Source organism: Jaculus jaculus, unplaced genomic scaffold (genome assembly GCF_020740685.1).
Source record: "Jaculus jaculus isolate mJacJac1 unplaced genomic scaffold, mJacJac1.mat.Y.cur mat_scaffold_37_1_1805170_arrow_ctg1, whole genome shotgun sequence".
NCBI lineage: Eukaryota > Metazoa > Chordata > Mammalia > Rodentia > Dipodidae > Jaculus > Jaculus jaculus.
The window spans coordinates 314,298-458,476 of NW_025423493.1; the positions used below are offsets into that span (position 1 = coordinate 314,298).

The 144,179-nt window shown below is 40.3% G+C and overlaps 1 protein-coding gene across 1 annotated transcript; it reads left to right on the top strand.

Annotated features, from left to right (window-relative positions):
- The first annotated feature begins 1,716 nt into the window (after nucleotides 1–1,716).
- LOC123457336 (zinc finger protein 25-like) lies at nucleotides 1,717–103,949 on the top strand. Its single transcript, XM_045141316.1, has 8 exons — nucleotides 1,717–1,869; nucleotides 68,368–68,494; nucleotides 70,783–70,875; nucleotides 73,177–73,362; nucleotides 73,588–74,343; nucleotides 75,181–75,284; nucleotides 102,318–102,377; nucleotides 103,815–103,949. The coding sequence occupies exons 1-8, from the start codon at nucleotides 1,717–1,719 to the stop codon at nucleotides 103,947–103,949; spliced, it is 1,614 nt and encodes a 537-aa protein (XP_044997251.1).
- The last annotated feature ends 40,230 nt before the right edge of the window (nucleotides 103,950–144,179 follow it).

A 144,179-nucleotide genomic window follows, 5' to 3' on the forward strand; every position in this document is an offset into this window, starting at 1 on the left:
ACACACACACACACACACACACACACACACATATGTGGCTGGAGAGATGGCTTAGCAGTTAAGGCACTTGCCTACAAGGCCAAAGGACCCAGGTTCAACTCCCCAGGACCCAAGTAAGCCAGATGCACAAGATGACACATGCGTCTGGAGTTCATTTACAGTGGCTGAAAGTCCTGCCATACCCAATCTCTCTCCCTCTCTCAAGGAAATAAATAAAAATAAAAATAAATATTTACCTATCCTCTTTGAGGGAGAAAGAGAGAAGGAAGGGGAGGGAGGTAGAGAATGGGCACATCAGGGTCTCTAGCTACTACTCTGGTTTATGTGGGTACTGGGGAATTGAACCTAGGTCCTAAGGCTTTTCAGGCAAATGCCTTAACCAGTAAGCCATCTCTCCTGCCCTACAAGGCCCTATTCTAACTAGAGTTTCAATGTTCCACCTGCCCTGTAAGCTTTATTTGATGTGCTCACGTATTTTCAAGTTCAAAGAAAAATTATTTTGGCTTAGCTAGGATGTGGTTTGCACATACCTGTAATCCCAGCCTTTAGGAGACAAAGGCAGAAGGATTTTGAGCTGCATGTCAGCCTGGGATATATAGTAAAACCAGGCCTATTTAGAAAAAAAAAATGTCTGGAGAGATGGCTCGGTAGTTAAGATGCTCGCCAGCAATGCCTAATGACAGGGTTTGGTTCCCCAGTTCCCATGAAAAGCCAGATGCACAAAGTGGGGATGAATCTAGAATTGCAGCAGCTGGAGGCCCTAATGTGCTCATTCTCATTCCCATATATTCTCTCTCTCTCTCTCTCCCTCCCTCTCTCTCTCTCCCTCCCCCTCCCTCTCCCCGCTTTCTTCCCCCCCCCCAATATATTGCGAGATGATGGAGCAAAGTGTTGACATGTTATGACAAATGGCTCGGCGACATTACAGCTGCTGTTGAGCAGGTGGGAAGGTAACCCTGCGATTGTTTTGCAGGCACTGGTGGGTTAGGAAGGAGAGAGGGATGGGCGAGAAGGGGTAGAAGGTAACCCCCCAGGTTATTCTGCAGAAGGGGAAATTGAGGCACGGGTGGATTGGGAGGGAAGGAGGGAGGGATGTAGGGGATATGTGGCTTAGGTTGGCCTGGAGGTTGTTATGCAGATGGGGAAACTGAGGCACAGGTGGGATAGGAGGGAGCGGTGGAGGTGCATAGGGGGCATGTAACCCTGCCAATTGTTTTGCAGACAGGGAAACTGAGTCACGGGAGGGTTGGGAGGGGGAAGAAGGGCGCAGCCAGGGCTGGGATGGTCAGTGCCCATGGACCAAGTTGCCGCAAAGGGACTGCGAGCCCACGTGCCCTGTCCCACCACAAGCGGGTGCGCAGGGCCGAGGCTGCCACGCGCACCCGTCAGTCAGCGTGGACGTGGGATCGCAGGTGCCGGCCGCCGCCCGGATTCTGGGCCGAGGGTCCTCGTTGTCATACCCCTCCCCTGAGTCAGATTTCGCTGGAAGCTGCTCACCCAGAAGTACCCCGTCCACGTCGTAGAAGAGGTGGGTGACGGCCGTGGACTGGGCGCTGGCGCTGGAACCTCCACAGCGAGGAAGGGGCGGTTGGGGCGCGAAGAGCTGCGCGCGCCTCCCTGTTCTCCCGAGCCGGCCTGCGCACGCGCGAGGACCTTCCCTGCCTCCGTGTCCGCGCGTTGCACAGGGCGTCGCGGCGCTCTCGCGCTGCATTGCGCATGCGCTCCTGCAGCAGGCGCGTTCCACCACGTTCACCACCCGCGGTGCTCCTCCAGCCGCGCGTCAAAGCCATAGACGCAACCGGGCCAGGAGCAGCTCTGCGCAGGTGCCCAGCAAGGGGCGAGCCGATGCGCACCTCTTGTTCCTTTCAGGCTGTGTCCCAGATTCACCGTCCCCCACCTTTGTTTTTGCATGCATAGAAGCAAGCTGGTCTGCTTAGCCAGGGTTCTTCTGTGTTCGAACGTGTATTCTGGAGAACAGATGCAGGGCTTAAGTTGTGAAAGGAAGGCGCTTGCCTGCCCAGTTTAAGGACCTGGGTTTGATTCCCCAGGACCCACGTAAAGCCAGCTGCACATGGTGGCATCTGGAGTTGGTTTGCAGTGGCTGGAGGCCCTGGCACACTGCATTATTATTCTCTCTCTCTGCTTGTTTCTCTCTTAAATATACATATTTTTAAAGAAGGGAAAGGGTATGGTGGTTCACACCTTTAATCCCTGAACATGGAAGGTAGTGGTAGCAGATCACCGTCGGTTCAAGGTTAGCCAGCCTGAGACGATATAGTGGATTCCAGGTCAGCCTGGATTAGAGTGAGGTGCTACCTGAAAAAACCAAAACCAAAAAAAAAAAAAAAAAAAAAAAAGGCAGGGCAGGATGGGGTGAGGGAGGGTTGGAAGGATTGCTCAGGCTTTAAGGAACTTCCCTGTGAAGCCTTCTCCAGGACCCACATTAAGCCAGATACACATGGTGGCATGTGTGTCAGGAGTTGTGTGCAGTAGCTGGATGCCCCGGTAGGCCCATTCATTCATTCTCTCTCTCCCTCTTTTGTTCTCAAATAAATAAATAAATAAATAAATACTTTTTTAAAAAAGAAGTGAGGGACTGAGGAGTTGGGACTGCATGTAGACATGGAGCTGCTCAGACTGGAGGCATTGGGTTGTGGGAGGTGCGTCAGGAGGTTCCTTGGTGGCTTCTTCCAAACTATAAGTTCCAGTCTTGGGGCCCTGGATTGGTTTCCCTTTTGAAGTTTGTTTCACCTGTCCCCATTCTTCCCTGCACTCCTGCACAAGAGCACACTGATCAGGACAGAGTTGCACCTGCTCCCAGAGCATTCCTTGCAGTGTGCATTGACCCAAACTCAAGCTCTAGCAGGATTCTGATAGGAAAGCTATCCAACGAGGATGCTTAAATAATGGCAATTAAAAGAAATGCCCTGCTCTTTCTGCTTCCTAGTCCATATTTTAGGAATGGGACCTTAAAAGGTATGGTGATTTGAATAGATGGACCCCAATATATTCAGTTCTTTATTGTTCTTAGTTTGCATCTGTAGCCACCTTGCTGGAGGCAATGTCACTGGGTGATCTTAAGGTGTGGTGGTGGGTTTCAGATTTCAATCTAAAGATATGTAAAGTGTACCTAGCTAGAGTTCCTGAAGTGTGCTGTGTGGCTTTTGATCTTTAGGCTTGTACTTCTCTCTCTCTGCTTGGTCCTGGGAAGGCAGGCCAACTTCTTCTGTCATTTATGGAACTCTCTCTGGATCTGTAAGCTTCAATGAATATCCCTTCCTCCTAACTATGCCTGGTCTGAAAGTGCTCACCAGGCAAAAATGAGTACCTTAGTTCAAGTTACCAGAACCCACATAAGGTTAGATGCTATATTCTAAGCATCTGTAATAACAGACAGCAACGTCCCCAGGAAGCACATGGGCCAGATAGCCTGCTAAACAACTGCAAACAGAAACACTGCATTGAGGTGACACTGAGAACTGAAATCCAAGGTTGTCTTCTGACCTACACAAACACACCATGACACATGTGAACCTGCATTTACACATACACACACATGCACACATGTAGGCAATGTTTTGATTGGTCTAGCATTTTTGTTTTGTTTAGTTTTTTGAGGTAGTGTCTCTCTCTATGCCAGACTGACAATGTAGTCTCAGGCTGGCCTTGATGACACAGTGAGCCTCCTCCCTTTGATACCCAAATTCTGGGATTAAAGGTGTGTGCCAACATGCCAGCTGCACTAATGTGTTTTAAATCTGTTTTATTATTGGGCTTCCATGGTGGGCAGTATTGTGACCTCAGATCTGGTTTCCTTTCCTGGTATCTTTGTTGGGGGAGAGCCGAGGAAATATCATTGTCTTCAAACATTTCATTTAATTTATTTATTTAGTCATGACATTATTATTATTATTATTTGTTTGTTTTCTGGCAGTTTTAGGGGTTGAATCCAGAGTCTTCTGCTGACATCCACCCTGATAGCCTGTTACTAATGATGATCAGTACAACACATTTTGAGGGCTGGAGATTCAGCCCAGTGGTAAAGTGCCTGCCTCACATGTCTAAGGCCATTGGCATGACCCCCACCGCGTGCACGTGTGCACGCACGCGCACACACACACACACAGACACACACACACACACAGACACACACAGAGTATATGATATAATTAGGGCTGGAGAGATGGCTTAGCAGTTAAGACCAGGCTTGGTTTGATTCCCATATAAGCCAGATGCACAAGGTGGTACATGTATCTAGAGTTTGTTTACAGTTCCTGGGGGCCCTGACATGCCTATTCTTTCTTTCTCTCCCTTTCCTCATCTCTCATGAAGACATATGTGTGTGTGTATGTATATATATATATATATATATACACACATACATACACATAAATATGTGTTATTATATTTTATATTAAATATCATGATACCTTATTATATGTAATCATACCCACTATAAATTACTCTCTATGTATAAATAGTAATATCTTATGTATGCATTACTATATATAGAAATCTCCATGTTAGTATGTAAGCAGATACACAGTGTCCTAAAACAACACTTACGGAAGGAAGATAAACACATCAGGTGCAGGTTTAAACCTAACCATGCTTTACACTCCCCCCTCCACTATCTTCCTAGCACTCTCCAAGACTGAAGATGACTGTGGAAATCTAAAAAGGGGGCTTGAGATCTGAACTGTCCAAAGTGGTGATAGTCATCTTTGCATTGTTATAGGGGCTTCCCTCCTTTCTTCCTCCATTCATTCCTCCCTCCCTCCCTTTCTTTCTTCCTTCCTCAAAAAACCAAAACACACAAAAAATAAAGAATATAAGTCAAATCAAATTCCCAAATCAACTTAAAATACCTAGGCTGATATTACTAAGATGTTCAACTTGCTTCTTTTTGGCTTTTTTATTTGTGTATACGTGTATGATATATGCATGTGTGTATAGGCAAGCAGGCATGTGCATGTGCACGTGGAGGTCAGAGCACAAGCTGAAGATTCTGGTCCTCTTGTTCCACCTGTGTTTATACAGGGGCTCTCGTGCTTGCTTCCTCCAACCCCAGACTAGCAGGACCATGTGCTTTAGGTTCCTGCTGACTCTGCCTCTTATTGCCCTAAGTTCAGTGAGATCACAGAAGCATCTGCCACTTGCACCTTTCTTAAAATGGATTTTTTTTTATTTTTTATTTTAGAGCGACAGACACAGAGAGAAAGACAGATAGAGGGAGAGAGAGAGAATGGGCACGCCAGGGCTTCCAGCCTCTGCAAACAAACTCCAGACGCATGCGCCCCCTTGTGCATCTGGCTAACGTGGGACCTGGGGAACCGAGCCTCGAACCGGGGTCCTTAGGCTTCACAGGCAAGCGCTTAACTGCTAAGCCATCTCTCCAGCCCAACTTGCACCTTTCTTTATGTGGGTGCTGGGGACCCACACTGGTCAGCAAACTTATGGCGTTATCTCCCTGGTTCCTTCCTTCTTGCTTCTTTCATGTTCCTCCTCCAACTTAAATGTAGCATAAGGAGAAAGAGTTTTAGGGACTGGAGTATAATCCAGCAATCAAGGCACTTGCCTGCAAAAGCCTAAAGACCCAGATTCCATTCCCTGTGACCCATATAAGCCAGATGCACAAGTTGGCACATGCATCTGGAATTTGTTTGCAGTGGCTAGATATCCTGGTGTGCCCTTTTTCCCTCTCTATGTCTCTCAAGTAAATGACAAATATTTTTTGAAAATATTGAGGCCCAAATCTAGAAAGAAAAAAAAAAAGGCATCTGGGAAGGGATTCTCCAGGTCTTTTTTTCCTCTATCCTACACCACAATCTTGCTTTTAATAGCCAAAGACAGCCCAAAGACAGAAAAGTGGTTGAGATATTATGAGCAGTGTGAGGTTTCAGTCCCAACAGTAAGTACTTGAGATAAATTTTCATTTTATTAATTTATTTTTAAGAGAATAAGAGAGAAGTGGGCATGGTGGTGCATGACTTTAATCCCCATACTCGGAAGGAAGAAGTAGGAGAATGGCTGTTAATTTGAGGCCACCCCGAGAATACAGAGTGAATTCCAGGTGAGCCTGCACTATAGTGAGACCCTACCTCAAAAAGATAGAGGGGGTAGATATTTATAGAGAAAAAATGGGCACACCAGGGCCTCTAGCCACTGCAATCAAACTCTGGATGCATGCACCACATTCTGCATCTGGGTTACATAGGTCTGGGGAAATTGAACCAGGGTCCTTTGGCTTTTCAGGCAAGTGCCTTAACCTTTAGGCTATCTTTCCTTCTGAGGTAACTTTTCAACCTCTCAAGAGAAAGGGTAAGTCTGGATTAAAACTCTGAGAATTTCAATCCAAAATCAATTGTCCTTGTTGGTGTGGACTTGTGTCACTACAGACACTATGTCAGACATGTGCAAAGGAGCAGTACCGCTCACCTCAAGCCCTGGAGTAAAAAGAAAGGAAGAGGTCTGTAGAGATGACTTAGTGGTTAATGTGCTTGCTTGCAAAGTCTGAAGACCCAGGTTCAATTCCCCAGTACCCATGTAAACCAGATGCACAAGGTGATACATGTGTCTGAGTTTCATTGCAGTGGCTAGAGCCCCAGGTGAACCCATTCTCTCTCTTTAAGTATCTCTCTCTCTCTTTTGCATAAATAAATAAATAATTTTTTAAAGAGAGAGAGGAATGACAACATTTCACAATCATCTCTAAAGACAGACTCTCCAGAACTCACTAAGACCTTCCCTGTTAAAGATTCCACCATTGGGAAGCATTACTCTGGGGAAAGCCCTTTAAGACATTGGCCTTTGGGAATATTTGTGATCTATGCTATAGACCATGTCTTCATAGTTAAGGATTTTAGGGAGGTGTCAAACAGATGGGTGAAAAATGCAACCCATGTCAGGTGGGCCAGAACACCTTGCTGTCCATGTGGACTGTGTGTGTGTGAGAGAGAGAGAGGAAGGGAGAGAGAGAATCAGTGCAGTAGGGCCTGTAGCCACTGTAAATGAACTCCAGATACGTATGTATATGAGGATTGGTCCCAGGCCATCAGGTTCTCTGGGTAAGGGTGAGGGGAAGGTCTGTGAGCTGCAAAGGTTCTGCTTTATGATAGCTGCATCCTAGGTTCCAGGAACCCCTGCACCTGCTCTCTAGGTATGTGTGGGGTGGGACACAGGTTCTGTGAACTGCAAAGTCCCTGCTTCAGCACAGCTGCACCCCAGTGTCCATGCAAAAGACACAGCTCTCACCTCAAAGGGGATTAGGGATTGTTTAGTCTAGGGCCAAATATGAGTGACAGTGGTCCAGGAACACAGATTTAGGTTACCCATATTCCATGTTCAAATGTGTTAACAGTTTCATGAAGTTTTTATAGTTTCATAAATCAAGTCATAAGTCAAGGTGCTTTTCAAATACATTGAACACCAGCTAGGAGGATTTTTAGCAAAGCATGGAAATCTCCACCATGGGCTTCAGATACTATCTGAATACATTTTTATTCCTTGGGTTGGTGGAAGCTGGTGGTCTGTCAGTACACACAGCTGCATCTCAGGTCTCAGGAGCTGCTGCATCTACTCTCTGAGTGTTTGGGTTGCACAAGCTGTATTAGCTGCAAAGTCCCTGCTTCAGTACAGGTCCACCTCACTCATCTTCTGCCAGCCCCCCCCCTTCCTGACCAGTGGATGGCTCCGGCCTCCCCCGCCTCACAGGCAAGTGGAACTTTCCATGACGTCACAGTACTGCGGCTCAACCAGAACACGCCTAGGGAAACAGTCAACTTTAAAAGGGCGGGAGCGCGGAGTTCTTTCTCCTGAACCTCTCCAGCAGCTCGGCGGGGCGGAGGAGGCAGCGGTGGCGTGTCTGAGGCCAAGGAAAGCACTCAGCAAACTGTAAAGTGAAAGGCAGAGGCGTGAGCAGTGCGGAGGAAGCAGCGGAGTTCCTTTTCCGAGACTGTCCTTTGGGATGGCAGAGGAGGCGGCCGTGGCGGGTCTGTGCGGGAGCGAGAGAGTGAGCGCTCCGCAGCAGGTAGGGGGATCGCGCTGGGCTGAGGGGCCACAGGGCTGTCCCGGATTCCCTGTGAGGAACCCGGGGATTGGCTGGCCTAGGCTCTCACCCAGTTCCAGAGCTCCACCCTGGAACATGAATCCATCCACACAGACCACACACACACACACACACACACACACACACACACACACACACACACACTCATGCCTTCCTCCCGCCCGCCCCCCTGCAAGAAAATCTGGGTGTGGTGCACTCCTGTAAACCCAGTGGTAGGGTGAGGTAGGAGTGTTAAGGGTTGAGGGCAAGTCTAGATCATATAGAGACTCTGTCTCAAAACACAAGACCAAAAAGAAAAAGAGTGGGAGATAAAGGGAAGAAGGAAAGGAAAGAGGAAAGTGAGAGAGGGAGAAAAAATGGATAAAGGAAATTGGGGAAAAAAAGGAGCAAAGGAAGGATGGAAAACAGGGAGAAAGGGTGAAGAATAGAGGGAAGGAATGAAGGTGGGAAGGAAAAAGAGGGGAAAGGGAGAAGAAGGAAGGAAAGAAAAAGAGTGGCAAGAGGAGAATAGAAGGAAGGAAGGAAAAGGGAGAAAAATGGAAAGAAAAAAGAAAAGAAGAAAAGAAGGAAGGCGGGAGTGAAGGAAGGAAGCAAAGAAGGTGGGCAAGAGGAATGGAAGGAATGACGCAGACTGGGAGAGAAAGAAGGAACGGATAAACAAAGGGAAATGGAAGGTGAGAAAGGGAGCATGAAAGAAGGAAGAGTAAGGGAAGCAGGTCAGGGCTGCGGAACCGAGGCCTGAGTGCTATCAATCCCTGTAGGTTGACCATAGTGTTGTCAGGCACACACAGTGGGCATGTGGGATCTTCTGGCCAGGAGTCACCTTTTCCCATGAGGCCGCCTCAGGCCCCAGGAGCCCTGCATCTGCTCTATGGGTAGGTGGAAGGAAAGATCCCTGTGAGCTGCAAAATCCCTGCTTCAGTACAGCTGCATCCCACTCACCTCTGCAGGCCACCTTCCAGTTAGGAGTTGTGGATGCCTATTCCCCCTCATGCCTGTGGCAGGTGGAACAGCCCTGATGTCACAATGTTGCAGATCTTCCAGGACATTGCGCAAATTTTAACGTTAAGGTGGGGAGGGGCAAATGGTGTTGAGGCAGCAGCAGAATTCATTTTCCTGGGCCTCAATTTGGGGAGATGATGGTGGAGGAGGCGAGGATGGTGATCTGCTTGTAAGTCAGACCTCTCAGCATCAGGTAGGAGGGTCAGACCAGGTAGAGGGACCAGGTGAGCTTCCCAGTGGCACTGTAAGAACCCCTGATGGTTGGCTAGGCCACAGTCCAAAGCCAGCTCCTGTGTGCCACCCACGAGTGTATTCACCTGTCCATGCCAATTTTGTAATCACCGTGTGATGTGCTTACAGACACTGTCTTCATTTTCCTGTGTATATGGCCAGAAAGTAAAAATCAATAGTGTTAAGATACTAAATGCTAGAAGGAAAAGCAAGAAGGAGAATAAGTGAATCCTTGGCTTTACTAGCCTCTGGACTTAACTCAAATATTGAAGTTTTGGGTGTGAGAAACGAATATCCAACCCTACTGAGTGTGATTGAGAATTTTGGTAATGTCCTAAGTTTAATAAGCTCACTCTAGTGTGGAATACATCACTCCAAGCCTTTCTGGTTTTTAAAGTTTTTGTTGAATAATCTGCTGTGATCCGGATGGGCTTGCCTTTGTAGATAACTTGGTTTTTCTCTCTAACTGCTTTCAATATTTTTTCTTTGGTTTGTGTATTTGATACTTTGATAATGGTAATATGACAAGGAGACGTTCTTTCCAGGTTTTGTCTGGTTGGTGTTGTAAAGGATTCCTGGATCTGCATTGGCCCCTCTTTCCCAATTTGGGGGAAGGTTTCTTCTATGGTTTTGTTGAAGACACCTACTATGCCTTTGGGGTGAAATTCTTCTCCTTCTACTATACCCTGAATTCTTATGTTTCATCTTTTCATAGTGTCCCGAATATTTTGAAATTCCCATTCATACTCTCCTATTAGTTTGTCTTTCTCTTTGTTGGATTGTATTAGATCTGCCACCTGGTCTTCTAGCATAGAAATTCTGTCCCCTCCTTCATCCATTCTACTGGTGAGATTTTCTACAGAGTTTTTTAATTCATTACCTTTTTTTCTTGATTATTTCTATTTCCTTATTTATCTCTTGCTTGATCTCTTTATTTCATTAAATTTGTGTCCTATGTCTTTTTTGATTCCTTTAATTTCCTCTTTAATTCCTTTGATTTCTTTTTTGAGTTCTATGAGCATGTTTATAATCATTCTTTTGAAATCTTTCTCAGGAATTTTCTCTAACTCATTCTCACTGGAGGTCAGTTCTGATGCATTAATACTTTTTGGTAGATGTATATTGTCTTGATTTTTGGTGTTTCTTATCTTATATATATTTCATCTTGGATTACTTTAATGCTTGAATTTTCTAGTTAGCTACAGTACTATTAGATGTATCAATCAACCTCATGTTATATCTCTTCAGGGTAGGAGCTTAAGGTGCTAGGTGTGGCTCTCCAGACTCTGAGAGTACCTACAAAAGTGACCCTAGGTGTTGGGTTTGCCTGCTATGAGAGTATTCAAGTAGGCTACGTGGAACAAAACACAGGCAGATTGTAAAATTTAGCTAAACAATGTACACTTTCAATGAAAAATAGCACGAGTATTTATGCAAGAGTAGGTATTATGACAACCAGATACTCTGTCAACAAGGAGGTTAAGATTTCTGGTCTGCACAGGGTTCCAAATTAGCTGGTGACCAAGTGAGACCCTTCCCAAATGTACAACAGAAGAGGAAACAAAGCCAGTATAAATCAAGAAGCAACAAATAACAAGCCCAAAATATAGAATTGCACATCTGTCCATCCATCAGATTTAAATATAATTTATCCTGATATGGAAGGTGCAATTAGCACTTCCAGTTCAGGCCTGTATACCAGGCTTATTTGGTGGGCACTGACCTGGTGTAATTCCTGTTACCTTTTGGGATGATTTTGGTCTCAGTTATGTTGCACTCCTGCTTGGGTCCCTCTTTGGTGCAGTGTGGGCTCAGGTAGGCTGGCTGGGTCATTGGATCCCTGCTCTGGTCACCCATGCTGGGTGCTGTGATGTCCTGCTGGTCTCTGGTGCTTGCTGGTGCTTGTGCTGGCGGTGGGGGAGGGGAGGCTGTTGATGGTGGCTCTAGGTCTCTTGCTGGTCTATGTGATCCTCTACCTCGTGACCTGCTCCTCCTTTGTTCACTGTTTTTTTCCCTTCACATTTCTTGAGTTTGCGAATAGCTCCGGTATGAGTGGAAAATCCCCTCACCTGGCTTTTCCTTCTACTCCAGCTGAGCCTGGCAGCTGTGTCCAGGCAGACCTGGTGCTGCTGCTGCAGCTGCTGCTGCTGCTGGAGCTGCTTCTGTCTGTCTATGTGGGCTCAGAATGCTGTGGATCTCTCCTACTTCTCTGCTACTGGCGGTAATTTCTTACCTCACTTTTTAGTAGAATAGTGTTTTTGCTGTTTTTATATGGGGGAGGGGGCTTTTTCTCCCCTAGGCTACTTTGGTGTGGTTCCTATGCCTCCATCTTAACCGGAAGTTCTGATTTCTTGATTATATGCATTTTGAGAAAAGTTGGATGGGATTCACAGAATTGTTTAATTTACATTTCCCTATTAATAAATATGTAGCACATGTTTTATTTAGATATTCATTGGCTTTTATTTTTATTTTCCTAAAAGAATGTTTAATTTTTTGCAAGAAGAGAGAAAAACAGGGGTGGGGAGAAATATGCATGTGAGGTCCTCTACCTACTACAAACAAATTCCAGATGCATATGACACTTTTGAGAGAGAACATGTGGCACTTGGCTTTCTGGGCCTGGGTTACCTCACTTAGTATAATCCTTTCCAGGTCCCTCCATTTTTCTGCAAATTTCATAACTTCATTTTTCTTTACCGCTGAGTAGAACTCCATTGTATAAATGTGCCACATCTTCATTATCCACTCATCAATTGAGGGACATCTAGGCTGGTTCCATTTCCCAGCTATTATAAATTGAGCAGCAATAAACATGGTTGAGCATGTACTTCTAAGGAAATGAGATGAGTCCTTTGGATATATACCTAGGAGTGCTATAGCTGGGTCATATGGTAGATCAATCTTTAGCTGTTTTAGGAACCTCCATACTTATTTCCACAATGGCTGGACCAGATTGCCCACAAGCAGTGTAGAAGGATTTCTGTTTTTCTGCATCCCCACTAACATTTATGATCATTTGTTTTCATGATGGTGGCCAATCTGACAGGAGTGAGATGGAATCTCAATGTAGTTTTAATCTGCATTTCCCTGATGACTAGTGATGTAGAACATTTTTTTAGATGCTTATATGCCATTTTTATTCCTTTGAGAACGCTGTATTTAGCTCCATAGCCCATTTTTTGATTGGCTTGTTTGGTTCCTTATTATTTAACTTTTTGAGTTCTTTGTATAGCCTAGATATTAATCCTCTATCAGATATATAGCTGGCGAAGATTTTTTCCCATTCTGTAGGTTGCCTCTTTGCTTTTTTCACTGTGTCCTTTGCAGTACAAAATCTTTGTAATGTCATGAGGTCCCAGTGATTAATCTGTGGTTTTATTGCCTGAGCAATTGGGGTTGTATTCAGAAAGTCTTTGCTAAGACCAATATGTTGAAGGGTTCCCCTAGTTTTTCCTCTACCAGTTTCAGAGTTTCAGGTCTGATGTTAAGGTCTTTAATCCATTTGGACTTAATTCTTGTGCATGGCGAGAGAGAAGAATCTATTTTCATCCTTCTGCAGATATATATCCAGTTTTCCCAACACCATTTGCTGAAGAGTCTGTCTTTTCTCCCTTCAGTATTTTTGGCATTTTTATCAAATATCAGGTGGCTATAGCTACTTGGGCTTACATCTGGGTCCTCTATTCTGTTCCACTGATCTACATGTCTGTTTTTGTGCCAGTACCATGCTGTTTTTGTTACTATGGCTCTGTAGTATATGTTAAAAACAGGTATGGTGATACCATCAGCCTTATTTTTGTTGCTCAGTATTATTTTAGATATTCGAGGTTTTTTGTGATTCCAAATGAATTTTTGGATTGTTTTTTCTATTTCCTTGAAGAATGCCTTTGGAATTTTTTTTTTTTAATTTTTATTAACATTTTCCATGATTATAAAATATATCCCATGGTAATTCCCTCCCTCCCCACCCCCACACTTTCCCAGTTGAAATTCCATTCTCCATCATATTACCTCCCCAGCCTTTGGAATTTTGATAGGGATTGCATTAAATGTGTAGATTGCTTTAGGTAAGATTGCCATTTTCACAATACTGATTCTTCCAATCCAGGAACAAGGGATGTTTCTCCACTTTCTAGTGTCTTCTGCAATTTCTCGCATGAGTGTTTTAAAGTTCTCATAGTAGAGAATCTCTACTTCCTTGGTTAGGTTTATTCCATGGTACTTTATTTTTTTGATGCAATTGTGAATGGGAGTGATTCTCTGTGTGTTTGTTGTTAGCATATATGAAGGCTACTGACTTCTGTGTATTTATTTTGTATCCTGCTACATGGCTGTAGGTTTTGATCAGCTCTAATAGTTTGCTAGTAGAGTCGTTAGGGTCCTTTTTGTATAGAATCATCTCATCTGCAAATAATGATAACTTGATAGAGAGTTTGATAGGTGTAGGCCCTCTTGTACCCCATGATTGATGGTAGCTTGATATTGGAGAGTCGGCTTATGTTTGGGTATGGTTCTGACTTGTTTCCCAGATCCAGCTATGGGTGTCTTACCACTGAAGGGATCAGTTAGCCAAATCAAGAGCAGTTGGTTCCCCACCATGGCTCTGTGCCAGTATTACACTTGTGTGGGTATCACATAAGGTTATTTGTTGCTAATTAGGTTAGACAATGTGTTGCTTGGACAGATATTGGTAATTTCCCCCAGTCGCCCATGTAGCACCTTCTGGCTCTAGACACATTGACTGTCCGGGGACTGACTCTCTCCTGGCTTCCAGCCATGCCATTCCATTTTACGTTGCATACGGAGCTCTTTAGCTGCATATGGAGTCTTCAGCAATAAGGTCTTACCACTGGCCTTTGGTGGGTCATGAAGTACTCTGACAGAAGTCTGTCATTGTTTTGGGAAACCTTGTAGGTTTCTTTGATCAAAAGCTCATTGTGGATGGTATCCCCAAGCTGGAAGTGGGGGTTACAGGTCAGTGCCCACTAAGAAACAGGCAAAACATAACTAATATACAAGAGTTAGAGAGGAGGGGGGGGGGAGAGGGAGAGGGAGGGAGGGAAGATGTAGAAGATTTAGGTTAGTCTTGATCCTTCCCTCTCCAGTGTCTTGTGGTTCAGGTGTTTCCTGTAAGGGTCTAGTGAAGGTTCAGCCATGTGGTCTGTCTTTTAGGAAGCAGAATTTTATGATACCATTGCGGTTTGGGTCCAGATTACTGTTTTCCACGCTTAGATGCCCTCCCCGCCCTCCACATCCATCCTATTGTCTAGTCCATGAGGTGCTTGCTGGGTATGTAAGGTATCTTGGGTAGATTCAGGTTAGGTGTTGTAGATGAGTGAGACTATGTGTCGATTTTTTTTTCTGTGATTGGGTAAGTTCACTGAGAATGATCTGTTCCAGGTTCAACCATTTTTCCTCAAATTTCTTTGTGTCGTTTTTTTTCTTACTGCTGTATAGAATTCCATTGTGTAGATATACCACATCTTTGTTATCCATTCTTCTAATGATGGACATCTGGGTTGATTCCTGCTTTTAGCTATTACGAATAAGCAAAGCCAATAGAATACCCACAGAATGGGAGAAAGTATTTGCAGGTTATGCAACTGATAGAGGCCTAATCTCTAGAATCTACAAAGAACTCAAAAGTCTAAACAATAAGAAGACAAATACACCACTCACAAAATGGGGCACATAGTTGGACAGGCAATTTATAGAGGAAGATAAACAAATGGCAAACACACACTTAAGAAAATGTTCATCAACCCTAATCATCAGAGAAACGCAAATTAAAACAACTATGAGATTCCACCTTACCCCAATAAGGATAGCCAACATCAAAAAATCAAATGAAAATAAATGCTGGCGAGAATGTGGAGAAGCAGGAACACTCATTCACTGTTGGTGGGAATGCAGGATGGTACAACCACTTTGGAAAGCAATATGGAGACTCCTGAAAAAGCTGACTATTGAAATACCAACAGAACCAGTTATACCCTTACTGGGCATCTACCCTAAAACCTTCAAACCACAGGCCAGAGAGATTTGCTCAACCGTGTTTGTAGTGGCTCAATTCATAAGAACCCATAATTTTTTGATGTAATTTTATATTTTTACTTGATGATGTGCTTAGCAACCGAGTGTTATTGACTATAACTATGATTTCTTTTTTTCTCTCAATTCACTGGATGTAGTATAGTAGGATCAGGAACATAGGTCCAGTAGACTTCACTGAAAGCAAGACATAGATGACACCATATCATCAGGATCAGCAGTGTCTTGTTTGATCTTGTGGCCTGCATACCAGACCAAATGTTCTGGCAACCATCTGGCTCCATTTTCTTTTAATGAAAAAATACAAACAGATCCTTGTCCCCATGTTAATATAGAGTCGGGTCCACTGCATTTGTTAGTCAATGGATGTTTCCACATTACTTTAGCATAATTAGTCTTGGTTTGTGTATGTCAAAAACGGTCAGCAGCAGAAAACCCTTTTTCATCCAAAAGTAAAATATTTAAAATAAATAAAATATGAGTTAACCATCTTGCTACTGACCCCTGTGTCATTTCCTCCTTTTTGATTTTTGTAACCAGGTTTTTAGTGTTCCATTTGCTACCTTGCCCTTGGGGTTATAAGGAATTCCAGTAACATGTTCAATATTAAAAGAAGAACAAAAGTGCTTAAATCTACACTTGTATATCCTGAACCATTATCTGTTTTTAGTTGTTTAGGGACTCCAAAAATATTAAAAGAATGAAGACAATGAGCAATAACATGTTTAGTACCTTCTCCGGTTTGAGCAGAAGCACAAATGAAACCAGAATAAGTGTCAATTGAAACATGCACAAATTTCATTTTTCCAAACTCAAGAACATGAGTTATATCCATTTGCCATAAATTGCCAGGAGTCAAACCCTGAGGATTGACACCATAATGTGGCACAGGTAAAAATGTGAGACATTGTTGACAATTTTTAACTATTTGTCATGCTTGCTCATGTGTAATTTTATATTTAAGATGTAGATTATTAGCATTAAGATGATGAAGCTTATGAGCATTAATAGCTTCTTCCACATAAAAAGTTCTAGTAGCCTTATCAGTAATAGCATTTCCCAGAGCTAAGGGTCTGGGGAGGCCAGAATGAACACAAAGGCATCCTACACAGAAAGGTGCTGAGCACTGGAGAATCAAAAGTTGAACCTGTGCAAACAAAGTGTAAACAGTAGAAGGACTTATTCTACTACAGGTTTCTAAATAAGGAACTGAGTGGACAATATATTGGCTATCAGTGTAAATATTAACAGATATAGTAGCAGTATGTTGCAATAAAGCTTTAAAGGCTGCCAGTTCTACAAATTGTGCAGATTTATAAGGAGTATTAAAAGTATATGTTTGTCCATTTAACGAATAAGCAACTAGGCCGGATGAAGATCAATCTGTAAAGGCCAACATAGCATCCTTGATAGGAGAAAATTGTGTATTTCAAGGAAAAATGACCTGATGTTGCATGAAGAACTGAATCAATTGATGTTTAGGATAATGATTATCAATGCTTCCTACAAAACCTGTCATGGCTAATGCCCACACATCTGAAAAAGCAAAAAGCCAAGAAACCTGTTTTGAATTATAAGGCTGACAGATAGCCTGTGGTTCTATTCCAAAATATTTAATAGATTCAGCCCTTCCTTCCATCACTACTTTAGCAACATTGTCATAATAAAGAGTGACAGTTCTTGGAGGAGAAGATTCAAGATGTACCCATAGTATAGGAGCTCCTTGCGACAACAATCCTGTTGGAGTATATGGGGTAGGAAATACAAGTAACTACAACTCTTTACAATAGTCAATGTAAGTGATAAATTGTTCTTCTATAGCCTTTTGTACTGTAAATAATGCTTTAGAAGCTTCAGGTGTAAGAGAACAAAAAGAAGGATTAGAATCCCCCTGCAGTATACTAAATAAAGGTTTTACTTCATGAGTAGTAAGTTTTAAATAAGGCCTAATCCAATTAATATCTCCTAACAATTTCTGAAAATTATTTAAAGTAGTAAGGTTCTGTGTTTTAAGAGTAACTTTCTGTGGTGTAATTTGTTTTGGATATAAATAAAACCCAAGATAAGAAAAAGGGGAATCTTGTACCTCTTCAGGTGCAATTTTTAATCCCCACATAGTGAGCTGTTGTTCCATGTAAGAAAAACAAGTCAAAACATCTGTCTTTTCCTTTCCAGATAATAAGATGTCATCCATATGATGAATAATATATATTTGAGGAAACTTGCTTCTTGTAGAAGCTGAAGCTTTAGCCACAAATTTCTGACATAAAGTTGGACTATTAGCCATACCTTGAGGGAGAACTTTCCATTGATATCTTTTCATAGGCTCCTTAAAATTACTAGAAGGAACACTAAAAGCAAAATGACAACAATCTTGTGGATGTAAAGGTATAGTAAAAAAGCAATCTTTTAAGTCAATAATCACTTTAGAGGGCTGGAGAGATGGCTTAGCAGTTAAGCGCTTGCCTGTGAAGCCTAAGGACCCCGGTTCGAGGCTCGGTTCCCCAGGTCCCACGTTAGCCAGATGCACAAGGGGGCGCATGCATCTGGAGTTCGTTTTCAGAGGCTGGAAGCCCTGGCGCGCCCATTCTCTCTCTCTCCCTCTATCTGTCTTTCTCTCTGTGTCTGTCACTCTCAAATAAATAAATAAATAAATAAAAATTAAAAAAAAATAATCACTTTAGAAAAGTCAGCTGGATTAGCTATAGGAAGGACTAGGCAGACCAGGTTGCAATGCTCCCATTAAATGCATAGTAACATTCACAGCTTTTAGATCTTGTAGTAACTGCCATTTTCCTGATTTCTTTTTTTAAATTTTTTATTATTTATTTATTTATTTGACAGCGACAGACACAGAGAGAAAGACAGATAGAGGGAGAGAGAAAGAATGGGCGCACCAGGGCTTCTAGCCTCTGCAAACGAACTCCAGACGCGAGCGCCCCCTTGTGCATGTGTCTAACGTGGGACCTGGGGAACCGAGCCTCGAACCAGGGTCCTTAGGCTTCACAGGCAAGCATTTAACTGCTAAGCCATCTCTCCAGCCCCCTGATTTCTTTTTAATGACAAAATTTGGAGTATTCCAGGGTGAAGATGATTCCTCTGCATGTCCTTCCACTAATTGTTCTTGAACTAGCATTTGTGCAGGTATCAGTTTTTCGTGTGTCATAGACCCCTGATACACCCATACAGGAACATCAGATTTCCAAAAAATAAGCTCTGCATGGGGTGACACGGCCTGACCAGTGGCCACTAGAGAAATACCCCAGCCCTTGATGATTTGCATTAGAAGCTACTTGAATAGGTAATGGGTCACTGTCAACGTCTAGTGTGTTGGGGTCCCTGGGTAAGGGTCTCGATGAAATCAGGACACAGGGGATGCAGAGAAGCTGAATCAAATGCAACTGAAACTGCATACTTTATTTCTAGCACTGTTTGCTTTTGTACAGAAAGTAATCATGAAAGAAAGTCACGTAATACACAACAGTTTTTTAAAACAGTTTTTCTAGTGCACACAATAATTGAGAGATAGTATAACTTTTTTCTTAATAATATTGAACAAAGCAGTGATGGTTTATGTCCCCAGTTAAACTTCAAAGTAACTCAGGCATGTAAAACACCTTTATTTAAGCAGAAACCCCATTCTCAAGAGCTTTATCTAAGCAGAAACCACATTCTCAAGAGGCCTGAGCATAGGCAAAACATTCAGTCTTCTGGCCAAGAAGTATGCTTCCTGTTGACTTCAGCTTGCTGAAGTCCCATGATCTCAGTTCACCCTGCTCCAAGGACTCTCTGAGAATCGATTCTCATGCTTAGCCCATCATCTGAACCTCCTCAACTCCTCCTTTTATATTTTTAAATTTTAAAATGAAGGTCCAAATTTTTCATACACCATCAGCATGAGGGTGAATAATACACCCATAGAAACAGAAGAACAATAAAAAAGTAAAACAAACAATAATTCCCATTCCTCCTGCTGTATGTGCTAGACTTTGTATAAAAGATTAAGGATCCATACCGTTAAGTTTATCAGCTAATATCTGTGCAATTTCGTCAGCTTCAGTATTAGGAAACATAATAGAGAATGTGCTTTTAATATTTTTCTGTAATTGCTCTATAAACTCCTTTGCAGAATCATTTCCAGATAAGTAGGATTGAATTTGTTCCCATTCATATTCTGCACTATTATACATACAATCAGTTATACAAAATGTTGTAGAATTTCAATCACATCGTAAATTTACTTGTCTTTCCAACACAAGAACCTTCTTCCCTAACCAACCCACTGTTTCCTTTAAAATATCCATCTCTGTCTGTAACCGTGCATCAATTTGAGTTTGCTGAAGCCACAGTTCATGTGAATCTTTGTGCCACGTTTCAACAAAATGCTTTGTTTGTACAGATGTATGCAAGGCTACACCAGCAATAGCAGGAAAGGTAGCCACAGCAATTAATGTGAGAGCTGTTGCTATAATAATTCCAAGCATACGTTTATTATGTTTTAATAATTTTGTTAAAAATTCCACGACAATACGATCCAAAGGATCCTGTGACCAGGATCGTCCCAAGTACACAGGTAGCCAAACATGAGTTTTTTGTTGAAGAATCATAATAGATTGATAATATATATCATAATTAATAGATGAATTAAGACAAGAAAATAGTTTACAATTATAACAAATAGTCCCTGTAGTAAAACTGAAAGATCCCACTAAAAATACATAAGGCATTGGAATGCAAGCAGTAATATTAGTCATAGCAAATAATGTAAAGTTATATTGTGATGCAGATTGTGAAGTACCGGAAAATGATCCATTAAAAAGTGTCACAGGAAATAGAGCTGCAGCGACTTTCCAAGTATGTGTTTGAATAGCCATCATAGAGTGCAATGCAGCGATGCGATTGTAACTGATTCCACCATCTCCCCAAGCCATCAGACGAGATCCTCTTAAGGTGTCATTACTGACTGTATTCATCCTGGTAATATTAAGCACATCACATCTGGTAATATTCCAATCAGAACAAGTATTAATAAATTGACCATAAGGGCCCCAATTTATCCATTTGCCTTGTATTATTTTACCAAACTTCCCTAAACAGTTTTCCCCAAGAATAGGCCAATATTTTATTTTATTTTATTTTTTATTTATTTTTTCAAGTTTTTTTTTTAATTTAATTTATTAGTTTTCTTTTCAGTAAATACAGGCAGTTTGGTACCACTATTTAGGCTCATCTGTGATCTACCCCTTCCCATTGGATCCTCCTTGTTAATGAAAATGGGTCGTGTATTGTGGAGTTAGCCCCCAGTTATTGGTATGATAAATGTCTCTGCAAATCATGACCCAACATGTGACTCTGACATTCTTTCCGCCCCCTCTTCCACAAAATTTCCCTGAGCCATGTTGGGTTCATTTTTGGTCTGCTTCAGTGCTGAGGTGTTGGGGGCCTCTGAGGCTCTGGCTCTCTGCTTTGGTAGGAGTTGATCTTTCTCTGCGTTGATCTCCTTCCCCTTTGTGCTGGTATCCGGTTCACAGGAAAACATCACCCTTGCTTATTTCGCCTTATGTCCTTAGTTTCAGTTGGGCCCCTTTTGAGGTATGTTGGGGCAGCTCTCTTCTTAGGATCTGCATCTATCTGGAAAAGAGAAGCAGATTCTCCAACGGAGAGTAAGTTAGCACCCGGAAAATTGAGATAAGACTTACTTTTTTGATAGACAGTATAGTAGATTTAGGCCCTCTTATACCCTGTGATTTATGGTAGCTTGATATTGAAGAGTGGGTTTGTGTTTGGGTATGGTTCTGACTTGTTTCCCAGCTCCAGCTATGGGTCTAGTACCACTGAGTGGATCAGTTAGCCAAATCAAGAGTAGTTGGTTCCTCACCATGGCTGTGTGCCACTATTGTACTTGTGTGGGCATCACTTCAGGTTATTTGTTGCTAATTAGGTTAAACAATGTGTTGCTTGGACAGATCTTGGTCATTTCCCCCAGTCGCCTATGTAGCGCCTTCTGGCACTAGACATGCTGACTGTTTTCCCAAAGAATAGGCCAATATTTTATTTTATTTTATTTTTTATTTTTTTATTTTTATTTTATTTTTTTTGGTTTTTCGAGGCAGGGTCTCACTCTGGGTCAGGCTGACCTGGAATTCACTATGTAGTCTCAGGGTGGCCTCGAACTCACAGCGATCCTCCTACCTCTGCCTCCCGAGTGCTGGGATTAAAGGCGTGCGCCAATATTTTAAATCATTATAGGGAAAGTCACTACAGTGTGGAAGAGATAATTCTAATGAATAAATAATATTCTCCCAAGTCTGATTTATGGACAAAGCAGATAACCTTTGCAGACAGGTATGTGAGCCTGTAATATTATTCCAAGGAGCAATCCAGTGTTGATATACCATACTTAAATAAGGCTTCTGGCCCAAACAGATAGGAAGCTGCTCACCCAGATGTGTAAAATTATACTCAGTGCCATCATGCACATTTAAAGAAGTCAAATTATTCCTAGGAGGTGTGGTATAAACTAAAAGATCCATATCCCTCCAAGTAACAGGCTCAAGCATAGGCAGGTTAGGAATGTAAGCCCAATAACTCATTACTCCCTGTGTAAGATTGAATTGTCAGAAGGGAACATATAGCGATAAACAAATTATCTGCATTGCAAGGCTCGCCTGTACATTGCATCAGACTCTGCCTTTGGGCCAACAGGGATTTTATTTGACTCCAAGTCAGCAAAGGAGCACGCTGATGATGACGACAATGTTTCAGCATCAGATGAGCCATAGCAAATATCTTTCCTCCATCATTCTGAATAGTGGGAGTGGATCCCTCTTCCAAGGAGCCAAAATTGGGGGCCATCCTGCAAAATAATCAAACCATACCCGCTCCCTTGCACCAACAATTGTGCAGGAACCCATTCTGCATCTTGTGTAATTTTAACCCATACAGGCAAAGGGTCCTTTGGAAGTGATGCAGAAGGCTGGAAATGCCTATCTGCTCATGTCAAAATTTCACCCTGTGGCAAATTAAGAAAATTAACAATAAACAAGACTTGAGACATAAAAGCTCTTGCATTATTTTGTAAATTCCATATAAGGTCCATTCCACTGTCTATCTTCTTCCTCCTTTTTAATTTGTATTTTTAAAGTTGCATGAACTTGTTCAGCTAAAGCTTGACCTTGTGGATTATATTCAATGCCTGCAATATGTTTAATTTGATATAATGTACAGAATTGTGCAAACTTTGAAGATACATATGCAGGGTCATTATCAGTCTTAAGGGTACCAGGACAACCCATCACTGGCTTGCCCACGGGAAAAGCCAGTGCCTAGCTCCAGAAATCACAACAGCAGCCCAACGACCCAGGCAACAACTTTACTGAGACCAAAATCATCCAAGGTAACTGGGTTTGCACCAGGGAAGGGTCTCACTTGGTCACAAGCTGACTTGGATCCCTCACCAGACCAGACATCTTAACCTCTATGTTGATAGAGGATGTGGTTGTTATAATAACTACTTTGGCATACATACTTGGGGCTGTTTTTGACTGAATGGGTACAGTGTTTAGTTAACTTTTAGAATATACCTGTATTTTATTCCACTCAGCCTACTTGAATACCCCCATAGCAGGGAAACTCAACCCCTAGGAGCACCTTTGTAGATACTCTCAGAGTCTTAAGAGTCACATCTAACACCTCAAGCTCGTACCCTGAAAATATATAACATCAAACCAATTGATACAGCTAAGAATACCCACATAGCTAGAAAATCCAAGCATTAACTTAATCCAAAATGCAAAAACATATACATTATAACCCAAGAAACACTAAAAAGCAAGACGATATAAATCCACCTAAAAGTATTAATGCATCAGAAATGACCTCCAGTGAGAACGAGTTAGAGGAAATGCCTGAGAAAGATTTCAAAAGAATGATTTTAAATATGTTCAAAGAAGTCAGAGAACAAATCAAAGGAGTCAAAGAGGAACTTAAAGAGGAAATCAAAGGAATCAAAGAAGATGCAGGACACCAATTTCATGAAATATAGAAGGCAATACAAGACATAAATAAGGAAATAGAAATAATCAAGGAAAACCAGTCAGAATTACAAGCAATGAAAAACACAGTTAATGAAATTAAAAAAAAAAAAAAAACTCTGGAGAAAATCTCACCAGTAGAATGGATGAAGGAGAGGACAGAATATTTAAGCTGGAAGACCAGGTGGCAGATCTAATACAGTCCAACAAAGAGAAAGACAAACTTATAGAAAAGTATGAGTGGGAATTTCAAGATATTCGGGACACTATGAAAAGATCAAATATTAGAATTCAGGGCAGAGTAGAAGGAGAAGAATTCCACTCTAAAGGCATAGTAGGTGTCTGCAACAAAATCATAGAAGAAAATTTCCTCCAAATTGGGAAAGAGGTGCCAATACAGATACAGGAAGCCTTTAGAACTTCAGCCAGACAAAACCTGGAAAGAACCTCTCCTCGCCATATTATAATCAAACTTCCAAACACACACACCAAAGAAAGAATATTGAAAGCAGTTAGAGAGAAAAATCAAGTTACCTACAAAAGTAAGCCCATCAGGATTAGAGCAGATTATTCAACACAAACTTTTACAGCCAGAAAGGCTTGGAGTAATATATTCCAAGTTCTGAAAGATAACAACTGTCAACCAAGGTTACTTTATCCTGCAAAGTTATCCATTCAAATAGATGAGAAATAAGGGCATTGCATGACAAAAGGAGGTTAAAGGAGTATTTGAAGACAAAACTAGGTCTACAGAAAATACTTGATAGAATCCTCCTTGCTGAAGAAAAGGAAAAGCACACATATAAGGAACCTAGAAAAAACAAGCAATACTCAAATACTTGTTAAAAGAGCAAAGGTAGAACCAGAACCACACACACACACACAAAAAAGGCAAATATAAATACACACCTTCCAATAATATCTCTTAATATCAGGGACCTCAATGCACCAACAAAAAGACATAGGTTTGCAGACTGGGTTAAAATGCAGGATCCTACAATTTGTTGTATCCAAGAAACTCACCTTTCTACAAAGTATAGACATTATCTTAGGGTGAAAGGTTGGAAGATGGTGTTTCAAGCAAATGGGCCTAGAAAACAAGCAGGGGTTGCTATCCTAATATCTGACAAGGTAGACTTCAGTCCAACGTTAGTGAAGAAAGATAAGGAAAGGTCACTTTATATTGATTAAGGGCGCACTCCAACAGGAGGACATTACAATCCTAAACATATTTGCACCTAACATGGGGGCTCCCAAATTCATCAAACAAACACTATTAGAACTAAGGTCACAGATAACACCAAACACAGTGGTGGTGGGTGACTTTAACACCCCACTCTCACCAATTGACAGATCATCCCGGGAAAAAATAAACAGAGAGGCATCTGGACTAAATGAGGTCATAGAAGGAATGGACTTAACAGATATATACAGGACATTTCATCCAAAGGCTGCAGAATATACATTCTTTTGAGCAGCACATGGAACATTCTCTAAAATAGACTATATATTAGGACACAAAGCAAATCTTAACAAATTCAGGAAAATTGAAATAATTCCTTGCATTCTATCTGACCACAATAGAATTAAACTACAAATCAGTAGCAAGTAAGGCTATAGCGCATACACAAAATCATGGAAACTAAACAATACACTACTAAATGATGAATGGGTCAATGAAGAAACCAAGAAGGAAATCAAAAAATTCATAGAGTCAAATGATAATGAGAACACAACATATCAAAATCGCTGGGACACAATGAAGGCAGTTCTAAGAGGTAAATTTATAGCCTTAAGTGCCTATATTAAGAAATTAGAAAGGTCACAGGTAAACAACCTAATGCTTCACCCATTTTCTGATTCTCTTCCTCTACCCAAATAGTCCTTTCTGTTTTCATGTCACAAATATTCATTTGTCGTCTTTCCCCCCATTCTACATTAATGATCTACACACACACACACAAAAAAAAAATAAAAATAAAAATAAAATAAACTAGAGTCCATTTATGGGAGGAAACACAAAGTGATTTTCATTTTCCTGTGCAGTGTGGTGGGGTGTATGTATATGGTGTATGCATGTGGATGTGCCCTTGTGGTGTCGTATTTGTTTGACTGTGGTAGAGTGCACTTGCGTGCAGATGCCAGAAAATGTTGGGTGTCCTTCTCCATGTGCTTGTGCTAATTTGAGCCAATCTCTTACCCCATTTTCCCTGTCTCTGGTGAGTCTTGAATCTGTGTCCCTGCTGGTCAAGGGTTATAGTTGTGTGTGTTCCAGCCCTACCTGTTTATATGGATCACACGAGTGGTCTTGACTCAGGTCTTCTCCAACCCCCATGGCTACATGGAAAGTGCTCTTAGGCACTGACCCATCCCTCTCTCCCTTAGTTTGGAATACAGGGCCTCATGTAGCCCAGGGTAGCCTTAATCTTTCTATGTCATCAATGATGCTGCTGGACTCCTGATCCTCCACTTTCCAAGGGACTTCACACTCAAAAAGTATGGCATTTTTGACTTTAAAACTGTTGAAGGACATGTAGGTTTCTGCTGTTTTGTTTTAAGCAATGTTCATTATTGTAGCCAACTGTTTTTGTTTGCTGCCTAATTGATAGTTACTTCCCTTTTTTGGGTGAGGTTTGAGGTAGGGTCTCATTCTACTCCAGGAAGACCTGAAATTCACTATGTAGACTCAGGCTGACCTTGAGCTGACAGTGATCCTCCTACCTCTGCCCTGAAATTGTTGGGATTAAAAGCGTGTGCTACCAAGCCCTGCCATAAGTGACTTACTTCTAGTTTTCTTGTGAAGACTGCATCACTGCTCTGAGAGAGAGCATGCTTTAGAGCTGCACACTGCTCTGCTTGTTTCCTTGGCCTGGGCACCTTAAATCCACCTGTTTTAGCTATCAGCCACCTGGGAATTTGCATGCTATGGAATATAGATTTTTCATAAGAGACAGTATCTCCCTTTAATGACTCAGTGTTTATTAATAATAAGGCAGGCATTACATATGTAAGAAATATCATAATACTTAATGATCAGCATTCCTTCATTTAGAAGTATAAATGCATACAATTCTTACAGTTACAACAAATTTCTTTATAGAGAGGAAAACATCTCACACTTCATTGGTTAAACAAATGATTTTGCACTGGAGAGATGGATTAGCAGTTACTTGTCTGCAAAGTCAAAGAACCCAGGTTTGATTCTCCAGGAGCTACATAAGCCAGATGCTGAAGGTGGCACATGCCCCTGGAATTTGTTTGCAGTGGCTGAATGCCCTGGTATGCCCAAGTCTGTCTGTTTCTCTCTCTCTCAAATAAATAAGTAAGTAATAAATTAAGCTGCTTAAAAAATGATCCCAATGAGTATTTTTGGCATTTTTATCGAATATCAGGTGGCTATAGCTACTTGGGCTTACATCTGGGTCCTCTATTCTGTTCCACTGATCTACATGTCTGTTTTTGTGCCAGTACAATGCTGTTTTTGTTACTATGGCTCTGTAGTATAGGTTAAAATCAGGTATGGTGATACCACCAGCCTCATTTTTGTTGTTCAGTATTATTTTACATATTCGAGGTTTTTTGTGATTCCAAATGAATTTTTGGATTGTTTTTTCTATTTCCATGAAGAATGCCTTTGGAATTTGGTAGGGATTGCATTAAATGTGTAGATTGCTTTAGGTAAGATTGCCATTTTCACAATATTGATTCTTCCAATCCAGGAACAAGGGATGTTTCTCCACTTTCTAGTGTCTTCTGCAATTTCTCACTTGAGAGTTTTAAAGTTCTCATTGTAGAGATTCTTTACTTCCATGGTTAGGTTTATTCCAAGGTACTTTTTTTTTTTGATGCAATTGTGAATGGGAGTGATTCTCTGATTTCATCCTCTGTGTGTTTGTTGTTAGCATATATGAAGGCTACAGACTTCTGTGTACTTATTTTGTATCCTGCTACATGGCTGTAGGTTTTGATCAGCTCTAATAGTTTGCTAGTAGAGTCTTTAGGGTCCTTTATGTATAGAATCATGTCATCTGCAAATAATGTTAACTTGAGCTCTTCCTTTCCAATTTGTATCCCTTTTATGTGTGTCTCTTGCCTTATTGCTATGGCTAAGACTTCCAAAACTATATTAAATAAAAGTGGGGCCAGTGGACACACCTTGGAAAACAGTGTGGAGGTTCCAAAAACAGCTAGAGATTGATCTACCATATGACCCAGCTATAGCACTCCTAGGCATATATCCAAAGGACTCATCTCATTTCCTTAGAAGAACGTGCTCAACCATGTTTATTGCTGCTCAATTTATAATAGCTGGGAAATGGAACCAGCCTAGATGTCCCTCAACCGATGAGTGGATAATGAAGATGTGGCACATTTATACAATGGAGTTCTACTCAGCGGTAAAGAAAAATGAAGTTATGAAATTTGCAGAAAAATGGATGGACCTGGAAAGTATTATACTAAGTGAGGTAACCCAGGCCCAGAAAGCTAAGCACCACATGTTCTCTCTCATATGTGGATCCTAGCTACAGATGATTGGGCTTCTGCGTGAGAATGAAAATACTTAGTAGCAGAGGCCAGTAAGTTAAAAAGGAGACATAAAGGGAAGAGAAAGGAAGGGAGGAGGGTACTTAATAGGTTGATATTGTATATATGTAAGTACAATGATTGTGATGGGGAGGTAATATGATGGAGAATGGAATTTCAAAGCGGAAAGCGTGGGGGGTGGGGAGGGAGGGAATTACCATGGGATTTTTTTAATAATCATGGAAAATGTTAATAAAAACATATAAAAAAAATGATCCCAAACCAGGTGTGGTGGCTCATGCCTTTAATCCCAGCACTGGAGAGGCAGACATAGGAGGATCACTGTGAGTTTGAGGCTTCCCTGGTTCTTCATAGTGAATTCCAGGTGCATACACTAATGCAAAATCTACCTCAAAAAAAAAAAAAAAGAAAGAAAGAAAGAAAAAAAATCTTGAGAATGATAAAATGACTTAGAATTTTTTTTTTTTTTTTTGAGGTAAGGTCTCACACTAGTTCATGCTAACCTGGAATTCACTCTGTAGTCTCAGGGTGGCCTCGAACTCATGGTGATCCTACTATCTCTGTCTCCTGAGTACTGGGATTAAAGGCATATGCCACCTCACCCAGCTTAGAATTTTTAAAACATATTTCCATCTACTCTGCTCTAGTAGCACTATTCTTCACAGGGGCAAGCAATAACAGTACACGTTTAGAACATTCATGAGTACAGAAGGCTTTGGTTAAGTTTTAGAAAAACAGATAAAAAGGAACTATTTATAAATATGATAAGAGCTTATTGACTAATTAAACCACACACAATATTGGACTATAGGAATAAGTGTATTAATCACTTTTAAGTGTTTTTTAAATTTTTTTTTCAAGGTAGGGTCTCACTCTAGCTCAGGGTGACCTGGAATTCACTATGGAGTCTCAGGATGGCCTCGAACTCAAGGCAATCCTCCTACCTCTGCCTCCCAAGTACTGGGATTAAAGGCGTGAGCCACCACACCTGGCTAGTGTTTTTTTTTTTTTATAATTTTATTTATTTATTTATTTGAGAGTGACAGACACAGAGAGAAAGACAGATAGAGGGAGAGAGAGAATGGGCACTCCAGGGCTACCAGCCTCTGCAAACGAACTCCAGATGCATGCGCCCCCTTGTGCATCTGGCTAACGTGGGACCTGGGGAACCGAGCCTCGAACCGGGGTCCTTAGGCTTCACAGGCAAGCGCTTAACCGCTAAGCCATCTCTCCAGCCCATAGTGTTTTTTTTTTTTATCTTCCCCTCCCAAAACAGAGTTTTGTTGTGTAGCTTAGTCTAGCCTTGAACTCAGATATGTCTAATTCAACCTCCCAAATGTTGAATGTTGTGATTTAGGATGGGTGCCACTATACCTGGTAGTCATTTTTATTGTTTTATTTGATTATTGTTTGTGTTGAGAAAAGGTCTCATGCATCCCAGGCTGGCTTTCAATTGTGTAGCTGAAGAAGATCTTAAATTCTGTATCCTCAATGTTAAGTTTACAGATGTGTGTCACCATTTCCTGTGTAGGGTTTTGTCTTTTTTTGGTTCATTTTTATTTATTTATTTGAGAGCAACAGAGAGAGAGAGAGAGAGAGAGAGAGAGAGAGAGAGAGAGAGAGAGAGAATGGGTGCGCCAGGGCCTCCAGCCACTGCAAACAGACCCCAGACACATATGCCCCCCTGTGCATCTGGCTAACGTGGGTACTGGGGAATCAAGCCTTGAACTGGGGTCCTTAGGCTTCACAGGCAAGCGCTTAACTGCTAAGCCATCTCTCCAGCCTGAGTTTTCTTTAATTTATGGTCTTATGTAAGACACTGTAAGAGTCTAATGAATTTGTGTGTGTGTGTGTGTGTGTGTGTGTGTGTGTGTGTGTGTGTGTGCTGCTTGCATAGTGTGCATGTGTGGATAGGCCAGAGGAGAACGTCCGGTAGCCTCCTCTATCACACTTCCAGCTTGTTTTATTGAAATGATATGTTTCATTGAGCTTAGAGCTTCCCTTTTTAGGTGAGTCTGGGTGACCAGAAAGTCCTAGAAATTCTCCCTCTGCTCCTCTGAAGTTACAGACACTTGTGGCCACATCTGACTTTTGTGGGCACTTGGAATCAAACCCAGGTCCTCATGTTTATGTAGCAAATGCTCTTAGTTTCTCAGCCAGGTCCTTAGCCTTGAAATCCTTTAAAAATATATTTTTTAAATATTGAACTGAGGAGGGGGGAGGAAGGGAGAGAGAAATGAATTCCAAATGTATGCACCGCTTTGTACATCTGGCTTTATGTGAGTACTGGGGAATCACACCCAAGCCAACATGCTTTATGAATAAACATTTAACTGGTGAGACATCTTCCTGGTTACAGCCTTAAATTAATGAATGGCATAAAATTGCCCATGTAATGTTAATCAATCTTATTCTACTTTTTACAGTGGTACACTTAAAAAACATTTTAAGTATCATTTTAGTCTGTAACTTCGTTTAATTGAGATTTTACATTGTGACAGTCATATAACTGAAATGACTACTGTGATTTAAAACTTAAAATTGTAGAATTTGTAAGAAACAAGTAAAATATGCAGCATTAAAGGTCACTTAATTATGATATACATGACACAAAATTTTACATTTAAAAATTTTAATTATATCATTCACTGAGATTAACTGTATTAACATTGTAACTATTGCTATTATACATCTACAGAACATTTTTTTTCATTCTGAACTGAACATCTGTGCTTATTAAATAGCTCCTTGTGTGCACCCTCCCTTCCTATTCTTAGCAACCACTGTTCTATTGTCCATTTCTACTTTTTTGTTTGTCTGTCTTTTTTGCGGTAGGGTTTCACTCTAGCTCAGGCTTACCTGGAATTCACAATGTAGTCTCAGGGTGGCCTCAAACTCATGCCAGAGCTCCAACTTCTGCATCCCAAATGCTGAGATTAAAGGCGTGTGCCACCATTCTGTTGATTTATGAAGGACATTTATGATCGTGTCAAATTTGATGCCTGCTATTTTTTCACTTTTGACATTTAATATATAATATAGCAGCTTTAAAATAGAACAGTAATTTTATCCCCTTTTCCCTGCTCTGATTATCTGGGGACACTCCTCAGTGGGATTGTGGTATTTACTATGGATCATGAAGGCATCATTCAGTGCCTTAGGGGTGAGATGGGAGGGGCCATGCATCAAGATATTTCTTTTTTTTTGTCCCAATTTATTTATTTTAAAATTTTAATTCTTTTGTTAATTAGTGTTGTATTCAGCAAATACAGTCAGTTTGGTACCATTATTAGGCTCATCTGTGACCTACTTCCTCCCCTTGGACCCTCCTTATTGAGGTATATGGGTAATGCATTGTGGAGTTAGCCCACAGTTATGGGTAAGATAAATGTCTCTACATGTCATGACCCAACATGTGGCTCTGACATTCCTTTTCTTTTTTTTTTTTTTTTAAAGATTTTTATTTATTTATTTGAGAGTGACAGAGAGAGAAAGAAGCAGATATAGAGTGAGAGAGAGAATGGGCTTGCCAGGGCTTCCAGCCACTGCACATGAACTCCAGACACGTTCGTCCCCTTGTGCATCTGGCTAACGTGGGCCCTGGGGAATTGAGCCTCGAACTGGGGTCCTTAGGTTTCACAGGCAAGCACTTAACTGCTACACTATTTCTCCAGCCCCCCAAAAAATGTGTAGCCCAGGCTGGCCTCGAACTCCTGATCCTCCTGCCTCTGCCTTTTCAGCAACATCCTACCAGCGTGCGCCACCACAACCAGCTCTGACATTCTTTATGCCCCCTCTTCTGCAAAATTTCCCAGAGCCAGGTTGGGTTCATTTTTGGTCTGCTTCAGTGATGAGGTGTTGGAGGCCTCTGGATCTCTGGCTCTCTGATTTGGTAGGAGTTGATTTTTCTCTGTGTTGATCTTCTTCACCCTTGTGCTAGTACATGGTACACCAGGAAAACAGCACCCTTGCTTGTTTCGCCAATTTTTCTTAGTTTCAGCCATAGCCCTTTTGAGGTATGATGGGTTGGCTCTCTTTAGGATTTATATCTATCTGAAAAAGAGAAACAGATTCTCCAACAGAGAGTAAGTTAGCACAAGGACAAATGGGATAACCATTATTTTGTTTTATAGAGAATTTAATAGGTGTAGGCCCTCTGCTAGCCCATGATTGATGGTAGCTTGATAATGGAGAGCAGGCTTATGTTTGGGTGTGGTTCTGACTTGTTTCCCAGCTCCAGCTACGGGTCCCATACCACTGAGGGGATCAGTTAGCCGAATCAAGAGCACTTGGTTACTCACCATGGCTGTGTACCACTATTGCACTTGTGTGAGCATCACATCAGGTTATTTGCTGCTAAGTAGGTTAGACCATGAGTTGCTTGGACAGATATTGGTCATTTTCCCCCAGTCGCCCATGTAGCACCTTTTGGTACTAGAACCACTGACTGGGTCTGATTCTCTTCCAGCTTCCAGCCATGCCATTCCATTTTATGTGTCAACAACATAAGGTGTCTTCAGCAGTAGGGACTTACCACTAACCTTTGGTGGGTCATCAAGTACTCGGACAGAAGTCTATGTTTCTTTTAGGAAACCTTGTAGGTCTTTCTGAACAAGAGATCATTGTGGATGATAGCCCCATGCTGGTACTGGGAGTTACAGGTCAGTGTCCACTAAAAGAAGGAAGAAAAATATAACTAATATACAAGAGTGAGAGAGAGGGGGGGAAGAGAGGGAGAGGGAGGGAGGGAAGTGTAGAAGATTAAGGTTAGTCTTCATCATACTCTGTCCAGTGTCTTGTGGTTCAGGTGTTCCCTCAAAGGGCCTGGTTCAGCCAGTTGGTCTGCATTTCAGGAAGTAGAATTTTATTATACCATTGCCTTTTGGGCCTAGATTTGTTTTCCACACCTCCATTGACCTCCACTTCCATTCTATTGTGTAGTCCATGAGATGCTTGCTGGGTATGTAAGGCATCTTGGGTAGATTCAGGTTAGGTGCTGTAGATGAGTGAGACTATGTGGCCATTATTTTTTCTGTGATTGGGTAAGTTCACTGAGAATGATCTTTTCCAAGTTCAACCATTTTTCCTCAAATTTCATTGTGTCATTTTTTTCTTACTGCTGTATAGATTTCCATTGTGTAGATATACCATATCTTAGTTATCCATTTTTCTAGTGATGTATATCTGGGTTGATTCCAGCTCTTAGCTATTACAAATTGAACTGCTACAAACACAGCTGAGCAAATCTCTCTGGCCTGTGGTTTGAAGGTTTTGGGGTAGATGCCCAGTAAGAGGATAACTGGGACTGTTGGTACTTCGATAGTCAGCTTTTTCAGGAGTCTCCATATTGCTTTCCAAAGTGGTTGCACAATCTTATCTTCTCACCAACAGTGGATGAGTGTTCCTAATTCTCCACATCCTCACCAGCATTTATTGTTATTTGATTTTTTGATGTTTGCTATCCTTATTGGGGTAAGGTGTAATCTCATAGTTGTTTTAATTTGCATTTCCCTGATGATTAGGGATGATGAAAATTTTCTTAGTGTGGGTTTGCCATTTGTATTTGTTCCTCTGTGAACTGCCTGTTCAGCTCTTTGCCCCATTTTGTGAGTGGGGTGTTTGAGTTTTTACTGTTTAGATTTTTGAGTTCTTTGTAGATTCTAGAGATTAGTCCTCTGTCAATTTTATAACTTGCAAATATTTTCTCCCATTCTGTGGTTAATTGATTGGCTTTCCTTATTGTATGCTTGTCTGTAAAGAAACTCTTCAGCTTCATGTGATTCCATTGGATGAGTGACTGTTTAAGATAGTGAGCTACTGGGTTTTGTTCAGGAAGTCTTTTTCCATTTATATGTCATGGAAAGTACTTCCTATATTTTCTTCCAGTAGTAAAGTTTCTGGTCTTACATTGAGGTCTTTGATCCATTTGGACTTAAGTGTAGTGCATGGCGAAATGTGTGGATCAAGTTTCAGTTTCCTGCATATGGTTATCCAGTTTGTCCATCAACATTTGTTGAAGATGCTGCCTTTTTTCAACCTATGTTGTTAGGGCCTTTGTCGAATATCAAGTAGCTATAGTTGCTTGACCCAGATGCTGGGTCTTGAAGTCCATCCCATTGTTCTATACTCCTGTTTTTATGCCAGTACATGCTGTTTTTATTACTGTGGCTTTGTAATATAGCTTTAGATCAGGTATGGTGATGACTCCAGAGGTATATCTTTTGCTGAGGATATGTTTGGATATATGAGGCATTCTGCCTTTCCATATGAAATTTGTGATCATTTTTTCTATCTCTGTGAAGAACACTGTAGGGATTTTAATTGGAATTGCATTAAATCTATATATTGCTTTTGGTAGGATTTCCATCTTCACAATGTTAATTCTGCCTATCCAGGAGCATGGGAAGTCTTTCCATTTTCTCAAGCCCTCCTCAATTTCTTTTTTGAGTGTTTTTGTTTTCATTGTATAGATCTTTCACTTCCTTGGTTAACATTATTCCAAGATATTTTAATTTTTTTGTTGTTGTTGTTGCTATTGAAAATGGGACCATGTCTCTTATTTCTTTCTCTGTATCTTTGTAATTTGCATGTAGAAAGGCTACTGATTTTTGTGCATTGATTTTGTGTCCTGCTACTTTGCTATAGGAGTTAATCACCTTCAGGAGTTTTGGGTTGGAGTCTCTTAGGTCTTTTACATATACAATCATGTCATCAGCAAATAGAGATAACTTAACTTCTTCCTTTCCAAATTGTATCCCTTTTATTTCCTTCTCCTCTCTTATTGCTTGAGCTAGGACTTCCAGAACTATATTGAAGAGCAGAGGTGAGACTGGACAACCCTGTCTTGTTCATGATCTTAGTGGGAATTCCTCCAGTCTCTCTCCATTAAGTATTATTTGGGCCTTAGGAGCTTTGTATATTGCCTTTATTATGTTAAGAGATGAACCAACGATGCCAATTCTCTCCAATGTTTTGATCATGAAGTGGTGTATCTTGTCAAAGGCCTTTGCTGCATCTATCAAAATGATCATGTGGTGTTTATGTGGTGTATTACATTGACAGGTTTTCATATGTTGATCCAACCCTGTGTTCCTGGGATGAATCCCACTTGGTCAAGGTGGACTATGCTTTTGATGGGTTGTTGGATTTGGTTTGCAAGGATTTTGTTCAGGATCTTTTAATCTAAGTTCATCATGGAAATAGGCCAGTAGTTTTCTTTTCCTGTGGCATCTCTGCCTGGTTTTGCAATTAGGGTGATACTATCTTTATAAAAGGAGTTGGGTAGCTTTGCCTGTACTCCAGTTGTGTGGCACAGTTTGAGGAAGATTGGTTTGAGTTCTTTCATGAAGGTTTGATAGAATTCAGCTGAGAAGCCATCTGGTCCTGCACTCTTCTTTTTGGGGAGGTTTTTTTTTTTTTTAATTACTTTTTCAATCTCCATGAATGGGATGGGTTCATTGAGGTGATTAATCTGCTCTGAGTTTAGCTTTGATGGATGGTATGCATCAAGGAATTTATCCATTTCCTCCACATTATCTAGTTTTGTGGAGTAGAGGTTTTTGAAATAAGTCCTGATGATTCTCATAATTTCACTTATGTCTGTTGTGATCTCTCCTTTTTCATTTTGAATTCTGTTAATCTGAAGCTTCTCTCTCTCTTTTTTTTTTCGCTTGATCAAATTGGCCAGGGGTTTGTCAATCTTGTTTATTTTTTCAGAGAACCAGCTCTTCGTTTTGACAATTGTCTTGATTTTTTCCTTGGTTTCCAATTCATTAACTTCTACTCTGATTAAAAGTATGTAAATTTAAATTATGTAGTTATTCATTTTTTAATTACTTTCCTTCTGGAGCTCTTTGGGTTGGATTTTTCTTGTTTTTCCAGTGCATTTAAAAGGTGGATGGGGGCTGGAGAGATGGCTTAGCGGTTAAGTGCTTGCCTGTGAAGCCTAAGGACCCCGGTTCGAGGCTCGGTTCCCCAGGTCCCACATTAGCCAGATGCATGAGGGGGCGCAAGCATCTGGAGTTTGTTTGCAGAGGCTGGTAGCCCTGGCGCACCCATTCTCTCTCTCTCCCTCTATCTGTCTTTCTGTGTGGCTGTTGCTCTCAAGTAAATAAAATAAAAATTTTAAAAAAAAAAAGGTGGATGGTTAGGTTATTTATTTGGGATTTCTCTGTCTTTGTTATGAAGGCATTGAGTGCTATGAATTTTCCCCTGAGGACTACCTTCATTGTGTCCCATAAGTTTTTGTCCAATGTGTTCTTATTGCCATTCAATTCTAGAAATTTTGCAATTTCATCCGCTATCTATTTATTGTTTAAAAGTGTGCTGTTCAGTTTCTAGGTGCCATTGGGATTCTTGGTGGGTCTTTTGTAGTTGATTTGTGGCAATATAGCATTGTGATCTGATATCATGCAGGGAATTATATCAATCTTCCTAATATGTGGTCTATTTTAGAGAATGTTGCATGGGCTGCTGAGAAGAATGTGTCGTCTGTGGATTCGGGATGAAAAGTTCTGTAAATGTTCATTAGATCTAAGTGATCTATGGTTTTGTTGTGCTCTCTTACTTCCCTCTTGAGTTTCTGTTTGGATGATCTATTACTGATAATGGTATATTGAAGTACCCAGCTATGATGGTGTTGGTGGTTATTTCTGTTTTATTGTCAAGTAGGTTTTGTTTTATGAACTGTGGTGCCCCTGATTTGGTGCATACAGATTTATGATTGTAATATCCTCTTGATGGATCATTTCCTTGATATGTATGAAGTGGCCTTCTTTGTCTTTTTTGATTATTTTTGGTTTGAAGTCTTTTTTATCTGATATTAATGTAGCCAGCTTGGTTGTTTCTTATTCCCATTTGTTTGGAATATTGTTTTCCACTGTTTCACCCTGAGGAGATGTCTGTCTTTAGTGGTGAGGTGCATTTCTTTCAGACAACAGATTGAGGGGTCTAATTTTTTGATCCATCCTTTTAGCTTGTGTTTCTTGATGGGTGAATTAAGGCTATTAATATTTAGGGCAATGATGCATCAAGATATTTCTAACCACTCTGGAGTTTACAATCTTTCCTCATCCTCATCTGTAATGTTCTTTGAAGTATGGCAGTCCTGTTAGCAGGCCACTTTAAGATTGAATTTTCTGTTGCTACTGGATTTATGCTTTGATCTGATCACCTTGTCTGTCACCATTACCCTGAAGGTAGTTGTCAGGATAGCAGTAAGAGCAATATTATTGTTTCTTCCTCTACAATTTCTCCTGGGCCCCAGCAGATGTGGTATAGATGTAATGTCTCGTGGGGCAGTCAGCTATATTCTTGTTTCATCAATATATCTTGTTTTTCCTCTCTTTTCTCTGTCGTCTATAAAATTAAGCATCTTCTCCAACCCAAGAGTGAGAACAGCTTGAAATAAAGGGGGTTTGCAGTTATTTGAGTTTCTTATTGTGTGTGTGTGTGTGTGTGTGTGTGTGTGTGTGTGTGTGTGTGTGTGTTTTCAAGCTCACTCTTCTCCAGACAGCAGTGGTGTCTTTCTTGTGAGATTTGAATTTTCTGACCATGGGATTCTGACTTGGTTTCCAGTGCTATATATGAGTTTTGTCCCACTGAGTGGGACGCATGTCCAGTCAAAGAACTGCTGGTTACTAACAAAGGCTGCATGACACTATTGCACAATTGTATACATCTGCAGAGTCTCCTGTTTAGATATGGTTTTGGTGACCATTGTCCTCCAGTAGCTCCTATAGGGCTTTCCAACACTATGAAGACTTGCCAGGAGGGAGGAAGTTTATGTTTCCATTCTAGCAGGGCATTTCAATGTTCTGTGACCACTGCCCGTAGTATCTTCAGCAGTTGAGTCATACATTTTAGCTCTGGCAGGTTATCAAGTGCTTTAACAATGGTCTACATTGTTTGGTGGACTTCATGGGTCTCCCTAGAAAACAGCTCTCTGTGGGGGACAATCATATTCTTGGCCTCAAATTCACTGGCTGAGTCCATGGTTTTCAGGTTACGAATTTTCCACCTTCTGTCCAGAGTGGCTCCCCTCCATCTTTATTGATGGTTATAGCTTATACAATGTTAACCTCTTTCTATGGAACTGATTCATGATGGTTTAACTTTGGTTAAACCTCCCTGCCCTTTCTTCCCCCTACCCCTCCAAGTCCTCCCACTTCTAATAATCTGCCCTCCCCAACCTGCCAAGTAATGCCTCCTCTCCTCTCTCCCAATTTCTTCTCTCTCCTGGTCTCATTCTAATTTTATGTCCACATTCCTGGTGCTAGCTACCATTTGAACATACCTCCAACTGATCCCAGTTAGGAACCACAGATGAAGGAGTACATTTAGTGTCTGTCTTTCTGTGTGTGTGTGTGTGTGTGTGACCTTGCTTACAGTGTTATTTTTACAACTCCGTCCATTTTCTTATACATTTCACTCTCATTTTTTTATCCCATAGTAGAATTTGATTGTGCACAGCTTTTTAAATTTAATTTTTATTTATTTATTAGAGAAAAAGAGAGAGTACAAGTATGTGCACCAGGGCCTCCAGGTGCTGCAAACAAAATCCAGATGCACCATCTTGTGCATCTGGCTGTACGCATGTCCTGGGGGAAGCCTGGGTCCTTTGGCTTTGCAAGCAAGCACCTTAAACACTGAACTCTCTCTCCAGCCCAGTTTTTGTTTTTATTTGCAAGGTGAGTGAGGGTATAGAAAGGGCTCACCAGTACTTCTAGCTGCTGCAAAGAAAGTCTAGATGAGCCAGGTGTGGTGGTGCACACCTTTAATCCCAGCACTTGGGAGGTAGAGGTAGGCTGACCTGGATTTCTGGCCTTCACTATGTAGTTTCAGGCTGGCCTCAAACTCATAAAGATCCTTCTACCTCTGCCTTCTCCCAAGTACTGGGATTAAAGGCATGTGCCACAATGCTCGGCCTAACAACATGTATCTTGATTTTATACATATGTCTGTTGTGTATTCATAGATAGGTATCTTGACTATATATATATATGAATGACTCATTTCGTTTTGCAGCAAGCCCAAATGACTGCCCACCTATTTGTATGAGCAAGAGAGAGAGAGAGAGAGAGAGAGAGAGAAGAGGATTTTTGTACCAGAGCCTCCAGCCACTGTAATTGAGCTCCATATGCATGCACCATCTTTTCAAATGTGTGACCACCTGGTGCAATTGCATTACCTTGTGCATCTGGCTTATGTGGGACCTGGAAAGTCAAACATGGGTCCTCAGACTTCGTAAGTAAGTTCCTTAAGTGCTAAGCCCTCTCTCCAGCACAAATAACTCACTTTTTAATTAAGAACTACAATTTTATGGTATAAGAGTATGCACCAAAAATTTCAAATGTAGCCAATCATGGTTGCACATGCCTTTAATACCTGCACTCCCCCTATCCAAAAAAAAAAAAAAAATTGAAATGTAGACTTGGGAAATTCTCAGTGGGTAAAGACCTTGTCATACAAGCATGTGATCCTTAGTTTGAATCCTTGGTACCCATGTGAAAATCTGGGTGTCAGGGTGTATGTGCTTCATTCTTTGTAATTCTCCTGGTAACCCTTTCTACACAGCGTAGCTCAATGGGACTGCCTGTAGTAATTTTCTAGAACCAAGACAGCAAAGGAAACAAATTCTTTGTTCAATGATGCATCATGTTCACTTTTGTTTATTGTACAATATCCTGGTTATGTTTATGAAAGGTTGACAAGACAAGGCTGATTCCAGGAATGTCTGCTAGACTTGTGTTTTGGGGTTTTTCTTTTCATTTTAATGTTAAATCTACTCTTTGAACAAATTTACTTTTTTCTCTTTTAATTTACAAAGCGAGAGAGAGAGAAAAAGAATGGGTGTTCCAGGGCCTCTAGTCACTGCAAAAAAACTCCAGACATGTGTGTCCCCTTGTGCATCTGGCTTATGTGGGTCCTAGAGAATCAAATCTGGAGCCTTAGTCTTCACAAGCAAATACCTTAACCTCTGAGCTGTATCCACAGCACCTATGAACCAATTTTAACAGATAAGTAATATTTCTAGATATGTGCAGTACACTGAGATAATCTGATACCAATATGTGATGTGTAATGGCTAAGCCTGAGTAAATAACACCCTCCTGCATTCTGACATTTACCACTGCTCTGTGTTGGGAGTCTTCATGCTTTTGTAGTGATTTTGAATGTGTAGCTCATTTTTAGTAGAACATAGACTCCCTTCAGTATAAGAGTCATATTATCAGTCTCATGCTTATATTGTTACACAGACTGGATTTGGGAACATAACATTGTATGAAGGGGCACAAGGTGGCACATATTTCTGGAGTTCCTTTGCAGAATCTGGAGTCCCAGGCACACCCATTCTCTCTGTCTGTATCTCTTCTCCCACACTCTCTCTGCTTGCAAATAAAGAAAATTATTTTTTAAAGTGTATAGAAATTCAGGACACTATCCATATTTAATTTTATTTGGACAGTGTCTTGGCATATTAATGATATAATTTGAAAATTATATTTATACTTCAATTTTCCAAACCTATTTTATTCTCTTTGACTTTCCTTCTATGTTTTTTTCTGTCTTCCTTCCCTTCACCTTTCTCATTCCTTCCTTACCCCTTACCTTTCTTTCTCTTCTGATTTGCTTTCTCTCTTCTTCCCTCCCTTTCCCTGTCTTCCTTTCTTTCTTCCTCTCTCCTTTCCTTCTTTGCTTTCTTCCTTTCTCTTTCCCTCCTTCCCTCTCTTGCTTTTCCTTCCTTGCTTCTTCTCTCCCTCTTTCATTCCTTCCCCTCTCCCCTTTGTCTCACTTCTACCTTTTTTCTTTTCTTCCTCTCTTTCTCCCTCTCTCCCTTCCTTTCTGTCTTCATCTTTGCCTCCCGCCCTCCATTCCTCCCTCCCCTTCCTTCCTTTGTAACTAAGTTCTTGTTGTTGTTTCTTTGTTGTTGCACTCAGACTAAATCAAGTACATGATCTTTATGACTGGGAAACTAGGGAAAAAGCAGGAAATTTTCATCCTGTTACCAGGCTTTCTATATCTTTTTTGAAGTTATTTTAAAAAATATTTTAATTTTTATATCTAGAAAGAGGCACGTGCGCACGCACACACACACACACACACACACACACTGAGAGAGAGAGAGAGAGAGAGAGAGAGAGAGCGAGCACAAGCGAGTGCGTGAGCAAGCAGAGAGAATTGGCACACTAGGGCCTCAGCTACTGAAAACTCTGGACACTTGCACCACCTAGTGGACATGTGCAAACTCGCAATTTCCTCACCTTTGTGCATCTGGCTTACATGGGATCCGGAGAGTTGAACATGGGTCCTTAGGCTGTGCACACATGTACCTTAATTGCTAAGCCATCTCTCTAATCTTAGTTTTTTTTATTTTTTAGCTTTTTAAAAACTGATTCAATGTACAGACATTGTCTATGAATTCTATAGTAATGGGGCTGAGGGCTGAGTGTGATATTTCCACACCTCTGTAACTTTGGGTGGGGGTACAATAGCACCACATCCCTCTGTGGCATTATCTAGGTGTTTTTTCTCTCTCATTAATAAATAAATGAATAAAATATTTAAAAATAGCATTAAAGGTATGTGCTACCAGGCCAGGCCATAGTTTGTCTTTGACTATCTACCCTAAGGTATACTGTGGAGAGGGTGGAGGAGAGGGGCAGTAATTATTTTATGGACAGATAGTTGAAAATAGACAATAATTATATTTAAGTTTTTAGTTATCATTTTAGTCATTCATTTATATGAATATAGGCACATGGATGTTAGTGTGGTCTTGAATCCAATAGTACACAGCTGTCTCATTGGATTAATTTTTCTATTAAAATTGTTGTTTTTATTGGAGAGGAAGTGAGAGAGACAGAGAGGGGGCAGGGAGGAAAGGAGGGAGGAAAGGAGGAAAAGAGGGAAGGAGGAAAAGAGGAAGGGAGGGAAGGAGGGAGGGAGAGGGAGATAAATGGCACACCAGTGTCTCCAGCCACTGCAAAAGAACTCCAAATGCATGTGCATCTGACTTACATGGGTACTGGAGAATTGAACCTGGATCCTTGGGATTTGCAGACAGGCTCCTTAACTGCCAAGCCATCTCTGCATCCCAAGGAATTCTGTATATTATTTAGGAAAGGAGTGGGAGAACACGAGAGGATACTGGGAAGTTTGGTGGAAGCTATTTGTCCATGTTGAAACTGTAAAAGGTGTTTTTGTTCTTAGGGACTTTCTGGTTGTTTCAAATGCAGGTGATGGTCAGTCATCTATCCACATCTTTCTGTGTATCTGAATGAGATCTAACCCCCTCACAGCTGCATTTCTTATCTGTAATATCTGCATTATTTTTAATTTTCTTTGTTTTTTCAAGATACTGTTTCACTGTAGCCCAAGTTGACCTGAAATTTACTATGGAGTATCAGGGTGGCCTCAAACTCACAGCCATGAATCTCATAACTCTACCTCCTGAGTACTGGGATTAAAGTTTGTACCACCATGTCCAGCTAATATCTACATTGTATCTCTATAGCTACAGCATTGAAAAAATGTAGGCCTCACTCATATGGACAGTTATCTCATTCATACTACTCTGAAGGTTACCATCATATGATAGCATAATGCTTTTGAGAGTTATTTCTAATCTCCATAGACTTTCTATGTATAATAAAGTCTTTCAGGTTATACTCAATGTCATAGGCCCTTCCTTCTTTCCTCTAATCCCTCCCTCCCTTACCTTACCTTTCTTTGATTTTGCTCTAACCTATTCCCATCTCTTCCCTTTTTCTTTGTTTTTTGAAACTTTTATTTTATTTTATGAGAGAAAAGATAGAGAATGGGTGCACCAGATTCTTCAGCTGCCACTGAAAATGAACTGCAGACATTTGTGCCACATTTAGTTTAAAAAAAAGTTGCAGGTTTCTAGAAGTCTCTATAGATCCATATCAACTATGAGAGTTTGATTCTATAGTGTAGATCATGGGAAGATATGCTCTTTTATTCCTTTATTGTCTCTGTGTTGTACAGTTATGTTAAATGAAATGCTGGGGCAGGCAAATATTTCGAATTCTCCATTTAAACACACACATATATATGTGTGTGTTTGTGTGTGTGTGTGTGTGTGTGTGTGTGTGTGTGTGTGTGTGTGTATTTGGTTTCTCTAGGTAGAGTGTCACTCTAGCCCAGGCTGACCTGAAATCATCATGTAGTTTCAAGCTGCCCTCAAACTCACAATGATCCACCTGCCTGTGCCTCCTGAGTTCTGGGATAAAAGGCATTTGTCACCATGCTTGGCTTGTGTGTATGACCGAGAGTCAAATCTATAGAGAGAAAGGGTACACCAGGCCTTCCAACCACTGCAAACAAACTCCAGACACATTTGCCACCTTGTGCATCTGGCTTACATGGGCCCTGGGGAATTGAATCCAGGTCCTTACCCTTATTTCACATTTTTACAAAATGTTATATTATTTTTAAAATTATTTTATTTATTCATTTATTTGAAAGTGACAGACAGAGAAAGAGGCAGATAGAGAGAGAATGTGCACGCCAGGGCCTCCAGCCACTGCAAAGGAACTCCAGATGCATGTGCCCCCTTGTGCATCTGGCTAACGTGGGTCCTGGGGAATCAAGCCTCCAACCAGGGTCCTTAGGCTTCACAGGCAAGCACTTAACCGCTAAGCCATCTCTCCAGCCCCAAAGTGTTACATTCTTGAAGTGGTGTTATTAGAGCTCACTGTCAGGCTCAAGAAAAATTTCCGCACCTCCCTCCTTCATTCCTTCATGTCTTTCTCCCTTTCTTCCAGCCTTTCAATCATCCTGTATTTCAAAAATATTTTTATTACTTTTTATTAGAGAGAGTGAGAGAGAAAGAGGCAAACTAACTCCAGACACATTTACCACCTTGTGCATCTGGTTAATATGGGTACTAGGGAATTGAACCTGGTCCGTAAGCTTTGCATGCAACACCTTAACCCTTGAGTCATTTCACCAACCCTGAATATAACTGTTTTGTTTGTTTTTTGAGGTAGAATCTAACTCTAGCCCATGCTGACCTGGAGTTTACTATGTAGTCTCAGGCTTGAACTCATGGCAATCCTCCTACTTTGGCCTCCTGAGTGCTGGGACTAACGGCATGAGCCACCATGCCCAGGCACTATCTATCTTTTAATTCCTTCTCCCTTGCTTCTTCTTCCTTCCTTCCACTGTCCCTCTTTCTCTCCATTTGTTCTTCCCTCCTTGTCTTTCCCCCTTCATCTCTTTCTTTTTTCCTTTATCTCTTCCTTCCTTTCCTTCCTTGTTGTTCTTCCTTACTCTTCCAGCCTCTTGTTGATATCTGTAATTCAGGGGTGCAATAATGAAGCTATGGGGCCTGGAGAAATTGCTTAGCAGTTAAGGTGATTGCCTGCAAAGCCAAAGGACCTAAGTTCCATTCCCCAGTATCCACATACAGCCAGATGCATATGGTGATGCATACATTTGAAGTTCATTTGCAGTGGCTGGAGGCCCTGGCACACCAATTCTGTGTCAAAAAAATTATATATATATATGTGTGTGTGTGTGTATATATATGTATATATATACACACACACACACACACACACACACACATATATAATATGGAATAAGGGTGGAGAGATGGCTTATCAGCTAAGGTGCTTGCCTAAGAAGCCTAAGCACACAGGTTTGAGTCCCCAGATTCTACATAAGTCACATTCACGTGGCAGCATGTGGGTCTGGAGTTCATTTACAGTAGCTGGAGGCCCTGACACCTCCATTCTCTATCTCTCTCCCTCTTTCTCTCTTCATATTAAATCAATAAATGAATAAAATATATTTTAAAAATTATGAATCAATGGAGAAAGTTCGGACTTTTTGGGATGTTGCATCCCCCTTGTAGATGGATTTGCATTTTCAGGAGGATGTCCTTCTATGTGCCATTTGCAGGAGGGAAACATTGATCCTGAACATGCTGGACATCAGATCACGATGACATTGACCATCCTGAGAAGAAATGAGGCAAGGAAGGGAAGAAGACATCTCTATTCTCCTATTCCACTGCCCTTTCAATTACCATGTCTAATTTTGGCTGTTCCTGCTTTTTGAGAAAGGGTCATCCACTCTGGCCCAGGCTGACCTTTAACTTGCAATGTTCCCACTTCCCTCCATCCAAGTGCTCATCTTGGACTCAATACTATTGCTCCCCTGCCCTGGATACCTATCTATCCATTCCTTCCTCCATTTCCACTTCCTCTCTCTAACTTTCTGTCTTCCTGGACATCTCTCCCTCAACTATGCTCTCTGTTTATGATGTCCCACTTAATATTAATTTAATGATTATTATTATTATTTTGGGTTTTAATGGTAGGGTCTCACTCTAGCTCATGCTGACATGAAATTCACTATGTATTTCATGGCAGCCTTGAACTCATTGTGATCCTCCTGCCTTTGCTTCCCCAGTGGTGTGATAACAGGAGTGCACCACCACTCCTGATATGATGTCCTATTTTATAAACATCCTGACTATGACCTTCACACTCTCATATCCTTTACTTAAAAAATGAATTCTTATTCATGGTGTGATGGGTTATACTGAGGTGAGCCAGAGCTCCCATTCAGAATCAGCATCTAGCATCCATTCCCCACTCTGGTCCCTTGCCCTGATTCACAGGCAGAATTGAGTCATCACTCAGGTCCCCACAGTACTTTGTGTCCCATCCAAAGTGAGGGCAGACCAAGATATACACTTGACACTGGTTTCAATATTGCTTTCTCCTTAGCCTTAATCCAAAATGCATTTTATCCTATTTACTTATTTTTTTTTCTAGATAGGGTCTCACTGTAGTCCAGGGTTACCTGGAATTCATTCAGTCTCAAACTGGCCTTGAACTTATGGCCACAAGCTTCCTACCTCTGCCTCATAAATGCTGGGATTAAAGATGTGTGCCACCATACACTATCAGAATGCATTGTTTAAGTTTTTATTTATTTATTTTAGAGAGAGAGAGAGAGAGAGAGAGAGAGAGAGAATGAATATGGGTGTACCAGGGCCTCCAGTCACTGCAAATGAACTCCAGATACATGTTCCCACTTGGTGCATCTGGCTTTATAGGGGACCTAGGGAATCAAACTTGGGTCTTTAGGTTTTGCAGGCCAGTGATCAAAATGTATAGTAGTGAGATCAGAAATCCTCACTTTACTTCACAATGTTCCAAGATGAAATCGCAGTTCTCCATAAGTTTACATAACCTTAGTGTAACATTACAATGTCCCCACCTTGATATCACATTGCCCCATCCTGACATCATCATGCCCCACTGTAATAACAGTGCTCCACTGTGATATCACATTACTCCACTGTCACATTACTGTGCTCAATTGTGATCTCACTATGGCTTATGGTGACATCACAAAGCTGATTACACAATGCCCCATTGTGATGTCACAGTGCCCCACTGTGACATCACAATGACTCACTGTGATATAACAATGCTCAACTCTGACATCACAATTCCTAAATATGACATCACAAAGCCCCACTCTGATATCATAATGATCCATCATGATATCACAATGACTTGCTGTCTCATGCTAATTCCAAGCTAGGACATCACAATTCTCTTATATGTCATAATAAAACCAACTTGTTCATTAAAATGCCCCAATGAAATATCACATTGCCTGACTGTGCAATCACATTGTCCCACTGTGATATAGCAATGCTCCTTTGTGACAACAAAATATCCCATTGCGACATCATGTAACCCCACTCTGATTACATAATGACCCACTGTGATACCACAAAGTCCCATTATGATGTCAGTGTGCATAATTGTGATATAACAATGCTCTCTGGGACATCACAATATCCTAATGTGACATCACAAAGCCTCACTGAGTTCACAATGCCCATGGTGACATCAAAGTGCTCCACTATTCATTACAAAGCACCTGTGACAGTTCCTCACTGTGATCTCACAGTGTTCTACTGTGATACCACAATGCTCCACTCGCATATCATAATGTCCTACTGTGACATAACAAAGATGAACTGTAATATCATAATATCCCACTGTGATAGCAAAATGCCCTTTTGTGACATGAAAAAGCCCCACTGAGATTTCACAATGCTCCACTGTGACATTACTATGATTCACTGTCTCATGATAATGCCCAGGTATGACATCCCAATGCTCCCATATGAAATAATAAAACTAATTTGTTCATCAAATTCCTCACTGTCACATCACAGTACGGCACTTTCAAATCAATGAAGTGCCCATCAGTGAAGTAAACTTAAATTCTTCCTGTATGGCTCAGGGAAATTTTTAGAAGAAGGGGCAGTAAGATTGCTAGAGCCACAAGTTGGGGCATTCTGCACACACACGCACACACACACACACATTGCCTCTTCCCCCCCTAATGCATGACCCACAATCCCCATGGGATTGATTTGCATCCCCAACAAGGAAGACCTCTTCAATAAAGGGACAGGGAGGAGGGAAAGGATGGCACCAACATGAGTTGTTTATGTAGAAAAAAATGTCCATATCTAATAAGAAAGATTTAAAACATATTTTAAAAATAAATAAATAAAATTGCAAAAAAAGGATCTTGGACTATGGGAATGTTTAAATATTAGATTGATTAAAAACTACAGGGAATTTTACAGGTGGATGAATGCATTGCATTTTACATCATGTGTTGTTATCAGTTTTGGAGGTCCAGGGGTAGAATATGATGGTTTGATTCAGTTTCTCCTGATAAACTTCAGTATTCTGAATGCTAGGTTCCCAGCTGATGGCAATGTGGGAATTAACACCACCTGGGGGCAGTGTATTGTTGGGGTGGCTTATGTTGTAGCCAGCTTCCTCTAACCTGTGTTTGGTACATTCTCCTGTTGTAGTTTTCCACCTGATGTCGGCCAGGAAGTGATATCCACCCTCTACTCATGCTATTGCTTTCCCCTGTGATCACAGAACTTTGCCTCAAGATTGTAAGATAAAATGAACTTTTTTTTTTCCCCACAAAAATACTCAGCATTCATTTCCACCAACATCTGACATGATCCTAGGTCTCTTTTGTTAGGCCATTAACAAAAAGCCTCATAACTCTGTCCTTTGAGATGTCTGTGTGTCTCAACTCAGGAATGCCTTTCTCGGGGTCTTCTGTGAGATGGTGCTCTTTCTTTGAACCCAGTCTTGAGAAGCACAGGGTCTCCATCTTCCAATTACTGCAGATGCTGGGCTCCTCAATGCTGATTCCGCCAGCACACAGACACTACTGGCATGATTTAAAAAATACCATGATTCTTTTTACAGATTTGAATGGATCCCAACTTTTCTCCCACCAACAATTTCTGAATAAAATCTCTGTGGTGGTTTGATTCAGGTGTCCCCCATAAACTTAGGTGTTGCGAATGCTAGCTCCCCAGCTGATGGATATTTGGGAATTAATGCCTCCTGGAGGGAGTGTATTGTTGGGGGCGGGCTTATGGGCTTTATAGCCAGTTTCCCCTTGCCAGTGTTTGGCACACCCTCCTGTTGCTGTAGTCCACCTTATGTTGGCCAGGGGGTGATGTCCACCCTCTGCTCATGCCATCGTTTTCCCCTGCTATCGTGGAGCTTCCCCTCGAGCCTGTAAGCCAAATAAACCTCTTTTTCCCAGAAGCTGCTCTTGGTTGGGTGATTTCTAACAGCAATGCGACCCAGACTGCAACAATCTTCATACATTTAAACTTCATAGTTTCTGAACACATGCATACAACTGCTATCTGTCCCCTGAACTCAAATATATTATCTGTTACTAACTGTTTAAAGAAAAATAGTGTATTTACCTTGGGTGCCCACATACCAGTGCTACACCTATGCACACACAATCAACATGTATCTGAATCAAAAATGTACAGCCAACTAGTTAGGAAGACTCAAGAAAGTAGTATTAATTAAGTGCTTATAATAATGTCCATCACATAGTATGTGCCATGTGTAAATCCTCAATTTAAAAACAGTGAAAATAACAAAAAAAATATGCTTCCTACCCTTGGATATGTCCCCCATTTCTCTATATCTTATGAGAGATTCATTTTCTTCTTCAGCCTCATTTGATATTGGAAGTTAATCTCATAATCCTATGAACTTTCTCACCTGAGTAACCTGTGCTTGCCATATAAACCCTTCAATTTGATCCTAACATTCTTGAACAAGGAATGGAGAAACAGATTTGCTCCTCATTTTTATTGGAAACCATACAGATGCCATTGTTTGCCAATGACAGGCCAGGTTAAAAAAACCCAAAATCTGCCAAACTGTTTTCTGAGTTATCAGATATACTCGTGTACATTTAAGTAGCAATAAATTAGTGATTCATTTTCCAATCTGTTTACCAACATTTGTCCTTAAGGATTTAATTTTCTAGTGCCAAGGAAAATAACATCCAACATGATTTCATGTGCTCATATGCTGCTCCCTTATTCTCTTTGGTAAGTCCAATAAGCATTTTGTTTTTGTTTTTGTTTTTGTTTTTTAAGGTAGGGTCTCACTCTGGTCCAGGCTGACCTGGAATTAACTATGTAGTCTCAGGGTGGCCTCAAACTGTCTGCGATCCTCCTACCTCTGCCTCCCCAGTGCTGGGATTAAAGGTATGCACCACCACGCCTGGCTCAAATAAGCATTTCTAACTGAATTTTCTTTTACTGTATTTTCAGAAGTATTTTTTTAAGATATTATTCTTTTTTCAATAATGTATTTTTCAAACATATTTACAATCCTATAGTTTGCCATTTCTTCTTCATGGGAGATCAGAGGGGCTGGGAACATAGTCCTGTATGTGAGTGTTTCCCTTGCAAGCACAAGGCTGTAGATTATATTCAAGACCAGGTTGGGCTACAGAGTGAGTTCCAGGTCAGCCTGGGCTAGAATGAAATGCTACCATGAAAAAAACAATACAGAAAAGAAAGGAAAAGAAGAAAAGGCAGATGCTCAACAATGTTAATAATCATGAGAATTCAAATCAATACCTCAGTCACATGCTGTTGAACCTCATGTCTTAGCAGAATTTTAGACTACTCAACAGAACCTGTACTAGGACAATTTCAACAGAAACTAACAAAATAATTTTACATAATTTAGTTAGGAATATTACCATGTAAGAACCTATGTAAATATTCTACATAATACATATTTAAAACTTTAAATCTACTAAATTTACAAGTGAGCTGTGGCCAGTTCTGCTAGTACAGGACTCTCCTCCAAGCTACTCATGATGCAGTGGTGGTTTGAATGTAAATGTCTCCTATAGCCCCAGGCAGTTTTGATTAAGCTTCCTGCTTAGTTTCCAGCTAGTGTAGTCTTAGGAAGCAGAGCCTTGCTATAAGATGTATATTGCTGTAGGCAGACCATGGGGTAGAGGAGTCCAACCTTATAGAATGTGCCAAATCAGCTTCTAGCATTAAATTGTGATATTAAATTATTAACTAGAAGTAAAAGAGAATGGCATTAAGATTAAATTTAATAGTCTATGCATCTTATAAATTCATCTGAAGAACTCCCTGTTACCTTACATGATATTGACAAAAGGTGGGGATCCTCTGAAAATACTCAGCATCTCTAGCTACTTTTGAGGCTAAGGCCAGAGGCTTGATTTATTCAATACTTCAATGACATCATAGGCTACCTGTGGAGTTACTGTCCCAAGAGAAATAAAATAGCAAGATAGGTATGAAGAGTCCCCCAGCTTGGGTGGACTATTTACAGACTATAGCAAAAGCTAACATCCTGCCATAAGAGCTGGACAGACCATGTTGCAAATTGTCATGCTTTCTTATGAGCACATTAACTACATTTAACAATGGATTTTATTATGCCATTTTTAAACATACACACAACACATTTTTACAGCATCCACTTCATTATCCTCTATGGTTCCTAACCCATGCTCAATGCCACCCCCCCTTTCTTTCTAATATTCCTTCCTTTTTGCCTTCATACCTTTTTGTGGTATAATGAGTTTACTAGAGCTGCTTACAAGATCCTTGGTGAGGGATTATTTACAGGATTAAATTATACTAGGGCTTCCCACCAGTGGCTGTATCACTGAAGAAAATTTATCTCCTCCCAATATTTAGTGTTTACCCTCTTTTATTTTATTTATTTATTTATTTATTTTTGGTTTTTTGATGTAGGGTCTCATTCTGGTCCAGGCTGACCTGGAATTAACTCTGTCATCTCAGGGTGGCCTTGAACTCATGGCAATCCTCCTAACTCTGCCTTCCGAGTGCTGGGATTAAAGGTGTGCGCCACCATGCCCGACACCCTCTCTTGCTAGAAATAAAAAACAAACACTTGATTAGAAGAAGCTTATTGAAAGAAGGTGCTGTAAGAAACTCAATTTTCCACAATTTAGTGACTTAAAAAATCATTCATGATGGGGTGGCTTAGCAGTTAAGGCACTTGCCTCCAAAGAAAAGGACCCAAGTTTGAACCCTCAGGACCCATATAAGCCAGATGTTCAAGGTGGCACATGCTTCTGGAGGTCAACTGCAACAGCTGAAGGCCCTGGTGCACCCAGTCTTTCTCTCTCCTCCTCTTTCTTTCTACAGGTGATATCTAGAAGATGATAAACCATATCCTCAAATGAGGTTAATAAATTCAAAGAAGTCAATGTATCTTTTACATTTAAATACTGCACAATTAGGCACTATTAATTTCCTAGAGATTAAGGACATTAACTTGGAAGTATCCATGCTATTTTCACCACAAAGTTATACAATCCAAATAAAATACTGATATTTTATACAAGGTGGTTTAAAGTACATGCTTTCTAAAATTTTAATAGCACCACCATTTTATTTCACTTAAATGTGGCAAACTAATACTGTCACACAATATAGGGTAAAGAAGCCAAATTCCCACAAATTATGTGTGTGTCAAATCTTTTCACATTGATGTTTTTGTTTGTTTGTTTGTTTGTTTTTGGTTTTCCAAGGTAGGGTCTCGCTGTAGCCCAGGCTGACCTGGAATTCACTTTGTAGTCTCAGGACGTCCTTGAACTCATGACAATCCTCCTACTTCTGCCTCACAAATGTAGGGATTAAAGCATGAGCCACCATGCTGGGCTTCTTCACATTGATTTTTCATCTTTCTGATAAAGTATAAACACCTTGTTCAACCCTTCAGAACTATTGGGTTCATACAGCAACATGATACCAGGATTCAGTAATAAGAGTCAGTTTACAACAACAGAAACACTGTTAATAATTTGGGAGAAAGACATTGTGGTTAGAGAGCAAAATAGGTGAAGCCTGGCAGTTATTTTTCCCCACAGATGACACCTTCAGGCCCTCTCCAATAGGTAACAGTTACTGGGCCCATGGGTGTCCTCAGAACAACTCATCTTTCCCTTCTGAAGAGGGGTCCAAACACTCCCAACATCACAGTGTGACATGTACTGAAATGAGGTTTACCTCTGCAGCATTTTTCACCAGAATGTAAATGATTGTTTGAACTAAGCAAAAGCTATAATTCTTTCTCTCTGGAATTCTAACTCTATATAAAGTCTTAGTGTAAGGGCTCAGGTCAGAGGGGTGCACACTGCAGATTTCTATTCAAACAGTCTCCCAAACCTTCTAACAACAATAGTATTAACACCTCATGCAACCATCTCCTGCACAGAACTGTGTCCCCTGAAATTCATTTTATTTTATTTTATTTATTGGACTAGGTGCCATGGCTCACAGAGCCTTGCCCTGGTGACTCCAGAGACTTCCCTCGAGACCTTCCCTTCAGGGTGTCTCCACCCCATGCCAGGACACCCCCTACCCCCAGAGTCCATCTCAGCCCAACCCACCTTCATAGTGGAAGACTGGACTGGCTCCTGACCACCACCACCTCTGCTGCCACCTTCCCAGGGCCAGCCAGTGACAATGGAGTGCGCTTGCCCATGTTCCCTAGCCCTAGTGTGACATTGCTGCCCACCAAACTACATTGCCATCGAGTCCTTGCATGGGAGCAGGCCTACTGCTTGCTGCTTTTTTTGTGTGTGTTCATGCTGCAGTATTTTTCTCTACTTGGATATGTGACAGGGTTCCAGCTTCTTCCCCCATCTGTAGAACTTCCCCTGGATCTGTAAACTGAAATAAATCCCTTTCCTTTCACACAAGCTACTTAGGGTCAAGTGATTTGTCCCAACAATGAGACACTAATGGCTACAACTTTGATGAATAATTTCTCTTAGAATTTTAGCCTGTGAGCTTTGGAACTGACTTATTGTTGGATGTCCAGGCAGATTGATGTCTATCTCTCTGTAAGTCTGTGACCCTGACTAAACTGCACAGTGTGAACTACCTGGCTCCTAATCTATATACACAGGATTATGTTCCAGAGAATGCATAATAAACTAGTTGGAAAATGGAACTTAGACTGGAAATAGCAACATATTAAGAGCAGTGGATCTGGATGTGGTGGCACACACCTTTATTCCCAGAATTCTAGGAGCAAGGGTAGGAGCATAGCTGTGAGGGTGTGGCCAACCAGGGACTAAAGAGTGAGGTCCACTACTGAGGTCCTACCTAAAAAGAGGGGGGGGGTATTTGAGTGCATAATGTCCCATAGAGATTATTCTATATAACCCAAACCTGCCAACTGAACCATAAAACCACTTAAATTACAGACACAGTAACCACATCATATACCTCAAAACCCCTAAGAAGTCTAAGACTACTTCCTACTGCCTTTGAGTAATCTACTCAAAGTACCCTGCTGTCTATTTGACAATGTATTCAAACCTTTACTAGCTCTTTGATCATTACAAAGTTTCTTCCTCCTTATCTACTTGTGTAGGCCTTTCTTCAATTATTTAGCAGTCTAAAAATCTGGGACCACATTCAAAGAGAGAAACCGCCAGTTACAAAGCAGATCTGTGGGAGGAACATCACAGTAATGAGGGAAATATGTCCAAAATATATTTTATACATATATTAACTTGTCAAAAATGAAAAGAATAAAAAGGCAAAATAACCGGGTAATCATACTGGAAAAATTTTCAGTGTGCTTATCACAGTTTAGAAGTGGCTTGCCTTCCTTTAATGTCACAATACAAGACAGGTTGAAGTGCAGCACTTCTCACATATTTGGTGGTACCTTGTAATCCCCTGAGAAAATGTTGGCCATTTTGGCACACACCTATCCTGTAACTCAAATATTCAGGAAGCTGAAGCAGGGAGATTGCTGTGGGTTGCAAGGTAGCCTTGTCTATGCAGGGAGAACATGTCTCCATAAAGAAGATTTTTATTTTAGGTAATCAAAGGAACATATTCAATTATTTTTTGGTCCCTATTAACAACTTACTTCTTTCTGTGTTTTTCTTTTTTAAATTTTTTTTAAAATTTATTTATTTGAAGTGACAGACACAGAGAGAAAGACAGATAGAGGGAGAGAGAGAGAATGGGTGTGCCAGGGCTTCCAGCCTCTGCAAATGAACTCCAGACACGTGCGCCCCCTTGTGCATCTGGCTAACGTGGGACCTGGGGAACCGAGCCTCGAACCGGGGCCCTTAGGCTTCACAGGCAAGCGCTTAACCACTAAGCCATCTCTCCAGCCCCTGTGTTTTGTTTATATTCTGCAATATAGTTTTGAGTAACTATTCAGTGACAGGAATACTAGTATTTATATTTTACTGGACACAGAAATAATAAAACACTGTTTCTGGTAAACATGAAAGCAACAATATGATGAGAGCATAATTCTCCTACATCTCTTTGCACACCTTTGGCACAATGAGATTTAAAAAGTGTGGGAAAGCTTATAGCATTTCCACTGAGCCTGAGGTTCTGAACTGTACAGCAAGCACTTTATAAACTGAGCTCCCAAGTTTCCCATTAACAACTCTCAGCTCCTTAACAATTACAGCTTCTTTCAAACTTGTTTTTGTCTTTAGCATTAATTTTGCCCAATTGTAGATTTTCCTGTTCCACTTTTTTTCTTTCTCTCTCACTGTAGTAGGCATTAAAGCAGTAGTAGCAGCCATACCACCACTTGAATGTTTCTTCTCTTGAAATTTTCTCTACAAAGTAGGTACGCATTATTTTTGAATTTGGCCTTATTTAAGTTCTCAGTACAGGATCAGAATGAAGTTAGACTCCTCACCAGAATATACCAGAAATGACAGTTTAGGTCTAGATAGAGTCCTTGTTTCACTCTGAATTCTTATGAGCTGAGTGTCTGATGTCTCTGGTTCTGTTATCATTCTGGCCTCCCAAATTCCCACAAGAATTGCCATTAATCTATTTTTTTTTTTTTTGCAAAAATCTTGGTATTTTTCATTTTTTAATATTTAAATAAAGTCTTGCTTTGTATTCCCAGCAAACTTTTGTATCAGAGGATGATAATCTTGGAGTACAGAATCTCCTGCCTCTGCCTCACAAATGTTGGTCTTAACAGGCATGCACCTCTGTTCCTGGTTTACATGGCTCAGAGGATCTAATCCAGGGATCTGCATATGCTAGGAGAGCTCTCAGGCACCTGAGGCACATGCCCAGCCTAATACTGGGTACTGTCTAGCCCACTATTCCAAATTCTTCTACATTCCTCTTGGAAGCCTACTGGAAAAGCCTATAAATCACTTTATAAAGCACTGCTTTGACTCCTTCACATGAATGTGCTATATTAGTTACATTCTTTACTGCTCTGATAAACTACCTGATATAATACGTTTAATGAATAATTTATTTGGTTCAAAGTCTGAGCATATATTACATCATGATATGAAAGGCAGGAACTAAATTTTTGAGGATGTTTGTCTCATTGCATCTGCAGCCAGGATACAGAGCAATGAATGCTGCTGTTCAGTTCCCTGTCTACATTTACTGAGTTCAGTGGCTTGCCCATGGACAGTATGGCCAACATTCAGGATGGGCCTCCTTATCTCTATTAACTCAGGTTAAAAATTCCACCACATACATGACCAGAAGTTTGTCTCTAAGGTGATTTGAGATCTAACGTTGAGAATTAAGCTTAACTGTCAGAGATGGGAACATCAGAAATATGTAAAATTAAACCTATCTGTATCTTCAGTCATGGATTTTGGTATATCCAATTTACAAATCACTCTACAGCTGTGATAACCACATAGTCATACATGTCCAAGTGGCTGGCTGGGGGAATACTCCCTCTCGTCCAGGGCAGTTCAACACTAGTAACAAGCCCTGTGCATGATCCTGCTGGGCAGGAATCAGCAGCATGCTCTTAAGCTCAACCTGAAGCATGAGGTGGTGAGCAGGAAGCCATCACAATGCCCCCCCGCCCCCCGATAACTTAAGTTCAACATATCCATTTTCAATCTCGAACTTTGGGTGTATCTGCCTTCCTGGAGATCAGCCAAACCTTCAATGCTCATTAATTCTTGTCAATTATGAGCATCGTGTTTAAATCTTAATTTCAGTCTGTTATTTATTTATTTGTTTTTTTTTTAATTTTCATTAACATTTTCCATGATTATAAAATATATCCCATGGTAATTTCCTCCCTCCCCACCCCCACACTTTCCCATTTGAAATTCCATTCTCCATCATATTACCTCCCCATTACAATCATTGTAATTACATATATACAATATCAACCTATTAAGTATCCTCCTCCCTTCCTTTCTCTACCCTTTATGTCTCCTTTTTACCTTACTGGCCTCTGCTACTAAGTATTTTCATTCTCACGCAGAAGCCCAGTCATCTGTAGCTAGGATCCACATATGAGAGAGAACATGTGGCGCTTGGCTTTCTGGGCCTGGGTTACCTGACTTAGTATAATACTTTCCAGATCCATCCATTTTTCTGCAAATTTCATAACTTCATTTTTCTTTACTGCTGAGTAGAACTCCATTGTATAAATGTGCCACATCTTCATCATCCACTCTTCTGTTGAGGGACATCTAGGCTGGTTCCATTTCCCAGCTATTATAAATTGAGCAGCAATAAACATGGTTGAGCATGTACTTCTAAGGAAATGAGATGAGTCCTTAGGATATATGCCTAGGAGTGCTATAGCTGGGTCATATGGTAGATCAATCTTTAGCTGTTTTAGGAACCTCCACACTGTTTTCCACAATGGCTGGACCAGATTGCATTCCCACCAGCAGTGTAGAAGGGTTCCCTTTTTTCCACATCCCCGCCAACATTTATGATCATTTGTTTTCATGGTTTTTTTTAAAATACTTTGTTCATATTTTATTCAGAAAGATGTTACTTAGTATAATTACTATTGTGTCTTAATTTTTCATAATAATAATCAGCTTTCAGTTTGCGTAAATTAAAACTTAACAACATTTTGTTAAGTGATATAGTCAAATGAAGTATATTCCTTCGTTATCCTGGTAATTTCTGACTGTTCAAAGACAATATATCAAAAATTATCTGTTCTAGGATAGTGCGTGAAAGCATTCCTAGAATCACAAGCACAAATAGGACTTTCTCTCTCTCTCTCTCTCTCTCTCTCTTTTTTTTTTTTTTTTTTTTTTTTTTGGTTTTACAAGGTATGGTCTCACTGTAGCCCAGGCTGACCTGGAATTCACTATGGAGTCTCAGGGTGGCCTTGAACACACGGTGATCCTCCTACCTCTGCCTCCCAAGTGCTAGGATTAAAGAAATGCCCCACCATGCCTGGCCACAAATAGAACTTTTAATGCAGTATAGGAACAAATACCCATCACGTGACTGACATTCAGACTTGTTTGATGGAACTTAATTTCTTTCAAGAATGTTGTGGACTAGAGTGATGGCTTACCAGTTAAGGTGCTTGCCTGCAAATCCAAAAGATCCGAGTTTAATTCCCCAGGACCCACTTATGCCAGATACAGAGGGTAGTACATATATCTGAAATTTGTTTCTAGTGGCTGAAGGCCCTGGCATGCCCATTCTCTCTTTCCCTCTCTCTCTTTTTCTTTCTCTTTATCAGGGCAGGCTATGGGGTATATATTTTTGGTTGGCTTTACCATTTCAAATAACCTGTATTTGGGGGTTGAATATTGTTGACTTTGGCGCTTTTATATACATAGGGCCTTTGTCTTTTGCTTCTGTCATTATTGGGAGTAGGGTCTGATCCAGATCCAGGTTGCCTGAAACCCAATTCAGAACAGAAATCTCTACCTCCCAGCTGACGAGATTAAGGGATATTGGCTTTATATGACTATCTGTTTGTTTTAATCGCCACAACTGCATAGTTTGTGATGGTTTTTATTGATTGTGTATGTTACTTGGTGGAACTTTAGAATTTGCAGTAAATTATTCCACCCAGTCCACTAGAATACTTGTTTAGCAAGGAAACTCAGTACCTGTGATTACTTCTGTGGCTTGACAGGGGGACAACAGCTACACCTGGCAACTTGAAGTCATATCCTGAGGGTATATAGAGGTGAACTGCCACATCTGAGAACACTGGAAATAAATAGAAAACCCAAGCATCAAATCAATTCAGGATGCAAAAGTCACGGGGATGTGGAAAAAAAGGAACCCTTCTGCACTGCTGGTGGGAATGCAATCTGGTCCAGCCATTGTGGAAAACAGTGTGGAGGTTCCTAAAACAGCTAGAGATTGATCTACCATATGACCCAGCTATAGCACTCCTAGGCATATATCCTAAGGACTCATCTCATTTCCTTAGAAGTACATGCTCAACCATGTTTATTGCTGCTCAATTTATAATAGCTGGGAAATGGAACCAGCCTAGATGTCCCTCAACAGAAGAGTGGATGATGAAGATGTGGCACATTTATACAATGGAGTTCTACTCAGCAGTAAAGAAAAATGAAGTTATGAAATTTGCAGAAAAATGGATGGACCTGGAAAGTATTATACTAAGTCAGGTAACCCAGGCCCAGAAAGCCAAGCGCCACATGTTCTCTCTCATAGCTACAGATGACTGGGCTTCTGTGTGAGAATGAAAATACTTAGTAGCAGAGGCCAGTAAGTTGAAAAGGAGACATAAAGGGTGGAGAAAGGAAGGGAGGAGGATACTTAATAGGTTGATATTGTATATATGTAATTACAATGATTGTAATGGGGAGGAAATATGATGGAGAATGGAATTTCAAATGGGAAAGTGTGGGGGTGGGGAGGGAGGAAATTACCATGGGATATATTTTATAATCATGGAAAATGTTAATGAAAATTAAAAAAAAAAAAAAAAAGGTTATAACAGAAAGAGAAGAATTTCAATCCAGAGGCTTAGTACATGTTTTCAACAAAATCATAGAAGAAAAATTTCCCCAAATTGGGAAAGAAATGCCAAGAAGCTTTTAGAACAACAAACATACAAAATATGGAAAGAACCTCTCCTCACTATGTTATAACTAAACTACGAAACAAACAAACCAAAGAAAATATATTGAAAGTAGTTAGAGAGAAGTTAGTCACCTACAAAGGCAAGCCTATTAGAAAAACTGTAGATTACTCAACACAAACTCTGAAAGGCAGAAGGGCTTGGAATGATGTATTCCAAGTTCTGAAAGATAACAACTGTCAACCAAGATCACTTTATCCTTCAAAGCTACCTATCCAAATTGACAAAAAAATAGGACATTCTACAACAAAAACAGGCTAAAGGAACTTAGAAAATACTTGGAGGAATACTTTTATGTATTTTTTAAGTTTTTTGTCCATTTTTTAAAAAATTTATTTGAAGGCTGGAGAGATGGCTTAGTGGTTAAGCGTTTGCCTTTGAAACCTAAGGACCCCGGTTTGAGGCTCGGTTCCCCAGGTCCCACGTTAGCCAGATGCACAAGGGGGCGCACGCGTCTGGAGTTCGTTTGCAGTGGCTGGAAGCCCTGGTGCACCCATTCTCTCTCTCTCCCTCTATCTTTCTTTCTCTTGGTGTCTGTCACTCTCAAATAAATAAATAAATAATGAACAAAAAAAAATTTAAAAAAAATTTATTTGAGACTGACAGACACAAATAAATATTGAACAAAAAAATTAAAAAAAATTATTTGAGAGTGACAGACACAAATAAATAAATAATGAACAAAACAAAATTTATTTGAGAGTGACAGACACAAATAGATAATGAACAAAAAAATTAAAAAAAATTTATTTGAGAGTGACAGACTCAAATAATTAAATAATGAACAAAAAATTAAAAAAAAATTATTTGAGAGTGACAGACACAGAGAGAAAGACAGATAGAGGGAGAGAGAGAGAATGGGTGCACCAGGGCTTCCAGCCTCTGCAAACGAACTCCAGACGCGTGCGCCCCCTTGTGCATCTGGCTAACGTGGGACCTGGGGAACCGAGCCTCGAACCGGGGTCCTTAGGCTTCACAACTACTAAGCCATCTCTCCAGCCCTGTGTTTTAATTTTTATTTTTATCTTTCCACGATTTTTATTAACATTTTCCATGATTACAAAAAATGTCCCATGTTAATATCCTCCCTCCCCTACCCTGCACTTTCCCCTTTGAAATTCCATTCTCCAACAAATTAGCTCCCCATCTCAATCATTCTACTTACATATATACAATACCAACCTATTAAGTACCATCCTCCCTTCCTTTCTCTTCCCTTTATATCTCTTTTTTAACTTGCTGGCTTCTGGTACTATTTTCCTTCTGATGCAGAAGCCCAATCATCTGTAGCTAGGATCCACATATGAGGGAGAATATGTGGTGCTTGGCTTTCTGGGTTACTTCACTTATATAATCCTTTCCTGATCCATCTATATTTCTGCAAATTTAATAACTTCATTTTTCTTTACCGCTGAGTACAACTCCATTGTATAAATGTGCCATATCTTCATTATCCACTCATCAGTTGAGGGACATCTAATCTGGTTCCATTTCCCAGCTATTATAAATTGAGCATCAATAAACATGGTTGAGCACGTACTTCTAAGGAAATGAGATGACTCTTTAGGATATATGCAAAAAGTGCTATAGCTGGGTCATATGGTAGATCAATCTTTAGCTGTTTTAGGAACCTCCACACTGATTTCCACAATGGCTGGACCAGATTGCATTCCTACCAGCAGTGTAGAAGTGTTCCTCTTTTTCCACATCCCTGCCAACATTTATGATCATTTGTTTTCATGATGCTAGCCATTCTGACAGGAGTGAGATGGAATCTCAATGTAGTTTTAATCTGCATTTCCCTGATGACTAGTGAGGTAGAACATTTTTTTAGATGCTTATATGTCATTCGCATATCTTCCTTTGAGAACTCTCTATTTAGCTCCATAGCCCATTTTTTGATTGTATTCTGTTTGTCAATATTTTATTGAGAATTTTTGCATCTATGTTCATGAGGGAGATTGGTCTATAATTTTCTTTTTTTATTCTGTCTTTGTCTAGTTTTGGTATCAGCGTGATGCTGGCCTCATAGAAGGAGTTTGGTAGAATTCCTTCTTTTTCTATTTCCTGGAAAAGCTTAAGAAGCAGTGGTGTTAGTTCTTCCTTAAAAGTCTGGTAAAATTCAGCAGTGATTCCATCTGGGCCTGGGCTTTTTTTAGTTGGGAGATTATTGATAACTGTTCGGATCTCCATGTTTGTTATAGGTCTATTTAAGTGATTAATCTCATTTTGATTTAATTTAGGTAGGTCATATAAATCAAGGAAATCATCCATTTCTTTCAGATTTACATACTTTGTGGAGTATATGCTTTTATAGTATGTCCCTATGATTTTTTTGAATTTCTCTGGAATCTGTTGTGATGTTACCTTGCTCATCTCTGATTTTATTAATTTGTGTCTCTTCTCTCTTTCTTTTAGTCAGATTTGCTGAGGGTTTATCAATCTTGCTTATCCTTTTAAAGAACCAACTCTTTGTTTCATTGATTCTTTGGATTTTTTTTTTTTTTTTTTGGTTTCTCTTTCATTAATTTCTGCCCTAATCTTTATTATTTCTTCCCTTTTACTGATTGTTGGTTTGCCTTGTTCTTCTTTATCCAAGGCTTTATGTTGAAGCCATAGGTCATTTACTTGCAACATTGCAAATTTCTTAATATAGGGACTTAAAGCTATAAATTTACCTCTTAGAACTGTCTTCATTGTGTCTCAGAACTTTTGATATGTTGTGTTCTCATTATTGTTTGAGCCTTTACATTTTTTGATTTCCTTCTTGATTTCTTCATTGACCCATTCATCATTTAGTAGTGTATTGTTTAGTTTCCATGATTTTGTATATGCTTTATAGCCTTTCTTGCTACTGATTTGTAGTTTAATTCCATTGTGGTCAGATAGAATGCAAGGAATTATTTCAGTTTTCTTGAATTTGTTAAGATTTGCTTTGTGTCCTAATAAATGGTCTATTTTTAGAGAACGTTCCATGTGCTGCTGAAAAGAATGCATATTCTGTAGCCTTTGGATGAAATGTCCTGTATATATCTGTTAGGTCCATTCTTTATATGACCTCATTTAGTCCAGATGCCTGTTTATTTTTTCCTGGGATGACCTGTCAGTTGATGAGAGTGGAGTGTTAAAGTCACCCACCACCATTGTGTTTGGTGTTATCTGTGACCTTAGTTCTAATAGTGTTTGTTTGGTGAATTTGGGCGCCTCCATGTTAGGTGCATATATGTTTGGGATTGTAATGCCCTCCTGTTGGAGTGTGCCCTTAATCAATATAAAGTGACCTTCCTTATCTTTCTTGACTAATGGTGGACTGAAGTCTACCTTATCAGCTATTAGGATAGCAACACCTGCTTGCTATCTAGGGCCATTTGCTTGAAACATCATTTTCTAACCTTTCACCCTATGATAATGTCTATCCTTTGTAGAAAGGTGAGTTTCTTGGACACAAGAAATTGTAGGATCCTGCTTTTTAACCCAGTCTGCAAACCTATGTCTTTTCATTGGGGCATTGAGGCTGTTGATATTAAGAGATATTATTGAAAAGTGTGTATTTATGTTTGCCATTTTTTTTGTGTGTGTGTAGTTCCAGTTCTACTTGTGCTCTCTTGTGTTAACTAGTATTTGAGTATTACTTTTTTTTTCTTTGTTCCTTATATGTGTTCTTTTCCTTTTCTTCAGCATGGAGGATCCTATCAAATATTTTCTGTAGACCTGGTTTTGTCTTCAAATACTCCTTTAACCTGCTTTTGTCATCGAATGTCTTCATTTCTCCCTCTATTTGAATGGATAACTTTGCAGGATAAAGTAACCTTGGTTGACAGTTGTTACCTTTCAGAACTTGGAATATATCACTCCAAGCCCTTCTTGATTTAAAGCTTGTGTTGAATAATCTGGTGTAATCCTGATGAGGTTGCCCTTGTAGGTAACTTGATTTTTCTCTCTAACTGCTTTCAATATTTTTTCTTTGGTTTGTGTGTTTGTAAGTTTGATTATAATATGGTGAGGAGAGGTTCTTTCCTGGTTTTGTCTGGCTGGGGTTCTAAAGGCTTCCTTTATCTGCATTGGCACCTCTTTGCCAAATTGGGGGAAATTTTCTTCTGATTGTGTTGAATACTCCTACTATGCCTTTGGAGTGGAATTCTTCTCCTTCTACTATGCCCTGAATTCTTATATTTGATCTTTTCATAGTCTCCCGAATATCTTGAAATTCCCACTCATACTTTTCTATAAGTTTGTCTTTCTCCTTGTTGGACTGTATTAGATGTGCTACCTGGTCTTCTAGCTTAGATATTCTGTCCTCTCCCTCATCCATCTACTGGTGAGGTTTTCTACAGAGTGTTTTATTTCATTAACTGTGTTCTTCATTGCTAGTAATTCTGACTGTTTTTTCTTTATTATTTCTATTTCCTTATTTATGTCTTGTATTGCCTTCTTTATTTCATTAAATTGGTGTCCTGCGTCTTCTTTGATTTCCTCTTTGATTTCTTCTTTGATCCTTTTGATTTGTTCTTTGACCGCTTTAAACATATTTACAATCATTCTTTTGAACTCTTAGGCATTTGCTCTAACTCATTCTCACTGGAGGACATTTCTGATGCATTAATACTTTTAGGTGTATTTATACCGTCTTGCTTTTTAGTGTTTCTTGTGTTATAATGTATATACTTTTGCATCTTGGATTAAGTTAAAGCTTGGATTTTCTAGCTAACTGGGTATTCTTAGATGTATCAATTCATCTGATGTTATATATTTTCAGGGTAGGAGCTTAAGGTGTTAGGTGTGGCTCTTAAGACTCTCACAGTATCTACAAAGGTGTTCTAGGGGTTGAGTTTCCCTGGTATGGGAGTATTCAATCAGGCTGAGTGGAATAAATACAGGTAGATTCTAAAATTTAACTAAACACTGTACACATTCAATCAAAAACAGCCCCAATTATGTATACAGGAGTACTTATTATAACAACCAGATCCTCTGTCAACAAAGAGGTTAAGATTTCAGGTCTGTTGTGGGATCCAAGTCAGCTTGTGACCAAGTGAGACCCTTTCCTGGTGTAATCCCAGTTACCTTGGATGATTTTGGTCTCATTCAAGTTGCTGCCTGGGTCGTCGTGCTGCTGTTCTGATTTCTGGAGCTGGGCACTGACTTTTCCTGCAGGGCAAACCAAGCCTGGCAAGTGTGGCCCTGCAGATCAGCACCCCTGCTGCTGGAACTGCTGCTGCTAAAGCTGCCGCTGCTGGGTCTGTAGCCGCTGCTGCTGGGCCCACTGCTGCTACTGTCTCTGCTGCTGCTGTAGCTGCCATTGCTGGAGTCACTGCTGCTGCTGAAGCTGCTGCTCCTGGGTCCACTGCCTCTGCTTCCACTGCTGGGTGTGCCGCTGCAGCTGCTGCTGCTGGATCTACTACTGCTGGGGCTGCTGTTACTGGTTCCAGAGCCACTGATGTTGCTGCCGAACTCTGCTCCTGCTTGAGTTCCACGGCCCAAGTTGGCGTGGCCAGGTCCCGCTGCTCTGTTCGCTGGGCCTGGACTCAGGTGGTGGGGGAGGGGACGAGCCACAGCTGCTCTGGTTCTTTAGCTGCTCCAAGTGTTCTTCTACCTCGTGGTCTGTTCCTCCGTTGCTCACTGCCTCTCTCTTCATGTTTCCTGATTTGCGGAGAGCGCTGGTGTGAGTGGAAAATCCCCGCACCTGGCTTTTCCTGTGGCTGGAGCCGAGCTTGGTGGCTTTCTGTTGTGCTGCCGCCCCCATGGTTGCCGGAGCTGCTGGGGCCACTTTTGCCGGCCTATGCGGGCTCCGGATGCTCTGGATCTCTTCTACTTCTCCGCTAGCGCTTCAATTTCCTATACACCTCACTTTTTAGTAAAAGTGTGTATTTGCTGTTTTTTTTGGTCTTTTTCCTCCCTAGGGTCCTTTGGCGTGGTACCTATGCTGCCATCTTAACTGGAAGTCTCTATGTCTTTTATTTTATTGTATTTATTTATTGACAACTGCCATAGTTGTAGACAATGAACTATGGTAATTCCCTCCATCTCACTTTCCCCTTTGCAGTTCCAGCTTCCATCATATCCCCTCCCCCTCTCAATTAGTCTCTTTTGTATGTTGTGTCAGGCATTATGAGGTCATGGATATTTAGGCTATTTTGTCCTGCTGTTCAAATTCATCTTTATTCCCAACAAATTTACAAATTTCATAGTCCATCCAGTACTATGAAACATCCACCACAGGAATGAAATGATCATTGGATTTGCTGCATTTTTTGACATGGTACCTAAGTAACATGGAGCTCTAAATGTAGGCCATTGGGGCGATGACCTAGATAAACAATCAGTTGCATTAGAAACCACAGGATTTTATTGGTAAACCAGGACTAAAATAAAAGTAGCAAGGCCTTTGGATAGAGTGTTCACCAGACTGTAAGCAGCTCAGCTATAGACAGAACTGGAATGCCATGAACTTCATCACTGGCTACACATGTCAGAGTTGGAGTTACTAATTGTTCAGGGCTTCTAGGTTGAAAATTTAGATTGCCTATTGAAAATATTTTGCAAGAGTTTATTGAGATTGTTGTTTGAAGGATGGTTCAAAAGATTGCCTACTATGTATGACCTGGAGTTATCTGAGATCCCATTGATTAAAGCATACACTATTGTATAATAGCAGATGAATTTCATTATCTAACCACTTTATACAGCTATATAGCAGTTTCATATTTAAATGCTGAGTAATAATGGGGAAAGTACTACTTTTGAAAACTTCTTTATTTGTAACTGCCCAAATATATCCAGTGCACCATGATAAAAATCTCCCACCACCCTCTATTTTCTTCCTCCAAAATCCTACCTGCATTGATTCCCTTCTTCTTTCCAATTGGTCTCTCTTCTATTTTAGTCATTTATTTCCCACTTATTTTGCAGGTTTCATGCAGATAGCATCAGCCACTATGAGGTTATTAATGTCAAGAACAATTTTTGTCTGGAATTTTGACACTTACAATTCTTTATTTTTTTGGATTTTAGATGTAGAGTCTCACTGTAGTCCCAGCTACCCTGAAATTCACTATGTATTCACAGCATGCCCTCAAACTGATGGTGATCCTCCTACATTTACCTCCCTAGTTTGGGGACTAAAGGTGTGTACCACCATGCCTAGCTCTCACAATTCTTCACCCACCTCTTCCACAATGGTTCCTCAGCCTTGGAGTATTTGCTAGTGCTGTCTCATTCACTACTGAACATTCTACTATCAATTATCAGCAATTTGTTGTTTCTTGAATCTACCCAGGGGTAACTGCTATATGAAGAAGGAGGCATAAACATATTTAGAGGATAGGTTGGTAGGAATAATATATCAAGTTAACAATACAAGAGAAGTAGTTCTTCTCTAGAATTATGGCCTGCTGTGATGATATGATTCAAGCGTTTCCTATAAACTTAGGTGTTCTGAATGCTTGTGTCCCAACCTGCTGGCAATTTGACAACTGAAGCCTCCTGGAGGCACTGTATTGTTATAGCCACCTTTCCCTTTGCAGTGTTTGTTCTGCATCTAATGTTGTCCAGGAGGTGAAGTCCACCCTCTGCTGGTTACATTATATTTGCCTGCCACTTTGGAGCTTCACCTCAAGTCTGTAAGCCAAAATAATCCCCCTTTTCCCCACAAGCTGCTCTTGGCTGTTTCTTTGCCAGCAGTGTGAAAGCAACAGCAATACCACCCTCCCCCCAAGCTAGGGACATTTGATTAAATATTCAGTACCAGGTAGAAATTCCCTCTTATGGAGAAGGCTTCAAGTCTAATGAGAGACCATTTGATCTCCCTCATAAAGGACATAGCACTATTGTACCAATTGATGCATTTGACCTGGTTGACCATTAGTAAAACTTGCATGGTCACCACAGGGTAACGCTATTGATTACTTTTCTCTCCCAACAGTTTACTTAGCTCTTCCTAGTACATTGATAGCCAGCTAAATGGGAGAAGGCTTCCATCTCTGCTGCAGCTTGATTTCCCAGAGTACTGCATCTCATACATGTGGAGTCTTTAGCAATAGAGTCTTACCAACTGGTTCTGGAGGATAACTAAGGGTCTTGGTAATGCTTGAAGTATTCTCTGACATCAGTGGGTTTTATGGCTAATAGTCAGTGGAAGACAACCTACCCTGTCCCTGAATATTTCTAATAACAACTCATTGGTTCTGTATACAACAATATCTTTCTCTAAAGTATTTCTGCTATCTCTATTTTAACATATAAATTACTAGCTAGGAGAGAAATAGGCTTTATATACCATTTATCTGTTAGTAAATCATTAAGTTTCAAGAGAAGAGAAAGTGTCCTATTGTATTAGCACTATTTGTAACATACTTGTGAGCGAAGATGTTTCAGATTGTGTGTGTTCATTGGATTGCAGTTGCATGGCATAGTGGCATGCACAATTCAATGTATGGATTCCCAACATAAACTACAGTAATGTTGACTGATGCTACATGGTACATTGGTGGCAAAACAAAACACCTTTAACCTATTGTTTATAATATATTTGATTTTGAATTAATATTTGGTTGTTTGCACAGAATCCTTTCAGTTTTGCCATATTTATCATGACCCCAACATTGATGATCAGACTCCATCCAAATGGAGTCAAAATCCTCAACTTTATTAAGAGCTTCTATTCCACTATTAGTGTTAAGAATTGAACCCATAGCCTTGTATCTTCTGGGCAGACAGTACACCACAATGTTATGATACAAGCCCTAATATATGCCTTTCCATTCCATCGTATGTTCATTAAAATTAATTATAATCTTACACCAGGAATGGTGCCACAAGCCTTTAATCCTAGCACTTGGGAGGCTGAAGAAGGAGGATTGCTGTGAGTTCCAGGCAAACCTGAGATTACATAGTGAATTCCAAACAGCCACCACCAACAAAACAAAAAGAAAAACAAAACCTGATTTAATTGAAACACTATAGCAATGTGCAGGAATGATATTAGTTTTGAGTCTTTTCTTTCATGATACAGCATACAAACTTTGTGCTTATTGAATAAGTCCCTACCAAGAGACACATAGAAGCATGAAGTCCAGTTTACTAGACCCTCTTTTGTAGTCTTGGGTTGAAGAGAAATATCTCATTATAGCAACTGGTGTCATTTGAAGACGTCGCTGTGGACTTCACCTGGCAAGAGTGGCAGCACCTGGGTATTCTTCAGCAAAACCTCTACAGACATGTGATGCTGGAGAACTACAGCAGCCTGATGTTCTTGGGTGAGCTAAACTCCCATGAGTTTCTGAGTAGCAATTCCTTTCTTTTTGGTTGATGAATATAGTCATAATTACTAATATTTAGTATTGTTTTGATATTTTACTCTTAAACTGACATACTTAATGGAACATATTATATAGAACAAAGTGGTTTTAGAGTACACACATGTAATGACAAGAGTCTGTCAGATCAGGCATTAGTTGTATGGGGAACACTCAAAAATTCTACTAGCTATTTTGAAATCCTAATATAATTGTTGCCAGAAGCATGCTAATTTACTTCTGTGCTATACAACATAAAAAGTTATTTCTTCCCATTGCACCCAGTTAATTCTAACTATAATCATTCTATCTCTTCTACTCCTTTTCCACATTGTAATTACTTGTTATACTTTCTACCTCTATTATGTAAACTTGGAATTGTATGTATAATAAGAACATGCAGGATTTTTGTTTCTGAGTTTGTCATATTTCATTTATACCCCATCAATTTTTGGGGCGAGTACAGAAAACAAATCTATTCACTTTAATTACAGAGGGATGTGATAACCTAACGGAAAAATTATAAATTCCCCTCTCTGAGTGAGCTTATTTGGTTACATAGAAAGCAAATTCTTCTATGATACACATTTTTATTGCCAAAAATATGAAAACCCTCATGTGTTCATATTGCTTCTTTACACATTACCAATTAGAATATCAAGTGAGAAATGTATAGCATTTAATTCTGGTTGTTGAGTGTTGATTGCCAATTCCCATTAACATAGACTTATGTAAGTGTTTCAGCATTCTTGATTTCTTTGAAATGACTGTGATGAAAATCTCTCAGAGGTAAGGAGAGCTGCTCTGATTTGAGATGATGACAGTCAATTCATAACCAGAGGAAATAGCTTTATTACTTTATATAATACCCTACAATTATATGCATACCACCATTGTTAATGTTTTCTTTTTATTTGGAGACTGGATCTCACTCTACCCTAGGGTATCCTGGAGTTCACTCTGTTGCCATGTATGTCCTCAAAATCTTAGTAATTTTCCTACCTCAGGTACCCAGTTGTTTGTGGTGAAGTGGTGTGCCACCACACCTGGATCAATTTCTCCTTAGAGTCTTTTTTTTTCTATGTCTATACATTTGACCTCCAGACAAGGACATTTTTCTACTGTCTCTTGTGACTTGTATGGACTTTGTTTACTGCACTGTTCATATATCTTAGGCTAAGGTTTTACCTTTTTTTTTTTTCTTTATGCTTTGAATTGAACTTAGCAGTTCATACATCTTGGAAAAGTGTTCTACCAGTAAGCTGTTTCTCATCACTGAGATTTGAAGAGTGATGGATAAGTACATTGAGGCCCTCTGTTATATATAACATTACTTGATACATTATAGTCCTGTGTTGATTTATGGAAATATTTATTTTTCTTTAAATTTATTTGTGTGTGTGTGTGTGTGTGTGTGTGTGTGTGTGTGTGTGTGTGTAAGGGTATTCATGTGCTTTGCTCAGTGGCCCTCTTCAAATTATTTGAATTTCATTGGTGTCTAGAACATGGTTATAATATACATTCAATTACTTAAGGGCAATTCTTATAAATCCTGAGGCCATTCTTTCCTAATAATCTTTGTGATTTCTTAATTTCCTAAGGTATCTTTAAATAGTAATGCAATTTTTGGCTCAGCTTTAACAATTTCGTTCTGAATCCTGTTTTCTGTTTTATTTACTTTTTAATCTTTACTGATTAATTTAAGAGAGATAGAGAGAGAGAGGATAAAGCATATAGACAGAATCAGTGTGCCAGGGCTTTCAGCCACTGCAAACAAACTGCACATGCATGCACTACCTTGGTTATCTGGCTTGAGTGGGTTCTTTCTAGTTTCATTATGTTCCCCTACCATTATGCTCTATATACTTAATGTTTTGTTTTTGAATTATTGTTTAAGATTTTTGTCCCTAAAAGTGTGAGGCAGAGTTAGAAAGACGTCCACAACTATGAGGCCAGTCTTGGGGTAGTGTCTGTTCTTGGCCAGCATGGGCTAGAGTGAGTCCATATCTTGTAAAAAATAAATTAATAAATAAATAAAAATTAAAAAAATCATTGTGTTATATATGCTGTTCAGTCACATGAAGGAAATATCTTCAATGTCATTTCAGGCAAATATTCCAGTTAATGAACACCAGGTAAATTTGCAGTTCACCTAATAGAGGTCATTTGTAGAAATGCTGCTTTTGTCTTACAGAAGTCCACCTAATGTAACATATTGACACAATTTTCACATTATTTCCCTATGACAGGGAACTGTATGACCAAACCAGATTTGATCTTCAAGTTGGAGCATGGATTTGCACCATGGACTGTATTAGAATGCTCAATTCAGAGGCTTCCAGGCAAGTAAATGCATAATTGTAATGTAGGTCAGTGAGATGAGAACTCATCATGAATTGTCATGATAAATTTTATTACTGTGAATCACACACCTTTTATGACATGGAGAAATTTCTACTCTTTTCCTGATATTGAAGAATGCTTTCTTTATGCATTCCAAAATTTAATTCCCTGTTTAGGTGGTCTAGGAAAATGTGTGTTAGATATTGTACTATTTTGTTAACTGACCATTTTCTGTATGTTTCAGTATGATAATGTCATTAGTAACTTTCACTGCTGTGATAAAAATCCTTAGAAGAAACACCTTAAGGAAAAAAAAAATTATTCAAGTATACAATTCTATAATGGTGGTTCTGCTCACAATGTTGACACGAAGAAAGTATTTAACATAATTATATTTACTACCACCTGGGAAATTTAGAAGTTACTGAAAAAAGACAGCACCAGAGATTCCAGGAGAAGAAATGAGAAAGAGTGGTATCTGTAGGGTTATTAGAAATATGTGTCTCTTGCAGGTGTTAATTCTAGAGATTCACACCAGTATGACTGTCACTTACTCCGTAACAGCAGACTCATATTAGAGAAATGTACAATTAACCATTTGAAATTTTTGAAACCTCAAAATGGGTAATCCAGGGAATCTTTACACATTCAATATTTATGTGTGGGAGATGACTAAAAGAAGAAATACTCAATCTGACAGGACCAAATGGAGAATTGCTGATCAAGTTTTACACTACAGAATGAAAGGAGGGAAGTTTTGGTGTTCTCACCCTTCATGGTGAAGAGTCAACCATATTATTTATTGATGTTCAAGGTATAGGGAATGCTATACCTATATTGATTATGTTATGTGGCCTTTAGCCATTCATTATAATGTCACAGGTTTAGTTGTAAAATGACTCTGAAAATTATAAAATAGGGTCAATTATATGGGTGGATCCTTCCACTTACCACAAGTACTTGATTTTTGCTTGGGTACTTAAATCCCTGAATTGAACTAATAGTCCTTGCTTCTGGCTTTTTACTGTCTGATACATATGGGAGAGGCCTTTTATTTTTGCCTGTATATGGAATAAATTTAGGACTCTGCCTGTTATATCAATCTCAAGGTTTTCTAGTTGCTTTTTATATGAAAATACAATTTTATTTGCCTGTGCACCTGCCATTGACTTTACTTAAGGGTCCATCCATCAATGCATATATACTGCCAACATCAACAGTGAGCACAGAATGACTATATCAGTCTACAGATGAACCCCCATTATTTCTGCCCACAACCACTTGCAGAGAGAATATAGCTGTTGTCCAATTTGTTCTTTTCTCCTTATTTTTAAACTGTTTATCTGCATTAATAGCTTTCTTTTCATTTTACTCATGTTGTGAAACTTTTCATATTCATTTAATTACTCTTATTTTGTTTTCATATCCTAATGTGGTTTGTTTTTCTTCTTTTTCATGCAAACTTTTTTTTTCTATATCATCATGCTTCTCCTTTTCTCCTTCATTCAGAACAATAATGATTGAAAACTGTGCTCATCTAGTATTATAATTAGATAATAGTATTTTAAAAAATATAAAACAATCAGGTCCACAGTCATTATGAAATGCAGTAGTGGCTGGGGAGCTCAATCAGAGCGTTAATATGCTTTTGGTGTAATCATGTTCAGATCCCCATAATCAACCAGGATATTGAGAATCCCTGAAATCTCCTAGTGCATCATTATTGCATACACAGTATTTTACAACAGGAGGCACAGTTAAACAAAGTTAAAGGCAAAGACGTACACCCAAGCTTGACTTATTATCAGAAAGCATGCATTTGGTAACACACATTTCCAAACGCACAAACAGATTCACATATAAACATATATAGTAGCTATATATAGTATAGTAGCTATATATAGTAGTAGTTTATATATAAACATATATAAAGTAGCTGCCAGTGGAAAGTAAAAATTTTCTTCATATCCAATCAGTTATTTCACTGAAAATTAATTTGTTAAATAAGCCTTATCTGAGAGAGTTTCTGTCTTCAAAAAAAATTAGACCAGAACTTATTAAGGAGGCAAGAAAACAAACAAAATGGTCATCTCACTTATAGGTCTCTAAAAATTCTGCTAATTAGGAAAACATTTGCTGACTTTTCCCTTTGTTGTGTAAGATATGCCCCATTCAAGAAACTCTCCACAGAAAATAGTAAAGAAGTCCATTGAAAATACTCTACGAAATACTAGGAAGCCCTAGTGGGTCAAATTTTTGTTTAGTATTTTAAATGTAATAAGTTTACTTTTATTTCTCAGAATTGAAAACTCAACACAAAATGCAGTGGCCAGAGACTGATGATTTTAAACAATTCCAGAACACCGTTTACCAGAAGTTGCATCAGATATGTTATCAAGGAACAAACACAGGTGACAAGCTGTGTGAATGTAGGACAACTTTTATCTCCAAGTCACACCTCACTAATCATCAGAGAACTCAAACAGGTAACAAACCTTATGACTGTGATGTATGTGGAAAAGCTTACCTCACCCAGTCACATCTCGCTAGGCATTATGAAACTCATAGAAGTTATAAGCCATACAAATGTAGCAAATGTGGGATAGTGTTCATATCCAAGTCACATCTCAGTAAACCATATGAATGTACTGCATGTGGGAAAGCCTCCGTTTTAATCTCAGATCCTAATAAGCATCATTGAATTGACACAGGTGAGAACGCTTATGAATGTAATGAATGTGGAAAAGCTTACATCACCCAGTCACCTCTCACTGTGCATCATCGAGAACACACAGGTGAAAAGTCATATGGATGCACTGAATATGGGAAAGCTTTCATCTCCATGTCACAGCTCACCAGTCATCAGATAACTGACATAGGTGAGAAGCCATATGAATGTATTGAATGTGGAAAGGGCTTAATCTGCAAGACACATGTCACTAATCATGATAGAACTCACACAGGTAAGAAACCATATAAATGTATTGAATGTGGAAAATACTTCATCTATAATTCAGATCTTATTAGGCATCAGAGAAGTCACACAGGTGAGGAGCCATATGAATGTACTAAATGTGGGAAAGACTTCATCCACAAGTCACTTCTTACTAGGGATCAGATAACTCACATAGGTAAGAAGCCATATGAATGTACCCAATGTGGGAAAGCATTCTTCTACAAGTCAAGTCTCACTAATCATCAGAGAACTCACACAGTTGAGAAGCCAAATGAATGTACTGAGTGCCAGAAAGCTCACATCTCCAAGTCACACCTAATGAATCATTGCAGTACTCATACAGGTGAAGCACCATATAAATGTAATGAATGTAGGAAAGCCTTAATCACCAATTCACAGCTCACTATTCATCAGGGAACCGACAAAGGTGGTAAACAATATAAATGTATTCAATGTGGAAAAGGCTTCATCCGCAAGCCAGATCTCACAAGACATCAGAGAAGTCACACAGGTGAGAAGCTATACGAATGTACTGAATGTGGGAAAGCCTTCATCAGCAAGTCATATCTTATTATGCACCAGAGAAGTCACACTGGTGAGAAGCCATACGAATGTACTGAATGTGGGAAAGCCTTCATCTGCAAGTCCCATCTTACTAGGCATCAGAGACGTCACATAGGTGAAAAGCCACATGAATGTACTGAGTGCCAGAAAGCTTACCTCTTCAGGTCAGACCTAATGATTCATTGGAGAATTCATACAGGTGAGAAGCCATATGAATGTACTGAATGTGGGAAAGCCTTTGTGGTGGTTTGATTCAGGTGTCTCCCATAAACTTAGGTGTTCTGAATGCTAGGTTCCCAGATGATGGAGATTTGGGAATTAATGCCTCCTGGAGGGAGTGTATTGTTGGGGGCGGGCTTATGGGCTTTATAGCCAGTTTCCCCATGCCAGTGTTTGGCACACCCTCCTGTTGCTGTGGTCCATCTTATGTTGGCCAGGGGGTGATGTCCACCCTCTGCTCATGCCATCGTTTTCCCCTGCCATCGTGAAGCTTCCCCTCAAGCCTGTGAGCCAAAATAAACCTCTTTTTCCCAGAAGCTACTCTTGGTTGGGTGATTTCTACCAGCAATGCGACCCAGACTGCAACAGCCTTCATCACCAATTCACAGCTCACTATTCATCAGAGAACCCACACAGGTGATAAACCATATAAATGTATTCAATGTGGAAAAGGCTTCATCCGTAAGACAGATCTCACAAATCATCAGAGAAGGCACACAGGTGAGAAGCCATATGTATGTACTGAATGTGGAAAAGCTTTTTTCTTCAAGTCACATCTTACTAGGCATCAGAGAAGTCACACAGGTGAGAAGCCATATGAATGTACTAAATGTAGAAAAGCCTTCATCCGCAAGTCACATCTTATTAGGCATCAGAGAAGTCACAGAGGTGAGAAGTCATATAAATGTACTGAATGTGGGAAAGCTTTCATCTGCAAGTCACATCTTATTAGGCATCAAAGAACTCACACAGGTGAAAGCCATGTGAATGAACTGCATGTGGGAAAGCTTTCAATCTATAAGTCATTGCTAAGTAGCTATCAGAATTCATATAGGTGAGAAGCCATATCAATGTAATGAATGAAGGAAAGGTTTCCTTGCAAACGAAGAGTTTAGGAAACATAATGGAATTTATATGAATGTACTAAATGTGTCAATTGCTTCATCTTCAAGACACATCTCACTCTATGCTACAGAAATCACTCAGTTTAAAGATATATGAGTGTACTTAATGTGGGAGAGCTTTTCTTGCCAAGTAACATCTTTGTAATCTTCAGCGTTGTCATAAAAGTGAGAAGCTATAGGAATATAATGAATATGTGAAAGCTTGTATTGCTAATTCAAATGTTATTAAACATTACAGAACACCCAGGTGAGATTCCATATGAATATTGTAGTGTGGGAAGGTTTTCATCTTCAAATCACAGCACACTATGTGGCAGAGTATTCACATTGCAAAGCAACCATATGAATATAATAAATGTGTAAACACATTCAACTCCTTGTGAATATTAATGTAAAAAATGTGAGAAAGCTTTCTGCCTGAAGTCACAACTCAGTGTGCATCTTTAGACAGGTGAAAAGCCAAATGAATATACTAAAAGTGGTAAAACTATTTTACTGATGTCATAAGTCACAAGGTATAAGAGAACACACACAGGTGGGAAGTCAGTATAATATAATAAATTTGAAAAAGGCTTCTTGTAGAAGTCAAACCAAATTTTGTCTTTGAGGATTCACATAGGAGAGAAAACAGAAACCATATAGATGTAACTGTCAGAATACATTCTTCTCCAAGTCATAAGTCACTGTGCATCAGAGAATTCACACAGATGGAAATAACATGTAAATGTAATGAATGTAATGAATGTAATGAAATGTAATGAAATGTAAAAGCTTTTATCTCTCAGTTAGAGACTACTATGTATAAAGAAATTCATGTAACTCTAAAATCATATGAATATAATGAATGGTAAAAACTTGCAGATAATATGCATGAATCTGAAAAAATGCACATTATTCTTTAAGTCATACCTTAGTGAATTTCTAAAATATCTCAATTTTCTAATTTTTAATTTGGTTGTGGGAAAGATATGGAGTAATTTAGGAACTTACACTTGAAGAGCCATGCAGTGATGTAAACAAAGCTTAATGGCTAATCGTGATGTTTGGAAAAGCTAAAAGCAAAATGAAGTGTGGGTACAAGAAATCTTGACAGTTGTATTTTGTGTGATGATTACTTGCTGTGTTCTGACCAGTTCCTGGGAACTTGAAGAACATTGAATATAAAATAAGTCATCTGGGCTGGAGAAATGGCTTAGTGGTTCAGCTCTTGTCTATGAAGCCTTAGGACCCTGGTTCGAGGATCGATTCCCCAGGACCCACGTTAGGCAGATACACAACGTGGCACACGTGTCTGGAGTTTGTTTGCAGTGTCTGGAAGGCTTGGCATGCCCATTTTCTCTCTCTCTCCCTTTCTCTCTCACTCTCAAATAAATAAATAAAAATAAATAAACAAAAAAATTTAAAATACGTCATTTGTTGTCTTGCAGAGGAAATTTTTAGAAGATCTGAATTTCAAGGCATAGAAATATAATTTGTTTGAACTGCCACTCTTTAATAGATTTCCATCTTTGATGATCAGAATACTGATACGTGTTAGAACACTATGAGTAGTCCTGATCAGTCTCAAAATATGAGAGGTCTGTAATGACAATGCTAAATGATATGACTGCTCTGTTTTGTTCAATCAACTTGTATTGCTTTTGGAAATAGAATATAGGCAGGAAAGAGTCTTTAAGTTCTTATGTGGAAACCCTATGATGACAAATATAGAGCTATGAAGATGAAAAATATTTCAGTGTAGTTGCTCAGATTTTCTGGTAATTGCTCCTAAGCAACGCTACTCATGCTGGCATATTTTAATTTCCCCATAAACCTGCCTTTCGGGCTGGAGGGGTTAAATTTTGAGGCCGGGTGATTTTCGTTCCTCAGGTTCCTTGGGTAAAGCTGTAAGGTTTGAAGTTCGTCTTGTTTATTTTCCCAATTGTATTGCCTCACCATTTCCTTGCTGTACCCCCCCCCCTCTTTTTTGCAATGGAACTGTTTAATATGTGTTGGAAATAGGTAACTGTACTTTCAGTTAACAAAGCTCAAAATTAATAGACTTTCTGGCTTCTCACTTGAGTTGTTGGATTTTATAGGAGTTTTATATTTGCTAATGACTATAGAGACTTTTACATCAGATTTAATGCATATGTAATCATAAAATAGTCATGGGTCTAGGAATAAAATTTGGATATTTCCATGTAAAGTTTCTATTCTAGTCTCATGTTTCTTTTTAATTCATGCTGACTTGGAATTCATTATGTACTCTAAAGCCAGTCCACAACTCATAATGATCCATCTGTCTCTGCTTTCTTAGTGTGGAATTTAAAGCATCTGCCACTATGCCAAACTATTATTTCATTTTTAATGTGTATAATTGATATAAGTAGTAATGAATTTAAGAACAATATCTGGTATATGATCATCAAAAATGATTTAAAGGACTTGGAAGATGGTTAATTAGGTAAAGTGCATACCATGTAAGCATGAGAGAGTGACTTTGTATCCCCAGTATCCATGTAAAAATGCTACTTATGGGGGTGGCAACATTATTCAGTGATTAATGCTTTGCCTGTAAAGCCCAGGGACCAATGTTTAATTTCACAGTGCCTTCATGAAGACATAAAAAGTGTTACATTCATCTTGAGTTCATTTGCAGCATGTAAAAGCCCTGGCATTCATATTCATATTCTCTCTCTCTCTCTCTCTCCCTCTCCCTCTCTCTCTTTCTCTCCTTACAAATAAAAAAAAAATAAATGTATGATATATTTTACAATACTGACTGTGGTTGTCCATGTGTGTAATTCCAGCAAAAGGAAGATCACAAGGAATCCCAGATCTGACTATTTACATTGTCTTAAGTCAAGACTTGGTATATCTAACCACTCAATGTCTAAAACAGAGATTTTGCTAATAAGTTAAACTTGTCTATAACAAGCAGTAATATTTTACGGCCAATCTCTTAAAAATAGAAGCAAAACTTACAAAGAAAACCCATGCAAACAGATGCAAGAATACATCCAAAACATCACTTGTGATAGAAGTATGGCTATATTCTACAGTTATAGGAATGATTCATAAGGTGTGATAGTTTGAAACAGTGTGCCTGTTGCAGTGAGATTTATGCTGACCAAGGCTATAATTCCCATAATCCCACCACCCCCCAAAATACACTTCTTCCAGTAGGCATTAATTCCCAAATATCAGTTGGGAAACTAGCATTCAGAACACATAAGTTTATGGGGGATACCTGAATCAAACCACCACATTCTGTCCATACATATCCCCCATAAACTGATAACCATAAATCATATAAAATAAATGAATTCAGTCCAACTTTAAAAGTCCACACATTTTTATCAATTCCAATGATGTTAAAACATGAACATAGTCCAATATCTTTTAACAGAGCTGTAATTGCAAAAAAAGAAAAGAAATAACTCTCCAAAAAGAATGTCACACCCTGCATCGCAAAAGATGGCATTGAGCACAACAACAACAAAATTCAACCAATATAAGATTGAAACACAGAGAGCATCAACCTCTGTAGCTCCCGGTTGAACAACTCTAGTCCATGACAAATCTCTAGATCTGGTAATCCTACTCAGCCATATGTCTCTAGAGTTCCAGTTCTGCCCCTCCAGCTTCACTACTCACAGTCCTTTATCCATGGATAGCAGCTCTCCTTAGCACAACATCTCATAGTCCAAGCATCTCCAGTGGTTGTCCATGGCAACCCATGGTCCTTGCTCACAGTTCCATTGGTTCTCCATGCAGACATTCAGCAAGCCTGCTTCACACTGGCAAAGGCTGTTACCAAAACCAGAACGCATTGCAAATTCAATGACCATTTTTCCTGCATTTCTCATACTCCACAATACCAGATGTGGTGTCAGTTTGTTAACCAGGGGAATGATAAAGCAGACTTTGAAGAACAGGACAATCCTTGAGCATTCAAGCCCTTTCAAAGAGCCTAAATTCTCTCTGTTTCCCAATGTAGTCAGCCAATCTAATCTGAAAGATTGTAACCTCACATCTAATTGCAGCTGAATGGGCAGAAGTTTCATATCCCATGCCATATCCCTCTGCTCCGAATAGTCCATTTCTGTGTAATGCAACGTTGTTCAAGTTATTAGGACATGGACATAACAGCAAGTCTCTCACACAAAATGTCTAGCCCATTCCAGGCAAATCTTTTTCTCACTGTCACAAGCCACACAGTCCTTAGTTCCTACTGCATCCATGGATTTCAACTCTTACCAGCATAGTCCATCAAACTGTAGGCCAAGGTTTCAAGTCATCCTACATTTCTCTTGAAAATCAGCTTCTAAAGGCGAAAGCCACACAGTCAGGTGTCTGGCAGCAATGCCACTCTCAGTACCAGCTTTACTGTTGCAGTCATGTTCACATTGCTGACACAAATCACCCAACCATGAACAGCTGTGGGGAAATAAAAACAAAAGTTTTCTTTTGGCTTATAGATTCAAGGGGGAGATCCATGACAGCAGGTTATGCAGTCAGGTTCATATTGCTGGGGAAGAAATGACCTGACCAAGAGAAAATTTGGGGGAAAAAGGTTTATGTCAACTTACAGGCTTGAGCGCAATCTCCATGATGGCAGGGGAAGTTGATGGCATGTTCAGAGTGTGGACATCACCCCCTGGCCAAAATAAGGTGGAAAACCAGAACAGGAGAGTGTGCCCAACACTGGCACATGGAAGCTGGCTTTAACACCCATTAGCCCACACCCAAGAATACACTGCTTCCTGGAGGCTTTAATTTCCAATTGACTGGCTTGGGAACATAGCATTCAGAACACCTAAGTTTATGTGAGACACCTTAATCAAACCAACACAACAGAGGAAAACAATGGCATGAGCAGTGTGTGGACATTATCTCTTGGCCAATATCGGGTGTACGACAGGAAAAGGAGAGTGCAGCAACCACTGGCAAGTGGAAACTGGCTATAATAAACTAAACCCTGCCTCTAACAATATACTGCACGCATCTGGAGTTTGGTTGTAGTGGCTGAAACCCTCATGTGCCAATTTTCTCGCTCTCTCTCACTTCCTCTCTCTAAATAAATTTTGAAAAGGGTGGAAATTGCTTTAAAATATGGATGGGAGAAATTTAATCTTTAAAGTTGGAAAAATTCCAGCAAATATATAATTGCTGGTAATGAAATTTGTTGCTGAAGCTGCTTGAATAAGGCTGTGTCCTACACACCTGGTATTGGTTTGTGAAGCATGAAAAATACATGGGTTGTGTCAACATTTCCATGTTTCCAGGAGCTTCTGTTGCAACATGTTCTATTGGCAAGGTGTGATGACCCTCATGAGGAGGTTTGTGAATACACTGGAAGATGGATCATGATTTGCATCTAGACCTGATGGTATTTTAGATATACCAGGGCCATACAAAGAGTACCATGGAGTGGTTGCTCTTGGGTCAGGATGGAAGTTTGCCTAGCTATTCAGCAAAGCCTGAGGTGTAGAATTGGCAATTTAATAGACTGTCAGTCACTTTATGATATCAGACTTGAGCTGCAGATGTTTGATGTTTTCTTGATGGTTACTGAGTTTACATTGGTCCAGACTCTCCTTGTTCTATCTTATAACAGTTGTAATTATTGCTTCTAACAGTTCCCCTTTCACTTCTAACTATTGCTTCTAACACTGAATCATGTGTCCAGCGCAAGTTCTGATTGTTATTCTTATGAGCCACAAAAATAAGTTCCATAATCAAAAACTCTTTTCAAAAGGAAGAGGAATGGGATGGTTTTGTAAAATGAACATTTGTGATGACATACATAAGCCTAAGGACCCTGGTTCGAGGCTCAGTTCCCCAGGTCCCACGTTAGCCAGATGCACAAGGGGGCGCACATGTCTGGAGTTCATTTGCAGAGGCTGGAAGCCCTGGCGCGCCCATTCTCTCTCTCCCTTTATCTGTCTTTCTCTGTCTGGCACTCTAAAATAAATAAAAAATTTAAAAAAATAAAAGTAGAATTAAAATGCAAAATGAAAATTAGTGTCAACAAAATGGTAGGATGTACAAATCTCACTCTTAAGTATTTTACTACATGCCATTCATATGTTTAACAATGTGCAAAAGATTCAGACATTCAAACAATTTACCTCAGGCTAGCTAGTGTGTATTCTGACAAAATTTCTAAAGCATTTTCAATGGTTGTTTTTGGCTTTTTTTACCAACTTACAAAGCTGCTTTTAAAATTGCTATTGGTCCTTCTCAGTCACATTAGAGATGGTATTTAGGCCTCCACAATACATTGATCTTGATTGTCCGGCAGAAAATAGGGTAAACTTGGTAGTAACCTGACTTCTTACAGTGTACTATCCAGTCACTGCCCCAGTAAAGTGTCATGGCGAAGAATGATGGTGGGCATTGCTACTTCCCTCCAAGAAACAGAGAAAATATCAAAAACATTTTAACATCAAGTGACAATGTCAAGTTCATCTTCCCACAGAAAAAGGGTCAGAAGACATAGAGTACATGGGGCATGTTAAATCCAGCTTGTAAACCCATGACATAGGAACCTGGGCTGTGAATATTCCTGCAGCTGTGAGGTTAGTCTAGCCTACACCATGAGTTACATGTCAACTTGACCTATAGTTGAAGACCCTGCTTAACACAAACAGGTTGGGGAAATGAAATGCACTTGCTTACAAAACCTGCTGCTTAGGTTCAATTGTCTAGCACACATGAATACCTGGATGTAATCTGAAACTCAGCTTCAGCAGAAAGATAAGGGAGGGACAAGGGCACGCAAAGTGGAAGCCTACCCCATGTAAGTGAAGACAAAGCCAGCAAGAAGGCAAGGGGGGAGGAAATGCAGATCTCAGAAAGACAAGGCTAAGTGGAAACACAGGGATCAAGGTTAGGGAATAGTAGGGCCATGTAAGCAGTGGAGTAAGACCATGTCTATCCAGGCCAAGGGAAGGCAGGGTGTAAAGCAGAACCAGGGTAGTCAATTAAAAAAAAAAGCAATAAGGAACAAACCTCTCTAAAGTGGCAAGTAGAATTGATCTCCTATTCATCTAAGATCATTACAAAGCAATAGTGATTTTGGAAGTTGTATAGACCACTATTCTCAGAAGAAATCTTCAACATGCTTGGAGAAGTCAGCAGCAACCCATAGAATTAATATCTACAAAGAACAACCACGAATAACCAAGACAAAGCCAAACAAATACAAGTGATGGGCACGGGCCGACGGCATTCAGGAAAGAGAAACTATGGCCACTAAACAGGGAAGATGATGTTCATTTGTGGCCATGGGTGCAATCCAAGCACTGGAGAGGAAGAGTGAGGAATGTGAGTTCAGAGTCTGTGTTGATAAAAACAAAATATCAACATAAAATGATCTGAGACATTTATCACCCCGTTAAATGACAAGGTAGTTTGGCTAAACTGGCAGGACAGACAAATGTCCCACCGTCCTCTTGTCTAACAAAATGAGCTTCTTTCCTGAAGCCGTAAGCTACAGTATGGTCTTCCTTTTGCAGGAGTACATTCTTTATCCCAGAGAATATGACCATTTTTTGATCAAGAATATAAAAGTAACAATTGTCTGATAAACCTCAAAACACTCTCTCAAAAACCGAAAATTAAAACCCAGATATTCACCATTACATTCAGGAGTACAATGCTGGAAGACAGATAACAGGGGTGGAGTGTGGCCTCACAAGCAGAGGACATCAGCTTCATCCCAAGAGGTTACCTGCAAGATAAATACAACTAAATTATCTTTATGCCACATTCCGAAGTGTCATTCTGGCTTCTCTTGAGGGATGATGCAAGGCCCCTGTCTATCTCAGTCTCCTTATCCAGGAAAGGGTGGTCTCCCCACCCAGACTGTCCAATGTCCTGGAGAGTTGTAAAGCATAGGAGATTCTCCTTGTGTTTCTGGGCATAGGATCTTCTGAAGTGCAGAGTATGAAGAGCCCCCTGCTTTCTTCACTGTGCCCATAGAAATCTCATGTGGAAATGACCTTCAGCCAGTCCCCTCTTTGTTCTCAATCATTCCATCCACTTGCAAAGACAGCCTCTGAAATGTCAAGTGCAGAGTATTCCACAGCTTCAAACAGGGGCAGGAACTCATACCCTAGAAAGAAGGGGATAGTATCAGTTATTAGGCAGCAGGCTCACACCTTTAAACCCAGAAATATGGGGGTGAGGGAAGAGAATCACTGTTTGAGCCCATCCTGGGTAACAGTGAGTTTTAGGACAGCCTGGGCTATAGTGACACCCTATCTCCAAAAATAGTTAAGAGAATTACACCATGTAGTAAGACGCAAAAGCATTAGAAGGGGGTAAGAAGGCAAGGCCATGGGAAGGCAAGGGCAAGCAAAAACAGGTAGAAGGCATGGCCAGGCGAGAGGAGGCAAGATGTGTAAGGTAAAGATTTTTTAGACAGGCAAGGCCAGACCAGTATACAGATATGGCAAGGCACGGAGGAAGACAAGGGAGAACACAAGGACAGGAGAAGGGAAGTGTGGAGGCACAACTACATAATGGGAGTCAAAGGCCATAACAAGCATGGGCAGAACAAGAGTGCAAGGTCAAAGAGAGGACAGAGCCAGGCAAAACAGAAGACACTCCAGTCATGGCCAAAGGCGGGTTACAAAAGTAAAATGAGAAAGAAGGCCAGATCAAGCAGTTGGAAAAGGAAGGCAGGGCAAGCTATTAAGGTGGAAAATAAGGTTAGACTAGGTGGAAGGTAAGGTATGGCAACAGGCAAGCCATGCAAGAGGGAAGGAGACAGAGGACAGGCCAACTTCCAGATCAGACAAGAAAAAATGGAAGTCATGTCCAGGCCACACTAGGAAAAAGCAAAGGCAGGCCACATGCAAGGGGAAAGAAGGTCATGCCAAGTCAGAACAGGAAGAAGGCAAGGGGCTGGTTAAGGCCAGTGATGGGTAGTGGTAAGACAACACTATTTAAGGGAAGGACAGGGGATACATGGTCAAGCAAGGCCTGCTGGTGGTGACAGGAAAGAGGAAGGGAAACAATCAGCAAGGGGAAAGGCAGACCAGTCAATATGATGGAAAGGCCATGTTAAGCAAGGTGGAATGCAAATCAAGTGGGGAAACAGGCAGGAAAAGCCAGATAAGACAGGGGAAAACATGGGGAAGCCAAGGTAGAAGGCTACACCAGGTGATGTTAAGGAAGGCCAGGGAAATGGCAAGAGCAGGCATGGTAGCATGTGATCAAGTAGAAGGCAATGACTATTGAAGCCTAAGATAAGAACTGGTCAAGCCCAAGAAAAACAAAGGGTAAATGGCCAGGGAAGATGGGCAATTGTGAAGTTAAGAGAGAAGTCATGGTCCTGTGAAATGGAAAAATCCACAGTGAAGGCAGGATTGAAAGCAGTCATGGCAAGGGGGCAAGCCAGGCAGAAGTCAAGGAAAAGGCTAGCCAGGCAGGGAAAGGGAAATGAGGCAAAGAGAAGGCAGACCAGGCAAACATCAGGGAAAGGCAAATGCCAAGTAAAGCAAAGGTGAAAACAGGCCAATGCCAGAGATGACACACGGGAAAACAAAGCCAGTCCAGGCATGGGAGAAGAATGGGTGAAGCCAGGGAATAGGAAGGCAAGCTTGGCCTGGCAAAGGAGGCAGCCAAGAAACAGGAAAGGCCAGGCCCAGTCATTGTGAACACCATGCCAGACCAGGCCACAGGAAGGAAAGGAGAGACCAGGAAAGGTGTAAAGCAAGGACATCAGGCAAGCTCCAGCCAGCAAAGGCCAGGAAATATGCAGTGCAAGGCAAGGGTGAAAACACGGTCAGTCTAGGACCTCAGAATGTGAGACAAGGACAGGTGAAATGCATTCAAACGGGGAAAAGCAATGCCAGACATGTCAAGGGAGAGAGAAGGCCAAACAAGAACAGCAAAGTAGAAAGGTAGGCAAGAAGCTAGACAAGGAAGATGAGAATAAAAATACAGGCCTGCAAAAGCCATGCCAAGGAGAAGGCAAGGAAAGATCCAGGTCAGGATAGGGAGAACCAAGGCTAAGCCAAGCCAGAAAGAAGGCAAGGGCAGTTATAAGAAGGCCCAAGAAGACAGGAGAAAGGCACAGTCAGACAAGGGAAAAGGATGGACAAGTGTCAAGATGAAGGGATAGGACAGTAGCCCAGATGAGAAAAGAAAAGGCAAAAGGCAAAGCCACCCAGGAGAAGACAAGACCACACTTGAGACAAGGCATGGAAACAGAGGTCCCAATACCATGCAGTATGGAAGGCCTAGAGAATGAAGTCCAGACAGAAGGCAGCAGTAAGGCAACACAGGCCTAAGGTAGAGTAAGAGGCACAGCAGGCTAGGGCAGGGAAGACAAGATGAGGTCAAGCAAGGTCAGGCCAGGCCAAATATCAGTTCAGGGGGAAAGGAAAGCCAAGTAGGCAAAATGATAGAGAATCCAAGGCAGGCCAGGCCAGGCCACAAGCCAGTCAGTACAAGAGAATGCTATAGTAACAATAGCTCACAAAGGCAAGGGGAAAACAAAGCCATGTTGGGAGTAGGGGGAATGGGAGGTTGAAAAGCTAGGATAAGAGGTAAGGCCAAGGGGCAAGTCAAATCAGGGAAGACAAGAGAAAGCCAAGTCCAGGCAAGGATAGAAGTAATACAAGGCCAGGCAAGTTGTGAGGCAAAGGGATTGAAGGGAAGGACACCGAGGTAAAGCCACATGGAAGGCCAGGGTAAGACGGGGGTAACAAGACCTGGAAAGGTGGAAGGCAAGCAAGTGTGTGCACACAGGCACAAGGTACATTCAGGGGAAATCAAGGAGGCTAGTTAAGGGAGGATGTGGGCCAGGCAAGGTCAGAGGAAGGTGTGGACATTCAAGATGGAATTCACAGCAATGGAGAAAATAAGGCTAGGCAGATGGCAAGCCCGGACAGGCCATTAGGAATGCCAGGATAGGACAGACAAAAGGGAAGATGATGAGGAAGGCAAGGCAGAGCAGGCAGAAAGTAACAGAGAAGGAAAGGACAGATCATGCATGATGGATTGTGACTTAGGGCCATGTCCAATTCAAGGCAAGGAAGATAGCAAGACCAAGAGACAAGGAGAGATGGAAAGGACAAACCAGACCAGGCCTGGGGTAAGGCATGATGAAGCAAACCCAGAAGGAATGCATGTTCAAATTTGGCTAGGGCAACCCATGCTGAAACAGCGGAGATCACAGACCTCAAATGGATCAAAGACCTCGATGTAAGACCTGAATTCCATAAACATATATAAGAAAAAGTAGTGAAAATACTTCCAGATACAGCTGTAGAGAAGGACTTCCTGAATAGGACCCCAGTTGCCCAGGAAAGAAGGCAACTGACAAATAGGACCTGATGAGACTTAAAAGCTATTTTACAACTAAGAAATGCTAAGAATATTTATTATTGTGCATATATAATAATTTTCTTTCCATTTTTAGAAGAACATCATTTATATCAACACCACCACATAATATTTTCTACTCATCTATGAATTACTAAGCTGATAATTTCAGAAAAATACATGCAGTATTAATATTCTCCTCAGAATAATTTAGGTAACCAAGGAAATAGAACAAACACTTCAGAGGGAAGGCTCACTGATGATGACCTGGAGGTTTTTCAAGATAGGTAAAGGCATCACAACTATTTTACCTGCACACTCATGAATTCACTTTTGATTTGTCATCATTTTTAGTTCTATGAAAGTGTGTGAGGACAGTATTCACAGATAAATATTTTATACTCAATACTAGAATGTTTTATGCAATGTAAATGCCATGATTTAAAAAATTAAAGCTAGGCCAGGCATGGTGATGCATGCCTTTAATTCCAGCAGACAGATGGCAGAGATAGGAGAGTCTCCATGAACTTGAGGCCACCTGAGCCACCATAGTGAATTCTAGGTAAGCCGGGGATATAACTGATAAATTTGGAACCATACTTGGGTGGCTAGGCTTTACAGGCAAGCGATTTAAGTGTTGAGTCATCTATCAATCCACGACATTCTAAAAAAATTTTTTTCTTTAAGTGTCCTGCGCATGTTCACTTCACATGAGATTGACAGGGCTACAGCTAAAGTGCTCATGCACCTGTAGAGTTTGGTACTGATAGAATGGAATATAGTGATAGACTTGATATAGCCAAGATCAATACATTTCCTAGACTTATGTCTGAAAGTGGCTGGGACATTGGTATTGCATTCCATAAACTAAGTGGTTAAATTATTGCTATGGTCATAACTGCTATAAATAAGAGTCTAATGAGGGAGTTTGGGTGAAGGAATTCTTCAATAAATAATTTATGGTTGAGAATATGGTTGGAGAAGACCATATGGTCTGACAACACCTGAACATTTTTTGTAGTTGTATATATTTCAGTAGTTCATGTTGGTGATTGAGATTGGGATAAATAGTGCTATGGTATTAATTAGATGTATCCATGTTAATGAGAAGATTTGAACCTCTTAAAATGAAGCTTTAAATGTTATGCACTTACCACTTCTGCACCGTAACAAGTCATGTTCTTGAACAAGTTTCTTGTAGTTACTTTCTTATTGTTGGTACACAACACCTGACTACAAGCAGCTGATGGGAGGAAAATGCTACTTTTGACTTACAGTCCCAGTCTTGAAAGAGCTAAGAAGTTTCATCATGGCAGGAAAAATTGCTAGTAAAAGAAACCGACCTGGATTACTCCAGTCTGAACTCAGATCAAGTAGGACTTTAATCATTGAAAAATAAACTCTTAGAGTTACTGTGCTTCTGGGATGCCCTAATCCAACACTCAGACCATAAACCCTATTGCTGGACTCTGTAATGGGCTAGTGCTATTATCCATGGGGTTATTTGGTTTGATTAATTTTATTGGGTCAATTTATGACAGTAAGAGACCTGTTAAATTCATTCAGAGTTTTTTTTTTCTCCTAAGCCACTTCAACCAAAATTATTATTTCTGTTTTTTATTGATTAGTCTATGAGGATAAAATTTTTATTTATTTATTTATTTATTTATTTATTTATTTATTTATTTATTTGAGAGCGACAGACACAGAGAGAAAGACAGATAGAGGGAGAGAGAGAGAATGGGCGCGCCAGGGCTTCCAGCCTCTGCAAACGAACTCCAGACGCGTGCGCCCCCTTGTGCATCTGGCTAACGTGGGACCTGGGGAACCGAGCCTTGAACCGGGGTCCTTAGGCTCCACAGGCAAGCGCTTAACCGCTAAGCCATCTCTCCAGCCCGAGGATAAAATTTTGATAGTGAATTAAAACGTTTTAGGTCCAGAAGGTATTCTCAACTATTAATTTATTCCTGACTCTTCACTGGGAGGGAGGTCAGTTACACTAGTTGGAAGTTAGAGACAATTAGTCCCCCTTTTTAGTCATTCATACAAATTCCTAATTAAGCAAAAAGGAATGATTATGTTACCTTTGCATAGTTAGGATATTGCAGTTCTTTCAGATGTGTCAACAAACAGATAATACCTCTAATAATATTAATGCTAAAGATAGTAGTTTGTTTTTTTTTTAAGGTAGGGTTTTGCTTTGGTCCATGGTCACCAGTAACTCACTCTGTAGTACCAGGCTTGCCTCAAACTCATAGCCATCATTCCTACCTCCACCTCGCAAGTGCTGGGAATAAAAAAGGTGTGTGCATCCTTTTACTTATTTAATCTTTCCTTTTGGTCACATTCCTGTCTTGATTTAGCCTAAATAATGCAAATGTGCTTATTATGGAATGGTAAATTGCCTAATTTTAACTACCAATTGAGTATTTCACCTGGTATACACTTATACAGGGATAAATAATTTTTTATTTCTCATGTTAACAGTACATCATCAATAACTTTATTGATTGATACTATGTACAATTTGCTTTTTAAATTTATGGGCTAAGTAAGAGACAGAGAGAGCAAGAATGGGAATGCCAGGGCCTCCAGCCAATGCAAATGAACTCTAGTCACATGTGTCATGTTGTGCACCTGGCTTATGTGGGTGCTGGGTGAATCTGACCTGGGTCCTTATACTTTGCATGCAAGCACCTTAAAATCTAACTCATGTCTACAACTCACTTAACATTTTCTTACTTGGTGGCTGCTTTTATACCAACTATAATTTTGTAAGGTAACTATGTTTGCTTGGGGCTAGTGATAGTGGGATATCTAATCCTAGTTTGTTTCCTAGCTATCATGTAGTCAAGCTTCTTCTTGCTTCAGAATGTAATCTCCAGACACTGGACATTTGTGTGAGGTAGAGGATGTGTGTTACTAGGGGCCGTTCTTGATGTTAGTTGTTTCAGCCACTCCGAGCATTCAAAGCTCACTCTCTACTTCTACTCTGCTAATGTGAAGATGTTATGACTGTTTGCTCTTGACATGTTTTCCCCACCATGATGAAGTTTCTCTTCAAAACTGTCAGCTAAATAAACCTTTTCTTTCCATAAGCTATTTTCAAGTAAGAAGGTAAATACTACAGAAAGTTGTTACCAAGATATGGGGCTGATGCTACATTAAGCCCAAACATGCGACATGGTAAAATTTTAGTGAGAGAAAGAGAGAGAATATGGCCATGCAAGGGCCTCTAGACACTGCAAATCAACACCAGATGCATGGACCACCTTGTGCATCTGGCTTATGTGGGTAGTGGAGTATTGAATCTGTGTCCTTAGCATTTGCAGGCAAGTGCCCTACCACAAAACAATCTCTCCATCCCCAAACCATGCTATTTTTAGTCTGTGAGAACTATATCAGGAGGAATATTGAAGGAATCTGGAACTTTGGACTGAAAAACCTTGTAGTGTTATAAGCATTACTTAATGGGCCATTCTCATGAGAGTATGAAAGACTAAAATGCATAAAGAGGTATGAATTGTGTAGGCTCCTGAGGTTTCAGAGAGCAAAGAGGTCTTTGTCAGGTACTAGGTACATGAAATTTGTGTGATATTCTCACTGTTCTGCTCTTGTCCTGAGACTTTGACTAAAGATTAATTTAGAATTAATGCACTGATTTGTTTCGTGGAGAATAATACAGAGCAGAATGATATGAAGGATATAAAAATTGGCAAGAAGTATGAACAGATAAGGTTTAGGACCCAGAGAATGCAGCAACCTTAGTTGCAATTGTTAAAGTATCACCCTGTTGAAGGACATTCCAGTTCCTCTGAATAGTGGAAATACCTAAGATTCCCTGTGAGTGAAACTCAACTGAGTGTAGGTTCAAAGTAGAATGTATGCTCAAGAGGAGGGCCTGAAGGAAGAATGCTGAAGGAGTTTCTTGGTCCTGGAAGTCCAGCTTCATTTCAGCCTGGATAAAGAATTTGTTAGCATCACCTCCTTGGCATTGGTGAAGTATCATAGATGCAGGAAATTTGGGGTCATGGAGTGCACTCATGGTTCTGGGAACTTTTGGATCTAGACAGTGTTTGGGTCAGGTGTTTTGTCCCAACAACAAGAAAAACAACTGCTACAGAATTTTTTAAACACAGATGCAAAAAGCTAAGTCTACTATTTTATTTTTTCTAACGTAAAATTCGCATTACTGCTTTGGGAAGTGGCAATAAGCGTATATAATCTCATATCAATATTACAAGTCTCTTCTTTGTGTATGTTTTTAACGACAGAGCAACGGTTCTTCTTTGAAATTGATACTGGGTTGTTTTTTTTTTTTTTTTTTTTTTGAGGGCAGCGTAATGTAACTCTGTTGCATATGTGTACACATACTTCAAAACTGATGATGTGATTAATGTACCAAGATCGCAGGCATTGGTCTTAAAGGGGAATTATTATTTGTATGGGAAAGCTTTCACTTGTTTGATTTCTGAATCACTGGGCACATCTTTATTAAGTACTTTTGCTCATTTACAAGAAATATATTCAGTTGAAGGTACATTCATGCAGAGCTTACTATGTGTATACGTTTCTCAATTTGTTTTCTAGATAGGGACTCATTCTAACAGAAGCTGACCTGGATCTTACTCTCTAGTCCAGGGCTATCCTGGAACTCACAGGGATCCTGTACCTCTGCCTTCCTAGTACTGGGATTAAAGGTGAGTGCCACCATGAGTAGCTGTAGTGTCTGGATTCTATAAAGATACCCAGCAGTAGTTAACTCCTGGATATTTCAAGCTGTGACATCATTATGAATGTAGACTAAATATTGCTTTTACTAATGAGCAAACTCAGAAAGTCAAATGCTTTGTAATAATTTTCTAAATGAAGCTTTAATCATAACCAAGAAATATTTCTGACTTACGTGGTCTTAAGATTATATAAAGGTATAAACATATTTAAAATCTATTTAATTTGTTTATTTGAACGCATAAGAGAGAGAGATGGAGGTCAGGAGGGCGAGTAAGAGAGGGAATGGACATGATAGGATCTCCTAACACTGCAAGTGGTTTCCAGATGCATGTACCAGTTTGTGCATGTGGTTTACATGAGTACTCTTGATTTGAATGTGTGATGCCAGGCCTTCCATGCAAGAACCTTTATGTTTGAGCTATATCCCCAGCTACTGCTATATATTTTATTGAGATATTATTTTATGTGACAATTAGGTAACATACTTGTAGGGGATATGTTTCTGATATAAATTGATAATTGTGTGCATAGGAGATGGGTTATGTTTTAAGGCTAATCAACTAAGCATTTATATGCAAACAGCTTAGGTTGTAACTAGAATTTTTAAAAAATTTATTTATTTTCAAGCAAATAGATAGAAGAGAGAAAGACAGAGAGAAACAGGCACACCAGGCCTCCAGCCACTGCATACAAAGTCCAGACGCATGTGCCCCTTTTGCATCTGTCTTACATGGGGGTCCTGGGGAATTGAACCTGTGTCCTTTGGCTTTGCAGACAAGAGCCTTAACTCCAGCCCATACTAGATTTTTAACCTTATTAATTTTCTTGTACTTTAAGGATTATTTATTTATTTATGTATGTTATTTAGTTATTATTTGTATATGTAGCAGAAGCATGGGTGCAGAAGGTCTCTTGCTGGTGTAAACAAAAGTGAGATTTTATTTTGCCAGTGTTTGCATCTGCTTACACATGCATGACTTGAGAATTGAACATGGTTTGTAGCCAAACACCTGTTTTTTTTTATTTTTATTTTTATTTATTTATTTATTTATTTTTTTGTGGCAGAGATGCCACAAGAAAAGAAATCTACTGGCCTACTTCCCTGATAAACCTAGTTGCAAAGATCCTGAACAAAATCCTGAAAAACAGAATCCAACAGCACACCAAAAGCATTATCCACCTTAACCAAGTGGGATTCATCCCAGGAACACTGGGGTGGTTCAAGATACAGAAATCTGTCAAGGTAATACACCAAATAAACAAAGTTAAACACAAAAACCACATGTTCATTACGATACATGCAGAAAAGGCCTTTGACAAGATACAACATCACTTCATGATCAAAACATTGGAGAGAATTGGCATGGTTTGTTCATATCTTAACATAATAAAAGCAATATACAAAGCTCCTAAGGCCCACATAATACTTAATGGAAAGAGAATGGAGGAATTCCCATTAAGATCAGGAACAAGACAGGGTTGTCCACTCTCACGTCTGCTCTTTAATACAGTACTGGACGTCCTAGCTCAAGCAATAAGACAGGCGAAGGAAATAAAAGGGATACAATTTGGAAAGGAAGAAGTTAGCTCTGTTCGCTGATGGCATGATTGTAGATGTAAGAGACCCAAAAGACTCCATCCCAAAATTCCTGAAGGTGATTAACTCCTATAGCAAAGTTGCAGGATACAAAATCAATGCACAAAAATCAGTAGCCTTTACATATGCAAATGACAAAGATACAGAGAAAGAAATAAGGGACATAGTCCCATTTTCAATAGCAACAAAAACAAAAAAAAAACATAAATAAAATACCTTGGAATAATGTTAATCAAGGAACTGAAAGATCTATACAACAAAAACATAAAAACACTGAAAAAAGAAATTGAGGAGGACTTGAGAAAATGGAAAGACTTCCCATGCTCCTAAATAGGCAGAATTAACATTGTGAAGATGTCAATCCTACCACAGGCAATATACAGATTTAATGCCATTCCAATTAAAATCCCTACAGTGTTCATCAAAGAGATAGAGAAAATGATCTCACATTCATGGAAAGGCAGAAGGTCTCACATATCCAAACACACCCTCAGCAAAAGAAATACCTCTGGAGGCAAAACCATACCTGATCTAAAGCTACATTACAAAGTCATAGTAATAAGAACAGCATGGTACTGGCATAAAAACAGGAGTATAGACCAATGGAATAGACTTGAGGACCTGGACTTTGGTCAAGCAACTATAGCTACTTGATATTTGACAATGGCCTGAAAAATATAGGCTGGAAAAAAGACAGCATCTTCAACAAATGGTGCTGGACAAGCTGGATAATCATATGCAGGAAACTGAAACTTGATCCACGCATTTATCCATGCACTACACTCAATTCCAAATGGATCAAAAACCTCAGTGTAAGACCAGAAACTTGACTACTACTGGACAAAAGTGTAGGAAGTACTTCTATGATATAGAAATGGAAAAAGACTTCCTGAACAAAACCCCCACAGTCATGATCTTATTCAGTCACTCAACCAATGGGATCACATGAAGCTGAAGTGTTTCTTTAGAGAGACGCATACAATAAGCAAAGCCAATAGATTACCCAAGAATGGGAAAAAAATATTTTCTGGTTATCTAACTGACAAGAGGCCTAATCTATAGAATCTACAAAGAACTCAAACAGCTAAACAGTAAAAAGTCAAACACCTACTCACAAAATGGGGCAAAGTGCTCAACAGGCAGTTCACAGAGGAAGGAGAAATACAAATGACAAACACACACTTAAGAAAATTTTTATCATCCTTAATTATCAAAGAAATGCAACTTAAAACATCAATGTGATTCCACCTTACCCCAGTAAGGATAGCAAACATTAAAAAATCAAATGAGAGGACTTCCGGTTAAGATGGCGGCGTAGGTACCATGCCAAAGCAGCCTAGGGGGGGGAAAGACCAAAAAAAACTCAGCAAAATACACACTTTTACTAAAAAGTGAGGTGTATAGGAAGTTGAGGCGGCAGCGGAGAAGCGGAAGAGTTATAGAGCATCCAGAACCTGCACAGGCGGGAACAGCGGCTCCGGGGCGGCTCGGCCACCCGCCGCAGCCGCGGAGCGGCAGAAAACCGCCGGACTCTCGGCTCGAGCCGCAGGACAAGCCAGGTGCAGGATTTTCCCCTCACACCGCGCTCTCCGCAACTCGGGAAACGTGAGGGGAGAGCGGCAGTGAGCAACGGAGGGAGGAGCAGACCGCGAGGTAAAAGCACACGTGGTGAAGCGATACAACCAGAGCAGCCGTGGCTCTCTCCCCTCCCCCGCCGCCGCCTGAACCCAGCTCCAGCGAACACAGCAGCGGCCCAGGACCCGGCCACGCCAACTTGGGCTGACGGCGGGACCCAAGCAGGAGCAGAATTCGGCAGCAACTTCAGCGACTCCAGCACCGGTACCAGTGGCCCCAGCAGCAGCGGACCCAGGAGCGGCAGCGGTGGCAGATCCCGCAGCAGCGGCTTCGGGGTGAGCAGCAGCGGTGGACACGGCAACGGCAGCTTCAGCAGCGGTGGGGGCTCCGGGGGTGGCAGCTACAACAGCTGCAGAGGCGGCAGCAGCGGCTCAGTTTGCCCCGTAGGAAAAGCAAGTGCCCAGTTCCAGAAATCAGAACAGCAGCCCGACGACCCAGGCAGCAACTTGACTGAGACCACAATCACCCAAGGTAACTGGGATTGCACCAGGGAAGGGTCTCACTTGGTCACAAGCTGACTTGGATACCTCAACAGACCAGAAATCTAAACCTCTTTGTTGATAGAGGATCTGGTCATTATAATAACTACTCTTGCATACATACTCGGGGCTGTTTTTGATGGAATGGGTACAGTGTTTAGTTAAATTTTAGAATCTACCAGTATATTATTCCACTCAGCCTGCTTGAATACTCCTATAGCAGGGAAACTCAACCCCTAAGAACATCTTTGTAGATACTCTGAGAGTCTTAAGAGCCACACCTAATACCTTAAGGTCCTACCCTGAAAATATATTACATCAAATCAATTGATACAGCTAAGAATACACAGTTAGCTAGAAAATCCAAGCATTAACTTAATCCAAGATGCAAAAATATATACATTATAACACAAGAAACACTAAAAAGCAAGACGATATAAATCCACCTAAAAGTATTAATGCATCAGAAATGTCCTCCAGTGAGAAAGAGTTAGAGGAAATGCCTGAGAAAGAGTTCAAAAGAATAATTATAAATATGTTCAAAGAGGTCAAAGAACACATGAAAACAATCAAAGAAGAAATCAAAGAGGAAATCAAAGAGGAAATAAAAGGAATCAAAGAAGAGGCAGGACACCAATTAAATGAAATAAAGAAGGCAATACAAGACATAAATAGAGAAATAGAAATAATAAAGAAAAACCAGTCAGAATTACTAGCAATGAAGAACACAGTTAATGAAATAAAAAACTCTGTAGAAAATCTCACCAGTAGGATGGATGAGGGAGAGGACAGAATATCTAAGCTAGAAGATCAGGTGGCAGACCTAATGCAGTCCAACAAAGAGAAAGACAAACTTATAGAAAAGTATGAGTGGGAATTTCAAGATATTCGGGACACTATGAAAAGATCCAATATAAGAATTCAGGGCATAGTAGAAGGAGAAGAATTCCACTCCAGAGGCATAGTAGGCATCTTCAACAAAATCATAGAGGAAAATTTTCCCCAAATTGGGAAAGAGGTGCCAATACAGATACAGGAAGCCTTTAGAACCCCAGCCAGGCAAAACCCAGAAAGAAACTCTCCTCGCCACATTGCACTCAAACTTCCAAACACACAAACCAAAGAAAAAATATTGCAAGCAGTTAGAGAGAAAAATCAAGTTACCTACAAAAGCAAGCCCATCAGGATTACAGCAGATTATTCAACACAAACTTTTAAAGCCAGAAGGGCCTAGAGTGATATATTCCAAGTTCTGAAAGATAACAACTGTCAACCAAGGTTACTTTATCCTGCAAAGTTATCCATCCAAATAGATGGAGAAATAAAGACATTCCATGACAAAAGCAGGTTAAAGGAATATCTGAAGACAAAACCAGCTCTACAGAAAATACTTGATAGAATCCTCGATGCTGAACAAAAGGAAAAGCACACATATAAGGAACCTAGAAAAAACCAGCCATACTCAAATACCAGTTAACAGAAGAGAGCACAGGTAGAACAAGTAACACACACACACACACACAAATGGCAAACATAAATGCACACCTTTCAATAATATCTCTTAATATCAACGGTCTCAATGCCCCAACGAAAAGACATAGATTTGCAGACTGGGTTAAAAAGCAGGATCCTACAATTTGTTGTCTTCAAGAAACTCACCTTTCTAAAAAGGATAGACATTATCTTAGGGTGAAAGGTTGGAAGACGGTGTTTCAAGCAAATGGGCCTAGAAAACAAGCAGGGGTTGCTATCCTAATATCAGACAGGGTGGACTTTAGTCCGAAGTTAGTCAAAAAAGATAAGGAAGGTCACTTTATATTGATTAAGGGCACACTACAACAGGAGGACATTACAATCCTAAACATATATGCACCTAACATGGGGGCTCCCAAATTCGTCAAACAAACACTATTAGAACTAAGGTCACAGATAACACCAAACACGGTGGTGGTGGGTGACTTTAACACCCCACTCTCATCAATTGACAGGTCATCCAGGGAAAGAATAAACAGAGAGGCATCTGGACTAATTGAGGTCATAGAAGGAATGGACCTAACAGATATATACAGGACATTTCATCCAAAGGCTGCAGAATATACATTTTTTTCAGCAGCACATGGAACATTCTCTAAAATAGACCATATATTAGGACACAAAGCAAATCTTAACAAATTCAGGAAAATTGAAATAATTCCTTGCATTCAATCTGACCACAATGGAATTAAACTACAAATCAGTAGCAAGAAAGGCTATAGAGCATACACAAAATCATGGAAACTAAACAATACACTACTAAATGATGAGTGGGTCAATGAAGAAATCAAAAAGGAAATCAAAAAATTTATAGAGTCAAATGATAATGAGAACACAACATACCAAAATCTCTGGGACACAATGAAGGCAGTTCTAAGAGGTAAATTTATACCCTTAAGTGCCTATATTAAGAAATTAGAAAGGTCGCAAGTAAACGACCTAATGCTTCGCCTTAAAGCCTTGGAAAAAGGAGAACAAGGCAAACCAAAAAGTAGTAGACGGGAAGAAATAATAAAGATTAGGGCAGAAATTAATGAAATAGAAACGAAAAGAACAATCCAAAGAATTAATGAAACAAAGAGTTGGTTCTTTGAAAGGATAAACAAGATTGATAAACCCTTAGCAAATCTGACCTAAAGAAAGAGAGAAGAGACACAAATTAATAAAATCAGAGGTGAACAAGGTAACATCACAACAGATTCCAGAGAAATTCAAAAAATTATAGGGACATACTATAAAAGCATATACTCCATAAAGTATGAAAATCTGAAAGAAATGGATGATTTCCTTGATCTATATGACCTACCTAAATTAAATCAAAATGAGATTAATCACTTAAATAGACCTATAACAAACATGGAGATCTGAGCAGTTATCAATAATCTCCCAACTAAAAAAAGCCCAGGCCCGGATGGATTCACTGCTGAATTTTACCAGACTTTTAAGGAAGAGCTAACACCATTGCTTCTTAAGCTTTTCCAGGAAATAGAAAAAGAAGGAATCCTACTAAACTCCTTCTATGAGGTCAGCATCACCCTGATACCAAAACCAGGCAAAGATAGAACAAAAAAAGAAAATTACAGACCAATCTCCCTCATGAACATAGATGCAAAAATTCTCAACAAAATATTGGCAAACAGAATACAAGAGTATATCAAAAAGATCATTCACCCTGACCAAGTAGGCTTTATCCCAGAGATGCAGGGATGGTTCACCATACGCAAATCTATAAATGTAATACATTACATAAATGGGTTGAAGGACAAAAATCACATGATCATCTCATTAGATGCAGAGAAAGCATTTGACAAAATCCAACATCCCTTCATGATAAAAGTCCTACAGAGACTGGGAATAGAAGGAACATATCTCAATATAATAAAGGCTATTTATGACAAGCCTACAGCCAACATATTACTAAATGGGGAAAAACTGGAAGCTTTTCCACTAAAATCAGGAACAAGACAAGGGTGTCCACTGTCTCCACTTCTATTTAATATAGTTTTGGAAGTCTTAGCCATAGCAATAAGGCAAGAGACACACATAAAAGGGATACAAATTGGAAAGGAAGAAATCAAGTTATCATTATTTGCAGATGACATGATTCTATACATAAAGGACCCTAAAGACTCTACTAGCAAGCTGTTAGAGCTGATCAAAACCTACAGCAATGTAGCAGGATACAAAATAAATACACAGAAATCAGTAGCCTTCGTATATGCTAACAACAAACACACAGAGGATGAAATCAGAGAATCACTCCCATTCACAATTGCATCAAAAAAAATAAAATACCTTGGAATAAACCTAACTAAGGAAGTAAAGAATCTATACAATGAGAACTTTAAGACACTCAAGCGAGAAATTGCAGAAGACACTAGAAAGTGGAGAAACATCCCTTGTTCCTGGCTTGGAAGAATCAATATCGTGAAAATGGCAATCTTACCTAAAGCAATCTACACATTTAATGCAATCCCTATCAAAATTCCAAAGGCTTTCTTCATGGAAATAGAAAAAACAATCCAAAAATTCATTTGGAATCATAAAAAACCTCGAATATCTAAAATAATACTGAGCAACAAAAAAGAGGCTGGTGGTATCACCATACCTGATTTTAACCTATACTACAGAGCCATAGTAACAAAAACAGCATGGTACTGGCACAAAAACAGACATGTAGATCAGTGGAACAGAATAGAGGACCCAGATGTAAGCCCAAGTAGCTATAGCCACCTGATATTCGATAAAAATGCCAAAAATACTCATTGGAGAAGAGACAGCCTCTTCAGCAAATGGTGTTTTGAAAACTGGATAAATATCTGCAGAAGGATGAAAATAGATTCTTCTCTCTCGCCATGCACAAGAATTAAGTCCAAATGGATTAAAGACCTTAACATCAGACCGGAAACTTTGAAACTGCTAGAGGAAAAAGTAGGGGAAACCCTTCAACATATTGGTCTTGGCAAAGACTTTCTGAATACAACCCCAATTGCTCAGGCAATAAAACCACAGATTAACCACTGGGACCTAATGAAATTACAAAGATTTTGCACCGCAAAGGACACAGTGAAAAAAGCAAAGAGGCAACCTACAGAATGGGAAAAAATCTTCGCCAGCTATATATCTGATAGAGGATTAATATCTAGGATATACAAAGAACTCAAAAAGTTAACTAATAAGGAATCAAACAAGCCAATCAAAAAATGGGCTATGGAGCTAAATAGAGAGTTCTCAAAGGAAGAAATACGAATGGCATATAAGCACCTAAAAAAATGTTCTACGTCACTAGTCATCAGGGAAATGCAGATTAAAACTACATTGAGATTCCATCTCACTCCTGTCAGATTGGCCACCATCATGAAAACAAATGATCATAAATGTTGGCGGGGATGTGGAAAAAAGGGAACCCTTCTGCACTGCTGGTGGGAATGCAATCTGGTCCAGCCATTGTGGAAAACAGTGTGGAGGTTCCTAAAGCAGCTAGAGATTGATCTACCATATGACCCAGCTATAGCACTCCTAGGCATATATCCAAAGGACTCATCTCATTTCCTTAGAAGTACATGCTCAACCATGTTTATTGCTGCTCAATTTATAATAGCTGGGAAATGGAACCAGCCTAGATGTCCCTCAACAGATGAGTGGATAATGAAGATGTGGTACATTTATACAATGGAGTTCTACTCAGCGGTAAAGAAAAATGAAGTTATGAAATTTGCAGAAAAATGGATGGACCTGGAAAGTATTATACTAAGTCAGGTAACCCAGGCCCAGAAAGCCAAGCGCCACATGTTCTCCCTCATATGGGGATCCTAGCTACAGATGACTGGGCTTCTGTGTGAGAATGAAAATACTTAGTAGCAGAGGCCAGTAAGTTGAAAAGGAGACATAAAGGGGGGAGAAAGGAAGGGAGGAGGATACTTAATAGGTTGATATTGTATATATGTAATTACAATGATTGTAATGGGGAGGTAATATGATTGAGAATGGAATTTCAAACGGGAAAGTGTGGGGGTGGGGAGGGAGGGAATTACCATGGGATATATTTTATAATTATGGAAAATGTTAATAAAAATTTAAAAAAAAATAAAACAATAAAAGAGAAACTGAAAAAAAAAATCAAATGAAAATATATGCTGGTGAGGATGTGGAGAAGTAGAAACACTTATGAATTGTTGGTGGGAATGAAAGATGGTACAACCACTTTGGAAAGCAATCTGGAGACTCCTGAAAGAGCTGAGTATAGATATACCAACAGACCCAGTTATTCCCTTTCTGGGCATCTACCCTAAAACCTTCAAACCACAGGCCAGAGAGATTTGCTCAACCATTTCTCTAGTGGCTCAATTCGTAATAGCTAATAGCTAGAATCAACCCAGATGTCCATCACTAGAAGAGTGGATAAGTAAGATGTGGTATATATACACAATGGAATTCTATATAGTAGTAAGAAAAAAATGACAACAAAATTTGAGGAAAAATGGTTGAACCTGAAACCAGTCATTTTCAGTGAACTTACCAAAATACACACACACACACACACACACAAACATCACCACATACTCTCACTCATTTACAGCGCCTAACCTGTATCTACCCAAGATGGCTTACATACCTAGAAAGCTTCTCATGGACTAGACAATAGTATGGGTGGAGAGGGAGAGGAGGGGAAGGGAGGGTATGTGAATGGTACTGTAAAATTCTACATCCTAAAAGACAGACCAAATGGCTGTACCTTCACCATGCCCTTAGAAGGATCACCTGACCCACAAGACACTGGAGAGGGTATGATGTAGACTGACCTTAATCTTCTACAGCCTCTCCCCGCCCCCACTTCTGTATCTTTTTTATATTAGTTATCTTTTTCTTCCTTTTTTTAGTGTGCACTGACCTATAACTCCCAGTACCAGCATGTGGCTATCATCCACAATGAGCTTTTGATCAGAGAGACCTACAAGGTTTCCTAAAAGATAGACTGATTTCTGTCAGAGTGCTTGATGACCCACCAAAGGTTAGTGGTAAGACCGTACTGCTTAAGACACCTTATGCAGTTGACACATAAAATGGAGTGGCAAGGCTAGAAGCTGCAAGAGAGTCAGTCCCCAGACAGTCAGTGCTCCTAGTGCCAGAATATGCTACATGGGCAACTGGGGAAAATTACCAATATCTGTCCAAGCAACTCATGGTCTCACCTACTCAGCAGCAAATAACCTTCTGTGATGCTCACACCAGTGCAATAGTGGCACACAGCCATGGTGAGAAACCAAGTGCTCTTGATTTGGCTAACTTATCCTCTCAGTGGTACGGGACCCATAGCTGGAGCTGAGAAACAAGTCAGAACCATATCCAAACACCAGCCCGCTCTCCATTATCAAGCAGCCACCAATCATGGGCTATTAAACCAATTAAATTCTCTATAAAAGAAAAGTAAGAGTTATCTCATTTGTCTGGCGGTAACTCCCCCTCTTTTGGAAAATGTGCTTCTCTTTTTCAGATAGATGTAGATCCTAACGAGAAAGCCACCACATCATACCTCAAAAGGGCCCGGCTGAAAGTAAGAATTGGTGAAGCAAGCAAGGATGCTGTTTTCTTGGTGAACCAGGTACCAGCACATGGGTGAAGGAGATCAACACAGAAAAAAATCAACTCCTACCAAATCAGAGAGCCAGAGACCCAGAGGTGCTGAACACCTCATTACTGAAGCAGACCAAAAATGAACCCAACATGGCTCAAGGAAATTTTGTGGAAGAGGGGTCAGAAAGAATGTCAGAGCCACATTTTGGGTCATGATATGCAGACATTTATCCTACCTATAACTGTGGGCTAACTCCAGAGTGCATTACCCATATACTTCAACAAGTAGGGGCCAAGGGGAGGGGGTAGGTAATGTATGAGCCTAATAATGGTACCAAATTGACTGTATTTGCTGAGTACAAAACTAATTAATAAAAAAACTGAAATTTATGCAGCTATATGGCCTTTGAAGTTCTTATGAATGTTTTTTTAACCTTTACATTGACTCTCACTTTGGGACAAGACTATTTCCTGTTACTGAAACTGCAGTGATAAATGATGATCATATTAAAATTAATAGTTTGCTCACCCAGCTACAGAATTTGGTGCAAATCAGGACTCAACCTTACTATATGTGCCATTTTAGAGCCAATACTGTCCTTTCAGGTCTTCTCAGTGAGGGAACTGCATATGCTGATTCTCTGATGAGAGTTGTGGCATTATTAGATCCTGTTGCTGAGGCTACTCAATCCCATGCCCTCCACCATCAAAACTCGCAAGCACTACATTTGCAATTTGGAATTTCTAGAGAAACTGCATGGCAGATTATTAATAATTGCAAAGTCTGTCCTCAGTCATTTCCCTCCCTTCCAATGGGAGTTAATTCCAGAGGGCTCAAAACCTGAACTTTATGGCAGATGGATGTTATTCACTATGTTTTTTTTCTGGAAAATTAGCTTTTGAACATGTTACTGTAGATACATTTTCCCATCTTGTAATGGCAACAGCTTGGACTGGTGAAGCATATAAAAATGTAGTTCAGCACCTTTTTCATTGTTTTTCTATTGTTGGGACGTCTTAACATTTAAAAACAGATAATGCTCCTGCTTATACCAGTAGAGCTTTTAAAACTTTTTGCCTGCAGTTTTCCATTAAACATACTACAGGAATCCCTTACAATTCACAAGGACAAACTATTATAGAGAGAACTCATCAGCAGCTTAAAGGTCAGATTGAAAAACTCTGTGCTGAGGATTTCCCCTACTCCTCCCCTCATCATTTATTAAATCATGCCTTATTTACACTTAATTTTCTTAATAAATATAGTTAAGGTCATTCTACTATTAAAAGGCATTGGGAAGCTTCTGATTGTAATATTAAACCATTAGTCATGTGGAAGGATCTTTTAACCTCTACATGGAAGGAGCCAGATACCCTTTTAACATTAGGGCAAGTCTATGCTTATGTTTTTCCACAGGATGCCGAGTTACCAATCTGGATTCCTGACAGGCTCGTTCAGCCTTTCAGGGCCTCAGGCTCTGAGTATAAAAAGAAAGAGCAGACTATGCTGCCATCCATATCACCTTCCTGTGGCACCAATTCACCAAACTGAAACCGAGCATCGGCTCTGGTTCTGGCTTCTGCAGAGGATGTGGAAGAAAGTACTTTGACTACAGCTTTCTTCTGCCTTCAGCTTTCACCTCTATGCCCACTGTGTGTTCCTAGATCAGCAGCAAGTCACAGCAGTGTGATGCCATCCTGGGGACAACTTAAGGGGCTGGCTGAAGCTCACTCCTTTGTGGACACAGCTCATCTACTGCCCTTGGTGCCAAATCTGTTTGTTGCTATGCTTTCACTTTTGGCTGCTGAGGTATGGTGTCTCTCACTCTTTCCTGTTGTTGCTGCAGATCTATCCTATTGGGCCTATCTTCTAGACCCTCCAGTGTTTCATCCTGGTACTTGGAACTTTGGACCTATTAAGGTCACCACTGATAACACCAATTTATTAGGAGGAGAAAGTAATTCTTACTTGACACAAAAGGCTGAATATAATTTTAGTTATACAGACATGTCAGATACTCTTCCTGTTTGCCTCTCTATTAATAAGGACATGTCTGGCTGTTTTCCTTTGGCTGAACATCAATTAATTGCTGGCTCCTCTATTCCCCCTACTAATACCTGAGGGGATGATGGACAGGAGGAATTTTATGACGGACAGGAACACTTTTATTTACAACAAAGTTCTCATGGGACATTTCATGTTTCTTATTCTAATTGTATTCTCTCTAATTGTATCACTGAAACTTCTGAGGATGTTTTCTTGATTTTATGCCCACCTCCATATGTTATGCTGCCCGTAAATGTTACTGTAGCTTTGTTTTCTAATCCTGGAGTTGAAGCTCTCCATAGAGCTAGGGTTCTGATCACATGCCCCAAACGATTTGTAGAAGCTTTGATTTAGGTATTACAGCTTTAATTGGAATTATTTCAAGTTTTGCTTTCTCAACTATGTGCTTGGTAAAAGAAATACATACTGCTAATCATGCTAATCAACTTTCTAAAAATGTCAGTCTAGCACTTATGATTCAGGAAAATATAGATAGAGGAATTCAGGATAGAATCCTTTGTAAGAGGCAGTCCTCTTTATAGGAAATGAAATTCAAAACATAAAAATTAGACTCTCAGTGCAATACCACTCATTATTTAGATGGATATGTGTTACTCCAATGCCATATAATGACTCAGAACATGATTGGACACAAGTTAAATCCCACTTACAAGGCCTTTGGAACAATTCTCAGCTGACTATGGATATAGATCTTTTGCATGAAAAGATCTCACATATTTGTAATTCTCATGTAGTATCTGCCTTTCTAGAGGAAGTTTCTACAGCCTTTGTTTCTGCAGCTACTTATTTCGTTTCCAACACTTCCTGGCTCTCTCTCTTTTTTTTTTTTTTTTTTTTGTTTTTTGAGGTAGGGCCTCACTCCAGCACAGGCTTACCTGGAATTCACTATGTCCACTGAGGCTGGCTTCGAACTCTCAGCGATCCACCTACCTCTGCCTCCCGAGTGCTGGGATTAAAGGTGTGTGCCACCACGCCTGGCTATCTGGCTCAATTTTTTATTCAACATCTCTGGTCCTGTTCTTATTCTTCTTTTTCTTCTCCAAGTCATCTTCAGACAACTCTGCCACTCATTCTCAGCATTAACTGTGGATGTTCAAGCCATTAAAACAAAAAGGGGGAGGTGCCAGAGATGGCAAGCATGCCATTTCAGGATAATGAGGAAGCGAGTGCTGAAGAACTGCATGACACATTTCCACCCCAGCTGTCCAATGTCCATGAAGTCCAATGTGGCCCCTCTCTAGAAATATCTTTGGCTCTCTATGCTACAGATATCTATGGTTTTCTGTATAATGTTTGTCTTTCTCTGTCTTGCACTTAGTGTACCAATCTCTAAGTTTACTTTTACAGCAATCATTGGTGTTAGTGAAATGTTGATCAATGTATCTGAAAGAAGCTCTGGCATAGAACTGGAAAAACAAGAAAATGGGTCAGAGATAATTGTTTCCCTTAAAGGCCTTGAAGAAAGTCAGGCATGGAGTATAGTACACTTAGGAGGAAAACAGTGAACCTCCTGGAACAATGTAAGAATTTTTCTATGACTAATTTTTCTGGATGGTGGCAACTGCAGCAAACTATGAGTCTTTACCAAGAATCCTTACAGGAAAAACAACCGAGGTCAGAAAGAGTTCAACTGGCGGGACCAAAATCTAAGTATTGGAGAGACATGAAAAGTAACATTCAAAATAAATGATTGGGGAATAGTTTTATTGGATCAATGATTAATGGTGGGAACCCCCTTTTTGTGATTGTTGTCTCTCACCTTTAATATAGTAACTAAAATTAGGAGCTCAGGAAATTGCAAGTGCTTGACTGCACAAACATGTGGAAAATATGAAAATAGTTAATCATTATATGGGCCTGATGACTTTACTTGAGGTGAATAATTATGGGATTATTTGATGTAAAGAAATAACAAAAAGTTACTATGAATTCTGTGGACTGTACATCTCTTGAAGTTTGTTCTTGCATGACATGATCAGAAAATAAAAGACTGAGGCTAAGAGCTGTGGCAGCAGAGCAGAGAAGAGAGAGAGAGAGAGAGAGAGAGAGAGAGAGAGAGAGAGAGACAGACAGACAGACAGACAGACAGACAGAGAAACTGTCTTCACCAGTCAGCTTGCACCAGAATTTGACTTTGAGTTGTTATTGCGACACTCCCTTTCCCACCTGTCTTCGGGGACCCTCCTTCAAGCCAGGGCTGGACCCCAGCAATCTGGAGTTCATTTATAGTTGCTAGAAGTCCTGGCATGCCTCTCTTTATCTAATAAATAATTAAATAAAGAACATATTTTTAATAAAATTTTAAGGGAAGATTATGGTAGGGTGAGTGGTTCTGCTTTATCCTTCATTCATAAAACTAGATGGGAGGCTGCCATGGGTGCTGGGGCATGTAACAGGTACAGTGTCTTTAACTCATGGCCTCCTTTCTCTGCCCTACAAGCTAAATGTAATCAGTCACCAAAATTCAGAGACACACACACACAGAGAGAGAGAGAGAGAGAGAGAGAGAGAGAGAGAGAGGAAGGGAGAGGGAGAGAGAGAAAGAGAGAGATATCACAGGGGTTCAGATAGCAACAGAGACAAAAATACAGAGGTGAACACAAAGCTGCACAGCCAAGCTGAGGCTGGAGGGTATCTGCTCCTAGGACTTGAGTCTAGAAAATGTTGGGGCAGATGGGAGAGGGCCCTTATAATAGTCTGACAAAAGTCTCTTCAGTTCAGCTTGCCTCGAAGTGCATGGAGAAACTACCCATCTGTGCCATGACACACTTTGGCCACAGTCTTCATTTCCAATCACACTCTGCCCCCATACTCCACATGGACTGGATACAAGGGCTATAGTACCTGCTTTTCAGATAACTACATAGTTCTTCTGCTCCCTCATTACCCCACTATGCATACAGCCCATATCAACATGGCACTAGCCACCCCATTGTCTTCCCGAACCTCTCTCTAGCAGCTAAAAGTTATTGATGGTCAGCAGGTTCAAGACAAGATGGCTAGTCAGGATGAATGGCCTGATAGTGAAGGCCTCATCAGGGTTACTTACAAACACCAGAGTCCACAGATAGTGCTCAGAACACAAACAGCTGGAAGTTGTGAGGAGCTGGCAGACTGAATGTAACATCATCACAGGTGTAGAAACCCTAAAGAAGGGCTCAGTAATTGAAGTTCATGGTATCCTGCAGGACAGAATCCAGGATCCAAATGGAATACACAACAGAGAGCTAGAGACACTCCCCAGCCTTAGGTAAGGAATCCAGTCCACAAAGTTACCATTTTTGGCTTCCTAAGCATAAGGTGTCCTGCTTTAATCCCCCCACAGAAGTTGTTACAGGGATTACCAGAAATTTTTGTTTATACCTGGAAAAAGAGTAACAATGGCCATGCTAAAAGGTCAAATATACTTAGGATATAAGCAAGGCTCATTATTCCTGTACAATTACTATTTTAACTAGGACAATCTAGAAGGAATAGTCTATGTATGCTGACAATCTTCATAAAAAAAACCATTAGAAATTGTGCTGTAATTGATGTCTCTTAGAGATTACTCAGATGACACACTAAAGGGCTACTTTTCCTCTCTATGTCCCCTTAATTCTCCTTCATTATCTTATTCTGTCTCTAGGCCATGCCATCAACACCCCCACCCCCATACTCTAGATCTCCTCTAATCTCTCTCTTGCATCAGGTCTGGCCTCCGTGCTAAGATACCCTTCAAACCGAACCGCTTCTCTCTGACACCAATCCTTCAATTTTCCTGCCTCAAAAGCCCTATTTTCACTTAGTCCTGAGTGCTACAGACTGTATCTCCTTCCTTGGACTCTTACCTCCTCCTGCAGAACCTCAGTTGGTTCCTCACATTTTTGGAATCTTTATCTCCATGCTTTGAAAGTCACTTCTCTCAGTGGTTTGTCGCCTCCTGAGTCTCTCAGTCAATGAGCACGTCCAGAAGGCACTCAATGTTTCCTCACACCATGAATCTTCCCTTCACACAAGTCAGATATCTTACTAGCACATATTCTCCTCCCACAGACCATTGAGTTCATCAACCATCTTCTGAGACTAGTAGCACTTGAAAACTGATGCCTCATATCATATTGAGGCCAAACTGAGCCTAGTGAAGAATGTTTTGGGGGCTCCTTTGATATCTAGGTCACTGTGTTACATGCCCATGGTGACAGCTAGTGCAGGATTAAGCCCTGTCCTCCTGAAGACAGCATCCCTTTCCATATATCAAGCCAAGCACTACACTCCAATCCTCTCTTTGGTTTGATGGTCAATGTAGGAGCAAGGGTAGGCTCTAAAGTAGCACAGGCCACCCCAGGCAACTAGCTATTCTTGCCTTGCTGTGCCCACCACATTGCCAAGCGGGGAGTGCATCATCTTGTTCTCCAGAAAAACAAAGTGAGTCTCAGGAGAGGACCTGGCTTTTCTGAGCTCACACATACAGAAGGTGAATGGTAATGGAGATAAGGTCTCTAGCAATGTCAACCACAGTTACTACTACTAGACTTTATCCGTATGGTTTTTATGTGAGACAGCCTCTAACTAAGTTAAGCAGACTGACTTGAACCCACTATATAGCCCAAGTTGGTCTGGAACTTCCAACATTTCATTTTTCCTAACCCTCCCTAGAAGGTGATATGATAGGCCTGAATCACCATGACTGGTCTGCAAGTGAGATTAGAACCCAAGCCTGGGCCACATCTCCTATTTACAATTAACAGAGTATTGGGGGAAGGGATCAAAGAGGAAGTAGCATGACGTATGAGGTTTCTGTACACAGCTATTTCTTGATTTCTGCATCCCAAATTTACCATTCAAAACCTTGGGTTGCCAGCCAAAGTTCCTTCCCAGTCCAGGTTTCACCATGCACAGCTAATTCCAGACCATTGAAGACACAGAGACATTGAAAAAGATGGAGAGACAAAGAGGACATGTGTCTGTGGGAAAGGGGTCACTGTTATGAATCCCTATGCTTAGCAAAGCTTGCAGTCTTTAGTAGTTTTATAGTTGGATAACAAGATATTAACACTGAGAGCTCTTGGGAACATCATGTGTACAATTCTGTTTCTCTAACACCACTCTGGGCTCCTGGCAGCACAATGTATTTTAGTTAGAGTTCTGTAAAGGAAGATAGTCAATAGAATTAATATGTATTAAAAGGGGGGGGGGTTACATTTGGCTTTAAGACTAAGAACTGGATAGCCTAACAACAACTGGCTAGACTTAGAACTCTGTGGTCACTCAGTACATGAGGCTGGATGCCTCAGCAGTTCCAGTCTGGCACTATAGACCAAGATGATTCTTGGGGACCTGCTGGTTTTCAGTCTATGTGAAAAGGCTGGTGAAGCCTGGTTCACATGTCCATGAAGGATAGCAGCAACAGTGGGGAAGCAAGCATTCGTGATGAGGAAAGACAGCCAGGCTGATGGCCCTGTTTTCCTGGGGCTGCTTTTTAGATAGCCTGTCACATGAAGGGCTGGCTACTCTGAGGGAAGGTGTTAATGTGTTCCTAAATAATTCATGGAAATGCCCTCACAGACCCAGTCAACAGGTGTGTCTCATAATTAACTCCTGATCTGATCAAGTTGACAATAGTATTAAGTTGTCACACGTGTATGTGACATTATGCTTCATTTTCCATTCCCTCACCCACCACACAATTCTTGTCTGGCTAGATCCCTTGCCCCAATACTGTGAACCTAGCATTCCTGTCCCAAGAGTACCATGAGTTGTAAGTTAAATTTTTAGTATTTTCATTTCTAAAATCAATGAAATTGGTCAGAAAAAGTAATTGTTTTAAAAATTAATTTCATATTTTTAGTTACTAATTGCAAAGGAAATTTTAATACTTGTATAACAACTCCCATGTGAATAAAAATTATTTATATTCCTTTTGATACTGAGAAAATGTTTATGATTTATAATATAAACAAAATCCAACTACATTTTTTGAAAAATCCATGAAAGCAAGGGGTATTAATTTAGGATTATTATCTACTGGTAATTCATATCCATCTTGTAGCAATCTAGTTATACAAAGGAGTACATCTAGAATTTATTCTTTCATTCTACCCATGCAATGTAGTTTCTAATATTCATAACTAAAATATTACAAGGTGAAAAGAACATAACACACATGGATGTCATGCACAGATCAGCATCGCAGGCCCTGGAACTTATGGGTAAACTGCTGACTATGCAGTATACTCTCATAGAAGGACTTTGTTAACCTTCCAAATTTAAGTCACACTGGAGTAATAAAATCAGAATTGTGATTCTCTTATTTTTTATATCTTTAAAGAATCCAAAGGAATTTAGTATGAGTACAAGATCCAAAACCACTGCTTTGAAGCAAGCATTACCATTGTTGAACTATCTGCAAGTGGCATCTTAACTTGAGATGAAACAGTTTGCAGCTGTGCTGTGGGCTTTCACTCTTACTCATGATACTCAATTGAGGTTATATACTCAACTCAGAATATTCTGCTCATTTTGTTCTTGATTGAATCCAGTTATGCAAATGCCCTACAATATGTTGGGAACTGCAAAAAGTGTTACTTTCCAAAGATGTCTTATTTTATAGAGAAACTGAGCATGTAGTACACATTTTCCATTATTCTCACACTTTATAACTCATATTTTCCTGTTCTTGGCATGTTTCATGTAGTCAGTATATTATTACAATCATGAACCAATATGGTATATTTGATAGTGGTGAGAAATAATGAATGCATATTTGTTCACTAAGTCCATACTTTAAGTTATGGATCACTCTTCACTGTGATACTTTGGCAGCTTTTCACAAATACATGTCATATATCCTGCATCCCAGTATTAGAATAATATCACTGCACCCCCCCCCAAATTATCTGACATATACTTACTGATCACCATTTCCTTTCCATAAACACATTGCAAACAGATATCTTGACTGCCACTGATTTTTAAATATTTCTATAGTTCTTCATTTTTCTCAATTTTATATTTTTGAAATGATGTTTCCATGGTGGATAGTAGGGAATTTTCTTCTTCTCTTGTACAGTTCTAGTCCTATGATCAATGTCTCAGTATTACAATCTCACAAGCATACTCTTCTTCTACTTTATTTGGAAATGGCATCTCACAGCACAAATTAGAGGGGCCCTGAAATCACAACAATCCCAATGCATCATCCTCCCAAGTGCTGGGATGAGAAGCATGAGAAAATCATTAAGTCAACCCACCACTTGTTACCTCTCCCTTTCCCCCATATTATTTACCTTCCCTGCCTTTCTTTTTCTCTTTTTACTTCCCCCATGATTTTTCACACATATCACAGGTGGGGCTCAACCTAACAACCTCCTGCCTCAGCCTGCTAATGTTGAGATTTTAGACATATTCCCATGCCCTTCTCAGAACGTTTATGGAAAAGAGAGTGTAAGACTAGTACTTGACATGTAGGTCAGTTGACTTTGGAACATTGTAGCTAACATTGCCTTCAAAATCATAAATCAATATCACTGCCTCAGTAATGGAATGAGAGAGGTGTATCACCATGCCTTACTAAAAACTTCTTGACTGTCTCTTCTCCCTCTGCTCTGGCTTCCGTGGCCAATTAAGATTAACTGGCCATGGCCAGTAGCTTCCCTTCTCCAACTTCCTGGTGAATCCTAGAAGCAGCACCATCTATGAGAACACAGCATGTTTCCTAGGCTGGATTTCTCTTAAACAATCCATCTGTGAGCCTTCATAAACAAACAAATGCTCAGTGAGGAGAGGGTCCTGGCTCACCTTTTACCCCAGGCCATGAAACCAGGTGCTTGGTAAGTGTTTCCGGGAAGGGTGTGGACAGTGTTCTCCATTCAGGAAGAGGACAAGTTCAGAAGGCAGGATAGGAGACTGTGGACCTCACACTGCCATAGCCCTACACAGCAAGAAAAAGACACTGCTGGTGGATGTTAGATCAGCCTCATCTCCAAGGCAATTCCATACACTTGCCTTGCTGCAGCCTCAATACCCTGGCAGGCAGCAAGTGACTACATCCCACTGTTCAGCAAAAACTGAGCATTAAAAGTGGGGATTGGATCATATGGTAGATCAATCTTTAGCTGTTTTAGGAACCTCCACACTGATTTCCACAATGGCTGGACCAGATTACATTCCCACCAACAGTGTAGAAGGGTTACTCTTTTTCCCCATCCCCAACAGCATTTATGATCATTTGTTTTCATGATGGTAGCCAATCTGACAGGAGTAAGATGGAATCTCAATGTAGTTTTAATCTGCATTTCCATAATGACTAGGGACATAGAACATTTTTTAGATGCTCATATGCCATTCATATTTCTTCCTTTGAGAACTCTATTTATCTCCATAGCCCATTTTTTAATTGCCATGATTTCTTATTATTTAACTTTTATAGTTCTTTTTATATCCTAGTATTAGTCCTCTATCAGATATATAGCTGGTGAAGATTTTTTCCCATTCTGTAGGTTTCTTCTTTGCTTTATTCACAGTGTCCTTTGCAGTACAAAATCTTTGTAATTTCATGAGGTCCCAGTGGTTAATCTGTGGTTTTATTGCCTGAGCAATTGGGGTTGTATTCAGGAAGTCTTTGCCAAGACCAATATGTTGAAGGGTTTCCCCTACTTTTTCCCCTAGCAGTGTTAGAGTTTCTGGTCTGATGTTAAGACCTATAATCAGGGAGGGGATATGATAGAGAATGGAATTTCAAAGGGGAAAGTGGGGGAAGGAAGGGTATTACCATGGGATATTTTTTTATAATCATGGAAAATGTTTTTAAAAATTGAGAAAAAAATAAATAAGATTTTAAAAAAGTGGAGATTGGCTCTTCTAAGGTTCTATGTGGACGAGTTGGGTGAGAGTGGAGCCCACAGCCTGTGAATGCCAGGCAAGTGCTGAACTGCTAAACTGTACATCTTAGTTTCTTGAAAGATCACTAAGTTTTCCAGAATTTTCTGGAAAATTTTTGGTTTTATAGGATGCTCTAAACTTTGTCTATTTTGTCCCATATCTCTCCTCATCAACTAGAAATACAAGAGTACCCTTTCTGGGCTTAAGGAGAGATTTGAAGTAAGGGATAGGACCCCCTACCACTTCACATAACTGGGCACTGGATAGGACATACAGGTATAGGCAGAAGGAGATGGGAAGGGGTAAAGCCTCTGCACACAGCTGCTCCTGAAATCCTGCATCCTCCACTAACTACCGAAGCTGGACAGTCATCTCTCTACACTTCTAAAACCAAGATCACACACAGACACATGCATAAATTGCACAAGAGGAATTTTGTCTAACCACAAGCCAGAAAGTGATAATTGTGATTCTAGCCCATGTCCTTAGTGACCCGAGAACTCAAAGGAAATATTTCATAAGGAACGTGTAGTGAGAGACTAGAGAAAGATGGGCCAGTGGCAGTACAATATGGGGTCACATCCACATGCCTAGATTAAGACAGTCAAAGAGACTCACAGAGATTCAGAGACAGATAGGTTCAGGGTAACAACCCAAGACACAACCTTAGAAGCAAGCACAACACATCGCAGGCAAGCTATAACCTTGATCCTTAGCTGTGCCTCCCTGAGGGTCTGCAAGAGGGTTTGGGAAATATAGGGAAAAGAATGGCTACCCTGGGAAAGTGGGTGGCTATGATCACACAGAATGACCAAAGTCTCTTCTGTCCAGCTGCTGCCAGGGTACCTGGTGAAACTATCTTCTCAAATAATCCCACACTATTGCTGAAGTCTCCATTTCCTACACACCATGACCAGATACTCTGTCCTTGCCCTCAAACCATGGATAAAAGGCGCACATGTTTTCATATGGATCAATAATATCAGTTTTTAGCACCATGATGCCTCTCTAAACCCTCCTAGATCTCTGCGTGATATCTAAAACATGGATGTATGACAACCTCACCACCACAGGTTAACTACCTTCTGGATGGTCACTGGTAGGTGAGGGTCGCCAGAACCAAAACACAGAATTTAGGTCACAGAGCATGAAGTTCTGAGCAGCAGGGCTATGGAATGGAACCTGATGACTCAGGAGCAGATATAAGAAATGTAGGTGTTCAATTACACTGACACCAGTTTGCATAACCTTGAAATCAGATACACACATTCCAGGAGGTGAGAGAGGTCTGCAAGTCCTGATCTCTCACCTCCAGAACCCAGGAAACAAGTGACACAGACAATGGGGAACCAGTGAACAGTCTTACATGGTTATATGTTACTCCCATTTTCCTCTGGCCTAGGAAGCCAGACACAAACTCACCATGTTTAAATCCTGGGGTCTAAAGTGCCCTCACTTCATTCCACTGCAGGAATGTTTCACAGAGAATACTGGAAAATTTCAGGTTTCCATCTATAAAATTAATAAGGACACAAGTCAAGGTCAGACATGTTTATGATTTAAGCATAAATCATTATTACTATAACATTATTATTTTAAGTATGTAGAAGGAATGTTCTCTGTATGCAGGTAATCATCACCAAAAATCTTGCTACCTGTGCTGGAATTCTTTACTTTCAGCTCACAAGAGACTTGAAGCTGACATCAGAGTGAGGGGCTCCTTTCCCTTCCCATATCCTCTTAACTTTCTCCATTTCTATTCTTCTCATGCTCTCCATAGGCCATGACTTCACTCTTCATAGCTCCTTAAGCCTCACTCCTTCTGGATATCTGGGCTCCAGCCTCAAATCCCATCCAAATCTCATCTTCCCTCAGAATTCTTTCCCTGAAGTCCTTCCCTCAGGCCCTCATCATTGCCTTTCACAGACCACGACTACTTCTGTCACACATATAAGGCTTGTCTTACATAGCTCCGCCTTCCATGCTCTTCAGTCTTTCATCCATCCTCAGAAACTATTCTCCCATCATTTTTAGAACCCTGTGTGCTTATTGAGCTCACAGCCTCCTGGAATCTTTGACATTAAAACTACTGGCCTATTTGTCCCGTAGTGGAAAGCAATGAGGGACTCACCCACCAAATCCCCAACCCATGGCATCAGCTTCCCTCACTCTACAGTAAGATAAGCTCCATATCCCACTGTTTTCCAAGGTTTTATGGTCCCAGAGCATTAGTAACTATGATCTCCACAAAACAAGATTTTTACTCTTTCCATACTGCAGCCAAACCACACTGGCAAGCAGAGAGCAACCACCATTCTGGTGGGGGGAAAAAAAAGCTGAGTCAATACAGTGTGGTGGGTTGGTTCAGGTGTCCCCCATCAACTCAGGTGTTCTGAATGCTAGCTTTCCAGCTCATGGCAATTTGGAAATGGAAGCCTCTTGTAGACAGTGTATTGCTGGGGTGGGCTTATAGATGTTATAGCCAACTTCTTGCCAGTGTTTGGAACATGCTCCTGTTATTTTCCATCTAACATTGGCCAGGAGATTATGCCCACCCTCTGTTCATGCCATTGTTTCCCCTGTCATCATGGAGTTTCCCTTTGACTCTGTAAATCAAAATAAACATTTTTAAGCCACAAGCTGCTGTTGGTCAGGTGTTTTTCGCCAACAATGTGAATCTGACTACAACAAGCAGTAAATGGCTTCTCTGAGGTCCACTAAGGTGGGAAGTGGAATGAACTTAATGCACAGGACATGACAGGTACATGCTTCATTACTGAAACTTATATACTTGGTTATTCTTTATTTGAGACAGTTTAATAAGTATCCTATTTGGCCTTGAAATATCTTGGAAGACTGGATTGGTCTGAGGCTTGTGGTTCTCCTTCGTGTCTTAAGGTTCTGAGTACTTGAGATTACAAATATCCATATTTCTATTTAGCAGTAAGATTGGACCCACATATTGGACTCTTCCCCTGTTTTACCTTAAAAGGAGACTGATACAGGAACATCCAGAAACAAAAGGAAGGAGGCAGGAAGAAGGAAGACCTCTAAGAACAGCTGCTCCAGGTATCCTGAAACCAGTGTTACCCATCTACCTGGGTGGGGTTTCATCAAAGAAAAAATACCTCCCCAAACCATGGCTACACACTGATGTACATTGTCTTACACACAGGCCACAGAGAATAGAGAGATGGAGACAGATAGGAGGAACCAAAAGGAACAGGTAGAGGCTGGAAGGATGGTATAGCAATTAAGGTGTTTGTCTGCAAAGGCAAAGGACCAAGGTTCAATTCCCCATGATATATGTAAACCAGATGCACAAAGTGGAACATGCATCTGGAGTTCATTTGCAGAGGCAGAAAGCCCTAGTATGCCCATTCTTTCTGTCTGTCACTCTCTCAAATAAAAAAAACTTATTTTTTTAAAGGGACAGGTCGCTGGAGGTTGATGGTTCATGTATATACATGTCAGTACTTAGAAGGTAGACATCAGAGGATTTCTGCAAGCTTCAGGCATGCCTGGGCTATACAGTGAGTTCCAGATCCATCTTGACAATAGAATGTGACACTGCCTGAGGAGAAGAAAGGAAAAGCAAACAGGGAGAGGTTACAGGGAGAAATATACAGACACAGGGGGATCCAGAGATATAGGGGAGCACATGTGCCTCCCTGGGTAGGATTAGGGTCCATGCCTCATTTCTCTGACCCTGAGTATCCCAAGCCTCCTACTTTGATCTCTGTCCATCAGTAAAAAGGATTCAACCCCAGCTGTAGCCCTGTCCATAGGGAAAGTCAGGAAAGTCCCAAGATTTATACCTTTGCATCAGGGAGAACATGCTTCTGTCCAACCTCCCCTGTTCCTGTGCTTCTTAATCATGTGCAAAGCCAGCTGGACTGCTCTCCACCAGCCAAGCCATCCCAGGTGTGGTATGGGAAGTGAGAAGGCAGAGAGCACCAATGTAACCCTAAACCCCAATGCCTAGTCTTCAGCTCTAACTGTACCCTACTGATGTATCTTACTAAGTCTCCATGTCTCCCAGGATCTCCTCATCTGGCTCCAATTCGCTAATTTCACAGGACCCACGTTGTGTTTTTAAGACTCTATGGGAGAGAAATATTTAGCACCTCACCACTGCCAAGCCAGATCAAAGTGAGTCCCACGGTAATGTCCACACACAGGGAATTGGCTGAGAAGGGGTGTGCCTATATAACATGAGCCAGTAAAGAAGTACATGGTGTCTGGATTCCAAATCATGTCTGAGTGATGCTAAGGCCTAAAAGAAATGCATCCTGAGGATGAGGTCATGGTGAGAAATCCACAAACACTGGGGAAACATGAGCCAGTCATTACAGAGTGCAAGGTGGATACTGCTCCCATGCCTGGAGTTGCACAGTCAGATAATCACAGAGATGAAAAAGAAATCAGAGGTTAAGTGAGAGACAACTAGATATACAGAACCAGAGGCTCAGGGAGAACTCTGGAAGTGTGATGGCCTTGCAAGTTTTGGTGCTAAATCCCTGGGGACAGGGTAGCACTGGGTCTAAAAATCCAGGGTATATAATGGTGAGCCACCCAGAGAGGTCCAGACTACCAGGGCCATTATCCACCTGGCTGACAACAGTTCCTTTAACTCAGCCAGAAATAAGGCACAAGGTAAAACTACCCTTTCTGGCTGTTCCATGCCCAAATGTCCTTCAGGATTCATGGACATGATCCATGGCCCTGTGCACCAGGTCTAACAACACAATAGCCCCAGAGCCAGCAATCTAGGTCCTCCACAAGTGTCACCTGAAGCCTTCTCCAGAGCCTGCCATCCCTGTAGCATTGTGGATCCTGCTGGCCTCCAGCGCTCCTCAGGTGGCAGCACATCATGAGGACACAAGCCTAGGCATATGTGGCACAGATTTGGAGGTTTAAGCTTCCACCTATGGACTCAAAGGCTGCACACACTCCAGGACAGAGCTGCTCAGAGAGCTCTACAGCCAGTCCGTGTACAGGGAAGAACCGGATGTGCAGGGGAGGGACAGAACACCCATGTTACTAGAGCCTCTGCCCTTGTTAAACAGCTGGAGGGAAGAGCACACAATAGCCCAAAGTGTGCACTCAAGCCTGGGGACCCCGGAATGGAAGATGGAGAGCCATGGCTGCCATTGTGATCTGCTTCTTACAGATATATTCCCCACCCTGAATGAGGACATAACTCTCACCATTTCTGACTTCCTGAACATTGCTCGTCTACCTTCCCCAATCTATGAAGCACAGAAGTACAGGCCACAGAGTATATGACTCAAACTCCAGAGAAAGAAATGATTGTGGTGCAGATCCAAGGTGTTGTACAGGTAGGGTGCTCAGACACAAAGGTCTTGGATTGCAGAAGTTCACACCCTGCTCAGTCAGTGTGCCTGATTGGACAGTGTATTCCATTGGACAGTGCTCCAAGCCCCAACCCCTCAAGACCATGACTGACAGTAGATGGCAGGAAAACAGGGGCAAATAAAAACACATCCACAATTTCTAAGCCACAGGGACTGCTTCTCAGGTGTAATTTCAGCATTTGGGAGGCTGACTCCTAAGTGCTTGGATTAAAGGCATGCACCATCATGCCCAGCCTAGCATTTACAGTTTTGAGCAAGCAACCTGATCATGGAAATGGGTGAAATCCACTAAAACAACTCTAGTTGTAATCACAACTTCCAAACACTTTTACTAGTAATATAACCTCTCTAGTACCTTTAAAATTTCTGGCAGATGTATTTATCACCATGGTTAACCTTACATCATTCATGTAATTGTTCTTGTGCTTTGGGGCATGCAATTGTATATCTTTGAAAACATTTTCCTTGGAGGTGGAGATTTGCTGGAGGAAGTGTGTCACTGGAAGTTGAGCCTTGAGGGTTTATATACCAGCCTCACTTCCTCTTCACCTCTGCTTCCTGACTATGACTACAATGTGACCAGGCCTGCTCCTGCTGCCATGCTTTCCCCTTCATGTTGGAACTGCAAATCACAAAAAAAAAAACTTTCCTTCTGTTTTTTAAATTGCTTTCTGTCAAAAAATGTGGTTGCAGTGATGATTAGAGAATTAACATATCAGTCAATAACAAACTTATTACAGTTGGGTGTGGTGGCACATGCCTTTATCCAAGCACACTGGAGGCAGAGGTTGTGGATTACAGTGAGTTTGAGGCCACCCTGAGATTCCATAGTGAATTACAGGTCAGCCTGGCCTACAGCAAGACCATGCAATGAAACAAAATCCCCAAAAACTCATTATATTTTAATCTTATGTCAATATCTTTCTGAAGAATAGCTGCTGAAAAACAACTATATGATTTTGAGCTTAACCATGGTCTAAATAGAGTGTTTAATATCACATCTGGACTTTAAAATATGCAAAATACAAATAATTATAAATAATTTTCCAGGCATGGTGGTGCACGCCTTTAATCCCAGCACTCGGGAGGCAGAGGTAGGTGTATTGCCAAGAGTTCGAGGCCAGCCTGGGACAACAAAGTGAATTCCAGGTCAGCCTGGGCTACAGTGAGACCCTACCCTATTTCGCTTTGAAATAAATAAATAAAAATAACAACTTTTTTTTTTAAAGGATAAGAGAGAAGAGTTCTACTGGTCAAGTCTGGACAACCTAATATCAAAATGACAGGGATGGATAGATTGCACAGTGGTTAAAGGTGCTTGCTTGCAAAGCCTCCTACCACTGCAAAGGAACTCAAGATGCATGTACCACTTTGTACACCGGCTTTACATGGGTAATGGGGAATCAAACCCAGGATATCAGGCTTTGCAAAGGGGAACCTTTAATCACTGAGCCCTCTCTTCAGCCCCTAAAATTGGTTTCTTTTCTTTTCTTTTTTGGTTTTTCAAGGTAGGGTCTCACTCTGGCCCAGATTGACCTGGAATTCACTATGGAGCCTCAGGGTGGCCTTGAGCTCACAGCAATCCCCCTACCTCTGCCTCCAGAGTGCTGGGATTAAAGGCATGCGCCACCACGCCCGGCCTAAAATTATTTTCTAAAGAGTTATAAAATAAATCAAAACAATAGAAGCAAGAAGTACACAAAATAGAACAGAAAAATTAAAATAGTTCATAGTTCCACTAAGCTTTCTTCTTTTTCTTACCCACCTGTAATTCCTTATGAGCCACTTCATTGTGAAGAGTGGACACTTTCTGAGGCAGAGATTCACTCTAGCTGTAACCTGGAATTCACTGCAATCATCATGCTACAGGTATAAAAATATTGGGATTGAACATGTGACCTACCCTACCCAGTTATTTAACTTTTAATCATAGTTATTTCTGTAATTTTGTCATCTTTTTATTTTAGTTACTTTTTAATATTTATATTTCATATTGACAACATATGTATGTACAGACAACAAACCATGGTATTTCCCTCCCCCCCTTTTCCCTTCATAACTCTACTCTCCCTCATATCCCCTCCCTCTCTCCACTAGTCTCTTTTAATTTGATGTCATTATCTTTTTCTCCTGTTATGAGGCTCATGTGTAGGTATTGCTGGGCACTGCAAGGTCTTGGATATCGAGGCCAAATTCTGTCTGGACAGTTGTATGTAAGGAATGGTACCCTTCCTTTGGCCCTTACATTCTTTCTGCCACCTCTTCTGCAATGGACCCTGAGCCTTGGAGGGAATGAGATGCTTCAGTGCTGGACACTCCTCCATCCCTTCTTCTCAGCACTATGTTGCCTTTTGGGCCATCCCAATGGTCATTGCCATCTGAAAAGAGAATCTTCTCTAACCAGAAGTGAGAGTAGCAAAAAGATATGAATATGAACATTAAGTATAGTGCTTCCAGGGCAATTTTGTGAAATATATGCATTTACCCAGAGAAGAGCAGGCTTTATACCTCTAAGGCTCATGACCTCCCCTGCCATAGGCTTTTGATTAGGTTTTCAGTGCCAGGCATATATTCCCTCCCATAGAGTAGCCCTTCAGTCTAATTAGAGAGCAGTTGGTTTCCCCCAGAGCAGACATGCCACTACTGCACTCATTCAGTCATTTGGCCTGTCTGGCCAAACTTGAGGCTTCCAGTGTCCACTGTTTTCACCGCTGATGACTTCTGTTTCTTTTAATGCTGCATACAGTGTAGGTTTTTTCAGCTTTCAGTTGGCTGGGCTATAGGGATAAAAATTTCTGCTCAGCACCAGCTTGATTTCTCACTGAATTTGCCACTCACACATGTGAAGTCTTCAGCAATAGGGTCTTACCATCTCTTTCTCACAGGAAACCAAGAGTCTTGGCAATAGCTTGTAATGTTTTGGTGGCAACAGGGCCAACAATTCACTGGAAGGTATCCCATCCCTGGAACTGAAAATTTTCTAGTAAAAAGATATGGCTTTTGTATGTGTCATTATTCAAGAAATTATTTTCATATGTCTTATTCAGAATATCTTGAATTTTGATTGACCCTCCCCCCAACCTTCTTTTCTACAATCTCTTCCCCTGATCTTGCTTAGGCCTTTGCCCCTCCTTGTAATTTGTTCTTCTACTTACATATATACATTGCCATCCTCTTAAGACTTTCCTTATCCTCACTCCCTGATAGCCTTTTTCTAGCTTATGGTCCTCTGCTGCTGATTTATTTTATTTAATTAACCTGGTTTCCTGTGTTCTCCTTCAGAAGTTTATTTTCTTCTTTAACTCCTTTGTTTTCTTCTTTGATTCCCTTCATTTATTCTCTGATTTCTTTGAGGATAGATACCATCATTTTCTTGAAATATTTTTCAGGCATTTCATCTAAAACAGTCTCATTGGGGATCATTTCTGAAGGATTTACAGATTTTGGTGGAACTATATTGTCTTGATTCTTTGAGTTTCTTGTATTATATTGTAGCAACTTTTGCATCCTGAATTGATTGGATGCTTGAGATTTCTGCTTGGCTGCAGTGTTCCCATTCATGGCAATCCACCTCTATATACCCTCGGGATATGAGTTCAAGGTGCCAGGTGTAGCTCTTGTGCCCCAATCAAGTCACAGAAGTAATCCTAAGTGTTGAGTTTGCCTACTAGGCTAGTGGACTGGGTGGAATAATTTACTAGCAAATTCTAAACTTTAACCGAGTAACATACACAATCAATTAAAAAACAGCACAAAGTATGCAATTGTGGGGATTAAAACAAACAGACAGTCATATAAAGCCAAAATCCCTAAGGGTGTGTGTTGTTTTACACCCTTAATCTTGTCAGCTGGTTGATAGAGATTTCTGTTCTGAATTGTGTTCCAGGTTTACTGATATGAATCATACCCTGCCCCCAATAATGACAGAAGCAAAAAACAAAGGCCATATATATATATACACACAGACACACACACACACACACACACATATATATACACACACATATATACACACACACACACACGCACACACACACACACACACACACATACACACAAATATATGAAAACTTTCTTGGGAATTTCATCTAAAACAGTTTCATTGGTGATCATTTCTGATGGAAATTGCCTTGATTCTATGAGTTTCTTGTGCTATAATGTAGCGAATGAATGAATATGAGGGAGTTAGGAGCATATTTAATAAATTTATATATGATATTTGAGAAAATCTTTCAAATAAGAAACCGTATGATAAATAATACATAGACACTTTCACCTCTTATACATAATGAATGCTCTCAGTAAGTAACCTGAGGAAAAATTTAGTGCCAAAACCCACACAGCAGTTACCAATGCATATGCAGGTGTGAAGGGATATGAACATCCCCTAAATGTAATTTCTGTTTTCACCAAGCTGTCCTGTTTTGGTTCTCACCCTTTCATAATTTAAATGAATATTCCTCTATAGATGCAGGTGTTTTATTAAAGCTTCTTGGATTTCCAGCTACCTGGCTGGAGGAATTGTCACATCAAGGATCCTAGGGTCCAGCCTTATGGTGTTTGTTTCTGTGGGTGGATCAGAATTCCAATCTGAAGGCATGCAATATTCTTGAGTTCTGCCATTCTGAGTTGCTAAAGTGTGCTTGTCTGTGCAGATGGTAGTGTGGCTTTTGGCTTTTCACAGCTGCGATGATAATGTACATAATGTACTTTGAAATTGCTGAGTGTATTGGAGTGTATGTATGACTCTGTGTGTGTGGAGGTTAGAGGGCAATCTTCCCCAGCAGTTCTTGCCTTTGACCTTGTCTGTTGTAGGGCCTCATTGTTCACCACTGAATTCTCCAGGAAAGGTGATTGATGAGCTTTCAGAGGGCTCTCATGTCTCCACCTGCCCTCTGCAGTAGGCATGCAGAGATTATAAAAAGCCCAGCACTGCTATATTTGGGGTCTTTATCCACTGAGCAATCTCACCAGCCTCCTGAAATTTCGTTTTTGAGTTAAACCCATATTGAATCCATTTTTAAAAAATTCTCATCTATCTAGAGACTTTAGCCCCCAAAATAACTTACAATATGATTAGTGAATGATAATATAAAAGTAAATCTAAATATATCACAAAATAAAATAAATATGTCTATGCCTTGTATAAGGGAATTATTCTAATGGAATCTTGAGCCAAGGGTCAGATGTACTATACTCCCTTCTTTGCCTACATCCACTCTGAATGATGTTATCCACACCTAGGGTCTCAAAAGACATTAAAATGTTGAAGTCCCTGAAACATATCCTAGCTTGGCACTCTCTACCGAATGGCAGATTTCAGAATGTACACGCTCATCTGCTGATAACTGAAACAGGGCATTTATTAACAGTTGTCCCTTGGTAGATCACTTGCCTGGTATGTGTCTGGTACAGGATTTGATCATTGGCCCCAAACACAGGGGCGCGCGCGCGCACACACACACACACACACACACACACACACACACACTCCTCTATCCCCCACTTGCTCCTCAAGTATGCTCTATTTAATACAATGCTCCCCTCTCTTCACTTTAGTGTATTCATTTCAGACAACCTGATTTATTTTTATGAAGCCCCTTCTCAAATCCCTTATCAGTTTGGCACATGCTTAACATACATTTTTCTAGTTCAGCCATTCAAATGGTACATCCAGGCTGGAGGTCTTGCTCGGTGGTGGATTCCTTGTCTGCCTAGGATGTGTGAAGGAATGGATTCATGAACAAGTTCCCAGAAAAACAAAAAGCAATGACTACATTAAACATTTTATATAGCTGATTGAATGTTTAGAAAGTCTATGCTACTGGAAAACTGGTCTGTTACAGGTTTGTACCCAATTTTGTTAGGTCATGTTCAGTCTTATAAATAGGCATTCATACCCAACCTCAGTGTTTGATCTATCATTCTCATTACTATCAGGTAAAATTCTTCTTGGAATGTTCAAACAAATGTCTTATGTTCCACCAACCCATAGGCTTAGGAGGGCATCACAAAGCACCCGAGACCTCTACTCTTCTCTTCTTTGTAAATACTTCCTTCATGTTTCCATGAATGTATTTAAAATGCCTAGATGTATAACTTTCTTGATTCTATTATTATAAAGTAAAGGGGCTACTTGCAATTGGAGACATGCACTGACTTTTTCTTTTATTTTGTGAGGGAAGTCAATGAAAAATTGCAAGTGGCCATCCTAGGAACAATCTCAAGACAGGTCCTATCCTCAATCTGATGAAACAAGCAAGAGAGCACAGCCAGAGTGGGGAAAAATTTCAAATGTTCAGAGTGGGCTGGGCTGTCCTCTTCCTCACAGCATAAGCATAGGAGTGATAATGGAAAGATAGAGACATGATGTTTTATGTAAAAGCACCTGAACACACTGGTGTTGTTTTGTCCTGTGTTAGCTTTTGATCTAGAAATATCCAAACAGAGATTGAGAGGAATGCAAGGGTCATTGACCTTGGTGTATATGAAACCCTTTCTACATGAAGAGAAGAGTCCATAAGTAGACAAATAGACATTACCACCATAAATCTCAGAGGCATGACTGAGTACTAGACCAAAAAAATTGAAGTGATTGCCTTTGTTTCCTCTCTTATATTTAATCTGTTAGCTACAGATAAAATACATTTCTCAGAGAAAAATCCTTTGTTATCCCAAAGTTTTAGCTCTCACAATGGCACACAGATTTAAGGTTGAATTTCTGTCTTTGCTCACTGTCCACTGAATGGCAGATATCAAGGATTGAATTTTTGTTTCAGAAACACAGGATTACTGACATAGATGACCAGTCAAAGGGGTGAGAGGAAAATGATGGGAAAAAGACTTCATGATTTGTCCCACACAAAGCCAATGTCTCATGCATTAGACCTTCAAGAGATAGATGCATCAGAGCCCTGGGCATTGTCTCTGCTTCCCAGACAGTCTGTGCTTGGATTCCTGAGTACCCACCTGGTTATCCTTCCTCCATCCACATTACCATGATCACCACACCACAGTTCTGAGAAGGATCAACCCAGAACCAATTCCCAGAATTGAGAAGGTGGGTTGAAAATGGTCACTCACCTTTCACATGGCATGTGCCTCTCCTCCTAAGAAGCCAAAACCACACCTGCCTACTTCTATCCTGGCGGCAGGAATCCCACAGACTCCATGCCCTGGGTATGGTCCTTCAGATTCCATTGCCAATTCAGAGTGCCATCTCCAGAATAGAAGCCCAGGGCCCCTCCTCAGGGTGTCCTCACTGTGATAAATGGGGTGATGAATTTGTTTGGTTTTGGAACTCTACCCACTGACTGTCTCCTCCTTCTTGTCCGGTGTCTGGGGAGCAAGTCCATGCAGGTAATGTTCATGTAGGCCCGTTACATCATATTTGGGCTGCATGATTCAGGCCACCTTCTTTGCTATATAACAGAAATGGCATCCTTGTTCAGGGAACTTTCATATGTGCCAATGTAGGCCGTTTAGTGGGGATCACACATCCATATCAATTGTCGAGGTTTTAGGTGTGATACAGGCTTCAATGCATACTTTTAAAATATTTATTTTTATTTTTATTTATTTACTTGAGAGAGGGACAGAAAGAGGCAAAGAGACAGAGAGAGATAATGAGATACCAGGACCTCCAGCCACTGCAAATAAACTCCATACACATGTCTCACCTTCTGCATCTGGCTTAGGTCCATGCTGGGGAATTGAAATTGTATCCTTTGACTTTATAGGCAAGCATGTTAACCATAAAGTCAACACTCCAGCCCTCAACACATGTTCAATAAAGGAATTAATAAAATAATTTGAGGTGGGTTGTATTGCTTGATTTTATGAATGAAGAGAATACCATTAGGATATATGAAACTGTTATGGAAATCACATTTAAAATAAATTTTAAAGGTGGAAATTGAACTATTTTTTTTTACAGTGCCACTTAAACCAATCTACTTTAAGGTTCTGTCTAAAATGCCAGCTTTTTAGCCTTGAATGAAAAATCAAACACTTACTGAATATAAGAGTGGACATAATGGGACTGGAGAGACAGTTTAGTAGTTAAGGCACTTGTCTGCAAAGCAGAAGGACCTATGTTCAGCTCCCCAAAGCCCACATAACCCAGATACACAAGGCAGCACATGTGTCTAGATTTCATTTGCAGTGGCTGGAGGTCCTGGCATGCCCATTCTTTCTTTCTATCTTCCTGTTTCTCTCTCTTTCTCTAATAAACAAACAATAAAATAATTTTAGATAGTACACAAAATGAATGTTCTTTTCAAAATCAGCATTAAAGTATCTTTCATAATGAAGTTCAGCCAGAATAGCACTAGGCTTTCCTGGTTTAATGATTCACTTTTTAGTTTATTTTAAGAATATTACTGCATTTTCACTCTGGAGTGGGTAGTGCTGAGAACAGCAGAACCAAAACAATCCAGGAGTCATCACTGGCCACTTTACACATGTAATTCTGTGAGATGTTACAACAAACAAATAAGCAACAAAACATACATGCTTGTAATAATTCAGGTCTGCATTATTGCTACTGAAGTGATAGATATAGTATTAAAATGAGGAAGAAGAAAAAAAGTAGAGCAGCTTTTGAGCCCACAGTTGTCTGGGTCTTCCTAGTTTTGAGGAAAGTGGAAGATGATTCAGCAATTACTAATGTAGGCAGCATACCCACAGGTTTAGAGGTCAGGTTGGGTTTACAGTGATCTAAAAGGAACAGTAAGACTTTCCTATTCTCTGCATCCACACCAGCATCTATCTTCTCTTTTTGATAACATACTTTTATCTGTGTAAAAGACCAGGTCACTTCAGTTGGGATGTTTTCTGGAGACTGATAATGTAGAACAAATTGTCATGCTTGTTTTATATCTTCTGTAAAGAATTAACTATTTGGGTCTTTTGTGTAGTTTATAATCATGATTTATTTTTCAAGTTTTAAATGAAAGAATGTTATTGAGAGGTCTGGTGAGCTAAAGGTATTTCCTTGCTAGCTTAAGAGCTTATGTTCAATTCCCCACTATCCACATAAAGGCAGAGGCACGCAGCACACCCACTCCAAGGCAATGAGAAGTGGAGGCAGGAAAACCCAGAAGCTTGCAGGCCAGCAAGAGTGGTGCACATGAAGCAGCAAAAACAAGCACACATCACACCCAGTAAAACAAGGGCGATCTTATGTCAAGCGAAGTGGAAGTTGTCCTCAGACCTCCATGGTTACTCTGTGGCATACACATGCCCATTCACACATAAGATACTTGAATCACATTACTTTTTAATGTCATCATCTTCTAAATTCCTATACATACCCTAAATACCACATTTACCAACCAATGTGAACATGTCATTCAAATAAGAGATTAGGCATCTCTGTACCTCTAATTCCCTGATCTTCCTTTCAATTCATTAACTAACTTATTCTTCCATTCCGGAAGTGTCAGGATTTTCCTGTCACCAGCCTGATCCTCCCAAACTGCCATCTCGTCACAGGTCTCATGATGTCTCAAATGATCTCTATCTGCCTATCGCCACGGGAACCTTATGTAGACAACTTTTCTCAAATTACAGTGAGCTTATTGAACTCAGGACACTCCCCATTTTGTTAATCACACTTAGTAATGCTCTATTTCAATTTGTCACATCCCAAAAGTGTCTACCATTTTGAGTTATGGCCAGAGGCTGGCAAGGCCAAGACTTCATCTACTGTCCTTCCTGCTTTTTCTTTCTAGCATTTCATACCTAACAGTGTTGGTTTTCATCTTCTCCTCCCATCCACAGAACAATGAAGGCAATGTGGAGAGATCCTGACAATCTTGGGCTGTGCTGGAGCTGGGTGTTGGCCTCAGCAGTGCCTGTCACCTGGGATCCTCACAGTGCCACCCAGGGTGCCCCCTTGGGTCTGACTCTCCTACCTGCTGCTGAGTGGCTTCACTCTCACATGGACAGTCAAGGCTACCTGCTTGTTCCACATCCTGCTGGATAGACGCCCAGGAAAATGAAGTCTGCTGCTACCTCCACCCAGCTTGTGCTGCCTTTAAGTTTACAGTTTCCTTACATCTCTGGTTGAACAGCAGCATTGTGACATCACAGTCACAAGCTTTTTCACCTGCCAGGGGAGGTGGTGGAGGCTGGAGCCAACAACTCTTTAGGAGGGGATGACACTTGTATACTGAATAGGATGGAGCACTTTGGAGCAGACACGTTGTAGCTCACGGAGTTTGTGCCCCCCCCCCACAACCACCCATAGAGCAGTTAGATGCAGGGGTTCCTCTTGCCTGGGGTACAGCTGTACTGGAGCAGGGACATTGCAGTTCACAGAGCTTGTGTACCCCTTTACTCAGAGAGCAGATGTGTGGACTCCTGGGGCCTGAGGAGGCTTCATGGGTCAGATTGGCCCCTGGCCAGAAGAGCCCACATGTCCGCTGTGTGTGCCCGACAACACTATGTTCACCGCATAGGGATTGACTGCACTCAGGCCTGGATTCTGCAGCCCTGCCCTGCTTCCCTTGTCTGTCCGTCCATCGTCTTTCCTTTCTTCCTTTTCTCCTGTTTCCTTCAATTGTTCTCCCTTTTAATTTATCCCCTCCTTTCTTTCTCACTCTATTTCCTCCTTTCTTCTAGTCTTCTCCTCCCTTCCCCCTCTTTTTCTCCTTTCAATCTGTTCTTTCATCCTTTCTTCCTTCTTACTTCTGTCTTTCTATTCTTGTCCTCTTTTCTCTTCATTCTATTCGTCATCCTTTTCCCCTCTTTTCTCCCTTCTTCATTTCTTCTTCCCTTTACTCTCCTCCCACTTTTTCCTTCTTTGCTTCCTTTTCCTTCCCTTTTCCCATTTTTCTCCATTTCTTCCATTCCTGTTTGTTAGAGACCACTGTCATCTCTTAATGTTACTGACAGCATAATTGCACAAAAGTAAATGTGTATGCTAATGCAAGTTAAGAAATGCACTGCTCCTCACTCAAATTATGCAAAAGGTAAGTGAAATCCTAACCATAGGCCCCCATGCTGTTTACTATAGCCAAATATCTTCCTTGAAAACAAAGCTGTTATCTTAAAACCACAGGCTATAAAATCAAGCAAGTTATCTGAAGACAATTTGTATTATTTCAAAGTCATTATTTGTGATGCGTACATAAGCTAGTTGTGATACATGCATAAACCTAATAAAAACACTGTAGGGCAATATTCAGTGACTCTCATCCCAGTTGTGACATAGAGCCCATTGTTCCCCCTCTTCTGCATGTCTAATGGATTCTGTGAGTTTCTTTGTGCAGGCATTGCAGTCCCACTTCTAGGGCATGAACCCTGTACCATTGGCCACAGCACCACTTCTCTTCCCATCCTTTATTTCTCCTTCCCCTCTCCTTTCTGCCCTTGTGTTTTGAGATAGAATCTCTATATGGTCTAGACTAGCCTTGAACTCTTGACCCTCCTACCTCAGCCCACCACTGGGAAAACATGGGTGCATAAAACTCAGTTTTCAGGGGGAGTATGTGTGCATGGGGATGCATGTTTTTGTGTATTTTTACACTTTTTTGTGCACACATGTATGTGTAGGCTACAGGACAATGCCGGGTGCCTTCTTCAATTGTTCTCCACTTTATTTATTTAGTTATTTTTTGAGACAAGCTCTCTCACAGGGACCTGAAACTCTCCAATTAAACTAGACTAGCTAGCCAGCAAGCAAGCCCCAGGAATCTTCCTGAATCTGCTTCATCAGTGCTTGTATTGTGGGGACAAGCCAGCACTCCTAGCTTTTACCTGGGTGTTGGGGGTCTGAACTCAGTTCCCCATGCTTGTATGGCAGACACCTTATCCACTGAACCATCTCGCTAGCCTACCCAAGAGCCTTATTTATGCACAGAAAGGGACATAAATGTCCTAACGCATTGGTTGGAGGCTGGCAATGTGGTGAGATGGAGCGAGCCCATGAATCCTCAGTTTCACTGTCAGGAGCATTCAGTCGAGGATGACACAGCCGCCTACAGGATAATGAAGGGCCAGGGTAACTCTGCTTTCCCAGAGTGGCCCAGGGAATAGCCTTTCCAGTGTTCTCGCTCATGACACTCATCTCTGCTAGGAACTTCAACAAAGGATTTCTTTTTGTGACAATCATCCTGAATAGCCAACAAGATCCTGTTGCATGATGTGGTGGTTTGCTGGTATTTACTGAATTTTCCAGAAAAAATAGCCACACCTCTGATAAATATTCTATATGTCTGACTGACTGATTAGAATGTCAGTGACTGTGGGGAGTTAGAATGTTGCAAGTCTAGTGGCAAGTGATCTTGTGTTATCTTTGTTTCCTAAGTAGCCACTTAATGCCAGTCTCTGTGCGTGACCTAACATCCTATGATACTATATAAATCCATTTGTAATATGCATCAGAACCCTAGCTTCCACCAACTGAAGGCTAAGAATGTCATCTCAAATATCTCTCACATAAAGAAATGAAAATGAAATAAAACATACCAACTCACATACATGACTGTAGCTTATATGGTAGCCATCTTGAGTTGCTGTTCAAGTCAGAAGTAGTGACCTGTAGATTGTGGTGTTCCTTTTTATTGTTTCTTACTTGTGTGTATAAGACATGAGACAGGGAGAGAGGAAAGAAAGGAAGAGATAGGGGTGAGAAAGCAACGATTATGACATGCCTTCTCTTAAAAAAAAAAAAAACATTTATTTGTTCATTTGAGAGAAAGTGAGAGAGAGGAAGAGTCAGATAGACAGAGGGAATCGGTGTGTCAGGGCCTCCAGGCACTAAAAATAAACTCCAGCGGCATGTACTACCATGTAGATCTGGCTTTACCTGGGTACTGGGGAATTGAACCTGGGTCATTAGGATTTATAGGCAAGCTGAACTTAACTGCTGAACCATCTCTCCAGCCCATGATATTTCCCTTCTTATAAAGATATTTTGTCATATAATGATCTATAATGGTCACAATTTCAGTTTTGAATGTGGAAGTTTAGTAGGTACACAGCATGGAATAGTCACAGAATACCAAGAATCAGACAATGAATAAAACATCAAGATGGGCACTGAATGACATCCATTAGAAATGTCTGGAGTGGGCTGGAGAGATGGATCCGTGGTTAAGGTACTTGATGGCAGTGTCTAATGATCCAGGTTTGATTCCCCAGCACCCAGGTAAAGCTTGATGTATAAAGCAGTGCATGTATCTGGAATTCATTTGCAGTGGCTGGAGGCTCTGGCACACCCATTCTTGCTCACTTGCACTTTCTCTCTCTCTCCATGCAAATAAATAAAGTAAAATAAGGGCCAGAATGATGGCTTAGTGGTTAAAGTGCTTGCCAATGAAGCCAAGGGACCCAGGTTTGATACTCCAGTAAACATGTAAGCCAGACTGACAAGGTGGCAAGTGCATCTGGAGTCGGTTTGCAGTGGCTAGAGGTAAGACACACTCATTCCCATTCTCTTTCTCTGCTTGCAAATAAGTAAACAAAATTAAAAGAAAAAATTTATTTATAAGCAGAGAGAATGGATTTATCAGAACCTCCAGCTACTGCAAACAAACTGCAGATGCATGAGTCACTTTGTGCATCTGGATTCAGTTGGGCACTGGGAATTGAACTGGGTTTGTTAAGCTTTGCAGGCAAGTGTCTTAAGCACCCACCCATCTCTCTCTAACCCTCTCACACATTATTTTTCTCACACACATTTTTTGATAGCCTTCCTCTTATCTTTCCTCAAATTCCAACATTGACTTCCGTGGCCTTTGCCAAAACACATGCTGAATTTACATTTCCCCATCAGAAGCACTATTCAGGGAATTTTAGATAAAATCATGAAGTAATACATATATGACACAGGTATCAATTTCATTCCTAAGTAAGGGCTATGAAGTCATCTTTTATGAGTAACTAAGTATCTCATTGCCTCTGTGTATTCTGAAAGTATTTTCATGTCCTGAAAAAAAATAACACTGAACCAGAAATATAATTGTCTGACTATATATGTATGTATGTATGTATTTGACTCAATTTATATTTTATTCTAAAAGCTTTTGTTCAGTGTTTTGGATTGAAATATGAAACCAGGGATTCATTCTAAATCAGTATCAATGTTGTTCTTCATGTGCAATATGTTTCAACTTGAAATTTTGATAGAGGGCTGGAGAGATTGCTCAGTGGTTAAGGCACTTACGTGCAAAGTCTAACAACCCAGTTTCAATTCCCCAGCACTGATGTAAAGCCAGCTACACAAAGTGACACATGCATTGGGAGTTTGCTTGCAGTAGCTACGGGTGCTGGTGTGCCCATGTTCTCTCTCTCTCTCTCTCTGTCTATTTCTCTTTCTCCTTACAAATAATAAATAAAAATGGTTTTTAAAAAACAGCTAGGTATGGTGGCACACACCTTTAATTGCAGTATTGAGGAGGCAGAGGTAGGAGAATTGGCCATGAGTTTGAGGGCAGCATGAGACTACATAGTGAATTCCAGGTCAGCATAGGCCAGTGAGAAAACCCAAAATAAATAAACTAATGAATTAATTAATTTAATTAAAATAAATTTTGATTGGAAAAAATCCTGATAGAAAGTAACCCCTGGAGAGGAGTTAAAAATCTCACAACTCTCATGCTGGAGGGATGACTTACAAGTTGAGATGCTAAGGATCCAGGTTTGATTCCTGAGGACCCACATAAGCCAGATGCACAAGGGGGATCATGCATCTGGAGTTTGTTTGCAGGGGCTGGAGGCCCTGGCATGCCCATTCCACCCCCCCCCCAAGAAAAATAATGAAAATAAATCTCATGACTCTCTCAAATGAGAACAGTGAGAACAGGCTGCTTCAAAATCTGTCATGTCTACTAGCTTCTTGCATGTGATTTCTACATCAGCACCAGGCTGTAGGGCTTGAATCTGAATCCAAAACACACTTCATGGAAACTTAAACTATGTGACCACACCTGAATATCATTCAGAAATGTGGGGATGTAGGGAGATGATTGAGTTTAGATGTGGTGATGGTGGTAAAGTCCCCATGATGGCTTTCACTAATAGCTTTACAAAAAGAAGCTCAAGCTATCACGCTTGCTCTGTTTTACCACACAATACCCCTTTCAAGTACGCAACACAGCAAGAAAGCTTGCAACCAGAGTTCAGCAGATTGGTGCTCGTGGCCTGAGGATTTCCCAGTCTCCAAAATCAAGAGTAAAAAACAAATGTCTACCATTTATTGATTACTTGACCTCATTTATTTTGTTACAACAGAGGGCTAAGCACCCCCCCCACACACACACACACACTGTACAGATAGATTCTAACGTGAGGTTCACACTTTTTTCTGCCTCTCATTCAAAATAAAACCTGCTATACCATTATTTAATGTAAATCTGGGGTCGGAGAGATTGCTCAGTGGTTAATGCACTTGCCTGCAAAGCCTATGGACCCAGGCTTGATTCCACAGGACCCACATAAAGTCAGATGCACAAGGTGGTGCATGTGTCTGGAGCTTGTTTGCAGTGGCTAGGGGCCCTGGTGCACCCATTCTGTCTCTCTGTCAAATAAATAAATTATATCTATATCTTTCTATATAAGTGGAAGTTATGTTATTGACCAATTATCAAAACTCAAATAACTTCCCATATTTCTTTGAAGGATGTCCAAAGCTTTTACCTGGACTTCCAGAATGAGTTTTAGGGAAACCTCCTGGTTCAGCCCCAGTCTCCTGATGTGGCACATTTTCTACACAATTACCATGTCCTCTTGTTTCTGAGATGTCCCCTGTGATGTACCTGTTGCTGAAAATTCTCTCTCCCCCAATCCTTCTGTCTCTCACTCAGTCCCACCTACATGATGTAAAAGTTCAACTTCATTTTCCTGAACTCCCAGTGTTTTCTATGTATTTCCTCCAAATGCATCTTTATTTATTCATGTATTAGAGAAAAAGAGGCCAATATACAGACAGAATGGGTGTGTCAGGGCCAACAGCCACTGCAGACACATTCTAGACACAGATACCACTTTGTGCATCTAGCTTTATGTGGGTACTGGATAATCAAACCTGAGTCATAAGGCTTCGCAGTTAAGTACCTTAACTGCTGTGCCATCTCTCCACTCCTCCAAATGCATCCTCATCACTGGCAATCCTATTATTTTTTTAATTTAATTATTAGTTTTCTTTTCAGCAAATACAGGCAGTTTGGTACCATTGTTTAGGCTCATCCATGACCTACCCTCTCCCCACGGCCCCTCCTTGTTGATGTATTATTGGTACGATAAATGTCTCTGCATATCATGACCCAACATGTGACTCTGACATGTTACCCAGCTCTCCTGGGAACCCCAGCCCCACTGCCACTACACACACCCCTGTCTGTTTTCTAAGATTAGAAAATACATGGATCTCCAAGGAAGTTATCATCCTTCAGTCCTGAACACATACATAAGCATATTGTTGTCTCAACACCAAATTCAATCTATTGACCACTTACATAAGGATAACAGTGAGCTTTTGGAAATACTATGTAAGCTACACAACCAGAAGACAAAAGAAATCCATCAATCAAGCAAATATAGGGGGTGGATACTTTACATGATAAGCTTTCTGTAACAATAGAAGGGCTAGTGGATTGTGATGGTGCATGCCTTAAATCACAGCACTAGGGAGGCAGAGAGGAGGACTGCCATAAGTTTGAGGCCACCCTGAGACTACAGAATGAACTCCAGGTCAGCCTGTCCTACAGTGAGACCCTACCTTTAAAACTCCCCCTCCAAAAAAAAGGGGGGGCTGGAGAGATGGTATAGTACTTACTGCACTTGCCTGCAAAGACTAATGACCTTTGTGCTGGACAGATGGCTTATCAGTTAGGAGGTTGCCTGTGAATCCTAAGGATCCAGGTTCACTTCCCTAGTACCCATGTATGGTAATTTGAATAGATGGTCCCCAACATATTCAGTGTTTGATTAGTTTGTAGTTTGCATCTGCAGTCACCTGGCTGAAGGCAGTGTCATTGGGAAAACCTTAAGGTGTGGTGGTAGGTTTGAAATTCCAATTCAGAGATACGCAAAGTGCTTAGTTCTTCCTAGAGTTCTTGAAGTGTGCTGTGTGGCAAGACTTTCAGCTTGTGCCTTTCTTCTCTGTGTCTGGTGCTGTGAAAGCAGGCCAGCTTCTTCTGCCATTATGGAACTTCCCATGGATGTGTAAGCTTCAGTAAATATCTCTTCCTCTATAACTGTGCCTGGTCTGGAACAAGGTGGTGCACATGTCTAGAGTTCTCTTGCAGTGGCTGGAGACCTTGGCATGCCCACCCTCTCTCTCTCTGTCTCCTTCTCTCTCTTCATATATATAATATATAAAAATCAAAGATTTTAAAAAATAGAAATGAAAATTATGAAGGAAGATATGGATGTTAATTCTGGACCCACACTCACCCATGTATTTACATACTCACACATGTACACACACACACACGCAGACACGAGCACCAGAAGTACATGGTAATGAATGACTAGTCTTTCCTATAGCCCTGAATGATAATGTTTTGTTTCTTTTCTTTCAAGGTAGGGTCTTACTATAGCACAGACTGACTGGAATTCACTCTGTAGTCTCAGACTGGCCTCAAACTCACGGCCAAAATCAACATACCTCTGCATCCCGAGTGTTGGAATTAAAGTCATGTGCCACCACACCAGGCTATGAATGAGAATTTTGTGTAAAGTGATGCATGAATATAAACTACCACCCTTTAGGATAGCAAGCAAAATATTTGCCAAAATATTAGAGCTGAGAGAGGTACCCAGGCAGTTGGCATTCAGAGTTGAGCTCCTGGTTAACTGAGAAATGGATGAGTAAGGGCCACAGCCATGATGCTCATCACAGTGTGATGCAGTCATATTTTGCAAGAGGCATGCAAAGATCGGCATGGTTTCACCACCAAATAAAATATAAATAAGATCTCTGCTGAAAAGTGGGGACAGACTGTCATGTTTTATTAGAAACAATTTGAAAAGTAGTAATTTCAGTAATTACTAAAATATTGTGATTTTTCTCCCAATAAAGCATTATGTCACATTACATACAAATGTCATTTGTTGCTTTCCCCTTTTAATATTTTACATATGTACTGTACAAGTTTAAATAATCCAACTTTCTATTTACTGCTGATTTAATTCTTCATGTGAAAATCAGCTATCATGCCTCTTGGGGTTTTTTATTTGTTTCTTTTCTTGTTATATTCCAAGCACTGAAAGTTTCTTTCAACTCTGCCAATGTTTTCTTTTTAATTTTTTTTAAATTTAATTTATTTGAGAGAGAAGATATGAGAGAAAGAGAGAGATAGCGAGAGAGACAGAGAGAGAATATGGGTATACCAGGCCCTGCAGCCACTGCAAATGAACTCCAGAAGCATGAAACACCTTGTGCAACTGGCTTACGTGGGTCCTGGGGAATCAACCCTAGGTTGTTAGGCTTTGCAGGCCAAGGCCTTAACTTTTTTTTTTTTTTTGTAGTGCTATTATTTTTTAATGAAAGTAAAATAGGTTTCTGTATTACCAAATAGAACAAGGCTGTTTTGTCTTTGTTCGTTTTGGGACAATGTCATAGGGTTTAGCTATGACAGTCCTTGTTGGCCTGTTGGTCAGGAACTTGCTATGTAGCCCAGGCTGACCTCCAGCTCACAGATCTCCTCCTGCATCAGCCTCCTGGGATTACAGGTGAGCACCATCATGCCCAGCCTCGGTTATTACCTTGGACTTCTATGTCACAATGAACACAGTGTTTTAAGGGAGGGGTGTAACCGAATGCTTCAAAGATAACTATGCAGAGACACACAATAAATATAAATAAATATACTGGGCTTCAGGCTAGCCTTTTTGCAAGAGCAGTGAGGGGGATGGGTAGACTCTGCTTCTGACTTTCCTAAACTGTGCCTCAGCAATAAAGTTGTCTCTGGCTGTACTGCAGCAGTGACATTGTGCAAGTATGCCCTCTGCTGAGCAAGTGTGGCATGGCTTCAGTAGATAAAAAGCAGTGAGCACTTAACACATACCCAGCCACCCACCCACCCCTCACAGTCTTGACCAATGCCTTTGTGTTTGATAACAGAAACAAAACACCTAGTTGATCTGTTTTTCTCACTGGATCTTGTTTTTAATCTGTATTTAAGGATTAACAATGCATTTCTTCATAGATTTCTTTTTTTTTTAATTCTCAATAAACAAATTTCTATGAGAGGCTATTCAACATTAAATATCGTTATCATTCTCCTAGTGAACTAAAGAAATTACCACTGAAAGTATAGTATAGTATAGTAAAGTATATTTCTTTTTTTTTTTTCTTTTTTTTTTTTTCTGGCCCTGGGGGTAGAATTTTCCTGACTCTACCTCCCACTGTGATGGGCATGCTGAGATCACAGAAACCTGTATCACTTTTCTTTTTTTTTTTTTTTCAACCCTCTTATTTTATTTATTTATTTATTTTTTTAAAAAATTTTTATTAACATTTTCCATGATTATAAAATATATCCCATGGTAATTCCCTCCCTCCCCACCCCCACACTTTCCCGTTTGAAATTCCATTCTCAATCATATTACCTCCCCATTACAATCATTGTAATTACATATATACAATATCAACCTATTAAGTATCCTCCTCCCTTCCTTTCTCCACCCTTTATGTCTCCTTTTCAACTTACTGGCCTCTGCTACTAAGTATTTTCATTCTCACACAGAAGCCCAGTCATCTGTAGCTAGGATCCCCATATGAGGGAGAACATGTGGCGCTTGGCTTTCTGGGCCTGGGTTACCTGACTTAGTATAATACTTTCCAGGTCCATCCATTTTTCTGCAAATTTCATAACTTCATTTTTCTTTACCGCTGAGTAGAACTCCATTGTATAAATGTACCACATCTTCATTATCCACTCATCTGTTGAGGGACATCTAGGCTGGTTCCATTTCCCAGCTATTATAAATTGAGCAGCAATAAACATGGTTGAGCATGTACTTCTAAGGAAATGAGATGAGTCCTTTGGATATATGCCTAGGAGTGCTATAGCTGGGTCATATGGTAGATCAATCTCTAGCTGCTTTAGGAACCTCCACACTGTTTTCCACAATGGCTGGACCAGATTGCATTCCCACCAGCAGTGCAGAAGGGTTCCCTTTTTTCCACATCCCCGCCAACATTTATGATCATTTGTTTTCATGATGGTGGCCAATCTGACAGGAGTGAGATGGAATCTCAATGTAGTTTTAATCTGCATTTCCCTGATGACTAGTGACGTAGAACATTTTTTTAGGTGCTTATATGCCATTCGTATTTCTTCCTTTGAGAACTCTCTATTTAGCTCCATAGCCCATTTTTTGATTGGCTTGTTTGATTCCTTATTAGTTAACTTTTTGAGTTCTTTGTATATCCTAGATATTAATCCTCTATCAGATATATAGCTGGCGAAGATTTTTTCCCATTCTGTAGGTTGCGTCTTTGCTTTTTTCACTGTGTCCTTTGCGGTGCAAAATCTTTGTAATTTCATTAGGTCCCAGTGGTTAATCTGTGGTTTTATTGCCTGAGCAATTGGGGTTGTATTCAGAAAGTCTTTGCCAAGACCAATATGTTGAAGGGTTTCCCCTACTTTTTCCTCTAGCAGTTTCAAAGTTTCCGGTCTGATGTTAAGGTCTTTAATCCATTTGGACTTAATTCTTGTGCATGGCGAGAGAGAAGAATCTATTTTCATCCTTCTGCAGATATTTATCCAGTTTTCAAAACACCATTTGCTGAAGAGGCTGTCTCTTCTCCAATGAGTATTTTTGGCATTTTTATCGAATATCAGGTGGCTATAGCTACTTGGGCTTACATCTGGGTCCTCTATTCTGTTCCACTGATCTACATGTCTGTTTTTGTGCCAGTACCATGCTGTTTTTGTTACTATGGCTCTGTAGTATAGGTTAAAATCAGGTATGGTGATACCACCAGCCTCTTTTTTGTTGCTCAGTATTATTTTAGATATTCGAGGTTTTTTATGATTCCAAATGAATTTTTGGATTGTTTTTTCTATTTCCATGAAGAAAGCCTTTGGAATTTTGATAGGGATTGCATTAAATGTGTAGATTGCTTTAGGTAAGATTGCCATTTTCACGATATTGATTCTTCCAAGCCAGGAACAAGGGATGTTTCTCCACTTTCTAGTGTCTTCTGCAATTTCTCGCTTGAGTGTCTTAAAGTTCTCATTGTATAGATTCTTTACTTCCTTAGTTAGGTTTATTCCAAGGTATTTTATTTTTTTTGATGCAATTGTGAATGGGAGTGATTCTCTGATTTCATCCTCTGTGTGTTTGTTGTTAGCATATACGAAGGCTACTGATTTCTGTGTATTTATTTTGTATCCTGCTACATTGCTGTAGGTTTTGATCAGCTCTAACAGCTTGCTAGTAGAGTCTTTAGGGTCCTTTATGTATAGAATCATGTCATCTGCAAATAATGATAACTTAATTTCTTCCTTTCCAATTTGTATCCCTTTTATGTGTGTCTCTTGCCTTATTGCTATGGCTAAGACTTCCAAAACTATATTAAATAGAAGTGGAGACAGTGGACACCCTTGTCTTGTTCCTGATTTTAGTGGAAAAGCTTCCAGTTTTTCCCCATTTAGTAATATGTTGGCTGTAGGCTTGTCATAAATAGCCTTTATTATATTGAGATATGTTCCTTCTATTCCCAGTCTCTGTAGGACTTTTATCATGAAGGGATGTTGGATTTTGTCAAATGCTTTCTCTGCATCTAATGAGATGATCATGTGATTTTTGTCCTTCAACCCATTTATGTAATGTATTACATTTATAGATTTGCGTATGTTGAACCATCCCTGCATCTCTGGGATAAAGCCTACTTGGTCAGGGTGAATGACCTTTTTGATATACTCTTGTATTCTGTTTGCCAATATTTTGTTGAGAATTTTTGCATCTATGTTCATGAGGGAGATTGGTCTGTAATTTTCTTTTTTTGTTCTATCTTTGCCTGGTTTTGGTATCAGGGTGATGCTGGCCTCATAGAAGGAGTTTGATAGAACTCCTTCTTTTTCTATTTCCTGGAAAAGCTTAAGAAGCAATGGTGTTAGCTCTTCCTTAAAAGTCTGGTAAAATTCAGCAGTGAATCCATCCGGGCCTGGGCTTTTTTTAGTTGGGAGATTATTGATAACTGTTTGGATCTTCATGTTTGTTATAGGTCTACTTAAGTGATTAATCTCATTTTGATTTAATTTAGGTAGGTCATATAGATCAAGGAAATCATCCATTTCTTTCAGATTTTCATACTTTGTGGATTATATGCTTTTATAGTATGTCCCTATAATTTTTTGAATTTCTCTGGAATCTGTTGTGATGTTACCTTGTTCATCTCTGATTTTATTAATTTGTGTCTCTTCTCTCTTTCTTTTGGTCAGATTTGCTAAGGGTTTATCAATCTTGTTTATCCTTTCAAAGAACCAACTCTTTGTTTCATTAATTCTTTGGATTGTTCTTTTTGTTTCTATTTCATTAATTTCTGCCCTAATCTTTATTATTTCTTCCCGTCTACTACTTTTTGGTTTGCCTTGTTCTTCTTTTTCCAAGGCTTTAAGGCGAAGCATTAGGTCGTTTACTTGCGACCTTTCTAATTTCTTAATATAGGCACTTAAGGCTATAAATTTACCTCTTAGAACTGCCTTCATTGTGTCCCAGAGATTTTGGTATGTTGTGTTCTCATTATCATTTGACTCTATAAATTTTTTGATTTCCTTTTTGATTTCTTCATTGACCCACACATCATTTAGTAGTGTATTGTTTAGTTTCCATGATTTTGTGTATGCTCTATAGCCTTTCTTGCTACTGATTTGTAGTTTAATTCCATTGTGGTCAGATAGAATGCAAGGAATTATTTCAATTCTCCTGAATTTGTTAAGATTTGCTTTGTGTCCTAATATATGGTCTATTTTAGAGAATGTTCCATGTGCTGCTGAAAAGAATGTATATTCTGCAGCCTTTGGATGAAATGTCCTGTATATATCTGTTAGGTCCATTCCTTCTATGACCTCATTTAGTCCAGATGCCTCTCTGTTTATTCTTTCCCTGGATGACCTGTCAATTGATGAGAGTGGGGTGTTAAAGTCACCCACCACCACCGTGTTTGGTGTTATCTGTGACCTTAGTTCTAATAGTGTTTGTTTGACGAATTTAGGAGCCCCCATGTTAGGTGCATATATGTTTAGGATTGTAATGTCCTCCTGTTGTAGTGTGCCCTTAATCAATATAAAGTGACCTTCCTTATCTTTTTTGACTAACTTCGGACTAAAGTCCACCCTGTCTGATATTAGGATAGCAACCCCTGCTTGTTTTCTAGGCCCATTTGCTTGAAACACCGTCTTCCAACCTTTCACCCTAAGATAATGTCTATCCTTTGTAGAAAGGTGAGTTTCTTGAAGACAACAAATTGTAGGATCCTGCTTTTTAACCCAGTCTGCAAATCTATGTCTTTTCGTTGGGGCATTGAGACCGTTGATATTAAGAGATATTATTGAAAGGTGTGTATTTATGTTTGCCATTTGTGTGTGTGTGTGTTACTTGTTCTACCTGTGCTCTCTTCTGTTAACTGGTATTTGAGTATGGCTGGTTTTTTCTAGGTTCCTTATATGTGTGCTTTTCCTTTTGTTCAGCATGGAGGATTCTATCAAGTATTTTCTGTAGAGCTGGTTTTGTCTTCAGATATTCCTTTAACCTGCTTTTGTCATGGAATGTCTTTATTTCTCCATCTATTTGGATGGATAATTTTGCAGGATAAAGTAACCTTGGTTGACAGTTGTTATCTTTCAGAACTTGGAATATATCACTCCAGGCCCTTCTGGCTTTAAAAGTTTGTGTTGAATAATCTGCTGTAATCCTGATGGGCTTGCTTTTGTAGGTAACTTGATTTTTCTCTCTAACTGCTTTCAATATTTTTTCTTTGGTTTGTGTGTTTGGAAGTTTGAGTATAATGTGGCGAGGAGAGTTTCTTTCTGGGTTTTGTCTGGATGGGGTTCTAAAGGCTTCCTGTATCTGTATTGGCACCTCTTTCCCAATTTGGGGAAAATTTTCCTCTATGATTTTGTTGAAGATGCCTACTATGCCTCTGGAGTGGAATTCTTCTCCTTCTACTATGCCCTGAATTCTTATATTGGATCTTTTCATAGTGTCCCGAATATCTTGAAATTCCCACTCATACTTTTCTATAAGTTTGTCTTTCTCTTTGTTGGACTGCATTAGGTCTGCCACCTGATCTTCTAGCTTAGATATTCTGTCCTCTCCCTCATCCATCCTACTGGTGAGATTTTCTACAGAGTTTTTTATTTCATTAACTGTGTTCTTCATTGCTAGTAATTCTGACTGGTTTTTCTTTATTATTTCTATTTCTCTATTTATGTCTTGTATTGCCTTCTTTATTTCATTAAATTGGTGTCCTGCCTCTTCTTTGATTCCTTTGATTTCCTCTTTGATTTCCTCTTTGGTTTCTTCTTTGATTGTTTTCATGTGTTCTTTGACCTCTTTGAACATATTTATAATTATTCTTTTGAACTCTTTCTCAGGCATTTCCTCTAACTCTTTCTCACTGGAGGACATTTCTGATGCATTAATACTTTTAGGTGGATTTATATCGTCTTGCTTTTTAGTGTTTCTTGTGTTATAATGTATATATTTTTGCATCTTGGATTAAGTTAATGCTTGGATTTTCTAGCTCGCTGTGTATTCTTAGCTGTATCAATTGATTTGATGTAATATATTTTCAGGGTAGGACCTTAAGGTATTAGGTGTGGCTCTTAAGACTCTCAGAGTATCTACAAAGATGTTCTTAGGGGTTGAGTTTCCCTGCTATAGGAGTATTCAAGCAGGCTGAGTGGAATAATATACTGGTAGATTCTAAAATTTAACTAAACACTGTACCCATTCCATCAAAAACAGCCCCGAGTATGTATGCAAGAGTAGTTATTATAATGACCAGATCCTCTATCAACAAAGAGGTTTAGATTTCTGGTCTGTTGAGGTATCCAAGTCAGCTTGTGACCAAGTGAGACCCTTCCCTGGTGCAATCCCAGTTACCTTGGGTGATTGTGGTCTCAGTCAAGTTGCTGCCTGGGTCGTCGGGCTGCTGTTCTGATTTCTGGAGCTGGGCACTTGCTTTTCCTACGGGGCAAACTGAGCCGCTGCTGCCGCCTCTGCAGCTGTTGTAGCTGCCACCCCCGGAGCCCCCACCGCTGCTGAAGCTGCCGTTGCCGTGTCCACCGCTGCTGCTCACCCCGAAGCCGCTGCTGCGGGATCTGCCACCGCTGCCGCTCCTGGGTCCGCTGCTGCTGGGGTCACTGGTACCGGTGCTGGAGCCGCTGAAGTTGCTGCCGAATTCTGCTCCTGCTTGGGTCCCGCCGTCAGCCCAAGTTGGCGTGGCCGGGTCCCAGGCCGCTGCTGTGTTCGCTGGAGCTGGGTTCAGGCGGCGGGGGAGGGGAGG

What these genes read in the sequence shown, in the direction of transcription:
- LOC123457336 (XM_045141316.1), top strand. Translation starts at nt 1,717, where the DNA reads ATGCGCTCCTGCAGCAGGCGCGTTCCACCACGTTCACCACCCGCGGTG. An exon ending in GCACCTCTTGTTCCTTTCAG is followed by an intron (nt 1,870 to 68,367) that starts GCTGTGTCCCAG and finishes ATCTCATTATAG; the next exon opens with CAACTGGTGTCATTTGAAGA. An exon ending in TCAAAAGGGCCCGGCTGAAA is followed by an intron (nt 102,378 to 103,814) that starts GTAAGAATTGGT and finishes GTTTTTCCACAG; the next exon opens with GATGCCGAGTTACCAATCTG.